This window comes from Siniperca chuatsi, linkage group LG14, assembly GCF_020085105.1.
Source record: "Siniperca chuatsi isolate FFG_IHB_CAS linkage group LG14, ASM2008510v1, whole genome shotgun sequence".
Lineage (NCBI taxonomy): Eukaryota > Metazoa > Chordata > Actinopteri > Centrarchiformes > Sinipercidae > Siniperca > Siniperca chuatsi.
The window spans coordinates 8,772,613-8,894,508 of NC_058055.1; the positions used below are offsets into that span (position 1 = coordinate 8,772,613).

At 39.0% G+C, this 121,896-nt stretch overlaps 1 protein-coding gene across 4 annotated transcripts; it reads left to right on the forward strand.

The window, feature by feature from the left end:
* The first annotated feature begins 41,311 nt into the window (after positions 1-41,311).
* On the forward strand, positions 41,312-118,288 carry LOC122888595 (roundabout homolog 2-like). Of its 4 annotated transcripts, XM_044223226.1 has the most exons (29): positions 41,312-41,874; positions 45,505-45,831; positions 85,364-85,521; positions 85,683-85,803; positions 85,957-86,095; positions 88,408-88,544; positions 90,014-90,025; positions 90,537-90,661; positions 92,281-92,452; positions 95,604-95,809; positions 97,259-97,340; positions 97,470-97,635; positions 98,001-98,024; positions 98,178-98,344; positions 98,434-98,555; positions 100,022-100,253; positions 105,579-105,703; positions 105,808-105,979; positions 107,098-107,274; positions 108,402-108,428; positions 108,606-108,645; positions 110,190-110,317; positions 110,965-111,237; positions 112,021-112,183; positions 112,630-112,887; positions 113,652-113,854; positions 115,836-115,997; positions 116,137-116,391; positions 116,897-118,288. In XM_044223226.1, coding segments are annotated over exons 1-29 (4,230 nt in total). In that variant the 5' UTR covers positions 41,312-41,819; the 3' UTR covers positions 116,899-118,288. The 4 variants fall into 4 exon arrangements, with proteins under 4 accessions (XP_044079161.1, XP_044079162.1, XP_044079163.1 ...); XM_044223227.1 differs by lacking the exon at positions 90,014-90,025; XM_044223228.1 differs by lacking the exon at positions 98,001-98,024 and having other exon boundaries at positions 41,313-41,874.
* The last annotated feature ends 3,608 nt before the right edge of the window (positions 118,289-121,896 follow it).

Consider the following 121,896-nt stretch of genomic DNA (forward strand, 5'->3'; position numbering starts at 1 on the left):
TCTACAACCATACGTGAAACAAAGCTTTGAACTCATATAGAAGATGATTGTGTCCTCTGGGATTTCAGGGTGGTCATTCCAGAAAAGCTACAAAGCAGGTTATTGTCAGATTTGCATGACAGCCACTGGGGTATGGTGAAAATGAAGGCCTTCTCCACAAGTTTTTTTTGGTGGCCTACATTTGATGAGGATATGGTAAGGTGATTGCGATATATGTAAGCAGCAACGTAGCATACCTGCCACAGCACCTGTGCATACTTGGAAATGGGCTACAGGTTTGTGGGAGAGAACACACCTTGATTTTGCTGAGGATAATAAGCAGATGTTTCTGGTTGTTATGGATGCATATGCTCGCTGGCCTGAAATAATTCATATGCCGACCACCACAGCCAGCAAAACCATTGACGTTTTGAGAAACCTATTTGCATCATACAGATTGCCTAAAGAGGTAGTGACGGACAATGGACCTCAATTTACCTCAGGTGAATTTGAGTCATTCCTTAAAATGAACGCAGTTAAACACATTAAAACTCCAGCTTATCACCCAGCCTTAAATTGCTTGGCTGAAAGATTAGTCCAAACTTTCAAAAAGTCTCTAGCAAAGAATAAAGCAGTTAGTGGCATAACATTGCAGCGTTGTATTGCTAATTTCTTAAATTAGTTATAAAAACATGCCACATACAACTACGAAGAAAACACCTGCAGAGCTGTTTTTGAAAAGACAGGTCCGTACTAGATTTTCTCGAGTGACACCAGAGTTATCTGAGGAACTTAGGTCTTTCTCTGTGGATCAGGCTGTGCCTGTAAAGAACTACGGGGGAGAGAAGTGGTTGGATGGTGTAATTACTGATGTGTTGGGTCCTGTAACATACTTAGTGAATGTGAATGGAGCATGTGTAAGAAGACATGTAAATCAGATGCTGGATGCAAAGAGAAAGAATACTGCTCCAGAACAGACTGTTACAACCACTGAAGGAGACTAGGATTACCATATTGATCCAGGAGATGATGTGAGGGACACTGTCACTGTTGTCTGTGAGCAGAAGAGACTTACAGAGCTGTGGAAAACCCTTCAAGTTCAGGATGCATGGAGCCCCAAAGGGAAATGTGCGCCCTACTCAACGGTTGGACTTATAGTGGAGTGACAGAAGGAAACTAGGAATCTAGGTGTCACGTTATGGACATGCAAATGGTAAGGAAGGAAGGAAAAGAATAAACGAAGGTTGGTGTACAGATGTCACAGTTTTAAGCAAACCATGCAGTCCTCATTTAGATACTATTTTCATAAAGTGTAAACCCTTTTATTCACCGGGGAGTTCTAATTTATTCTGGTCAGTGTTTAAATCCCACCTCAGGGCTGTGTTAGTGAGGTGTTACACCTGGCTGACCAGATAACTAAAGTGTAAAAAAAACATCCTGACTCCCTGCACATCGTTCTTGGGGATTTTAACAGAGCAAACCTCAGCTATGAACTTCCAAAATACAGACAGCACATTAAGTGTCCCACTAGGGAAACTAACATTCTGGACCATTGTTATACTGTATTAAAGGATACCTATCACTCTGTCCCCCGTGCAGCTTTGGGACTCTCTGATCACTGTCTGGTTCTTCTTCTCTCGACATACAGACAGAAACTAAAATCTGCAAAGCCTGTGGTCAGGACTGCGAGGAGATGGACCAACGAGGCAAAGCTGAAATTACAGGCCTGTTTGGACTGCACTGATTGGAGTGTTTTTGAGGCTGCAGCCATAGACCTGGATGAACTCTCTGACACTGTGACATCTTACATCACTTTTTGTGAGGACGTGTGTGTCGACTAAAACCTTCTGCACATACAACACAATAAACCCCGGTTTACAGCAAAACTCAGGCAGCTGTAGAAGTGTCTGCTTTGGAAGCCTTCAGGTTTCTGGGATCCACAATCTCCCAGGACCTAAAGTGGGCGTCCAACATCGACACCATCATCAAAAGGCCCAGCAGAGGATGTACTTCCTGCGCCAGCTCAGGAAGTTCAACCTGCCTCAGGAGCTGCTGATCCAGTTCTACTCTGCAATAATCCAGTCTGTTCTCTGCACATCCATCACTGTCTGGTTTGGATCGGCCACCAAACAAGACAGAAACAGACAAAAATGGACAATCAGGACTGCGGATCATCAGTGCCGACCTGCCCTCCACACAGGACTTATTCATGTCCAGAGTCAGGAAACGGGCTGGAAACATCACTGCAGATCCATCACACCCTGGACACAACCTGTTCCAACTTGTTGTTACTGTTGATGTTTATTGTACTTTGCACTTATATATATATATATATGACAAACCCCTAAATGGGATGTACCACCGGAACATAACTGAAGTGGCTGATATCAAGAAATCCTACCAATGGCTAGACCGGGCTGGATTGAAGGACAGCACAGAGGCACTCATCATGGCTGCACAGGAGCAGGCCCTGAGCACCAGAGCGATAGAGGCCCAGATCTACCACACCAGACAAGACCCAAGGTGTAGGCTGTGCAAAGAGGCCCCTGAGACAATCCAGCACATAACTGCAGGGTGCAAGATATTTGCTGGTTTTGTAAAAAATACATGAATTGGATTAGAATTGCCTACCCCACCTTTAATTCAAAGAAAAAGAAAGTTGAAACTTGAAAAAATGTGTTTTTCTGACTGGGGTGAAGAAAAAACTGCTAACTCATTCTGCCAACACATTCATTTTGTTAGAATGGGAAAAGAGTTAGAGAGTTCATTAGAGAGTGAAAATATCTGGCCAGCTGTTTATGAAGGCAGCGGCAAGTGGCTCCTCCATTAAACAACAAGAATTAATGGATTTTGCCTTCACACTGCATGTGTTCGTAAAAGGCTGTGACATATTCCCAAAAAATATTCCTCAAGATTAGTGATGGGCAAAGCAGTTAATTTCAGTGTACTGAATCATTAGAATCAGTTCATTAAAAAGTTTTGTTCAAAATATTTGTTCAGTGCTTGACCTGAACTCCAACTGCGTAGTCCCACTGAACTGTAACACGGCCGAACGTTCAGCTCACTAACTAGTGAATTGAGAACAGTCGTTTGTGAAGAATAAGCCAGTGAGCAGAGAATTTAGTTGGATAAAGATACCGTTTGCAAACTGAAAGCTGCTATAACAAAGTCCTACCCTCTTATGTACAGCACATATAGTTTTGCAACACCTAATTATTAAATAAAATATTTGGTACTACTTCCTACTTCGAAACTTGACTAGACATGAGAGCGAGGGAGAGGGTGAGAGAGCGACTCAGTGACTGTCTATCTCTCAGGGCTCAACAAATCACTGAACATGCACCGTTCCCTTGCAGCGAAAGAATCTCAGACAGTCTCAGGCTTTTCATATTGCAGATTTCACCACGCATTTTAAACTACGAAAGGTGGTGAAAATTCAGGGATTGTTAAACGTCACCTAGCTCATTTTAAATGTATTCGAAATCTAATGAACAGATGCAGCAATTTTGTTTATACACTCTAATACTATCCCATCTCTCATATTGTGTCACAGCTTGGTCTCAGGAAAGCACCACAACAATGCAAACACTCCATAAACTCGATAAACAAACACTGAAGGTATTGGATAAAAAATCAAATTCTATAAATCATCATAGCTGTCCTCCTTTCAAAACAGTAATGTTGTGTGTGTGTGTGTGTGTGTGTGTGTGTGTGTGCGTGCACGTGGCACTGCATGCAGTAATGTTAAATGTTAGCCTATGCATATACTGTAATATCAATCTTGAGAATGTCATATATCTGGATTGCAGTCCAAGACCAATGTTGTTCAGTCATTGCAGCTAAATGTTAACAACCTGAATCAGCCGTGTATTTGCTGTCTGGTCAGCACTGAGCGTTCAACTGAACTGACTGAGAAATGAACGGATCGTTTTAGGAAGTGATTCAGTTCAGTTCATTCACCCAAATGATTTGTTCTTTTGAACGAAACATTCACGAATGACACAACACTACTCAGGACTATGAAAGGGGTCTGTGAGAGCCTGTACACTTTACATAAGGTCACAAAACAACATATTTAGTTGTCTATGGTACAATGGGTGCATACTTCCTTGCTTAATCTATTCCATGTTTTTTTAATGACAATTAGCAGCAACGGTAAATGCATCTGAGTCTAAATTACAAAACTATATACTAAGAGTAGCAGGTGGTAGAGTGCAACTCTTACAGTGCAACAGAATTTAATGATTAACATGTGCTGTTCATATTTTCTTTAACTTATGTATATTCATTCTGGTTATTACTGAATCGAGGATCTAAGGACAGAGGGTGTCGTATGCTGTACAGATTGTAAAGTCCCCATAGGCAAATGTATGATTTGTGATATTGGGCTACATAAATAATATTGACTTGATTTGACTACTGATTTCCAAGTTATTGAAGTTTATGAAGGACAAGAAAAAATATAGATATCCTGTCTAGTAATTTTCATTATTCATGTCATTGAAGTTTGGATAAAAAACAAAATTTTGTTATATTGTCAGTAAATTGTTTGGTTGGTTGCAAACCTGCACTCCATGCCAAGGACAGTTTTCAAAATACACAGCACAGTTGTGTGCAAAAACTACCATTTATTGTAATTTACTGAAGGCTATATTTGTACTTATCAGTGGAGGTGATTTTTGCCATCGGATCATAAAAAGTTCATTTCATGAAGCAGCATTTCTGAATGCTAAATATGAACATAACTGTTACATGCCTGTGGCTGAATTTATTGAGTATGTTCTCATTCATTCTGCATTTCATGAATACACTTGAATGGAAATGTCACATTTAAAAGTAAAGTAGACTCGTTCAGACCAGATAATGAGAAAGTTTATGGACTCTGCTACATTGTTTCACCTATGTTTGTGGTTAGGGTTACCCACCACCCGCCTACCTTTAAAGGTAAGTTATTAATCAGCTAAAGAGCTTACTTTTGCACTATATATAAACAGCTCATTGTGTCCTTGTAGGCACACAACAGGCCATTAGCATACTTTGATAAGTAATATTTATGTTCAATGTTGATGTTGAATTCATAACAAATAAAGACGTGTTTGCTTTTCCTCCTGGCTATTGTTAAAACAGGATCAGATGGAGTTAGAAAGAATGATAGAGCCCGCAGGCAAGGTAGGGATAAAGGAGAGAAGACCAGGTGAATAATACAAATCTGGGCTATAATGAAGTATTATCACATATAGCATGTCATTAATATTTGAGGATTGTTTTACACAAATGTGCCTCCTGGCTGTACAGGCTTTGCAAATATTGTTTGTGTAGTTGCCTTTCCTAACATGGCCTCCTGCAATCATTAACCATTTGCAGAAAACAAAATCCTCATGGTGAAATGTTACTGTTGCACTGTGACTTGTTTACAATATCCAGTAATAAGACACAAATTTATTACCATTTGTTTGACACATAGCAACTGTTGTTCTTTCCAACACGAAGGGGAAAATAAGCATTCTGTGAAAAACCTCCATTCCTCCTAAGCACAAAAACAGAACAAATTTATGGCTTAGTGTTTTTCAATGCAGGCATCAAAGAGAGCAGCAGACACAACGAGAGCCAGGCAACAAGAGGAAAGAACAGCAAAGACTGCACACTGTGAACAGCATTGTTATTTCATACAGCACACTCCTGTGACATTTTCTGCAACATACATGGGTAATTCATAGCAAGAGCGAGATCAAAACAATAAAATAAATTGTCGGAGAATCATATTGAGGTTGTCAATACAGTCATCCCAGGGGAGGGAGAGGAAGATACAGAGAGAGGAAAAAGAGAGAGCATTACAGAGAAGGTAAGTGACCTGGTAACTCATATTATCAAGTAGAGCATGTCATTGGTGTTTAAGCATTATTTTCTGCAACTTCCTCCCCCAGGCAATCTATTCTGAGTGACAGAAAATGTTGTTAGTGATGCAGTCTGATGTATCACTTACAAATAATTCATATTTGGAAGCGGATGTGTGTAGCCACAATGGATTAAAAATATCTATTTAAACAATTATTGTATTAAATGTACTGAAAATCTAACTTTCACCAATGGGCATCTGTTTATTTGATTTTTAGCTCATTTTAATCGATTTGGAACAATTTTGCCTGATATGCAATTACAGTAAACGGTAATAGAAAGTGGTAGCAAAACGAAAAGTGTATTTAATGAGGCATACCTTAAAGTGATTCTCAATGGCCAATAGTCTGCACATTGCAATTCTCCCTGAAATGTTTTAAAATAAATAAAATTTCGTGGTAGTCGTACACTGTGGATACACTGAAAACCTGCTTTCTCATGGGCCACTGATTTAAAGGATTCCAAGTTTAAGAATTTAAACTGTAAAATGAGTTATTGTTGTAACCTTGCCTGCCTGCAACACTGATGATGATATACATAAAAATTATAGATTTAAGAAGATTTACAGTAGAAAATGTATAGATTTAAGAACCTTGTATGTCTTCATGGCATGTGTGGCAAGTGAAGAAATTAGGTGTTCAGTGTACTTTCACTTTAATTTTATAATGTCTATTGAATGTACCCTCTTTACTTTGTGTATTGATTGATCATGATGATGAAAGTTGCTTTTTCTTTGAAACCCCAGTGACTGGAATTAGAGTGGGAAGATGATTCTTTTAATTCTTCCAAGCTGTCTAACTGCAGTGAATACACTCAGGACCGGTTCATTTGATTCATGATAAATTCCTGTGAATATGCCAGCCAGAATTGAAGTAATTCCCAAAGGTTGGCAGAAAATAATTGTGTTAGTCCTGAACACTCGTTTTGTGTTAGCAAACTCGTCGGCACACTTAAATTTGTATAGAGTAGGATATAGGCCAACCAGCGGTCATTGATCTATTTGCAGTTTCAGCTCAGTTGATCTGAGTCATCCAATTTAATATATTGATGATATAGTGTATATCTATATATATATGATTCAGTGACGTTAATGCTTGGGGTTGGAATAAAATGTCAAAACTGACATGGATGCCTCATACCGTTATCACAGCAATGAAGCTGACTATACCCTAAAATAATATATATATATATATATATATATATATATATATATATATATATATATATATATATATATATGAAGATGTAAAGTACATCAAAAATTGTTTGAAAAAATGCTCTACAAGTAATATATATTGTTAATGTTAATATCTAAAAAAAAATACCCTGAGGCACAATTTGTTCAAAACTTATACTTAGACACTACTCAAACACAGTTAAGTAGCATTAACACTACTCCAGTGATTTTGATTAAAACAGACAGGAATGATGATTTTTGGCACTGTGTTCTGGCAATAACGAACACTTATGTGCCTGACGGGGACATAATATTTCAAGGTCAAGATTTCAAACTTTGCAAATGCCATTACTCAAAATCCACTGATTTGTCTTTGATGAAACCAGGAGGGATAGGTGTATTATTTAGATGTTTTCATTTTATTTTATTTTATATCTCCTATGTAGCTATCTACTCCCATTCTGCTAAGTTTTAGTAACACATATTCTTACACATGTTGACAACATATTTTTACCCCAGCTCTACTTGTATATAAGCCATACTCCTGCATTCCTTCTGTTAACATATTCATATTTTGTGCTCTCTCTTTTAATGCCCCCCATATCTTAATCCACTACACTGAATACACACTGCTATATGTTATGTTTGTACTGTATGCAATCTTTTTCTGTAAGTTAGCATTAAATTCCATGTTGTTTTTAATGTAAAATTTTACTTTAATAATCAAGATTGCAGTCTGTATTCTATAAGAAATATCCCCATGCTATATTATAATATCCCAATGAAACCTCTGTACATCATTTGCAGTATGCAATTGGCTGACTGGCCCAAGGGTTCGTACAGGTATAGCCCAATTTGTCATTAAGGGCTAATTTCAGCATTTATGTGTTAAATGTTGATTTAGTCTTAATTTCTTACTGAAGCCTGTTGGAACTTTTGGTTTAGAGGGACAACAATTATAAAATAGTTAAATATAAATTATCCTTTAATTTGTCACCATCCATGTAAAAACTTCAAAAAAGCCACAATCCCAGTCATGTCATTGCTTTGACAAAAAATTAAATGTCTTGAGCTTGCATCAGAAGATAAAATTATTTCTCAACATAATACATCAATACATAAAACAAAATATTAAGATAGAGATTTGAAAAGCCTTTGGTTCACAGTCAACTCAAGCATTAAGAATTCATGCTTTTTATTTCATACTACAAGCAAAATAAGTATTAGTAAACTGTGTGTGCAGATCAGCACTAGCACCATTAAGACACAAACCAGTTTTAAGTAGTAGCAAAGACTGACCAATAATAAGGAAAGAGTGCACAGTATTAACAGGGAAAAATCTACACTTCTATGACCTCACAGTTAAACTTCCCAATCTAATAGTGCTGTAGTAGTTGGACACACTGTATAATATGCCATTCAGACAAATATTCACGATACTAGAGCTTACATTTGCAGTAAAGTAGCTCAGCCATAATGACCACATTTTCTCCCTGCTTTTTAGGACTCTAACTGCATACAACCTTAACCGTTATTATTACTGCAAACTTATATATTTACAGTCATTCACCATTCAGCATACCACTAATTTAATTTAAATCAGTTTAAAAATTATGCTTAGTGTTGAAACTGGTGGTGGAAAAGAGGTTAGGGCACAAACCATGTGGCCACAACGTCCCTGGTTCTCTACCCTAATTTCCTGTCTGTCTCAGGCAGAAAGCAAGACTGACTATTTTAGGTTATAATATGAAATAAATGTTAAGGGCGATAACTGCAGCCCTACATATAATGTCTTGCATATCATAAATGAAAAATGTGCACACTATAACTGTAGTGTATATATATATATATATATATATATATATATATATGCATCTGGGTTGTTGTCTCTGATAGTCTGCTGCACTACGGAGAGACCATCTCATCAAACTTATTAAAAACCTGGTAATTAAATGTGCTTTATATACCATCCAAGCAAGTCATATGTGGTAGATCATAATACACTCCAGCAAGTACAAGTTTAAATGGTGCATATAAGCGTTACCCTAATTTCCATAATTCTTACAGATTGCCTCTTCTTTGTATTCAGTAGCCTATGTTAGTGTTATTTCCTCTCCACAGATACATAAGGGTACATTCCTGTTCTCTTAATCTCTGCCTGAGATTGGAGGCTGCTGTGCACAGTTTTTAGGGTGTATCTTCAGTGTATACAAGCTTTATAAATGAGCCCTCAGAGATCCGTGTCTATGATCTGTGATGTCACATTGATGTACAGCCCGAAGCTGTTCTTCTACTTCAATGGATGGCAAACTGACTGGGTGGATTTTTTAACCATTATTTATCCAGTGAAACCTGGATCAGCACACATGCTACTGTTCAGCGTGGTTGTACTTGATTCCCACAGTCTAGTACATCCATAGTGTGATACTATTGATCAGTCAACCTCTGCACTTTACAGCTTTGGTATATTGAAGGAGCAATTTGTGATTCAAATGATTGACCCACTACTAAATGTCACAAACCTCAAAACCTGATATTGCTGTCAGATTGATTGGCAGGTCTTTTAATACCAACATAAGACAACAACTGCATCTAAATGATTAATGCCTGATGGAAGGTGATAGTATTGATGGATTGTTTGCATCAATAATATTGTAAACACTGTGAAAAAGAGACTTAATATTGATATTTATATGCAGTATAAGTCAAACACATCAATCACTATCAGCATGTGAAAATACCTTTAATAATTTATGTTGTCAAAAATAACTTCTTATGTTGTCTTGTTGTTTATACAACATTGAATACACATTGTAAGCCCTTAGTGTCCTTTCTGCAAACATCTAAATCCACCAAGTACCATTTTACAGTGTGGACAAAGCCAACATAAGTGGGAGAACGCGTGATTCATATATTTCTTTCAGCATGTTCAGCAGGTTTTGGGATTCAAACAAGCAATTTAACAGTCACCTGTCTGCTTTTCCAATTGTAGCCCATTAAGGCAGAATTTTTACTCTATTCGTACAAGCTATAACTTCTTTTCAGTATTATCTTTGTGAAATCTGTTCAAACCAGTAAGCCTACCCTTAAAGATCAAACATTGTTCTGGTTATGTCACAGTTTCCTTTTCTGTCCTTTTCCAAATCAATTATGCATCAGTGTGGCATCACAGAACAAACTCTTTTCTGCCATGTTTTGGCTACACAGGAGGAGACAGTGGTGAGTGTTCACTAATGCAGAATAAATTGTCCAAGGGCAAAGGGACTGCTTCTCAAAATTCACAGGTGTTCCCCTAGAACATCCAAATGTATTCAAATTCACTGGCATGGAGCTAGATTGAGGGTGTTTAATATAGGCTGCTGAAATCCAATAACGCTGTGCTGATTTACCTATAAAAGCTAGAAATTATCTATCCGGAAAGAAAAGAGGAATATGCAAGTTAAATGTCACAGAACGATTTCTACTCTTATGTGGACCAAAAGATTAAAGGCTTTTCATCCATGAGGAAAAATGCTCTCCCCATGCATTTATTTATCCTCTGGCTGTTATGGCTTTTTCAAGTGTCCCTACAGGGCTGTCTGCACTTCCAGCACCTCTCCACTCTGACGCACTTTCCCTGGTGGGGCATGACTGCACTGGTGAGCATGTAAAGCTCGTCTCCGAGCACTTTTCCTTCTGCCTGGGGAACGACACCCTCAAAAAACACCTACATGAAAATGCAATTAAAAGCTTCTTTCTCTGAATAGTACAGCCTGTTTTAGGGGACGGTTGCAGGAAATGTAGTTTGAGAGCAACATGGTGCGAGATGGACAGAGGATGAGGGACTGAGGTGGGGAGGAGTATGCCATCTGCATTCTCCATCTAAACCACTCGTCTTACATCCATCATTTCAGCACTCAGTCTTAATTTAACCGTTTTTATCTGATGAAACATTACATGGCACACACCCTGCCTATTTTTAGCAGAAGTGTACAGCCAATATTCTACTACATCCACCAATATAATATGTAGCAGGCTTTTTTCATTACATGTGGATGAAGATATGTTTAATTGATTTCATATAAAGACTGACCCATACAGTGCATGAAAGCTTAACAATATATTTTATACATTATGTTAGATACATTAGAACTTACTGTTTGTAATCCTTAGATTTGAATAGGTATTTTAAGTCATCTAAAAGGTGTAGAGACTGTTTTCCATGAGTAAGTCCCACCTTTGAGAACATTCAGTGAGTGTAAAGTCAGCAAGGGAAAGTAGTGTATGTGAGCCAAATATTTAATTGCACAAATGTTTCTGTTAAGGATTAGTCTGTCTCTTAAGAATTCTTGGAAGGACGTTTTAACCATGTGCGTTTCAACCTGTGCTGTAGTTATGGATTTAAAGCAGTATCTAACTCTTTCCCCAGAGCTCTTGGCTTTGATATAGCATACATTTACAGTGTGTCTCCATTAATCCTGTTTTTAATAAGCTAACCAATCAAAAGACCTCATGTCACCCCATAGTCTTTGTAAGTAAAGACAATGATTAAGTTGCTTCCCACCATTATTATGTCCACTGTGGCTGTCTCTCATATGATAGCATGTGGTTGTGCGGGCCTCTGCAATAAGAGCATAATCTGGCAAAAAAAAAAAGCTTTATGTAGCGACAAGGGACCCAGCAGTACATTCTTCGCCTAGCATTTATGTGCCCTTGTAATTGTATGTGTTGATGTGGAATACCTTTGTGGCATATGGAACACCCCCAGATACAGTACAGCATTAGGTAAGCGAAATGCTGCAGGTATAGTCATCTCTTCAGGAGAGTCTTGATACAGAATGGTCCTACTGTAGTCCTTTATGCACGCCACCCGCAGATCCAGGAGGAATCCTTTAATTGGCATTAAATAGGACACAGAGAGACAACCCAGTCTAGCCAGCACAAGTGTCTTTGGGCCAGGGATGCCTCAGATATATAGATCAGAGTGGATATCAGTAGATGTCTCGTATCCTTTGTGTGCAGCAGATGTGATGTGATTTTAACATTGAGGCAGTGTTGTAGAGATGAAATGTGTAGCTTAGAAGGTTGTTGATTTTTAGTGGCAAATGACTTTAGGCTCAAGACACACCGAAGGTGCTGTACCAGCATTTTAACAAGGGTTCTCAAGCTGGTTAAGAAAACACAGTGTTGTTGTAGTAACAGCTAGGTAATTTATCAAGTGTTATCTGCTCTGTTAAAGAAAAGAGCTGCATTTTCTGAAATCTGTGTTTCTGGCATGTTTTACTTGTTGAACCAAACAAAACAATACTCATTTAGTTACAACAACATGGCTTTGCTTTGCTATGGACTATTTGTGCGCTGCTGGAAGGCGATCCGAAATGTAATTATCAACATGACATTTAGTTGTTTTTAGATTGCAGTGTGGGAAACCATGAAGAAAGTTATAATTATTTGGAGATCATCATTACTGAAATCTATCCCTCTCATGGATGTAGCATTTCAATGAAGACACCATCAGTTTTGTGGGTGCTTTATTGTATATCTCATCAAGCACTTCATGCATTCAGTATCATAGTGTTGACATTCATTGCAGATATGGCTAACCATTATCTATAACTAAAAATGCCCTCTTTGTTTTTACTTCAATGCTTCTGCATTGTTAACCAGCCCCATGTAGTTGTTTTTCATCACTGTGCTGCTGAAACCTCCAACATAAATGAAATGTGCAACATGGGGAGCTTTTGACTGTTGCTATGAAATGTGTAATTGTGGGTTGCTTTTGTTTTGTCTTTTTTTTCTTTTCTGCTGCATGCACAATGCCTACAGTACACATATTAATATAGTCTTATTTGCAGGGTAGGATTTGAGTGAAGGCTAAGTACACACTTTAAACCCATTATGCTTCCAAAACAATGTCACTGAAAATGACAAAGTTGTTAATACACAATGAGCAATAAAATCAAAAGTATGGGGGAAAACTCGATAGTGGATTGAGGATTTTTGTCACACCACTGTATGCCATTTGCTACAGCTCCCATATCTGGGAGACACACAGAGAGCAATAATGTAAAAGACTTTTGCATGAATTTTATTTTTCAGTGGTTCTCTTCTTCAGCACAAATGAGATTGCTGTGTTTTTGGTTGCACATTTGCTCTCTCGATGTAAGCATTCCACTGCACAGTATGCTTTAACACTAGGTTCAAATTGCCTGCACGGAAAATTGCTATGGGCTTCTTCTCTCCTCTAATTGCTTTAGATGCTAATTGGACTGTAGAAGCGGCCTCCTGAGTTTTAGCGGGGATTTCCATCTGAATCTGAATTCAAAAATAAGAAGCAAAAAGGTTTTCCAATTGCCACAAGACATCTGGATGGCCTTGCCCTGAAAGCATATTCATAATTAATACACAAAGTCTGATGGAAGGTGGCTTTTTTGACTGAATGGTCTTTCTGCATTACCCCAGCTAAATATGAAAAGAAGATGTAAGCTTGGCATGCAAGAATATGACATTTGAATTAGAGCATGCAGCTCTCATTAAATTTAAAGTGTAGAGGCCAGATGTAATTTCTCTGTGCACAGCCTTGTCACTAAATGTAAACTGAAAGTCCTTTGGATGCTCATAAAACCTCATTATAAATATCAGGTTTTCTCTCTCAGGTATCTGTGACCATGCATCTCACACCACAAATTAGTCTAAACCTAAATGCTGTATAAACCTATTACTTAAAAAAATAAGTCTTATTTGGCCAAAGGTTGGCCAACACTTTGTGCAAAATGTTTATATCTTACCTTAACATTAAGCGTACTGAAATAAGAAAATGCTCTTAATTCACAAATGTTAAGGTTTAAATGCTGAAATCATAAACAAATCAACACAAACGTGTTTTTTTCCTGTGTGGTTGACAGTTGTCACTGTCCTTGAAATTGTAAAAAATGAGGAAAGAAGGAAGGAATGGATCAGTGGTGAAGTGTTGCATTTGTATGTGGCAAGTGGTATAGCGTCAGACATAAAGGTCATACAGTGTTGTGCTGCCATCGTTATGTTTTGAAAAGCGTGGCAGACTGAAAGCGATGGCTGCCTTGAATGACTATGTTACAGAAAGGCAGGGCAGCTAATGGAGACAAGCTCTTTTCATTACAACTCCATCTGTTCCACTGAACAGTACTGCTGGCAGCTGCACACATGTTGGAGCAGGACCTAGAAACCAGACAGAAAGGTCTGAGTCCCTGTGCTCTGTGAAGACCTGATGGAGCCAGTTATTTTAAGACAATTATCTAATTAGCTAAACTGATCAGTGGAAGTCCTTTGAATCTTCTGCTTGACACACAAAGAATAGTAACTTTTTAGATGCTCTGGTGTTGAACTGAACTGAAGGTGAGGTAACAAAGAAGGCACACATCAATTATACTGGAGCTTTAATATTAGTTCTATCATAAGGATGTGATTAATCAAACTATATGGATGGTTTATATTTAATACATCACAAATATGGTAAAACTTGGACTAATCTAATCTCGCAGTGTGTTTTAATGTGTGTGTGGCTGTGTTCCATACAGTGCGTTTTTGTCACTGCCACACTATAAAATACATGAAAGCAATAAAATGTGGCTGTTGATTTGGTCAGAGGGATTCACCATGAAGCCATCCTTCTACATGAAACATTTATTTCTCCTAATTCTCCTTGCAGAACCTTTGAGTGGTAATAACATGTTTCTTTCCGCTTGGCCGTGCCAGACGAGCAACAGGAAGACTGTAGGCCATAATTATCCTGTTTGTTCAGAGGCCCAGTGCTTTTTATTATTTAAATCTCCTAGGGCTGTGAAAGTGCTGAGAGGCAATTCTTTCTCCCATTTTTCGCCATGCTGTGTTAGTCAGTGTTAATGCTGCTCTGTAATTTTTTGATGTTCTGTTTGCTCAGTGTTCATCAAGAATGTGAAAGATGCCTTAACCATGGAAAAGAAGTGGCATGACAGTGTAAACAAATAACTTGGAACAAATTGCTTTATGCAGACATAAGTACTGATGACAAAAGGCATCAAATACCGGTATTATTATGAGAAATCAACGTTTGCACTGGATGTACAATGAACTGATTCCCTTCAACACTGCAAACACTAACAGAGGTGGCAGTATTTTTCTGTTGTCCCCCAGACAGTCATCAAATTATGTGATTGCAATATTTATGATTTCTTATGTTGCAAATAGGTAGGTGCTAATATAAAAATTTCATAAGCTGGCAAAATAATAGCCAAATTTCTCATTATACAATTATTTCCTTAATTATTGAAGTGAGGTGAAATCTTCACACAGCATTAAAACTAATGACTAATTTCACTGTGCATGGTGGGGGTTGTCATTACTTAAATTGTACACGGCTTTTGGTTGCCACACTTAACATTTTCAACCCATTGTAATAGCTTTTTCAAAGGATATGTAACATAATGTTCTGTAATATAAACTAAGAATCGCATTGTTTAGACAAAAAATTGTTTCAGTGAGTTGACATCTAGACATTTCTCCACAAACTGCCATGATAACAGGTATTTACTGGCACTAAATTCAAGTCCCAAATCAAAAGCAAATAAGTTGTTGCCCATGCTTCTCTAGAACGGCACATGGAAGTGTTTTCTGATCTGACACCCCTATCAGCAGGACAACAGCAAAAATAAAAAATAAAAATAAATCACTTTTATGACAATGCTATGGTTAAGGTTTGGTAAGGCTTAGGGAAATTATTATTTGACAACTGTAGTTACTAGTTACTTTTCAGATTAAGATTTTACATTAAAATAAAAAATATGAGCATGTAAAATACAACTAATTGTTAAAGATTAAACTAGTGGTTTCCAATCTTTTTGTCTTGTGACCCCTTACAGAAAAGCAGTGCTTAATTGAGGGTCTCTCATCACTGGTTTTAGGTGTATTTGAGTTGTTAGCAGTTCCACCAAAACACTCCCCTTTAAATATTTCAAGGCTCAAACTGGTCAAATCATCCAATACATCACAAAAAAGCAAATATTAGAGAAAATTTTCAAAAATGAATACAGAGTTGTGTAACAGGACTTTGTTTTTTCTTCTTTCATACCCCATGAATCATCTCATGACGCCTCAGATTTATCTTGTGACCCTTTGGAGGGGCCCAACTATATAACATTAAAATTAGCTCCAACTCTACCAGCAACAACAGTAAAACACTGATACATTAATATTAACAATCTAATAATGTAAATGTACTCGCACTGTACTGACACTACTAAGAAATACCATCACTTGTGCTTTTTATGACAATATTTACTATACACTATTAAAATATTTCCTTTCTAGGTGTCAACCCCCCCCCAGGGTTTCTATGAAAATTAATTCAGAGCTGATAGTGGGCAGTTGCTCTCAGCACACAAGCCCATACAAGACAATTGTATGCAAGACAATTAGAAGAGAAAGAAGCCAGTGCCTGGGAGAGCAGAGATATTTCAGCAAGCCTGCAGAAGCCTCTGTGTTGCTTGTGCTACTTGGCATGAGACCCCAGCAGGGCAGTATGGTATCCTCTGTTAACTCAAGTGTGTTAAGAGTAAGGGAGTAGGCCATAAAAGGTGCTTTGGTTAAACCCTCACTGTCATTTGTAGTCATGTGTGTCTTCCTATCACTCATGCAGTTTTAGTCCTCTCCAGACGACACTTTGCTTAAGTTCTGAACAAACTGATATCAGCACTTGCTTGACTGTGAAAGGAATCTGTGCTTTTTTGCCTCTCAGTAAGGGCTACTCTACAGTCTCTAGCTATGTTTGTGTCAGGCTTTCATTAGACATCAGTCATTTAGTGGTGCCGAGGTTCCTTCTTACATGAAAATAATAAAACCTGTAATTAAATTGCTGTTTATCACATCAAAGAATCCCCAGCTATGTCACTTCTTTGTTCCATGTAGCCGAGGAAACACAGTTTCCTGCACTGTTTTTGTTTCTTTCTGCAGCTAATGTAGCAAATCTCATAATTTGAGATTTTTGGATGTTTGATTTATTTTATTTAAATGTGCATTTACAGTTTTTGCTAATTGTTTTGCTTTGGGAAAATACATATTTTAACTACATGAAGGCTAAAAATCCTGCTCACACTGCCATCTAGTGGTTGCGCGGTACAGCACTTGACACTACACCACAGTGGGTTTGGTCACAAGTATAATAGTGGTGTGGTTGGGTGTGGTATCTCACTTTTGTCTTCAGAATGATTAGATATTAATAGAATATTTTTCAGTGTAGCCTTTGGGGCAGAAAATACAAACTCAGTTATAGCAAACAAGAACCAAAAATCTGAACTTAATGAATGGACCAACTTGGAAATCCTCCTCTCAACAAAGGATGCCTTCCTCTTGACCTTTTTTCTTCACCTGCTCCATGAAGCTGTCTCCAAAATGATACCAGCCGATATTTACAACCCTTAAAAGCCATTTGACAGCCCCACCATAAATTAATGAGACATGTTTATCAGCAGTACCAGGCCACACCCGGCGTTTTAAGGAAACAATCCTCAATAGATGCAGTAATCTTTATTATACATGTCAAAGGCTGTGCCTTGATAATTATCATCAAATAGTATATGTTTAAACTGGAAATTAAAAAAAGAAGAATTATTAGAAGAATTAGGTTTTGTAACTATTCTTCCTTATTTGCACTATGACTTCCATGCAAATATAGTAAAATGCAATTAAGCAATATTGGCATACAAATTTTCACATAACAAAGAAATCGTCAAGGCACAAGAGATGAAGGTTAGTATCATTTTGTCATTGAGATAACAGTAGGAGCATTTTTCTTTACTCCTAAGACACTAACTTACAGTATGACATTAAAGTATAAGACCTAAGGGTAGCGCTGTCCTTTGGTAAATGCTGAGAAGGCACAACAGCATCTCTTACCCTCTTATGCTGCTTGTTTACAGTAGGCTGGGTAACAGAGTTTGGGATTTATAGGCAGTTGTGATATGAACGAGCACAAAGACATGAAAATGTCACAGTTTATCAAATGGCTTGTGACCTGGAAAAAAGAGCACTGTTACAAAGCAGTGTAAGCCTGTACAGTGTACACTATAATATGCATGACCACGACTAATGATAACCCCTGTAGTTAAACATGCTTAAACATAATATCTTGTTAGAATTAAGAATGAGGAAACATTTGCTTAGTGGATGAAGATAAAAGAATCACCAACCACCTGCACATGAGCCTGTCTTTCCAACTTCTATAATGATAATAATTATAATGACAATTAAATGTACATAAACTCCTTCACATGTAAACAATTTCGTCCATGCAAATCACTTTAAATGGGTTTATGTAGATAGTCATCCTTTCGTTTACAGTAACAACATAAAGAACAAAACGATGAGATATCTGAGCGACCCTTTGCGATAAATAACCATTTATTATGTTCTTTGTTGCCAAAGGTATATCATGCAGAGTTTAGCCTCTCAAAACGTGAATAACGGGGGATGTGAAGGATTTCCCGGGTGCTAATGTAGCCTATATTGTCAATGGCTGCTTATACGTTTCAACTCGTCCTCACAAACCTAAACGACAGAATAGGTCATATGACCGTTCCCTAAAACGACATGACCATTGGAGAGAACCAGCGACAGGAGTACCGGACCTTCGTCGTCATGGTAACAATAAACACGTGGTTAACGTTGTGAAACGGTCGCAGCTTCGTTGGGTTTAGGCACCAAAACTACTTAGGTTTAGGAAAAGATCATGGTTTGGGTTAAAAATAAGTAAGTTAGTAAGTCACAGCAGGTCACGTGACTTCAGTCACGTAGGCCTACGTAACTTAAAATAAGGCAACGTTGACTTTTGGTTTCACACGGAACATGAACAGCGGTCTCCTGGTTGAAAAGTCCTGTGTTTGACCCATCCGGACATCCATCCACTCCGCCTCCTCCCTACGCGGACTTTGTCGCTCTTTATACTACCTCGCCTGACTTCCTCCATTGCTACGCCTAACAATAAACGTAAACATTGGTCGTAATAAGGTGCTTGCATAAACGACCTGTACGGCCGTATTTTGGGGGCGGACAGTCTGGTTTTGATGTGGTTCAGAGAGTTCAGAGTCCTTACTGCAGATGGAAAGAAACTGTTCTCAAATCAGGATGTTTTGGTGGACAGAGTCATTTCTGCATTAAGACCATGAATGTGCAACCCAACCTTTTTCTTAACATTGCCCACAACACAGAAAACATTTTTACACAGATAACAATTAGGCTACAGAAAATAATACTAATATTACTAACTGCTGTAACATTATAATCAAGGAAACTTTAATTTAACTAATAACTTCACATTGGTATCATCAATGTTCTGGCACAATCCTTAATTTGCTTGGTGTGATCCAGTATGGTTAATGAATCTTGCTGAGTGGGCTGTGGGACTTAATGGGAGCCAGCTGTGCAAATCTTTGGTTTTAATAGCTGATTGTTCAGATGATGGTTTGCTTACTTTGAAGCATGTTGTTATTATTATTATTATTATTATTATTATTATTATTATTATTATTATTATTATTATTATTATCATTGTGTGATGCAAATATTCAATTAAACAATTTCTTTAATTCATTTTAATTAAATAAAAAAATAATTTAGGGAAATGGATAAGGAATAATGAATTGTTTTATGTTAGATCCTGAATGATATACCGGGTGTGCATATCACATTAACCACCCAAAGACAAGGACTTCACTTGTAAAGTAACAATCACTAGTACTAAGCACTGTGGATCTTATTAGGTTGACTGCCAGTTGGCAACATTTGTCAACTATAAAAGAGGAGTGCCAAGCAACACTTTGATGTACATTTTACAACAGCTAGAGCCCCAAAGAGGCCAAATCATCTGTAGCCAACTGCAAGAGTATTGGTCCACCTGTAGCGCTGTCATTTTGTCTAACTCTGTATATTATTCGTCTAACATTTTTAATAGGGCAGTATTTTCAGTTGTCAGTTCCAATTGCTTTCTCCCCTCGTCCTTACATCCAAACCAATTACCTCCTGTGTCCCACATGGGTTTAAAGGTAGTTAAACATTAAGAAATGTACACAAAAAAACAATCAACCTCCTAGTTATGAACGCTGCCCTGAAGCGAACTCCCCCTGTATTTGTTCCTGGAGTCATTTCTGCTTGTCAACAGCCTTTACCAAACTTGTCTCCAGCAGTGACACAGCATGAAACAATACTAGAAGATCTGAGGCAATAGGTCAAGGCTATATGACTGAGTCTAATAAGAATACAAATCCAAAGTCCCGCTTGTGGTCTGTAGATGCCGCAGCTGGTTTGAGTCAATATCAAGAGCTCAGCTCTACACTGATATTAAACATTAATTTATCTCTAGTGTATTGTTACACTTATGCTCAAGATAAACAATATTCACTTATTTTTAAATTTTGATAATATATCTTTGGAAACCATGTTTAAGCTTCTTGGTCAGCTGCAATCTCAATGGACACGCTGTGCAAGGTCACTGCACGGCAAGAAGGGTTAAAGCTCCAATAACTTGAAATCTGTGGGCAGCACAAGTGTAAAATCTGTGTGCAAAGTAGCAATACTGCAAGATTTGGCATCATAGCAAAGTGAATTGTATTAAATGTGGTATAATGTAGATACACCTTATTACCAGGAGATGGCAGCAGAACTTAGTTTCAGTGACAAAATCATTTCCCCTCACTGGTGTGGGTGTGTGCTGGCAGATTGGTCTACCCATTGTTTATCCATTTACTGCATATTCTAAATCAAATGTCACAACTCAGAGTTTTAGACGGTACACACACCATGTTGGTTTAGGATGTCTTTATAGTGGCAGACATGTTTAGATAGAAACATTTAAAATGTTCACAGCCTACTGAGTACAACTCAGAATACCTCAGCTTTAATTCCTTAAAATTTACTCAGGCACGCCTCCACTGTATTCCAACTTACCTCAGTACCTTCATGAATTATCTGTTCCTACCAAATACACATAATAAAGATACAAATGAAGTGGTATTCAAGCAAATCTTCATAATTTATTTTCTTCTCTGTCCTGGTGGATTCACTAAACCTTTCTTGCAGGTTCAAGCTTGTCAGCTGTGTCTACTGGAAGAATAAAATGCTGTGAAGAAGAAGAAATGTATTGAGTCACGTGGAGTGACACCAGATTACTGCTTTTCACCACTTGATGGCAGTGTAACTGTAGACATCTGCATTTGCTTAAACAATACAAGCAAATCTGCTTTGCAGTGGAAAATGTTGGCCATGTTATAAGATGGCAATCAGTGAAAGTTATTTATTTGAAAAATATAATATATAAGCGGGACACACATACACTGTATGCACTGTAGAGATGAGATAATGCCACAAACAAGGCCTGTATACTCTGTTGTTCATTGGATAAAAAAGAAATTAAGGAGAAAAACAAAAATCTGTGAAAGTGCCAAAGGGCTTACTAAAACCAACATTCTTTTAAAAGCAGTGAAATGAAAAGACACTGAACAAAAAGTGGCAGGTTCCTTGTAGGTGTCTGTGTCTGTATGTTTGCCACTGTGTCACTGAATGTGTGTGCCAAGTATTAATAGCTTATTTCGTGGCAAATCAGAGTGTCAAATAAAAGAAACTTGCTTTAAAAATGTCAGAAGCTAAATGGCCTCTCTTTTCAAGCACTCTATATGCTGTAGTATATTCAGTTTGAGTTCAGCAGAGCAGGAGAAGTCCAGCAGACAGCACTGTTTGAAATTGTAAACAGCATGTTGTGAGACAGTCACCATCAGTGTTATGAAGACTAGAAACAGCCTGCTGGCTAAGTTTTAATGTTACACAGTGCACTGTGTACTGTGCTAAGATGAATATTTTATTATGAATGTCATAGCATGCAGTGAGATGACCCCAGCACTGTATAAAATGACCAGCATCCTGCTACTATCTATGCAGTGCTTTGGCAGGGATAATTAGATGAATCTATGCCCTGAAGATGTCAGGCTGTTCTGGGGTCAAAGGGGTGTCCAGTCGGGTGCAAGATGAGTGTAATATAATATAATTATGTACTTAGTATACTACCCAGTGAATGTTTTTCACTGTTGACATGTCTAAGTGGGCAACCCGTGGGCATTTTAAGGCCACCAACTTTTCTCCTCATCACTAAATTTTGCTTCTCTTAGCCGTGTCCCCACAGCGTGCCAGAATACATATAATTTCGGCCAGATTTTTGATCGCTATCAGTGTTTAGAGGAATAGAAATAACAAGAAGAAAACTAAGCATTAACGATCCTCCCCAAATGCTTATTTGATATTTTTGCAAATAAAAATATTTCAGGATTTTATATTCCAGAGATCCCTGACTTCAGTTTCGTCAAAATGATCTGCAGGTAAACTTTTCTCAAGCTCTCTGTGTCAGCCCAAGTTAGGCTCTGTGGCGCTCATTCAGTGGGGAACGTGGTGAAGTTGTACAAGGTGTGTCAGCGAGATACAGCAGAGTCAAAAGCCCGGGGCACAGTGTGTATTAAGGTTAATTTGAAGTGATTAGATTAAGCAGTGGGGCTGTTGCTGTGGGGATCAGGACCGTTGCGGTGTGTCCTGCCGTGAAGGGTGTGTAGTGTGCTTTATCTTGAGCTTGTAAGGGTGCTACTTTTTCCTTAGGGATAGCAGGTCACATGAGTTCAACTCTTTGATAGCATTTATCCAGCAGCTTGTCATGCTTGATGGGAGAGTCAAATTGGCAGTGTCTGGAACAAGGGAAGCACTTTGGAGGAGGTTGGTGAATGCTGGTTTTTATTAATAGTACAATCCTCCTCACTATTTTCCTATTACTGTTGTACTTGATGTTTATTATATTGAGTATTGCTTATTTTTCTCTGTATTGTGTCTTGATATGATGTGGTCTGTCCCAGGAGATTTCATTACAGTCACTTATGTTTGTCTTTTCCTCTGTGTGATTTCTGCTCATCAGAAGAAACATTTTCTTTTTTCAAGCAAGGTCCTTCCAGTGTTCCCTGTCGTTTCTCCCTGATCCTTTAGGAAGCCCCTTTTTCCCACTGTACAACATTTGCACTTTTAAGAACACTGTGAGCTTAAACCCCAACTGAGCTACCACAAAATCAAAGATTTTAAAAGTACTGTTGGCTTTAACAGATCATAAGGAGTACCCAAAAATCCTTCATGTTTTTTCAAGTCACATTTGCCTTTGTCATATCTAAAGTAAAAGAGTCTACAGTCATGCTAGCAGCTCTGCAAGGCTGTACTTCGGCACAGCAGTGCTTTGAGCTCACAGAAAGACAATGTTAACATGCTGATGTTTAGCAGGTAATGTTTACCATGTTCACAGTCTTAGATTAGAGTGTTAGCATGCTAATATTTGCAATTAGCACTAAACACAAGCTGAGGCTGATGGGGATGTCATTAGTTTTACATATATTTTGTCATACATCAAAGTATTGGACAGAAATGTTTAAAGATTTTTTGGGGGGGCATTTTTGCCTTTATTTGATAGTGGCAGCTCATATACAGACAGGAAAGGCAGAAGAGAGAGGGGGATGTCATGCAGCAAAGGGCTGCAGGAATTGAAACCAGGCGGCTGCAGTAAGGACTAAGCCTTAATGGTACAAGCTCTACCAGGTGACCTACTGGGGCACCCCTGGACAAATTGAAATGATGACCTGCTGGTGGCACTAGATGACAAGGCAGAGCTCACCAAAGTATTGCAGTTCATCCTGTGGAAAACATGAATATCTGTACGTAATGTCATGGTAATCCATCCAATACTCAAGACAATTCACTCAAAACCAAAAATGCGAACCTCATGGTGGTGCCAGGGGGGAAACCGTGCAGCAAGTATGGCTAAAATGTTTAGAATCCTAATATGAGCAACCTAGGAGAAAACTCCTACTTGCACTTCCTCAGACAGCTTAAAATTGACAAAAAATTCATTTCTCATATTCCAGCCATGAGTCAGTGAACTGACGAGTAAATTTTGCATCCAGAGTATTACCCCAAAATTGTTTTATTGCATACTGGAACAAATAAAGGAAAGAATGAATGAAACAGTGTAACAACTCTGATGTTGATGAGCTGACTTAACTCATTAAGAGATGGAAAATGAAATCCTTGTGCATATTATAACACATCCAGAGGCAAACTGTAAATACAATAAAATAAATATAAAGACATGAAGAATAAATCAACAACTAGTGCACAGAGTGAAATCAGCAGGAAATTAAAGTGTTGTGGTGATTGCATGTGTGCAACACAGAAAAAAAAGAGGACAGGAGAGAGACAGAAAAATCTACCTGGTTTACTCAGAGATACTTAGAGAAAATGATGAGCAGCTTGGTTAAGCTGACACGTCTTCAATCTGTCTGTGCTCTTGCTTGGATATGCAGATTCATTGGCTGTGAGGATGTGACAAAATTCTGCAAGCCTAACTGATAAGAAGGGTGTAAACAGCTGGTATTAGATAAAGGACTGACAATTAAGACACAACCAGACGTGATGCAACTGTGCAAAACATGAGCCTGAAAATACCTGTAAATATCAAATTTGGTGCACTATGAATTTTGACAACAAAACTACAAATATTACTACTTTTCCTTGCTTGGGGTTGAAATAAGAAGTTGAGGAATGTGTTTGTTTGCCCTTGGTATTGAACAATTTGTTTATGTGGCCTCATTCCATGACAGGATTAAGTTGAATATGCATGGCCCATTTTTTAATTGTGGTAAGAATGTTTTAGGTGCTTAAATTTATGCAACACGATGACTAGTTGCAGCGTAACTACCTAATGAACCAATCACTACAAGGTGAGCAGATGAAAGCAACATCATTTAGATATTTAAAGCCTGCACAAGACAGAATATGCGATCCACTTGAAAAGATAAAGAACTATATTTAAGAACACTACATAACTTCACATCCTCAATTCAACTTCATTTCCTGTCACTATGATTGGATTTTTCTGCAAGTAGATTGCTCATCTGCAGATTTGTAATAGACTGTGTGTTATTCAGTGCTGACTTCAATTTGAATTCAAATATTCAGTATATCACCTAGAGAAAATTAAATCTCATGAAGACATGGCTGGATATGGATGGTACACTTGCATTAAATCTCATGAAGACATGGCTGGATATGGATGGTACACTTGCATTAATGTTAATATTGTTTAAAATTACATCAGCCAGGAATTAAAGTGTCTACATCTCCTTTCCAATTAAGCTCCCTTTACTACATATTAAGTGCTCAACTTAAGCTGCGGGCAGCAGAGGATGCATTTCAACACAGCTGGATTTCCTTTCATTCTGTCTGACATACAGTATATGTGAAGAAATTACTAAGCCCCACAAGATTTTAGTTTTTGGAGGAAAAAAAATACTGCAGCCAAATTGAGACTCTCTTCATCTGTAAGCTGCTTTAAGCCTCACTAACGGCTTAGCTTTCCCTTATTAGTATTGGCTGCTGTAGATTCAACAGACTACCCCCTTTCCCTCTCTTTGCCATCCATCTATTTACCTTTCATGCAACCATGTGCACTGATCACGTCAAGCAGACCCCTTAAGCTCCCTCCCCCCATCATAGACAATTGTCAGACCAGATCGTGGTGGTTTTATGCACGTAGATCTTACTGATTGTTTGTCCAGCATGTATGCTCTTCAAACACAGCTTTCCTTCCCAAAGTCTACCTCAAAGTACATTGAAGCAGAATGTGTTTTATCCAAAAGAAAACTATATGAGCTCTGAGCTCAAGTAAGAATTATTGCAGAATTTGAATATTTCACCAGAGTATATCTTCTTCCTGAGGACAACACTGCATTTTATGTATGTGAAAGGAACATCTTTTCTGAATAATCTAAGAATAGGATGATTTTCCAGCTAGATGTGCAGTGAGTAGCACCTCTCCTGGGAATGAACGCACATGTGTTGGATATATTCCTTTGTATCTTTGCAGTCTTGAGAGTGCCATCTATTGTCTATTATGTATCAGCTTTTCTCCTGTCTGTTTGACACCCAAAACAACAGCACTGAATGAACAAGTGTCTAGAGGCAGCTGAAGATGGCTTCTGTCATTTTTACTTTTGTACATTGTTTGGTATAGAAGGGATGATTTTTATGTGTATGTCTGATGTCTTGAATATTTAGTAATCGCAAACAAAGTCCACAAACTATTTTATACAACTTAGTGAACATTGGGGTGGAAGAGGCAGCAAATGTGTTGCTTTTGAGAAACAGATGTCTTTCTCACCTACTGCTTTCACAAAAAGGCTGTCAAATTTCTCCTACATGGTTTGTTTATCACAGCCCATAAGTAGGGGGCAGCAGTGCAGTACAGACAGTTAGCTGCTGTTGTTAATTGCTGCACTGGAAATCAAAACAGCAGAGGCAGACAAGGAAGATGCTTGTGGCAGAGGTTGGATAAACATACTGGAATGTGTACTATTCTGTGCAACTGAAAACTGTGAATAGTTCATAAATGTGCAGATAGACTGACTGACTCACCAGTCATATTCAAAACTGGCCATCAGAGGAAATGTTGAGCTTTGATTATAAATATGTGCTGCTTTACAAATCTAGACCCAGATTAGTAGGAAATATGATTTGCTCTGAACACAAAGCTGTAAAAAAGACAAAGTAAGCCAATGGTGACCACAAATATTTCAAATAAGTACTTCAACAGCTGCTCAGCACCCACAACTGTGGCATATTCTCTGTGATTACCTCCTAAAATCCTTGTGCATCATACAAACATGCTTCCAGTGCTATAAACATACAGTAGGGCTTTGTAATTTCTTCACATATATTGTATACCAGACAGAATGAAAGGAAATCCAGCTCTGTTGAAATGCTGCCTGCAATTAAGTTGAGCATTTAATATGTGGAGGGAGCTTAATTGGAAAGGAGATGTAAGCACTTTCTTCCTGGCTGGAGGTACCTACAGTATCCCCAGTCGGTGCTACTGGGGATACTGTATGCTATAAACATACAGTAGGTAAACATACAGAAAACCTTTCCAAACACATTCTAACTTTATAGTAAATTCAGCTATATTTATGATGCAGACCAAGATTTAAAGATGAGATACTAAATGCTTTTCTTTCAATTAATACATCATTAATACATCAATACTGCACATTCACTAAGGTTCCACATGCTTTCCATTCTCTGCTATTAGGAAATGATCAGATTTGTCAGGTTATATCTGCCCAGTTGGCAGCGCCAATACTGTCATGCTACAACAGCATGGTTACAACACATTAGAGGGTAACATCTCCTCCACCTTTGTGACAAATAAACAAAGCTACTTCAGATGCAAGATTTTGACAAAGGGTGGAGAATCAGGAGTAGCTTCTCAAGGATGTAAGCATCACATTCACGGGGACTCTGAAGGATCGACTTGATGTTAATCTTTGCAGGGGATACCCTGGTGAACTCCTGGACAGCAGAATTCACAGAAACCCTGAATTGAAAGAACTAATCTGCTGTGAATTTCCTTGAATAGTTCTACCTACCTGCAGAAAAACATCCACACAAACCAATAGGTACACATTTCAGTTGAAGACTTAGAGAAATAGGTCCATCAAATCCATCCCTAGCATCTGCGCACCTGGGATCTTGTTCTCAGGTTTGTATGGCTCACACACCTGGCTCAAAAATCTCTGGTAGGTTTTGTGTCTCCCAAGAAGATCAGAGGTGGACTTGATGAGAGTAATCCAGATGCTGAGTTCTAAAACTAACTGCGAAGTATGTAAAGTTGATATATGGTTTTGTAGGGAAGTGCAACAATACAATAAGGTCCTCCACTATGGTGACTGACATTATTTAATACAGTCTGATACTTAGAATTTCCCTGCTGTGTCTTCAACATGTCCTCACTGAAGATTGGGAGACAATGCTGATGGTGATGATGGAAGCTGAAGGAAAAAGTGATGAAAGCTAGTCTCCTACTAGGGCTCAGGAGATGGCATCTGGTACTGTGTTGTGCTTTCTTATCCTCTATCAAACATTGAAAGTAAATTCATGGGGTACGAATGCCCACCTGTGAAGTGCTGTTTTGGGGAGTTTTAAACACCCACAGGAGGGATGCATGTACTGTTACAACAGTCAAGAACTTCTCCAGCGCTATTCGCTGCTAAGCATTTCAACTCAGTAGTTATCTAGATTCAGGCTGCAGGTAGCAGAAATGAGGACTTCCTTAGTCCCAAGATCAGTTTTCTGGACAAGAACTATGAATAAAGGTATTGTTGAAGTATGCTAGCAAAGGGGGATTTAACAGATGAGGGTGTCAAATGCAGCTTGACATTGGGGAGACCGTATTTACTGTGCCCCTTTTTTCTTCAAGGAAGTCCTCTGACTTTCCAGGGTCCACATGGACTCCTGTGGTGAGATGCTGAATGGACGATATTCACACCATATTACCACACATACATCCATGTCCAGTAAAGAATGTGTGGTCCTTGTACTGATATTTGGTGATCTTGCTGCTCCAGTGCAGGAGTAATGGTCATGTGAAAATTCATCCATAAAATTTGAGGCTCCAAAGTTTCCAAATCTTCATTATTTGATGATGTCCACAGTTTGTTTCCAGTGCAGAGAAGTAAGTGGTGGTGGTGGACTCATATGAAGACAGGGTCACAGGGACTGTGACAAGGCAGGTAGTGGGCAAGTACTGCCATGGCAGTCTAAAACAGTAGCTTGTTGGAGCCAATGTGATTAATGTGTGGTTTGTTTGGGACCCACTCACAGAAAAACAGCTCCATAGCACTACTTGAGGTCAAAACCTTGAAATCTCAGTTTAACATGTGGACGCACCAGCAGGATTTTGTAACATCACAACAAGTTTGGAGCCAATTGTGGTCCAGTATCCAACTTACTGTACACAAGTATAATGTGGAAACTTGAAGCCTCCAGTGCACATACACTTTGTGACTTTTCAGTGAAGAAGGAGACTATTGTATCCAGCAGTTCAACTTCTGAAATGAACAAATTGCATATCAATAGATTCTGTATTTTCAATAAGGGAGAAGGAGTAGGTGTCATTTTAACAATTTCTAACTAGGCAATTAGGCAATTTTTTGTGAAATACAAATTTTTATTCACAGCAGAGTATTTTTGTTGTCATAAAACATACCTGGAGGGGATCTTTAAATCTGGCAAAAAAAAAAGTGCAAGGGTGAAGTAATGTCAGGAGTCAGGAAAAACCATATAAAACATGTACAAACAGTAATTTCTCCACTTCTCTATTGGGTACAGTAGAATATTTTAATAGAGCAGTTAAATTAAATCCAGCTTAGCTCATCCAAACAAACTCCACTGTGGGTTTTCCACAATTCATAAATGTAATTTATAAGTATAAGACGTTCATGGTCACAATAAGGAAGAAAAGTTACTCACAGTTACTTAAATCCGGTCCCAAGTTAAAACAAAAATCCTTTTCCACTCCTCCTCTTTCCACTCTTTGCAACAACTGGGTGTGGAGAAATACTTGTGCGGGAGAGTGTTGGGCAGTCCTGCAATAGGTGCCTCCAGTGTATGAATTGACTAGCTACACCAACAAGCAAACATGTAAGTCCACTGACCAATATGAAGACTGCAGCAAGTCAGAACACCATGAGGTGCAGAAGAGGGTGGTTTTAAACTATGCAGGGAACGTTTTGATTGGATGACTGCTTGCGTGGCTTTTGAAAAATAGGAATTATGGCTTCTGACAACAGGCGACAATGAGGCACTCTCTATACATTCAAGTACAAAAGGCAGGTATAGGACACACAGGCATTATGGGTCCAAAACAATTTTCAAAACAATAGAAGAGCGATATCTACAGTACAGGTGTGTTTGTTTTTTCTAGACTTAAAAAGATGGCTCAGCACCACAAATCTCTGTGTGTAACATTTGAATCTTAAGAGTACCAACTGTCATCATAAATCTGCATAAGGCCTATTTCCAACACATACAAACATGCTTCAAAACATTGTATCATCGCAGGGTGCATATTTTCTCCCCTACTATTCACTCTGCTGATAGGAGTAATCATTGTAGTGGGATTGGATGTGTGGATCGATACTGCGTGATCGATACTTCAATACTCACAAGCCACTCATTTGGTATCGATTCCTGTAAAAGAATATCAATAACGAAATTATATAAATACAAAACTTGGGTGGCTGCTTACAAATGTTTTCAGCACTTTTGTAAAATGTTTGTGCCAATAAACAGCCCTGACATATTGAGCTGGCCTGTGTCACATGACTGTGGAAACCTATGTGTACACTTCCACATCAAACATGTGAGAGAATGACAGAAAGGAAACGTAGCATGGTGTGGTGCTACTTTTCACCTGTAGATAAAAAAAGTGTCACAGATAGTGGATGCTGCTATGAAAAAATCATGGCCTGTTTAAGAAGATTAAGAAATCTATAAAATGCCATTACTTTGAAAAATCATATACCCATTTAAGAAATGATCAGTATCAGTATTGGTATCATTAAAATTGTAACGTAAAGTATCGGTATCATATTGAATTTAAAAAGTTTGGTCTCACCCATCCCTACATTGGAGCATCATAGAGGGTTGTGGGTAAAGAGGACAAAAAGTAAGGGGCACTCTCACTTCTCTGGGTGAAAGGGCCAGTCCAACACTTTTACTAGCTTTTGATACATTGCTCTTTAACTTGATATTCACCTAGATTCCCATTTTCATTACAATATATAATTGTATATGCTGAATACAACAATATATATTGTTGATAAAAAAGATAGATACCCTGTAAAGGATAGGGGAGCAAATCTGCAGCCAGTACCTCAAATCTTGTGTTGTATGTTCAGCAGTGTTCTAAAAAATTATCTACAAGTAAGTTAGAAGTTAATATAATTGGTTATTTTTTAACCACGTTTCAAACTAAAGGTTTGTGTCATGAATAAAAACCCTCTATCATGGTACACGTAATTTTATTACACAATAGGAATATGACTTGTGCTGTGAAGTATGTTATCCATCACTGTTTTAAAATGTAATTACAAATGTAGTTTTAAAAGAGTTAGCCAGTGACATTTATACCAAGCGCTGATGTTGCTTTGTTTTTCAGGTAGCTTTGCGTTATCTGAATTTAACACAGCACAACAAAATTAGGCCTAATGACAACAGCAGAAATAATCCACCTGCCGGCTCAAATTATCATCATCCCTCACAAATATAGCCTACAAAAATGTCACTCATCATACAAATCAACAGTCTTATGTTAAGAAAAAAAAAAGTAATACGCTCTCATTTATTACAGGAATTCACTCAGCCAATATTTAATCTTGTGTACAGTATTAGGGATGGCATGTAACATTAACAATACTTGACAACGTTCTCTATCACCAAGGCTGCCTGCCTTTGCCACTCACTTCATGCTTCTTCTGACATCAGTGGATACTGGAGGAGCTATAGTTTGGCTGAGTTACTGCAGTGACACCTGGGGGCATCACTATAGCTAAGTCTACTATTAGAGATGACAAATGAAGTTGTAACATTAACTAAGTTCAGGAACAAAGATACACGCCACAGATTCAGTTTCCCATACCAACAGAGGCATGCATAGTCTACTTTATTGTTGTCCTTTTAAATGTCTCACGTTCATGTGTATGTTCTCAGTCAAACAGCCTCACACGTACCTTTTTATCTAAACCTAATCACTCATTGCTCAATCTGAGTTTATTACCTGATTTAGCCACAAATAATGAGCTTCTCCTTGGACATCGATCTCTTTAATGAAGATCTACCAAGACCTGTCTAATTCTTTCCAACTGTCCACAACCCTCAAGCTTTATCACAGCCTTCCCGGTTAAGCTCTATTGGTACACATTACCTCATACAGGAATAATTCTATGGAATAATATGAAGCCTTACTGTAAGGTGATACAGTTTAACAATCAAATTAGCCAAAATGTGGACAGAATTAACCATAGTTGAACATTTCATGGTCATTGGCCATTAATAGCCTGTCAGACTTCTGCTTTTTGTTGTTTGCCAGCTGATGTGATTTTGTTTCATGAACTTGTCTGGCAAAATGAATCAGATGTTAATTACAGTCATTCAGCAAGTTTAAATAATAAGGAATGTTTGCATTATCTTGATAATACAGGAAACGTATATCAATGTTTGCATTCTTTCATCCACTCTAGCAGATGGAGATGAATGAGTCTAATGGTGAAACTCACTGAGAAACAAGAGAAGAGTTCAGGGAGAAGAAAGAGCCTCATGCCGTTTCTTCCGTTTTAGTTGAAATAGCTGTCTCTGCTCTTCCAACCACCATGCATTTTGCATAGACTGCAAGGATCATTTTGATGTCATACGCCAAGGACCAGCAGGCAGGTTAACTTTTAAATACAAGATAGTGTTTCAAGCTTTCAGTATGTTTTACATTTTATGCAATGTGGTGGGAGTCAAGGATCAGTATGACGAGCACAGTCACACTGCGGTAAAAGCTGATACATCATATTTGAGAGCTTGTAATTGTAGAATGATTTTAAACCATCCATAAGTGAACTCACATTCAGCACTCTGCCTGTTTTGAATTTTAATCCATCCGAGGCTACACCATAAAATGAACAGAGATTCTACTAAAAATGTACAGTAAATCCAAACTTTAAAAAGATGCATTCTTTATGTTGTGGATCAAATTGACCCCCAACATAATAGGAGGGTTAATTGTGCTGTTTATCCATTTAAAACACATATAGCTTCTTGGAGTAGAAAGTTTTTATATAATGTAAAGAGTGACTTCAGTCAGTCCTGACTTCAGATCACATAGCACAACAGATTGTCTGACAATGTGGAGTAAGGTTGACATTATTAAAATGAGTATTCTTTCTAAGTTTAATTATATTTTACAAGCTGCCTAATCTCCTTCTCTATCACTACTCATTTTGTCTCTGGCATTTAGCAAAATGGCCATTACCTCCAGAGCGTGCACCACCTTGGTTTCATATGAAGGAATATGTACCTCTGGCTAATAGCTTTACTGTATCACTTCTCATTTCTCTTATAACCCAGCCCATCTTCTCCCACTTTAAATGGATATGGAAAACAGCTGGCCGCATTCTCCATTTTAAGTCATTTCTGAACTCCACTTTCTGTATTTGGTGGAGCTGAACCCAGGACTACACACAGGGCATATGCCCTTTCTATGGCGAGATTGGCTACAGAGTTGCATACAGTCTATCAGATGATTTATATAAGAATCATAAAATGAAAACATTTAATGATTTGATGTTTTGGAGATTGGGTTGGGGAGGGGAATGGGTTGGGAAATGGTTAAGGAAACATTCTACAGTGTGGCCAAGCATGATGTAATACAGTCTTTCAACATGTTTATATGGTATATTTAAGTGAACTGTTATGCATCCACCTGTGGATGTACTCAACTCAAAAAAGAAATAATCGCAAAAAAAGTACCGACTTCAGATTGTGTGTTGGTTTATTGTAAGTCTTCAATCCTCTAACATTGCCATTGAAATAAAAAATGAAGGGGAAATCCACCCTGTCATATGCCTCTATCCCACTGTATCTTCTCCCTCCAAATCAACCTTGCACATAAAAGCCATGGCTAAATTTGAAAGTGACATTTGCCATCGCCTTCTAGATCACTTCATTTAGCGACAGCGCCCCAAGTGTGCCTTCTGCAAACACTTTTGCTTTCAATACTTGCTTACAAGTGGACAAAAAAAGTGTTGTACTTTCTGCACATAATGCTCATATCTGCTTCGTCAACCAATTTAAATTTCAATATCCAGCAGCTGAATTTTTACTGTTGGGCCTTTTTTATGGGATATGAATCATTATGTGAAACATTGGCACAGCTCTGTTAGCATGATGAGCTATATCTCATCCCCAGTTCTGTCGGAACCCCATCACTCTGTTTTGTTAAGACTGATGGTGAGATCAGAAATTCAATGTTGTGGCAATGCAAGTGTCTGAGTAATGTTGGGGTAGTGTAGATGTGGTAGGCTTCATGTGAGTATAGGTCTGAGTTCTCCTGCCATTTGTCTCACAGACAGCAACAATGTACAACATAGTGTCCTTGGCTGTGTAGTACACACTTTTTTTTTCCAAGGTTGAGAGTCAGGAGTATTGAATTTTTCACACCAAGTGAGTCACCTGCAAGCTAAGCTCCATCTCATTTCTGTGTTCCTGTCATCACTAGGGATAAGATCGACTCTAATGTATTGCTTCACCTACAGTAATGTCAGGGCTTACTGCATCTGTTGCACCAAGACGCTATCTTAAAAAGGCAAGTATGAGCTCAAGATGTAAAATTAAATATTTGCTGATAGGTCATTGGAGTTAAACAAGCCAAAGCCACCAGTTACATGTAGTACCTTGTGAACCTAGTAAAACATTGTCTGTTGTAAGTATGTATGATGGAAGAATATAACTTTAGCAGGTATCCTCGTATCAACTAATTCATGAGGACTCCCCCTTGATTTGTTTTAATACATCTTATGTTGATACTATAGTGTGCAAATCAGGTGAAGGTGACCAGTTGATAGGATCCCCATCTTACTGCTACTCTAAATGGATCTGTGCTGTACATTTGAATTGCTTTAAAAATGATTATGGTTTATTTTCCCCTTTTATTTTTCCGTTATCCAGTGCTCCCTCAAATCAGTGACAATTAACTTGCATTATACCATTAGTTAAAATCAAGTAGAACTTTGATTATTAAACCCTACAGATGAATTTTAGAACCATCACAGCTGAACAATAGTAGCGCTGTGGTTTGGTAGTATATCACATTTCATAATGTTTTTTTCATTAGTTAAGGAAGTAAATCAGTTTGAACTATGGACTACAATGAAGGAATACCTTTTTATTACTGCAAAAAATGTTTTCACTACATTTCCTACTGAATTTGGAGACGCCCCTGGGTGCAGCCTGAACTTCCATAGCAGTTTCTGCCAATGTGAAGGAGCAGCAACGATACCAAGGTCCTTTTGGATCACTAAATCCCTCACCCTGTCACGTAGAGTGCGGCCATAAACCCTCTGTCTCTTGTATCCATAATCTCATTCTTTCGGTCACTACCCAGAAACCTCATGAACATAGGTCAGGGACACACGGAAGACTGACCAGAAAACAGAGAGTTGGAAGTGATGCACAAAATCGATGGTCAAACTCCCTGTCCCTCTCACTCCCACTCCCTGACACTCCTGAACTCTTCTGCTTGGATCATAGGACCCTGTTCATGGAGCAGCTCACCGTTTATCCAGGAGAGAACAATGTCCTCAGAAATGGAGGTGCTGCCTGAGCCTGACAGTAGTCTAAAATGAATGTATTTTTCCTCACAGAAATGCAAATTTATGCGGCAAAAAAATCTAATCAGATCATCTACTATAGACGAGTGCACGACAGGTTTCTAAGGGAAACCTGTGGTGTATGTATTAGGTTTCTGGCATGTATTGTTCTTGAGTTATTATGTTCTCAAGAGTGTGCCTACACATACAGATGACACAATGACGGCATAAAATCCCACACATACTATTCTAATATGACACACAATATGTATCATAAATGATCAGAACAGCACTGTTAGGATTCGATGAAAAACACTTGAAATGGCTTACTGTACTAATAAGAATCTACAAATTAAAATGGCCATCATTCACTTCATTAATCATTAGATAAATTTGTTTTATCTAAATGTGGAAAATGGATGATGTATAATCTTCATCACTGAAATCCAGTAAAACTATACATGTTGTCTTTTTCTCATTATCAACATAAAACAATTGAATAATATCAAAACTTAATTGAAATGATGATTGAAATATAATACTCCTCTAGCCTCAGTTTGGTTGATGTGCTATGTATCATTAAAACATATTATCTGATTTCAAAATGCTATATTAATTTGAAAGAATGCATTAGATGCATTAAAATTAATTGTCTATTCATATTGTTCATAAAAAAATAGGACAAGCTTCTGCTTAGCACATATCCTGGTTCACATTTTTTATGGTATGTTTCGATAAAATCTGTGCTTCTTCGACTTCATGAATCCTACAAAGAATATTATATTAAAGAGTTGCATACTACTATTTATCAACTGCTTAGAACATACAGGAAGTGCTTTTAAAGAGAATCAGAAGCAAGATTACAGCAAAATTGCAAAATGTGGCAAGCAAGTTGTTAGATGAGATGCTGTGGATACATTTTGAAATTTTAAATTTGGGATTTACAGACTAATTATGCACACTTAAATATATAGTAATAATAATAGTATAAACTTAAAATCAAACTTCTTGTTTCATTTTCATAATATACACGTGACTTCATACTGTAAGTGAATTTATAGGCCTATTCTAGGCCTGTGGCTGTTGTCAGATCTATCAACAGAACAATTATATTAAAATAAATCATATCTGATTGATAGAAAGTACCTTACTGTAGGAAGCAGTATTCAAATTGCCAACACCAGCACATGCTCTCTTTTAGACTCTGTCTTAATTCATTTTTTTCTATTTCCTTTTAAAACCAGAGAACCAGTGCCGTTTTAGAAATAAATTATCTAACAAGATTAAGAGGTGAGTGCCACATAACTCTCTCACCCATGACTACCCGTTTGAGACACAGAAAAAGGCCATTTCTATGGAAATGCAATGTTTACACGCATGGGAGAAGTCTATTATCTGCCATTTTGAAAATGTTAAGGACACAGTGCTTCCTGGAGCTTCTCCCTCATATTGCTTTCAGCATTTTCTTCCTTGTTTTTCTATTTTTTTCCTGTGTTCATCCAGAGGAAAAACAAATGGTGTAAATCTCTTTGCGCCTGATTAAATGCAAACCTTCTTTCTCCTCCACGTCTACATTGCTAGAGTTATATGTCACTAGTGTCCTCTAAAGTACCTCTTCCACTCCAGAAGCTGAATGAGGCCTTTTTCACCTTGAAAGCATTTAAATGGAGTTGGTAGGATTGGGCCTTTCTCTCTCCACTCTAGCAAGGTGTGTCAGGAGTTCAATGGTGTTTTGTGGAGCATGAACGTAAACAGAGGAAGCAATGTGTCCACTGCAAGAAAATAAAGTAATAGTAACACATTGACAACAGCACACATCCCCAAGAAAGAAAACTACATCTCTTGAGAAGAAACATCTTGTCTAGCTTTGCAAATTACTTCAAAAGTGTCCCGAGAGGTATGGTACAGTTTGAGATTTAAAGAACAGTCTTGATCCTCCTGCCTTCTCAAACTCAAAGCGACATAGGGCAACATTTCAGGGTGATGGACAATGCCCTTTGCCTTAAAACTGGCAGTATGGCATGGAGTGATTGCTCTATTATCTACATGTAGTAGATGACATGGCCTTTTTCAAACTGTACGTACTTGTAAACTATACTATACTAATTCTACAACCTATTTCATGGTATGTCTTCCTACACTATATTGACAACTCAAATTCATAGTAGCCATATCCAGCATCTTTGAATTCAGCAGCTTTTGCTAATCAGTGAGAACTCTGCAGGCTAACCAAGATATCTAAATCATGAATGTGTATGAATACAAGGGAAAGTTAGTTGGAAATTCATCTATCAGTTGATTTAGCACCCGGTGACCAGCCATTGGAATACGATGAACCAACTTGTGTTGTTTTTACTCCGTAAGGCTTTACATTATCACAGTGATACTGTTTAATTACAATAGTCTGCCATGTGGCCATCAATTTTTATGACTTAGTTCAAAGTCTAAAAAAATCCATGGATTCATCGGTTTTAATTTTTATGTAAAAAGTATTGCTCAATAATAATAGTAAAAATAAAACTTTTTTTATAGAGCACTTATCAAAAGAAAGTACAAAGTGCTTCACAACAAGAGAAATAAAATACCACAGTGAATGATGAAATATAAAGAAATAAAATACACAAAAGCAATAAAATAAAACAGTAAAATAAACAACCAGTTCAGGTAAAATCAGGATATGCTTTCAGATAAAAATGTGTTTTGAGACGAGACTTAAACGAAGAAACTGACTCAGACAACCTAATTTCTTTGTTCTTCAATAGAGCTTATGGTCACAGTGGAACAACATACAGAGTTTTTCCTCTGCCCCTGTCTTTCTCCGTTGAAACAAGATATTGGAGCACAATAAAAGTAGGGGAGCAGTTATATTTAAAAAAGCAAAAAAATGCACTTTTCCTTGAAAGAAAGGGAAAAGGCCTGGGGTACTTAAAAATATATGGTTTCATTGGATGTCTTATACTGTATGTCATAACATGGAAAATTGGCTAGCAAGGTGAAAAAGTCATGTTTCTATTACACTGTTAATACATTATATATTAACTAAACACAGTGGTATCAGCTTGTCATTTAAACTCAAAAAATGGGTTCAACAAATTGTACAGCAAAAAGCTGTACACATTCCATCATAACGTTTGGAAATAAACCCAACCACAACAACAGTGTTCATATATTTTGATGCTGCAAAATGCTGTGTGATACAGTATGGCTATGACTAAAACACAGTGGATTTTTAAATGTCTCTAGTTGTATATAATATGAAAATACTCAAATCAGTGGTGTAAATTTCAAGGCACTGCGTCAGGCAACCACCGGACTGAACACCCTAAGCTGTTAGACAGACGCTTGTCACTTGTATACAGGTTTGGGCTTTGTGGTCAGGACACATGTCTACTCTGTCTACTCTCACTAGGGCTGAGCATGCCTGGTGTTGAACACACTGTCACACACACCATCTGTTACCTCCAACACTCCTGGCTTGGACAAACATGGTTATGAGTAGGTAATGGTGCGGACAAAACTTGTGACCTTGACACTGTCTCCTATGTGTGATCAACAGAGAGAGAGAGGTAGATTAATAGGAGCCAGTAGCCCTTTTGATTTTGGTTTGCGAGAGAAAGGCAGCAGAATCCCACGTTGCCTGGAAACATGTCTGTCCTGGTGTGTGATGAGAGACGGAGTCTTTCTCTGCCTCTCTTATCTTATTCTTCAAAGATAAACATCAAATCACCTCACTCAATAAACGTACATTCTATTTTTTGACCTTATGCTAGACATCAAATGCCTTTATGCAATTACTTATGCCACTTGCCATTTTCTCCTGGATTTCTCCATTTTAATGCCATTTTCAGTCTCCCAACCATATATATGTATGTACTTTTCTCAGATGTATCATACCTGTTTTCAGATGATGTGTTAATTAGCATCTTCTTTCCATAATTGAGGTGTAAGTCAAACTGGCTTGGTCATCTCTGAGTATAACTCAAATTCTGTAATGTATGTTTTTTTTATTCAGAGTATTATGATTTACAAAGATCCCAGTTAGATTTGATACATCATAGTGGTGTCAGATTTCATACAATGTAAGTACAGCAAGAGAGCAAGGAGTGCTTGAAAATATGTCTCATATTTTGTTTACTTAGGCCATTTAGAGCGTTTTCTCAGCAAGAAAACATAAAAACAAAATCTATGATATACATTTACACATAATATGGTGCCAAACACTGGAGATGTCATCTCATCGCAACACAGCATCACAGCAACACAGCACCGCCCCGTTGTGCAGATTTTAAACAGAATGTGTAGTCAATTGTTCAATGCATACAGTATATTGAATCACAAGCCTCATATTAAACAATAAGCTCCTATAATTGGCTCTATGTTGTCACTACTAGCAATAACTACCAATATCTGAGTAGCATGTGTTTCACCATGTGCAGCTGTGTTCAGAGTGTCTCAAACTTCATGTCTATAACTCTTAGCCGTGACAATGTCACTTGATAATGCTCATTAATCATCACATTTTTCACCGACTGAATAGTTTAATATCGCTCTTGTATTTAGGCTTGTATTTTTGGCTTTACATTGCAGTTTTCCACTATGTCTATTATCTTCTCTCTCAATTCTCTGTGGAGAGAGAAGGAGATATAAGATTGATACTAACATTTGTTTTAACAGTAAGTGCTTATGATGAATAGCAGCATTATTTACTCATTTGGTACAATTAGCAACATGTTTTGAAGTTTCCTTCTCAGATCATTAAAGTTCACCTTGACTGATTTTGTGAGGTTATTCATTTCTTGAAATGCCTATTTCCTATCTCCTTGCACTTCTGACAGACAGGACGTGCAATGGGTTATGGTCAGCCTCTGCATGAAATCTGAAAAACAGTCAGTCGGTGCAGGCTCAGATCTGTGACAAGTTACTTAAATCCTCCACTGGATTCTGTTTTTTCAGGAATGGAAATATGGTACTTTTTATTCGTTTGTTTGTTACATTCCAGCCCTTCAAGAGGTCTTCACAACACTATGAACTGAGCTGAGCTGCCATAAGAACAATCTGACAGGAAAATTCTACTGAAAACATCATTATCTGATGGATGAGATCTATCCAATTTAAATGATTGTGTTCACTTTACACCGCCCTTCATACAGGCTCTATTTGGCCATTGTCCACAATTATTATTCGATCTACTGCTGTGAACACAGTGCCAAAAATGGTTTAATTTCACCCTCTGGATCAATAGCACCTGATGCAGCCCATCTCATTTTAGTCTCATGGCGAGGCACTGCATTTATAATGCCATTGACAATATTGAACAGTATTGATGACAAGGCAGGATAAGCACCTCAGGCAGTGGGCAGGAATGAAGTGCCATTTCTTCACAGTGGTGCACCTTTGTAATAGCTTTTTCAACCGTGAATATGAAAAGAAAATGCCACCTAGTAAAACTGGGGGGGTTGTTTAAATTCTTTGACTTGACACATTATATTTTTTGACAGGATGGTGTAGCTATATCTATAGAATTGAAAGGGTTAAAAGTACAGAAATAATAACACAGAAATAATGCATCAACTGTGTCCTGGTGCTGCATGTTAATACAATGTTAGGAAACTAAACACAGAAACACCTCTGTATGAGAAAAGGACATTTAATGAGTGTTTTGTTATTTGTAAGCTGATAAGGACAGCCATGCAATGAAATACAATTACATAATAATTACAAAAATCTAAATCCACCGAAGGCAATGTAAAGACATCTAATCTGTCCAAGAAATTAATGAAAGAAAGAAAACAAAGCCTGACCAACAAAATGGCTAAAGCAGCATACTTTCATTTAAATACATTGATCATGCTGCAGACTGTGTCTAGTGAATTTATCAGCTGTTTGTGTTAAATTGTCTCCCAGAAAAAAAAAAGGGAAAGAAACACTAATGAGCATCATTATCAGCATCCAATTGTCCAGAATGTAGACCGCTACTGAGTTTTAGTGTTCGGATCTATTGTGCACGTTATATTCGCCGGTTAGTTTCTCCCAGGGCAGCGGAGTGGTGGAGAGGAGGGGCTGTGCTGTGCTGCACCGTGCAGCTACTCACCTCTGACTGAATCCCATCTCCACCTTTCATCTCTCAACTTGTCCCGCGTGAGGATGGATACGTTTGCCTGCGGTCGGACCCGGTAAAGTGTCAGAAGAATGCCGTCGGACGGGGAAACCGTCGGTAACTGGAGTGTCGTTGGGTGTCGGTGATGTTTGCAGTTGGTGACTGCAGAAATTTCCAACGTGTCGGCGAGTCGACAGACCACTGCTTACTGGTGCGCTCTTGGAGAGGAAGAATGGACATGCGAATGAGAATGATTTCTTTCAGCGGCTGAAATAACTGTTTTGGTTGTTTTAGTTTACTAACCTGAAACAGTAAATTGTCACAAAGTCGCTCAAGTGAAAACAGGACTGACTGATTAATTGACAGTTTTTCTCGCTTAAGGAAGAATTCATGCGCCGATAGCTTACGGGGCCAATATGCCAGAATGGGTCCTCTACAGTATTTATTTCTCTGTGGACTTCTGTACACCCAAACCGACGGTAAGTTTATGAATACATCTATTACTAAATGTTATGGCTGAAATTATTGTCGTGCCTCACATTTAGCTTTAGAAAAACACACTGGGCTGTGACCTGAAGCGTATTCGACCCATGGTCTTGTGAGTTCAAGTGCATCAAGAAGATACCGAGTATCCCACATGATGTAGGCCTACTGTGAATTTGTTGTTCCTCTTGAATTCGTGTTTAAAGTAAAATGCACCATGCCAATGCACCATATCATAGTTGGTTCATTTAGTCTTGATGTAAGATATTGTGCCAGGCCAACTATTTAATGGGTTAGCTACGAAAGTTGCTCATTTATTCACAAGGGCTGCCCTAATTCAGCACATTTGTACATTTGTTAATCTTTGGCAGATTTTAAATTGCCTGTATTGTGGTTTGAAATGTGTGCTGACCACACAACTTTTTCTCAAAGAAAGGAGACCTTTATCAATTTTTATTTTCTATTTTTTTTAATCAATTTAACTCCCTAGATTGCATATGCTGGTTGTCTTGTACTTGTATAGACCTTTAAAAGTGTTGCAAATGCATCGACTGACTCATCTTGGGTCATAGTCTGTGGCCTAATGCAAAAGGTTGCTCAAGCAGATGATGGAGCTAACTGTATGTCCTATAGCTGAAACGTCTATGTGCCATAGAGAAGATGCTTACTCATATAGACTGGAAATCCACCCCTGACTGTTTGTGTCTACAGGTTAGTCATACAATACATGGACCTACTAAACATATGTACAAATCCAGCTGCACCTAAGAGACTTATCTAAGATCATATCTTAACAGGACGTGTTGTCCTTATCATGAAGTGTTTTGTAATAAGTTGTCCACTGCAGCCCATAGAACATAAATCTGTGTCAGTGGAGTAAGTGAAGTGCAGGCGGGTTCAAGTGGGTGTGGATTTGGGTGGTTACAGGACATTTGATTGACTGTGTTGGCAGTTTGTTTGGTACAGCACATATGTGCAATCTAAAGCAAAACAATGCAATGATTCAATTCATGCAATTCATTTTACAGTATCTTTGTGAAGCTTATAGTAATCTTTTTTTTTTTTCAAGGAGGTGTTGATAGAACTCTAAGGTGATTTTGAAGGCTGTAGTTTGTATTGGACTGCTGCTGAAAGGTGTTTCCAATGTTTTGTTCATCCCATTTCACATACATGAGGGTTTAATCAACACGTCTCTGACACAATCTCAACAAAAACACAACAAGCTTCACAAAAATAGGATTAATTGCAGGGCCATTGCATTGTCTTGTAATCAATTCTGCAGATATAAATAATAAACTTAGTGTACATTTCAGCTTTTCGATTTAGTATTCAAACATCTGTGAGAATGAGGCACAAGTGATCCCAATTGATGGTGTCTGACTGACTATGCCTGTGGCAATACTGTAGGTAATTGTGATCTATTAGAGAGGATAATGCTTAGAGTATCTTTCTCTTCTAGTTTTTAACAATATTACTAATTTTGAATTTGCAGGGCTCGGGCTGACTTTGTGGTTGTGACACATCAACCTGAAAGACAGGTGCTCTTTGCTTGACAATCAAATTAATCTTTTATGAGCCTAAATTAGGTTCCTCTGAACTCTACTGGTAGACAGATGTCACCTCAAAGTGACTTTTATTATTGTGGTCCCTGCTTACAAGCCCCAACAGGTTCCTTACCAGCTTTTTCCTGCAAGATCTTGAGTTTCAGCTTCAGCACCATGGATAGATCCCCATAAACCGACTCACTGGTGGAGCAAAAAAAGACCTGGGTGTACACAAAGATTGATGAATAAGATAAGCAACGTTTTGGCCAAAGGGGTATTCTGAATGTATCCTTACCAAGAATCATTATTTTAAGACTCCAGCCAAATACAGGACTATTCAGCTGTTAAAATGCCAACATTTAATTCAAGGAGTCACATAAAAAAATCCATCCATCTATTCATTTTCTATCCCCACTTATATTCAGGGTCATGGGGTGCTGGAGCATGTATTTTGCAGAAAACAAGCAAACCCCCTGAATGGGTTGCCAGTCCAGAGTTAACAGACTGACAGGACCCCGCAGGACCTTCTTGCTGTGAGATGACAGTACCAACCACTGAGCCACTGAGCCACCCACAACTTAAATCATCTAATTTCAATTCTGTTGTCTGATAGTACAAGTCTCTAACTCTGCATTAGCCACAGTGGAAACTGGGTAATGGGACAACCAATTAGAAGAAATCAGTATTCCACAAACTGTGTTTATTTGTGCTTCATTGTGGATCCACGTAAATATTACTTACCCAAGATATGTACAGGTTTTTAAAAGCATGTTAAAAACATAATGTATCACCATGGTTTGGTGTGTTGGCGCCTGCTAATGGAATGCTTTTTGTCAACAAACCTCTTAACATTATAGACTGTCACATCAATTTTACTCACATTTCGCTTTATTTCGGTTGCTGTGTTGCAGCCAGTCCTCATGGCTACCTTTGCAATTTGTATGATTTGTCACCGTCAGAGGCAAAAAAACAAGAGACCGTATAACATCATTTCAATTTATTTATATCGTATTTATTTCTTCACCTTATGACAGTCCAAAAAGTCTGGGTTAGCAACTCAAAAATCACACTCTAGGTTTGTTTGCATGCACACAACAAAAAGAGGAAGACCTTTTAACACAGATATTATAATGTGCTCATACACCATGAAACAGATGAGAGTTGTGATGCTGTCATGTCTGTAAACAAACACAGTGGCACTACATTTGGGTCATTCCTCTGTGACATTTAGAGGTGGAATTTAAGAAACAGCACTGATTTGAGCTAAGGTGTTCATATGGCCAAATCGATGGAAAGAATGAACAGAGTAAGGGTTGTTAACTGGGTTGCGGTTACACACACTATGACATTATTCTTATCAGGATAGTCAGGATTAGGCACTCTCGTGACATTTGCTGAGGATTGAATATCAAATACTCACATTAAAATCTAAATATTATGCATGCTAATATGACAATGCAGCCTTTAAAGAGGAAAGAGAAATGTAAACTTTTTATATCCACATTATTACAGAAAGTGAAAAATTCAATGTAGCAGTTGCTGTTCTACACCCACTGAGACAACATGTTTGATGATGTCAGTGTTTGATGGAACGTGTTAATGAAAAAGCTAATGAGATGTAATGACTCCTCGGCTCCTGTCTGTGAAAGTAAATATGGGAGCCTGAGTGTAGTAACACAGCATATAGTGCAGCCAGTAAGAACCTGACACTAATCAACTTTCCTTTCAAGGACTGTAATACATTTTTTCTTTTGTTTTATTCTACAAATCACATTTACAAATGTAAGTACATTTATTGTTAACTGTTTAAAAAGCAGTGAAAATAAAATGTTAGTGAGAGATGTGAACTATATAGACCATTTATTCAAGTTTGCCTTATGTTCAGACACAAGACTGGACATTTCTATTTGTCATCTTTGTTTGGCCATAGTTGCTATTGCTCATGGTAACTAAATAGTTAACTGCATTTAACAAACAACATATTGCTATTTCTGCTGCAGCAAAATTAAAATGCATTATTTAATTGCATGTGCATATTATTACTATTTCTTTAATGGGACTTTTTACTTTCTTCCCCTCCAGGGTCTCGTCTTCGCCAAGAAGACTTCCCTCCCCGCATTGTGGAGCACCCCTCTGACCTCATTGTGTCCAAAGGGGAACCAGCCACTCTCAACTGTAAGGCAGAGGGCCGTCCGACCCCTACGGTGGAATGGTACAAAGATGGGGAGCGTGTTGAGACGGACCGCGACAACCCCCGCTCCCACCGTATGCTGCTGCCCAGTGGGTCCCTCTTCTTCCTACGCATCGTCCACGGGCGACGGAGCAAGCCCGACGATGGCAGCTACGTGTGTGTAGCCCGAAACTATCTAGGAGAGGCCGTAAGCCGGAATGCATCTCTAGAAGTAGCATGTAAGTCTGAGTTTTCATCATGTCCGTCTGGGCACAAAGGTAATGCCCTAGTCAAACGAATCTCAGTGTTGCATGACAGAAAAATGGATAAGTTGTGCAGTATGTATTGAGGTTGGTAACCTTTTGTGTGGTGTATGAAAATGTGAAAATGTGTTAATGTTGAATCTGAAAAAGGTAGAATTTATGTTAAATTAAGCATAAAATGTCCGGGCTGTTGTGCTAAGGGATCCATATATAAGATGTTATCTGTCATAATAGGAGCAACGTCACCTATCCACTGAACCTACAAGTGTGTGTGTGCATGCTTAGCCGTGTGCATAGCATGTGTGCGCATATGTGTGTGAATATGTTTTCAGACAGCTAGTGAGACCTGTTTTGATGACCTGTTTGAGTAATGTATGGGTAGAGCTGTGAATCGCTCCAGGGAGGGAGAGAAAAAGGGGGCAGGATTTTAACCTAGCTAACTCCCTTTCACTGTTTGGATTTGGAAAGATGCAGCCTGCTCCCAGCCAGTTCTCTCCCTGTGTGGGAGAGAGGCGCTCTGGGCTATTCACATTTCCATTATGTGCTAAACTGAGCTGATTTCTTGCCATGAACAAGATGCACACACGCTCGGACGCACACAAAGATATACATGCATGCACACACAAACACCCACACTGCCTCTCCTGCTCTCTGTTTCTCACTCTCAGAGATGTAGTACACAAGCAAGAAATAGGGAATTCCAGGCAAACAGTATATTGCAATTTGATTTAAAATTTACAAAACATTTACCTGCCCAAGTGTTTCTATATACATGCCCAGTGATTCAATTTTAGTCCTGTTTTGAATCCTAAAATTGGTGAGTTTAGGAAATGTTGGACCTGATAACTTGACTATGATGTATACTGTAGTTTGTTGTAATAAGAATTGGAAGGGAGTCTCCCCATCAGAATTATGGTCTTTACGGTGCTGTTGTGACTTGTGCTGATTTGTCACCCACTCTGGATCTGTGTTTGGCTTTTAGGGGAAATCATGGAATAGGAAGAAAAAAAACAAAATATACAAACTGAGACAAGAGCCCTGAACCTAATAGCAACTTAGTCGAGACATTATCTGAGATCTTTGTGTCTTTTTGTGCACCACATCCTCTCTTTGTCTTATCGCCTTTTCCACATTAAGCACTTGTATTTGTATTGTCTTCTTTTACTGCTGCTGTTTCCTCCCCTCTCCTTTTCCTCTCAAATCAATAGTGGTGGACTGTCCTAGAAATACTAATGCTTAAGGAGATGCTGGGTATTTGAGAGGACATAAATCTGGCTTCAAATAGGAATGTGTGTGTGTGTATGTCCTGTTACAGGACACAGCATTGGCTTTTACGTATAAATTGAGACATTGTGGTGTGGTGATATTCTAGTGGATTACTATCTAGTGCTAAAGCTGCTATAAAAGTACCCCTGTCTCTCTGTAATCAGAATTTACACTGTGTTATACATTACATTTACACTGCACATCTTGAACAGTACAGTTGTATTCGAAGATAGTGAATAATTCTCTCTCAAAGAAACCAGAGACCCAAAACTGTCGTTATAGTGTCAAGAGACAAATGTTATAGCTGCTCCACTGATTCCCTTGACTGAATAGAGGCCGACTTTATGAACACAATGACTGTGTCAGAGTGATTTTGTGGGGATTTTGTGGCTCCTTAAATACAATAAAGCTCATTTGTGTTTTGCAGCTCAAACAGGCATTCGTTTTCTGAGTAATTGTTACATTCATTGTAAGTGTAGGAGCTGCAATTATTATTAACAAATTGTTTTTTTCTATTGTTGGAAGAGAGGTACGCTACTTATGTATCAGCCACACATATGGAGGGTAAAATAACAAATATGGTTTACTGTTGCAAAATGTCAAGTACCAAACATACAGGAGAAAAATCTAGCAGAAAGTAAATATGGAAGAGAGCTAGAGCAGCTTTAATGTTTCATGACATGCTGTCATTACAGTATTGAATGATGTATTGTAGAGCATTGGATCATTCTTGAAGCCTTATTTAGATCTCTCTGTGAATTTGTATGTTTTTTTCTCTGTCTATGGGGGCAGTACCATCTTAGGGATCAGTGTTTGCACAGTGGAATGCACCTCATACTTCAATAAATATCTGTATTCCTTTGCCGCTTATATGATCATGCAGAACAACCGTGGGACCTAAATACTCTCATTTCCAATGTACATTAAATGTCAAGTACCTGCTACTAGACGACTGTGAGACTCTGGGGGATTTTCAATTGCCTAATTGTCAGGTCTCCTTTAAAGCTGGATGGTAACATAATGACTGTGTAGGCTTTGGTATTTAGTTGCTTCAAATTTAAATCCCCTTTGCATTTTTTCCCCCAACCCTGTATAGTTTTGATGTTCACCACTTAGAGTAGAAGCTACATCCAGATATCTTGCTCACACTTTAACCACAAATGAAATTATTTCAGTCTTGTTTGCCAGTTGAAATAACACACACTAACCAATTTTTTTTTTCTGTTTTGTCTCCTCTTGTGCAGACAGTGTTAATAGGTTGTATTTTCTGGAGCTTCTCTTACATAAAAGACAGTACGACCAAGGCAGCCTCTAGTCTTCTTTGTGTAATTCAGAATATCATGGCTACAGGGATGCATAATCGCATGACTCCTTCAGGGGCTGCAGGATCCTGCCAGTTTTGCTGCAGCCAAAGTTGTCATGCAATGCTGCGGGTGGGAGCAAGAGGGTAGATGAAAGTGCTGTGGGGATGCTCTAACAGTGAGCCTAGCTCAAAATGGTCTGAGTCCACACACATCCTCAAATTTTAATTGGCTGTAGCATTGTATTTTAACATGTGGCTTAAAAAATGTAGCTAACTAGAGGGGTGCTCCCTTGGGTACATTTGTGCTGTACAAGCTCAATTTTGGTGGTTTGTCGTACATTTTATGAGCTTCAGTCTGACTGAAATTTGAAGGGGCATTATTCATTTCATGTGATGCAAAACTCTTCAGCTGTTTGAGATTGTAGCAAAGCTTAAAATATGTAAATTATGCAGATTTGCCAGACAAATCTACAGCTGGCAGCCTGGCAAAAACAAATAATATACCTCATAACATTTGTTTGTCTTAAAAATTAACCAAGCCTCACTAAAAAACACTTATTTCTACACAATTGCTCTCCTATACACGTTGCACAGTAGAGCTCATGGCGAAGAATCAATAGACAGTAACCTAGCAAACTTATATTGTGTGTCTTGTGTCGGTATTGCTTTTCTAAACTGACTGTGGGTAAGCACAAATGCAAAAATGCAGAATACACATAAGATTTTTCAACCATGTTTCTCTCAGGCTGGAAATTTGATCCAAGGCCAATAGGGGAGCATGTACTGTACCAACTGATAGACCACCACTAGGCACAAATCTGGAGTATTTTCACCCTTGTTGAAATTCGATTTCCTGTATAGTCTTGTTGGGTGCATATTTGACACAAATGATAACATCAGCCATTTCATAGAGAAATGAGGCCATGTCTGTTTATTATTAGAAGGTCTTGTATTTTTGTTTGATAAACAAAACTCACTGTGTGTCTCTTACTGTTGCAGCATGTCACTTGTTTCTCACATCCAAGTATGTAATTTTAATAATCAACAGTCACCTGCTGTCAGTGTGTACAATCACACATGGCCAACCACCGAGCCAGCTTTTCACATCTTCAGTCTGTTTATTCAGCCGCTGCAGCTGAGTACTACTTCAGAGCAACGTCAACAAACAACTGTGCAACCTCCAGGCCACCAGTGGACTGGCACTAATCATCAGAGTGAGTGGCTGTTGATGGAATTAGAACAGCTCCCTCAAACTATTAAGAAGGGACAGATAGATATAAACAGTGATGTGTTGAAGGGAGGTGTGGGTGGAAGGGCGGCGGATGCAAGGGCGTTCATTAGTACAAAACTCAAGAGCAAGATGCGTCCCCCTCTGTTTGACTGTGCTAAGTGAATTAGAAGTATAGTCACTCAGCCAGACAATCATCAATTAAATCCTCCCAGTTACAGGCAGCCAACAAACTAAGCAGCCACAATGCTAGATACATCTAGTGCCTGGATTATATATTTTAGTGCACTATAATTATTTTGTTGAGAGATTTAACACACTGGACATTTATTTGAAATTTCACTAGAGATGACTCACCACTCTGTTGACAACCAGTCTTTTGCCAGCTTGTCAAAAGTTTCATTGTGACCTTTGGCCAAGTTACTAACAATTACAGCTGATATATTCTGCTACCAGCGACATTTGTCACTTCAATTGGCAATGCTGCTAAATATTTTGTGCATTCCTTTTTCCCCCCAAAAAGAGAATTAGTTAACTAATTAGATTAGTTAACATTAGCAGAAGCAAATCAGGTTGCCCCTTAGACCAGGGGCCCGTTTCACCAAATTTGCAACATGCAAGCTGTGATTGGCAACACAAGATTGTTTCCTCTTGCGTACTTTCACACGTTTCACTAATCAAAACAAACAGCATAATTACGACCCATGCATGAGCATGCAAGAGTCCTGTAGCACTCACAAATGTATCTGTAATTTGCGAATTTTAATTCTGGGAACCAACAGCTGATCACGCATGGCCACACATATGAGCATCTTAGAGTTACCAATCCACGTCTTTTGAAAGGTGTGAGAAAATTCTAGCACTTAAGGATAACATGTGTTTACAAACTGTACATCGAAAGGGATGGGAATGCCATTGTTCCATCTGTCCCATGCTTATCTAGTCTTAAATAACTTTAGGAAGAATGTATTAACTCTTGAGCCAAGATATATGTATCTTGTGTACTGCAATAAAAACTGGTTGACATTGCTACTCACCATATGCTTCAAAACATGAAACCTGAATTTAGAGTGTTATTATTAACATTATTCAATTTAGTCCATAAAGGTTGCCAGAAAATGATCTAAATTTGACCTCAGCTTGTGTTGTGAAATCATCCTCATCCTCATTCTTTGCTTCTTTCCTGTGTTCTCCTCAGTGATGGGCATTTCTTTGAGCCATTCAGCGCTGTAGACTGCACAGTAAACAACAGTAGCCTAATTTGCATAATTTGAGAGTCAAATACTTTCTCCAGGCATGCGATAGTGTTCTCTCTCAAAGTGCATCACATGGAAGGAATCATTTATCCCCACCTCCATATGTGTGCTTTGCTACTGGCCCACACCACGTGGGTAGTGGATTAGAAAGTATTTTGTGTCATGCGTCCAGTAGGTCCAGGCCTGGGTTCTGGGTGGGATTTTTGTTGTGATACCAGAAATGAGGTTGTGGTCAGCCATTACTATTATTAAGCCTCTAGTTCGCGTTAGTGGTGAGATTCTGAAAATGTAGTACACCACTTACAGTAAGGCTCAGTAGGGTTTCTACTGGGAGGCACTCTCTGCTGTTTTGGAAAGTGGAAGGTTGCCATTAATCATGCATTTCACTCTTACCCATTGACAACATTCAAAGTTAGTGCCTGCCAGCCCTGTGTGTTCCCAGGCAGATTGTCAATGTTTTCTGTGAGTAGATAGGTTGGCCACATTGCACCATCTGTTGCCAGTCCAATAGCCCTCCTGTGTACTTATCCCCTGTTTGCCTTCCTCTGCCTTGCTCTCGTTAAGCTGGGACAGAGTACAGAGTGAGTTTTGTGAACCCAGATGATCAGAAATGATCTTTCCCAGCTCTTGAGGTGTTGAGGATAAGTTTGTTTTCTCATTGTATTTGTCATTATTACACCTTCACTTTTAGCAGTTATCTTCACATTATGAAATTATACGATATATACATTGACTGACTTAAGTTGAAAAACTTAATTATGACATTATGATGCAACAGAAAAACTATTACATGTTGTCTTCTGCGGTGTTCTGCTCTGGTCAATGTGTTCTGATAAATAAAATAGGCTGGGGAGAAACATTATTCTGCCGTTTCACTAATAGCTAAATAATGGTGATGCTGTGCTTGACACACGGAAGAGCAAAAGCTGTTCACTTAGGCCAAATCAGTGAAATTTTAGAGATGTTGCAATAAAAATACTGTGATATATTTTCTATGTATTTTCATTTTCAATGCTTTGAATGATGGGTATCTAGTTGGATTTGTGGTAAAAGAGCTATCTTTCAAGCACAGACACAACTAAGATGTGTAAAGCTGTCAATATACCTGCACTACAAGAGCATAATTCTTTAAAAGCCTTAGGTGGCGATCACACTGGAAAAAGTGAGGCACATCGCAATCCTTTTCCACTCTATATGTCTGATCCCAATCACACTGAGGCATTTTTTGCAGGAGGAGCATCTTGGCAGCACGTAGGCAGCTATGTTAAGGCAATCAAAAACACAGCAGTAACTGAAACACAAATCTAAAATTATACCCAAAGGTTCAAGTGCCCCACTAATGTTCCTCTAAGCTTGATGTTTGTTGTTTATGTCGTGGCAAGTTTTGTCCATTTAATCAGATAATGTAGCTCCGGGTGGTCAGTAATAAGCACTACTAGCCTTTTTCTCCATTTCTGTTGTTGACAGTGCTGTTGGGAAGGACAAACCCTGAGCTCTTACAATTGGGCAGCAGAGAAAAAAAGCTGCAGTGCCCCAGAGCATTTATCTGTTCAGAGTTGAACTTTTTCCCACTAAGGGCTCTTTGAGCCCTCGATCAGAATTTGAAAAATGTGCCATCCAGTGCTAAAAACATTTCTGATGTAACTGCGGTCTTTGATTGATACAGTTAGAAGACCTGTAGTTTCCATTTTTTACAGGTTAGCATGTTGTCTTCACAATAGTTGCAATCCTGCTATATTGCAGTGTACTGAGATTAATATAATCATGATGGATGACAATTGCAAGCTACTTCACACTTGACTGATTCATTTGCAACTTTGTGATGATGAGGACAATTTAAGGAAGGTTGGAGTTGTCTGGTCTGAGGACAATGGGTTCTTGCTTTCAATGAGGTCACACAGGAAGTCAAATGTATGTATAATAATAATAATAATAATAATAATATATATTTGATTGCCATCTGTGTTTTCACTCCAGAGTAGTAGAATCTCAATGAATCAACTATTTGCATTTAATGCATACTTACTATAATTGCTGTCCAGTGCCGTGGTTGATTATAATAGCATATTTGCCTGTAATATGGCTGATGAAATGGCCACACAATCTTTTGAATAGCTCAACATGTCATGTTATTTGTTGTTTGGTCTTGTGTCAGTGTAAATACAATAATAAAAAATACCATTCGGTTTGATACAGCTTTGGAACCATATAGGAGATTTATTTTCCTCTGTTTAAGGTGGTCTAATGCTTATAACAGTGCAAATAGAGGTGGCAAGAGCAGGCAAGTGGAACTAATTTATGCATATTTTTTGGCTGAAGACAGTGAGATAAGGGGCTAGCATCTGGTGCTAACTGGACCATGCTCACTCCTTGGAGGTCTGTGCATTATGAGGTTCGGTAAGTTAGCTAAGGGCTAGCATCTGGTGTTAATTGGACCATGCAAACACCTTTAAGAGCTCTGGTGCACTTTCTTACAGTTGGTTGGAAGAAACATATGCCTGGTGTGAAGAAGCATACTAACTGGATTTACTGTGTTGAAGCTTGTTGTAGCTTTCTAATTATTTTAAGAAACAGCTGTATGTATGCATAAATTCAAGATACAATTGTTACAACATGTTACATTTTAGAGTCAATTAGTGTCTTTTTAATACATTTACTCTAAGTCTTATATGTTTTCCAAAATGGTTTTATACACTCAGTGGCCACTTTATTAAGTACACCTGTACAGTCTAATGCAATCCAATACAACTGTTCTGTCAAACAGTCTACTCTTATGATGCCTATATTGTTCAATTTCTGTTGACAGTGTCATAAAAGGTGTTTATTATATCACATGTTTTGGCAATGAGGTCATAGTTACTGGTGGTGTTGTACTGGACTGCATTATATTGAGTGGTGTTTCTAATATTCTGACCCCCTCATCTATGTAAATGGGAAGGGCAAACAATTAGACATTAGAATAACACATCTCAATGTAATGCAGTCCAGTACAACACCACCTTAACTATGAGCTCAATAATAAACATATAATTGAATTTACACATTCAATTATACACACACATACTGACATTGTCACCAAAAACTGAATATTATGAGCTTCATAAAGATAGATATTATGGTGGGGCTGTTGTATTGTATTACACTGACAGGTATACCTAATAAATTGGACACTGAGTATTTATTATACCCTGGTAAATTTTTAGGTGGCTATGTCATCCTCTTGAATCTTAGTATCTGACAACAGTTAAATAGGTTATACTTTGGCAATAGTCAACTTGACTTTAATTTGAATTTGACTTTAATTTAAATCTTTCTCTATAATAATTCTGCTTGATCCGCGTCTCCCCTTCAAGTAATGTGTATATAGAATTTTTGTATTTCAATTTCAAGCATTTTATAACAAAAACTAGAGAGCTAACTAAATAGAAAATAGTCTATCGAAGCAAAAACTAGAATTCAGTTGTATAATTTGGCTTAATGTTGTGCTCACTTGATTAGATTTTTTTTTTTTCATTTGTCCTCATTAATGATTTAACCTTCCTGGAAATACTGTTTTATTAAATGCATCATCAAGTTTAGGGCTATTGTTGGATTTTCTTTAAAAGAAAAGACATAACTAAAACTAGAGTACCTTGATGAAAGGGTTCATGAAATAGTACAACTCCAGTGTGATCGGCACCTAAACTAGACTAGGCTGTATTCATTGTAAGGTGTAGTCTAATGACAGCCACATTCAGTGCCATCCATTAGTATAACAGTGGTTGCGTTTAGGAAGTCATTGGAAAAACTCCGGTAAAGGTCATATTGGGTCAAGCTGCTCCCATGTACCTGTGACAGCCTGTGACTGAGGATCCCTGTTATGAATAAACCAAATATTCCTGTCTGCCTGAGGTGTCCAGCCCACAGATTGAAAATCCTCCAGCAAAACAGTGTGGAAGGGTGCAGCTGCCAGCTACTCAGTCCCTATCTGACAGACAGTGCTTCTCGTACAGTGAGAAAAAATGTTTTTACTGTCAAAGTAGCCTTGAGTTTTAATGTTTAAGTTGCACTAGTCCAACAGAAGACTGTGTGGTAAAAATGAATTCAGATTTTTCTTTAAAATATTTTAATACCCACCCACGTTATACATACAGAGACATTTGATCATTTTATTTTGTGTGTATGTGTTTGGGCTGGGACCTGGCGAAGACCATACCACACAATCCATTTTCAATATGACGGATCACAAAATGATTCATTACACGCTGCTGTCTACCTTTCAAGGTAGTATATTGTGATGCCGTACACAGTACATTATTGGCTATAATTTAATGCAGTCGTGTTTCAACATTTGAATTTGAAATATGGCTATACATCTCCTTTTAGATGAGTTGGCGGTGGCTTAAGCTACTCCATTAGCAGACCTTGAATGAGGCCTTCACACTATTACAGATACAGCTGTAACTTATTGCTGCTGTCATATATGGAAGCTGCAGCTGAGTGTAGCCTTCTGTTTTCTGAAAACTACATTCAGCCATGTTTCATAACCACTATATAAAGTCAGGCATCAATATTAGAATGCACAGAAAGGATTATGGTCAGAAAAAAAGTAAAATCACATTAGTAATATTCAAACTGACCCTTAGCATGCCCATGCGATCATACTACATGTACAGTGGTGTGAAAAAGTGTTTGCCCCCTTCCTGATTTCTTATTTTTTTTGCATGTTTGTCACACTTAAATGTTTCAGATCATCAAACAAATTTAAATATTAGTCAAAGATAACACAAGTAAACACAAAATGCAGTTTTTAAATGAAGGTTGTTATTATTAAGGGAAAGCAAAATCCAAACCTACATGGCCCTGTGTGAATAAGTGATTGTCTCCTACACCTAATAACTGGTTGGGCCACCCTTAGCAGCAACAACTGCAATCAAGTGTTTGCGATAACTTGCAATGAGTCTTTTACAGCACTGTGGAGGAATTTTGGCCCACTCATCTTCAGCCACATTGGAGGGTTTTCGGGCATGAACTGCCCTTTTATGGTCATGCCACAGCATCTCAATAGGATTCAGATCAGGACTTTGACTAGGCCACTCCAAAGTCTTCATTTTGTTCTTCTTCAGCCATTCAGAGGTGGACTTGCTGGTGTGTTTTGGATCATTGTCCTGCTGCAGAACCCAAGTTTACTTCAGCTTGAGGTCACGAACAGATGGCCGGACATTCTCCTTTAGGAGTTTTTGGTAGACAGCAGAAATCATGGTTCCATTTATCACAGCAAGTCTTCCAGGTCCTGAAGAAGCAAAACAGCCCCAGACCATCACACTACCACCACCATATTTTACTGTTGGTATGATGTTCTTTTTCTGAAATGCGGTGTTACTTTTACGCCAGATGTAATGGGACACATACCTTCAACTTTTGTCTCGTCAGTCCACAGAGTATTTTCCCAAAAGTCTTGGGGATCATCAAGATGTTTTCTGACAAAAATGAGATGAGCCTTAATGTTCTTTTTGCTCAGCAGTGGGTTTCATCTTGGAACACTGCCATGCAGACCATTTTTGCCCAGTCTCTTTCTTATGGTGGAGTCATGAACACAGACCTTAACTGAGGCACGTGAGGCCTGCAGGTCTTTGGATGTTGTTGTGGGGTCTTTTGTGACCTCTTGGATGAGACGTCGCTGCGCTCTTGGGGTAATTTTGGTCGGCCGGCCACTCCTGGGAAGGTTCACCACTTTATAACCTTTTCCAGACTGATAGAGCTCAATTACTTTCTTTCTCATTTGTTCCTGAATTTCTTTGGATCTCGGCATGATGTCTAGTTTTTGAAGATCTTTTGGTCTACTTCTACTTTTTGGTCTGACTTTGTCAGGCAGGTCCTATTTAAGTGATTTCTTGATTGAGAACAGGTGTGGCAGTGGGCCTGGGTGTGGCTAGAGAAATTGAACTCAGGTGCGATAAACCACAGTTAAGTTATGTTTTAACAGGAGGGCAATCACGTTTTCACACGGCCATGTGCCCTTGGCCATGTAGGTTTGATTTTGTTGTCCCTTAATAATAACAACCTTTATTTTATAAACTTCAATTTGTGTTTACTTGTGTTATCTTTGACTAATATTTAAATTTGTTTAATGATCTGAAACATTTAAGATGTGACAAACATCCAAAAAAAAAAAGAAATCAGGAAGGGGGCAAACAATCTTTCACACCACTGTCTGTGTGTGGAATGAGTGCCTTTACTCGCGTGTGATTGAGTTTGCATCTGAGTTGGACAAAGCTAAGTCATGTGTCTTCAGGCAGATTTGTTACTAATGAAAAAAAGAAACAACCAGGTACATTTGCACATTCACAAGCAGTAGTATTATAATGTAGCATATTCATTATTTTCTGGTAGGCTAAATTAAGCAGGATTGTAAGATAGTCATTGTGTTAAAATATCTTGTCTTTTCATGGTGTAATGCCACAAATTTGAGTAAGCTTATCCACTCCCTTCAGAGGTCTCAAGTCTGGCTGGGGTGATGAGAGTGAAGAACATCACCAGTCAGCCAGAGGGACTCTGCAGTTGGTTTATTATTCATGTGGCCTACCCAACATTCCACCAATCTAGGCCAAAGCACTGTTATAACTGCTAAGTGTCACGTTCCAGACTTCCTTTCTTCCATTCATTCACCTCCATCACATCAGTTTGCCCAGAAATTGTCAACAACTCCACCCGCCATATCCTCTGATTCACAAGAAGTGGAGAGTGCCAGGGCCAGGGCAGCCATAAGATGACATCAGACTTCCCCACTATACACCTCAGTGAGTAAAAAGGAAAGGGAATATCCGGAAGCTTGTTTAATTCATGAAATCCACTGAACGTAGTATCTTTCTTTTATCCAACCCCCAATCCCATACACTCAAGCATCTGTTTCCTCATGCTTTTTACCTGGGTTAGTTTATTTCATAAATAAACACGCTATACAAGACAGAGTGAGCACCGCTTTATGGCCTGTAACTGCCTTTTATACCAACAAATCCTCAAAGTGCTGCACCCCAATGTGTGTCAATTCATTCTCCACTGTTGTACAGGATGTAATTGTGACAAGGCAGCAAATAAGATTCCATCCCATCTGACAGGTGTCTGTTTGTGTAAATAAATAAATAGTTACGGTTGGTGTTGCAAGGGCAAAGGGGTGGACTGGATGGTAGATTCATAGCCAGTTACCAGGGGTCTAAGTGGTGTGTCTGATAATGAAACAGCTGCTAACCATCCTGCACTTCCTAATCAGAACCTCAATATGCTTTACTTTCAGTCCTTATAGTGACCAAACCTTTTCTGACTTCACATTCTTCTCAATAAGCACCTTGCACACTCCCTTACCACTCCCCACCCTAGAATACTGCCTCATCTCCAACATTAAAAACATCATGTCATTTGGTGTCCTTCATTTCCTCAATGCACAGACCTAGTAATCTGTTATCCTTTAGCTTAGATATTTATTAATTATTTGCAGTTTGTGCACTGCTGCTATGCTCCATTTACTGTTATGCTGTGAGGACTCTTAAGTGCTTCACCGCAGCTGTAAAAATCCCTCTTCTGAATTAAAAGTGATAGGAAGCACATGTCGTGAGCTACAGGGCCTATAATGGCTTAACTTCATACTTACTTTACACTTGTTCACAATGAAGGATGGCATGCCGTGTAATTGCATTTGTTGTAGAAGTGAAACATTTTTTGCCAGACTTGAGACTCTTTCGTTGACAACCAGTGTTTTTTAGTCTTTAGAGAGTGACCTGGCTGCTATATACAGTAGGAAAAGGTTAAGTGTAGGCTGAATTGAGTGTAAATGTGAAGCAGACTCAACAAGGCTAAGTGGATGTAGCAGTATTTGGTATCTCATAGGATCCACCACACTTTCCTCTTTTTACCTTTTCCTCACAGCAACCCTGTATACCCCAGGCTGAGTACTGGGGAGGGAAAGATGGCTCAAGACAACACTAATACTTGGACCAAATTCATATGCAGCATGAGGAAAACCATAGCAGCAACATCTAAACACTGCACTGGAGAATGAATCACTGTTATTGAACCAGGCTATCATAAAAAGTATACAGGTAACATCCATTTAATTATGGAGAAGGCAACAATGTGGAAAGCAGTTTTATAAAGCACTTGTGTTCCTGTGTAGAGGATGATGCTCTCATGGTTAGTGGGTTAGCTTGGTCTCATGCTCCAGTAGTTAATGTGCACTAGTCCATTGCTGCAGATGTTGTCCGCATGGGGACTGGAACTGAGGAGTGACCAGGAGAGCTCAGCATGGGGAGGGATGGACAGTGTGTTCCAGAGCAGATGTTTCCAGCCTTTGTGCATTTGTCATTTGGGCTTTAATCTGGTCAGTGAAGGGCATTAGAGTACATAGAAGGCAAAGTGGAAGGATGCTGCATGCAGCTGTCTGCACCCTTCAGAAGGACCCCCAGCCAATCCTAAATTCACTCCCATATTAAGGCTCCTACCAAAAAAAAAAAAATCCATACCCATGTACACCAACCAAATGGCACACACTTTGTAATAGGCTCAGAATTAGGGCACATGGTGTATTGTTGAACCTGTGGAGATTATGCATTATGTTTGAATCTGTGGAGATTATGCAACCCTGGGATATTATGCCTCCATTTTCTCTGATTGCCTCTGTATTATTTCCCTGCCTGCACTATGGTGAATATCCCACTCATTTCATCCTTTTTTTCCTCCCTAATATTGTACCTCATTCTCTTTTCACTTTCCTCTCAATTCCCTTCTGTTGTTCTGCACCCTTTATTCCTCTCCCTCTATTCTCTTTCATTCGCTCCTCTTCACTCTCCCCCCCTCCTCTCCACATCTCCTCCTTAGGGCCTCTGGCTGTCTCCCCACAAGTGATGTTCTCCTGGCCAGATGATGCATGCATATCTCTTGTGTCTTCTTGATGCTAACTCACGTCGACATTTGCACGGCATTGTGGGATTATGCTCTCGGCCATATTTCATGTAATGATGAAAATGATGATGGTGATGAGGATTCAGGGAGGGGCGAGGGGGGCGCTTCTATTTTCTGCCCTTGTCTTTTCTTCAATATCAATCAGTGCAGTGAGATAAGATGGAAGATAATGGGTGCTCACAGATAGGGTAGAAGGAATAACAAGTTTTGGTTTCAGTTTGGATGGGTTCATTTTCACTTTCCATATCTTGTGAGCAACATCCAGTGTGCTACACAAAGAACCAACTTCCATCATTATTGGTGTTGTGCATCAGTTTTGAATTTTAAACTGCAGCACTTTCACAGCTGCTAATCCCTGGGTGGTCTGTTTCTTTCTCATATTGGATGGGTTTTTTTTTTTGTTCACCTCTTGGCCAACCATGTTTACACGAACACCATGTTCCGATGAAGAGACAGGAAGTGAAAATCATCCCTAATAGAATAGCATTTTCCTTGCAAGTGCACTAACAAGGGGAAATGTGTTCTAAGCAAAAACAAAGTGAGAGGGAAACAGGGAGGATAAACACATTCAGGGAGAGAGGGAGGGGTATGATTATTGGACTAACCCTGGAGAGGGAGAGGATAGGTGGGGGCCATGGCAGAGTTTTTGCCCTCCAACAGTGTTTCATCTGTGTGTGTTTGTGTGCAGTATGTTTGTGTGTGTCTATGAGAGAGCGAGATGTGGCAGTATGCACTTGCTGGTATGCAAAGCTGTGTCAGTGGATATAGCATCTATGGAAGAGAGATTTCTTCACAGTCTTCGCTACACCCTAATTAATCTGCTTAAACCTGCTAGGCCTGTCTCCAACACTCTTACACATCAGAAAAGCCAGACAGTTTTGAATCCAACCAGGATTTTCTCTATGGATGCCAGTGGAAAATCACTCCAGCCCCACAGCTGACAGCTTTCTGTCAGAGTGTGCAGAAATGCATATAAAATAGAGACAAACATACCCCTCATCATTTCCCATGATGGATGTTGGGTGGGGAGGCAGTTGTCACAAGGGGTCATGAAGCCCCTGAAACAATTAGGTTGTTGGTTTGTATTGCCTGCCTGCATGCTCTGCCTATTGGATAACAGACACTTCCGTTGCCAACAAATTAAGCAATTTATGGTCAGAAGTGTTCTTTTAGCCTTGCCCTAGGCTGTGGCTGGGTTATCTGGACCTTACACAAATACCAATGACAAAAAGGTGACAGTAATTTTTTTTTCTTTCTTTTCTTTCTTTCTTTCTTTCTTTCTTTCTTTCTTTCTTTCTAACTGTTACTGCTAAAGCTGCTGTAAACAATTCTCCTGGAAATATCTAATGGAGTCAATTCAGACCATGCAGTGTGAAACTGTTTGTGAAAGCTGTTGTGAAGAACTGTCCAAACTGAACTTAAATCCAACCTGCTCACCTTATTTAATTCAAGCTTAAAGAGTTTTTGCAAAGCACCATTTCTACAGCTCTTGATTGTCCTGATAGACTACAGGGTACTTTGAGTATCAAATAATTGGTAATTGCAAAGCTACTCTTTGCAGCAATATTTCATGACAGATGTCACCTAGCCAATCAAGATAATGGATCGTGTGGTGTTGCTTGAATAAATATGTTTGGATCTGTAGAGCTACTTCTTGATGTTCTAATGTTTTTTATATGACGTGTAAAAGTGACTCATATAAATGTAACAATGCGTCTTACTCAATACACAGCCTTAGTATGAGTAAAATATGGTGGTTTGAATTGTGGGAATCAAGACTCGATTAATTGTGAATAAGTAAGGATGAATGAATTAATTACATATATAAAACCTTTTGTGGTGATTCTGAGAATTTGGACTACATTCTTATGAGTTTAAGAGCTTGCTGAAGGACAATTAAATAGGAAAAACTATATAGGCTTAGTGCTGGTATTAACACTAGGTAAGGTATTATATCATAAGGTATTAACACTTGACCTTGCTGTTCTGTTGATTTGAAATTAAACATATATTTTGCCTGTTGCTGGAGTAGCTGAAGCATTTGCAGTCATACCTATTAAACTTTGCTTAGCTAATATTAGAATCAGAAGTGTTTGTGAAGTCTTTTTAGTATTATTTGAAAAGAAGATTGTAATATGTATAATATATATATATATAATATATCTAATGTATCATCCACATGAAGAAGCAGTTTTTACATGTCTATGATATGGAAGGAAAATAGGCATACAGTTTTTTGGGGCTTTTAACACGATTAATTTGTATTTTAAGGTGTGCCACTTGTTGAATGAAAAATTAATGAGAAGATTAACAAAATGACTCCATTCATGTAATTTGCTAAGCCAAAATGCACTGTTTGTGTGGATTTAAGTGATGTGTTTAGTAACCTGCGTGGTGAAATGCCAATAGCTGAAGCGAAGGGATAGGAGTAACAGGCTGAAGATGAAGATGATTTTCAGGATGGGAACATTTTTCTGCTTTTGAATTTCTGTCTGTGACTTGCAAAATATATCAAATCTACAGTATGTTTGTTTTATCTGTATAGAAGTGGATGTGTATCTCTAAGCTTTTATGTTCAATCAGTTGTAAATGTGGCAACATTTCCACATATTTACAGTATAGTGTATTTCTCTGTAATTGTTGACCCTTTTTAAGTAGACTGTATTTGCCATGGTATTAGCTTGATTTGGAAGTAGGCCACCAGTTTGTTCCACATAAAATTGTGGTCGGAAATCCTCTGCTAGCCAAAATGTGGCAAATGACATTATAGACCAAACTTAATCAAGATAAATATGCAGTTCTCTTACCGTACATCAGGGCTAATCAAAGTCCTTCAAATTTCAAAAAAGTTCAACAGTCCTTATTTTCATTATTCTAGGCCACCAGTGCAAAATTGCTCTGTAGAGAGTCAAGCACATGATGTTTTTAGTTGCTAAGTACAGTGGATTCCATCAATGTTTGTTCAGAAATCACTCAGAAACAATACAGCTGTTGAAGTGGAAAAATAAACTTTTGCTCAGATAGAAGAAAATGATTCATGAAGATAACTACATCTCTACATAGGACTTCTTGACATATTGATTTACAAAATGTGTTAAAATATAAAATGGTGATGTAGTGAGACATGAGTTGGTGAAGTCACAGCAGGCGTGATGTTATGTATTGTACCTTTTATTCATGTGAAAAATAGATAGTACGTTTCAGTCGCAATCCATCCAAGCTCCAGATAGTGCTGATGTTAAGTGGGGACTATTTTTCATCCATGCAATGTAATGCTCACCCTCCATATTTAGACTCTCAAGGCACAACTGAAAGTGGCAATTTAAAGTCCTTTGTTACAGCAGCTGCTAAATACAGCCCACAGCCAACATGATTCCTCACTTTGCATTCTCTTCAGTCCAAAACAAAGATGATGCAACAGATGATCATGATGCACAGATACCCATTATCAAAAAAAAACATTACTTTTTAAAACATAAAACATTTGTATCCCACTGACGAATTTGCCATTCATTGTACAAGTTTGTATGAGTGCACTTGTAAAGAGGCCATTTCTTTTCTCTGCCAGCTTGGTTCAGATTGCCTCAGATAACCAGCTTCTGTCATGACAACGCAAGTCTATCCTTGTGCAATCATCCACACAGGATGCTTTTCAACATCAAATATGAAGTTTTTTCTTGTCTGTTTTGCATATTTTATTGAATTTATTCATGCTTTCATTATGTATTAACAACATTAGAGTTTTTTATTAAAGATTGTACTTAGTTGAGTGCCATGTGTCACACTGCCACGAGAAGAGAAAAGTTTGTAAAAACTTATATATTCTTAAAATGGATTCATTTATAATCTTGCCTAGGCTTGGTAGGACAAGGGACAATTATAAATATCCAAAATAATTCTTATCGCTTGACAAATTTAGTTAGGGTTAGAGTTAACTTATGAGTAAGGGTGTTTTAATTCAGTATCTCCTATGCAGAAGAGTGGATTATTAAGATAATTTAAGTCATTTGATGTGACCTGAATTTACTAATAATGTTTAAGGCTTTGTTAGATCAGACTAGTAGCTATTTCTCAGATTTTAACAGCTTATCAAAGCAGTCTCATGTCATCAGGCGAAGCTCTCATGTCCATTCTGAAGTCTGGTTTAAAGACCAGAGGTGAACAGGTCTTTTCCATTAGTATCCTTCAAAGAATACCTCGCCTGAGGCAACATAGATGACAGTGTTAGTTATCTTTACTTTAACCCACTGAAATACATTTTTACACCACAGAACTACATCCCTGCTTGTTGATATTTTTATTTACCGTGTAAGCATCATTTATTTTATCTTATTTTTGATCTATTTTGATTATTATTGTTTCATATATGTTGGGAAGTAGCTAAATATGTTGTCTATTTGTTTCTACTGTTCTTTAAGCTGCTCTTAAGAGCAGATATCGGTCAGTACAGTACATAGACACCTCACATAACAAATTCAATGAACAGAAAAAAAACAGACAAGTATGTAGAACTGCAAACATGACCTTGTTAAAATTATTGACCTTAGAAGAGGCAGTTGACAAAGCAATCTCAACTCAAGGTCTACCTACTTGTTTGTTCTGAAGCTTTCCACGATTTCACACAGTCCTCATCAGTTTGTGTTTTTTTCAGTTTCCATTGAACTGTAGAATGATGATAGAGATTTAAGGCATACTCTGTGTAGTACAACCACACATGCAAACATGCGCACATACACACACATGTGCTGACAAATGCGCACACAGTTATAGTGAGCAGAAAGGCAATCAATGAAATGATGTTTTAATTGGGCTTAGGACAAATGATAGCAGAACAATTCCAAAACCACCCTTCTCCTTCTGTGTTAGCTCAATTAATCCCTGATTGGCGCTAATTGCTTGTGCAAAGTCTATGTGAAACAATAGTGGATATGAAGTAGGCTGAACATGCTTGGCTGTGTCTCCTTCACTCTTTAATGTAGTCTTCCTGCCAAATAAACCAAATATTTGATGACAGAGTGTCTAATTGCCTTCTTTCTGTCTCACTTACTCTCTCCCTGCCTTTGATTAACAAGCATGGACAGATGCATTCTATGTGGATGTGTGTGGGGTTTAGATTTACATTCACACGCCATGGTTTATACATTAACGTGCAATAGATGTTCTCAATCACTTATTCGCCATCCACCAGTCCAGTAGTCGTATTTGCTGTTCTCCAACCATTAGAACACTCTGTTCTGGCTTCTCTCAGGCTATTAGCAGCTGTTAAGCAGGCTGAATAAACTGTGAGCTAATGATTAGAATGCATCTGCGAAATCTGAACTCTATAGCACCACATTTAGCAATACTTAATTAATCTTAATGGATTCTAAAATAAGCCAGCCAAACACATATCTTATCCATAAATTACTTTTCTCTGTAACGCACATTGCCACAAAGCACTCCACAGGGACGCTTTAACTCTCACACATTATTGTATATGCATGTGGTATATGTGTGGAAGCAGAAACACTTACAGTAGGCACCAACTAAAACATAAATCCTCTCCCCCAGAAAAGAAGTGTTTACCACAATATTAGGTCCTTAAATCAACCTCTCTCCCATTTTTCCCTTTCTCATCATCTTCATCCCACTCTTTGATTTCCCTCTTCTTATATAAGATATATATAATTCTCGGTCTGTGTCCTTATTATGCGAGAGAACAGAAAGAGTTAGGGACTGCACTAGTGCAAGCTCAGTTATTTGAAGGGATGCCATTTAAATTTAGTGTTGAAGTTAAATGATTGGTTTCAGCAAGTGGCATTTGCAGGAGTATGTTTGTTTGCATGTATGTGTGCGTGCTTGTTTGTGTGTGTGTAGTGCCTGCCACAGCGTCCTTATCACCTCCTCACACACCTGCTTCTCTCGAAGACTGAGCCTCCCCTCTTCTCATGCCTCCTCATCAAAGCCAGATCCAGCCACAGTTGTCGCTTCCCTTTCCCTGCATGTGTTCCCTCTAGCTGGTCTGGCTCGTGTTCAACAGCCACCACTCCCCTTGTATCACTGTGTTGTATGGGCAGTAAGACCTTGCTGGTGTCATACCATCCCTGGGAGGAAAATTCATGAGGCTTTGCGGATGTAGCAGGTGCTGTAACTCTTGGAAGGACTATTAAGGATTAGAAAGGACTACAAACTGCTAAAAGCACAAAACCTAAAGTTGGTGGCACTGCAGGGAAGGACATTTCACTGCAAACTAAAGGTGCAAATCAGATGTTTTAGCTAACAAAGTCACAGTCAATTAATGTGTAGTACCTCCTTTAAATCAACAAATAAACAAATTGACAGACAGTGACTGCAGTAATCATTTTAGACAGATAGCCTACTGCCCCTATTCATTGGCTTGGGGCAGTAAGTTCTATCTATACACAGCCATCTTACGATTGGGATAACATTGATGACCCTTGTAAAGATTACAGTACATTCACACACATTCACATTATCAGTACTATCCAATTAAAAGGCATCTGTGTAGGTGGCAACAATTTAATTTGGTTTCCAGTCAACCTTTGTCCTCCATTGTAACCAGATATCCCCACAAACAACAATACAATTTAGAGGAACTTTAATTAAAGCCACAAATCTAAAGCAAAACTACAAAGAGAAGAAAATCATCTCAACTGGTAAATGGCAGAAATGTATCAAAATATGTTGTAAGTAAGTGTGTTTCTTAAAACTACTAATCGCCAATGCAGGGGTTTCTGATTTTAGTGTATAAGGTGACTTTGGCATGTGCAGTAGTGTCAAATTGGGCTCCAACTAATGATTATTTTAATTATTGATGAATCTATTGAATGAATATTTAAAAATGTGAAGGTGAAACCAGAAAATCCTCTGCATTTTCACTTGAAAATGACATAAATGACTAATCAATTATCAAAATTGTTGCAGATTTTCTGTAGATTGATTGTACTCACTGCTTAGCATTTACCAGTCTATACAGAAACACTGACTGAATATGTTCACGCAGGTAGGCTACCAATATTTTCCTTTTGCACCTGCCAAGCCTTCTATTTTGCTCTGTTTTGTGGACACATGCTCATTGCTCATATGCCTGAACGCAATGCAAATTCATCTCAACATATAGAAATGTTGCATAAATATAAAAAAATGTATACCTCTCTGTCTTCTTTCACAGAATTTACAGACCGTCAATCAGCCAATCACTTATCTTCTAATTGCGTTCCTGTCTGCCATCACTGTACAACTCTCCATTAATTGCCCTTCCTTTTCCCTCTCATTCACTCTTTCTTTCTCCATACCTCTTTGTAGTAGTGGTAAAGTGTGCACATTTTTAATTAATTTTGCCAAAAGAAGGAATGACTTTGGATTTCTAATTAACAGGGACTGAGGTTTAAGTATATTGGAAAAGTAAAATGAGAATCTCCATTTCTTTGTCTCCCTTGAGGCTAGGATTTTAAGAGCAATTTTGTTATGTCTCATCAAGCATCTAGTGCAGGGTTTATCGTATCTGGGTACTCACCATTTTCCTGATTGGTTTGATAATAATGTGTCTGTTAAAGGATTACTTTTTGCTGGCTGCTTTTTGTATCTCTTTTCATAGTGGATGTGCATTTGTGCAATTCCTCACCTAACAAGAGCAGCAATTTTCTAGTCATTGAAATAATGCAAACCTCATCCATGCATGTCATGTAAACAATCCTACCTCCAGTCATAGAGCTTTTATGCCAGCATCTGTATGTGTGGCATGCGTCCCTCCCTCACTGCCTGCTCTGTCCTCCCAAGAGAGCTGCAGCATTAATAACTGTAAGTGGATAATGCCCTAGCTCGAATTCCGATCAAGGTTTAATAAGAGCATGATTCAGTCAGGCCACTGGCAGCAGGAGGCACTTTGTGTATGTGTGTGGGTGTGTTTTTCAGACATGTGTATGTGTACATGTACCTTAACATAAAGTATAAGTGCATTACTGCTGGTGACCTTTTGCCTCACATTGACACAAATGCAGTCACATGTGTGTATTGGCATCAGGGTCAAACTATGGTCAGTGAAAATTAACAAGAGGATATCATCGTCATTGATAATGTAATCAGGAGGGTAGAGGTAGTTTTCTGCTTATGCACCCGTCCTCTTTGTGGTTACAAACCACCGTAGGGCCTTCACTCTTCATTCTGTGCTTGTGCCAGTGCATTGATAGGTGACTAAGATGATTTTGTTATGGCTTGTTCTTGTGACTACACATTGGCTTCATGCTTGCAGCTGAAGATAGAGCATCTCTGCGACAGTGTTGAACACCTTGTGCAGCTCTGCATGCATAGTTTCCAGTTGTATAAATGCAGCTCAACAGAGTTGATTGGAGTGTTGCATGGATTCTATATGGGCATGCCTTCAACAGCCAGTGTTCTAATACAAACAGACTGATAGGCACTGCAACACTGAATAACATAATACATTACAGCAAGAAGAACAGGGACATTAAAATGTACAGCAACGTCACACTGAAACACTTAAGAATTATTAATGTTTCTATGTTTTATGTAATACTAAGTTCCCTGTGGAAGCCAAAGGACAATACAGAGTGAGCATTATTCATGTTGAGAAGATGTGTGTTTTGCTGACAGTCAGAGCCATTAAACATGCTATCTGTTCATTGCCATTAGCTCCAAATGCTCAGAGAGCAAACCTGACTTTGACATCTAATCCTCTTACTCGGAAGAGGACTAATGCACGCAGAGTATGCAGTGCATCTGAGAAACAGATCCATTTTTTTTATGTGCATATGTTGAATAGCACAGTATCTATGGGGGTCCTATTTTTGTTGTCTCCCCATCTCTTTTCCTCTCTCCCCCTCCCTGCATCTAACCAGATGGCCTCCCTCTAACAGAGCATTGACACCAGATGTGCAGTTCCAGTGTCGACTCAGGGACCAGCTGGGCTGAGTGTGCCAGTGGTTCTGTTAATGACAATGGCTCTGCTATGTGTGTGTGTTGTTTACTGTGGTTCAGTGGCATGTGACAGTTGGGGAACTCTCTGTGGGTGAGGCTTTCGAGAGTGAGCCACAGCAAGTTGCACTGCAGCTCAACTCAGCCATGCAGTGCTGAACAGCACACCCACCAAGGTTGAAACTATACAGCCACCCATCCAGAATAAACACTCGCTCTCTCTCTACATTGTACCCCCTCATCTTCTTGCTATCTGGTATTCTGTTTTTCATCTAGAGCTGTCTTTCACAACCCCCATTTTCCCTCATACATAATCATATATTCTTTCCTCTAACCTATTTAGCAGCAAGGGGATCACTGTTCTTATTACTAATTCATACATACTCCTTAAACAAAGAAGTAAGAGTACAAACAGTCTACGGTAGAATTTGTCCAGCTGTAAATGCTTACAAAGGAATATGTAAATTTTTATGAAATATTCCTCTAATTTTGACATTTCTATCGCAGATAGAAACATGAATGCAAGGTAACACTATAATGAATGTTTCATTCCGATAAAACCTCAAGCCCCAGCTAATGAAGCTGTTACTACATGCTACGCTATGTAATTTAGATATTCGCTCAGCAACAATTCATTATTACAGATCGTTTTGCTGATCAATTAAATGATAAGGAAACAAAGAAATCCTGTTTGCTTGGCAATAACTCTGACAGCCTAGAATGAAGACAAATAAGCAAAGTGAAAATTTTCTAGTTAAAAAAGTGTTCATTTTAAATAAATGTAACTCAGAAATGATAGATATGGAAGCCTACACCTCTGTGATAGCGTAGTTATCTGAGCTGATTATGTTTTGCCCCTATCTCCCAGCACAGAGATTATTGGTGGGGGGTAGTTTAATACCTACACCAAATGGCTGACGAGGTGGATGAGATTCCTAAACTCTTAAGCATGCTCTGAAAGAAGATTCTCGCACTCGCAGGATAAATAATAGCCTTTAGAAATTTTTGAAGGGAATGTGGAGTCCACTCACCTTTATACTGTAATATTTTTTGCACTTTTGAGCCAGAAGTGGTGCAGCAGAGTGACACAGGAGTGAAGGCTCCCATTGGATTCAGACCATAAAACCAATGGAGGCAGAGATGTGATTCCAGATACTGGAGACATTTAAGCTCCACAGTATCTGTCTGGCTGAACCCCAGCATATCCATGAACAGTTCTCACCTGATGTTTACTGATAACATTTCCTCAATTTCCAGATGCCCTATTCTTTTTAAAAGGATATTTCACACAATGTCACCCTATAAATGAAAGCATAATGTTTACGTGCCAACAGCTGAAGTTTCATTCCAGTACCAGTCGCATTATGAGAAGCGTGACACAATTAAAATGAGTACAAATTTTGCTTGATATGTGTATATTAAATACATTATGTATACACTGTACATCATAATGTGACATTCATTTTTCCACATTCAGACTATCTAACTAAACTTGTTTCGGTAGACAGCTGCTGGTAAAGTTATCCGTTAAACCAAGCTTTGAGTAATCAGAATCAGAATCAGAATCAGAAATACTTTATTGATCCCCGTAGGGAAACTCTTTGTTACAGTAGCTCGTCTTTACGTCAGTGCACACAGGAGAAAGTACTAGAAAAAATAAACACTATAAACAGGTCAGAAATAAATTAAGTATCCTGTCGGTATAAGTATAAGATAAACTAAGTGTCAAGTACCAAGTGGGTTTACTGGTTGGTGATGAAAGTACAATCTAAAATACAATGTAACTCCTTATGTAATAAATAATATTAATAAGCGGAGGTGCATGTACTGTCGAAGGGTAATTGAGGTATATAGTTTCAGTAGCAATAAATAAGAAAAAACTAACAGGGGGAAAACTAATATTGCACGGAGGTATTACACAGAATATTGCACAATTTATTAAATATGGCGGAGATGTAATGCTCAATGTCCAGTTTAGTGACCTAGGGTCAAACAGACTAACCCTTAGAGGGAGGAGTTAAATAGTTTGATGGCCACAGGCAGGAATGACTTCCTGTGGCGCTCTGTGGTGCTTTTTGGTGGGATGAGTCTTCCGCTGAAGGTGCTCCTTTGCTTGGCCAGCACATCATGGAGCGGGTGGGAGACACTGTCCAAGATGGCATGTAGTTTGGCCAGCATCCTCCTCTCTGACACCACTGCCAGAGAGTCCAGCTCCACCCCCACAATGTCACTGGCCTTGCGGATCAGTTTATTGAGTCTGTTGGCGTCCGCTACCTTTAGCCTGCTGCCCCAGCATGCAACAGCATACAGGATAGCACTGGCCACCACAGACTCATAGAACATCTTCAGCATCGTCCGGCAGATGTTGAAGGACCTCAGCCTCCTCAGAAAATAGAGGCGGCTCTGGCCCTTCCTATAAACAGCCTGAGTGTTCTTGGTCCAGTCCAGTTTGTTGTCTAAGTGTACTCCCAGGTACTTGTAGTCCTCCACAATGTCCACACTGACCCCCTGGATGGAAACCGGGGTCACTGGTGCCTTGGCCCTCCGTAGATCTACAACCAGCTCCTTTGACTTTGTCGCATTGAGCTGCAGATGGTTCTGCTCACACCATGAAACAAAGTTACCCACCACAGCCCTGTACTCCGTCTCATCACCACCGCTGACACATCCCACCACAGCAGAGTCATCAGAAAACTTCTGAAGGTGGTAGGACTCTGTGTGGTAGCTGAAGTCTGTGGTGTAGATGGTGAAGAGGAAGGGAGAGAGGACGGTCCCCTGAGGGGCCCCAGTATTGCTGACCACGCTGTCTGACACACAGTGCTGCAGGCGCACGTGCTGTGGTCTGCCAGTCAGGTAGTCCACAATCCAGGACACAAGGGGGGCATCCACCTGCATCGCTGCCAGCTTCTCCCCCAGCAGGGCAGGCCGGATGGTGTTGAAAGCACTGGAGAAGTCAAAAAACATGATCCTCACCGTGCTTGCCGGCCTGTCCAGGTGGGTGTGGATGCGGTTAAGCAGGTAGATGATGGCGTCCTCAACTCCCAACCGGGGCTGGTAGGCGAACTGAAGGGGGTCCAGGAGGGGTCTGACCATGGGCCGCAGCTGTTCCAGCACAAGTCTCTCCAGGGTCTTCATTATGTGGGAGGTCAGTGCCACCGGTCTGTAGTCCTTGGAGCCACTGGGGCGTGGCGTCTTCGGCACAGGAACGAGGCAAGATGTCTTCCACAGAATGGGGACCCTTTGAAGACTCAGGCTCAGGTTGAAGGCATGCTGAAGGACTTCACAAAGCTGGGGGGCACAGGCTTTTAGCACCCCGGGGCTAACGCCATCGGGGCCTGCAGCCTTGTTTGAGTGGAGCCTCATCAGCTGTCCTCTCACCTGGTCAGCAGTCAGGCACACAGCAGAAGTTACAGGTGGGGGAGGGGGGGAGTCGTCAGTCTGGAGAGGGCCGTTAGCCTGATGGGGAGGGGGGAGCAGAGTACTCAGAGGAGCTTGAGGGCCGACAGCAGCTGAGCTAGAGGGGGGATGAGCAGGATAACTGTAAGGACTAACTATTGTAGGTTAGATAAACCAACCATTTAACACTGGCAGAAGACTTGACAGTCACTAATCTCACACCTGATTCTCTGAGGGTAAACTATTGATGAGGTTTTTAGTCTGATATGGGGCTCTAAAGATGACAATGTCAGTCATTTGGTCAGTTAAAACCACTTTGTGTCTTAATTGTTATAATTGGTATGTATTGGCCTATAGCTGTTATCTGAGGCATCCAAAAACACAAGCATATTTAACAAAGAGTCTACAGCCATGCTAGAGGCTTTGTGAAGCTGTTTTTGGGCACAGCGGTGCTTTGAACAAAATGCTAACATCAGCATGCTAACATGCTCACAATGACAATATAAACATGCTGATGTTTAGCTGGTATGTTTACTATGTTCACCATCTTAGTTTAACGTGTTTGCACGATAACATTTGCGAATTAGCAACACATCACAATGTACAGCTGATGCTTATGGGAATTTCATTAGTTTTCCAAGTATTTGGTCATAAAGTGTTGGTACTAGATGAAAATTCAGGGAGACTAACATTGCTATCCCTAAAGTCATATGCAGTCCAACAATGTAATACATGGTATAAGCATGGAAAATGCGAAAGTGACCTGCCTAATTTGGTGTCCTACTATTAAACAGTTCTTCTGTCTGTTTTTTATTTGTTAGAATATATCTAAATTGCTTATTCTGTTCATAGTAAGAGGATATCCGGGCACACACTGGGTGACAGGCAGGGTTCACTCTGGACAGGTAGTCAGTCTTTCACAGGGCTAACACACATGTCTACTGGAAACACTTTGAATGCAGCTGTGTTTACACACATTACTGCTGCCAGAAAGATGTAAATGCTGAAATGCACATTTAAATTTACAGTTAATCTTCACTCCGGAAATGTAAATTATTACTATTATGACATTAAGCACAATTTGATATTTTTAGTAAGTAGACAAAGTAGTTTTTTGATGTTGACTGTTCAACATGTCTGATTCGGTATGTTATACTATAGTTGCTAAAGTTGAAGTTGAAAAGTGAGGCAGCAAATATCATGAAAACAGCAACCAGGTAGACTCCACACGTACTATAAGCCAAGTAATAATTTGCCGTGGGACTGGACGCTCCAGTGGGTGTGTTGTTCCACGGTGCCTCATCAATTACATTCCCTGAGAGAAAACACCCGGCTGTTTTCTGTTTCTTCCGATGCTGAGGTTAATGGTGCTTTTCTCCAATGCCTCTGCCAGCCAGTAATTGGAGCAACTTAACAATCATAAGTGCAGTCTTTGTAGTGCAGGGAGCACAGGCTGAATACAGCTTTATTAAGTATAAAAAGCCAACCTTTATTGATTGACCCCTTCTACATTCCTCCATTTCTTCCATCTTAGAAGTAATATGAAGAGTAGAAAATATTCTCACATTCTAGTCCCTTCAGTATGCCTTTGAAAGCATCTGGGTGCTTACCCAGAAGATTAAAATATTTAATAATCAGCAATGAAAGGAAAAGAACCTGTGAATTTGTTTTGGCATTTCGAGAACTTGTGTTTTATTGTCTATGTTTTTTTTAAGTCAATTAAATAAATGATCTAGGCCTAAATCATTGTGCTGCCTGCACATACCAAGTAAGTTTGTCTAAAGCCAGCAATGGGTTAATCAATGTCATCCCATTTCATATTTGCTGTATTACATTTAAATTTCAGTAAAATTCCCTGCTCATTGCCGTGCAACTGATTCAAGGTAAATACATGATTTTATTAAATAGTTTCAATTTAGTGAATAATCTTTGAATTTCAGTAGTGAGTTGAAAGAGAACAAGCTGTGGAAGCCAACTGGGTTTATTTTGTTTGGACTGTCTGTTTGTATGCTGTGGAAGTGTTGGTTGATTTTCCTTATCCAGAAGATTAAGACAGGATTGTCAGTTTCCTTACACCTTGTACCTTGAGAATATGTGTTGGCATCCATGTCCATGCTTGCATCTGTCAGTCATTTATTATATGTCTTACACTTCTGACCTTTCCTCTTACTGATACATGACACAGATGTTGTCTTGTCTCTTTTTCTCTCATCATCTGACCACAGACAATTGGGTTTGGCACATGGCGTCTTATGCATATTAGACAGTAAAGTCAGTGCAGACTGGCTCCAGTGTGTCAGCAACAGAGAAGTGCAGCACTTGCAGAGTCAGCCTCTCACAGCAGTCATTTTTACCATGATTTAAAGGGTTATTACATTGCCTGCAGGAAAAAAGAACCATCCCTGTGTTGGGCACTGTATTTCATCAGGAGGGAGCTCTCTAAGATGAGTGATTGCATGTCAGGTAGAACTCTGATTGACAGGTTATGAAAGCATCAACAAATATGATTTGATTTTGAGAAAATCAGATAAAACATGGGACTAGAAAATTAAATGAGCCAGTCCTTCTTTATATAAAGAACATCTGAGCAAACTGTATTGATTCATGTAATATGAAGTGTGTTTGCTTTCACTGCTGTTTGCTCTTTCTGTCAGTCTTTTTTACGTAATCCCAATATAAAGAGAGGAAGAAAGAGACAAAGAAAATGGACTGTACTTGTATAGCGCCTTTCTAGTCTTCCGACAACTCAAAGCGCTTCACACTACATATCACATTCACCCCATTCACACATATTCATATACTGATGGCAGATGCTAACTGCTCATCAAAGTTTCATCAAAATGTCGCACACATTTTAAGTTAATTTGAGAAAATTGGGCAAAAGAAAAAAAGTGTGTGTTTGCATCAACTTAATAGTATCACTTAATAGTTAATTATCAACATTACACATTTTATACTGCAAATAAAAATGCCAGTATGTCATCTGTAGTTCTGCTATATATATTAACCTTTCCTCTCTGGTTCCAACAAAAAAAATAAATGTATGTTATTTCAGTGAATGAAATTGTCTCCTTTGTTCACAAGAATGCATGGTGTTTTTGTCAGCCACTCCTATTTTCCTTTATTTCTGAGCTTCCTGACAGGACAGTTGATAAAAGAATAAAGTAAAAAAAAATACATTTCAGAGTTTTGGTGTGAGATTGCAGCAGAATCAGTCATATTTAATCAAAAGGCTGCATGATGCAACACAAAGACTGCTGTTTGGAGCGGCCCTCCAGGATCCACAGATTCACAGCTTATCATGTCTAAAAGTGAGCGTCAGGCCAGTCTGCTGCCTTTAGCCCACTTGGCAGCCTGGTGGCTATTGCTCATCTGTCCCCAAGCCAGTGTGAGCACATCACCGATCTGGACCAGGATTAAAGGACCTAATACTAACAGCTGTGCTGAGATTAGCCGTGTTAGTATTTACAGTTATTTTGTCAACCAGTGCACCACACACTCTGCTCAAATAATTAACTGCTATATTTGAATTCCTAGTCTTTTTTTCTTTTATTTGGATCTAGATCCACTCTTCAAAAGAATTGCATACATTTTTGTCTTTAGGGAGGGATGGATGGACAGGTGCAGGGGACATAGTGTGGTGAAGATAGACAGGGTAGATTGTTATGGAGGAGAATGATGGTTGGGACTAATACTGAAGTATGTGGATAAACAGAACTGTTGGAAGAGTTGGAGAAAGCCACCTCTTTTGTTTCACAAAATGTACTATAAATGGGAGGTGTTGGTGAAAAAAACAGAGGAAAACTGACAGAGGATGAAGAGAGAGATGATTAACTTGAAATGTGAATGTCTGCAGCATAAAGATGTTGATGGATTGAGCAGTTTTATCTTCTCTTTGTGTGTGTGTGTGAGAGAGAAAGAGATGTAATATGCGATTGTGTTTGCACACGTACTCTCTCTGTGTGTGTCAGTGTGTATGTGTACCTTCACCAGCAAGTGCATGAATATGCATGTGTGTGTTCACAAAAGGAACGGCGTGCTCTCTCAGTGGAGACTGATCACCCCATGATGGGCGATCACTGGAAGATTGGACTGATTTGTCTGTCTAAGGAAATGGCATATATAAAAAATATATGCCATTTTATGAAGTGGCACCACAGTCTTTCTTCTGATAGTGCATTTTAATCTGCTTAGACGCTTTATGTGATGAAAGAGGTAGAAAGAGATCCTGAGAAAGTGTTTAGAGAGCAGCAGGTCAGCGGCAGCCACCAACAGCGGCTCCCTATATACGTACAGGATCTGTGCTGGGTGGCCTTCGGTTTAGCAGGGGGTGTGCATAGATGTGATTAACAGAGATTTGGGGTGAATAATCTTCTAAGCTGCTCAGTGGAGCATTGGCGATGGGGGCTGTTGTGGAGATGGGAGGAGTTTAGGATTACTGAGACATATACCTGGAACCTCATCCTTCATGGAAGGTGACTTTTGGCTTTCAAATGCTTGACTAGGACCCCACAAGATCGGTTATGCATCATGGATAGCCAATCTTTAGCTCTCAGATATATGTCGACCAATAAATAAACAAAAAATCGCCATTAAATTTTTTTGTCCACTAGACAGCACTGACAAGTTTATTTTTCAAATGTAAAATGTCTGACTCAGCGCGTTACTCTGTCAAAATAAAATTTTAGGGATCCCTATCAAAATGTTTGTTTATGTTTAAAAAGAAAGAATATTAGCCAATATATCATTATCAGATTTTTTTTAGCAACCTTGGTATCCTTAAAAATCCAGTATTAGTCAGATTTTATATTGACCCTCTCTGATATCAATTATGTCAGTTCTGTGTGTAACATGGTGGATGGGGGTGGGTGCCTATGCATAGAGTCACCTCCAGGTCACATGAACCTTGTGTACTACACTCATATTTGATCATTTCAGTTAATTTACTCATTTAAAGATCAAAGGTCAAATCAGTGCAATCAAAGCAACAAAGCAAACAATTTTTTATCAGTTAATGTGGTAGCATGACATTACCATATTAATTAGTTTTCTTTTGTGCCGAATGCCAGCAGTAGTGGGGGTGCAGTGCCCTGCTTCATAGCGCCAAGCATTCATTCAAATGCACATATCTATATACTATCCAAACATGCACATATTGTGGCCCATCTGTATGTACCCATGCAAAGAAGGATATAACCAGGATGCAGAAGTAAACACAGCTTAGCACCGCCATCTCTGGTGGCCGTCATGAGATGTGTTTGATGATGCTGGATGGTGTAGATGCACAGATTATCGCTAACGATTTCTGCTTTCTCTAACATCACTTTTTTTTCCATTAGAGCCCACAAAAGTCAAGTTAATAGGGAAATATGAAATATCCTACTATAGTGTATATACAGTGAAGATTTCCCATACATCATCACTAGAAGACATAGAGAGAAGAGAAGTGGTTGCTAGCATTATAGGAAAGGTCTAGAAAAACAGATTAAGCTTTTTTAACCTTTAAAGGTCTGTGAGAGAACGCATTTAGCTTTTGTTTATTCAGTTCATTCCATTGTGATGAGGATGACTATCATGCACACAGCAGCATGCATAATGTCGGTTAGTGGAGGCGATTCCATGTAAGACGGCTTTCTCTCCCTGCGTGACCGCTGATTTAGTGAAACAAGGCGGATAAAAGGCTATATTCTGATCCCTGACTCATTTTCCAGCTCATGTTGTACATCTCCGCAATATTGCTGTAAGGGTCTGTGATATCAATGGTCTTAAATACGGTGTTGGATTTGGGAACGGTTTCTTTAAATACTCAAGAAGAGAGTGAGACAGAACATTATAATTAATGAGGAAGAATTCAGCATCCTTAAATGCAAAAATCATGAACTGAGTTCATGTACAAATGTTTGCATAATGCCGTGCACACAAATGTGCATCCGGATTTACAGGTGTAAGTAGATGAGATCATCTGGTGAGCAGACAGGAGCAGATTCACATAGGTTAATCTGAGAGATAGAGGAATGTGTTGTAGTGAAGAAATGCATGGAGACAGGAGTAATTAATTATAGATGTGGAAATGTGGTCTGAGGGAATGCTGTTACTGTAACTAGAGGCATTGCAAGTGAGAGATGAGGGAATTTAGATGTGGGGAATGGGGGAGGGGAGAACCCTCTTCCTATACCATCCACAACTTCAATTTAAGGTTAATTAAACATGACAATGGTAGGGCATTTATTGTTAGCCCTTCATGGTGGTTGACTGGCTCCTAACTCAAAGGCCAAAGAATGCATAACAAATATGTTTTAGTCTACCCCCAAAGTGTAAATTCACATTTAAATATCTCATAGAAAGAGAGGTTATAAGTAAAGTTATGGGTAAAATGGGCCCTACGGTTATGTGGTACAGATTTGGATGAACAGGAAAAAAGTAAAAGTCATTCCTAAGACCAAAGCTATGGAGGATAATTCTGAAGGAAACAGCGACAAAACAGCATTCACCATTAAATTATGCCTCTGTTAGCTATAGTCATCCCCAGTTTATAGAAACTAAATTGCATCTAAAACTCTGCTAAATTTTGTGTTGCCACAGGCATGCTCACTTTTCACCGTGCATCTATTTCCAACCTTCATATTGATGCTAATTGGACTCGACACTAATGATGCGAAAAAAGCAAAGCGAAGCGGTGCTAGGTTTTCTAGCTGCCTGCTTATAATTTTGGAGACTGCTGACTTCGGATACCACGGACGTCCTGATCTCACGCTGCCTTTGAAATTAGATTTCATGTTGGGTTTCAAAAATGGAAATGAGCTTGGGTCATATTTGGGCCATATGCTGTACCAATCGCTGATAAATATTGAATAAAATAAAGGAAATTTTTACACACACACTCGTGCAGTGGCCAATAATACAAATTATAGGTAGAAATTATGTCATGCAACCAATGAGTTATTATAATGAGACTTGAATGACTGTAAAGATTCAATTTACCCCTCATTCCTAACAAATGCATATTTTTATGTTTCTCTACATAAGCATATTGTCTGGATATCATACCCTAAATACATGCCAACAGTTGAGATGTTTTCTATATGCTGGGTACCATATTCTTTCTGTGAAAGTGGGCCTTGATTTACTTGATGTCCTGCTGTTGTGAGGGTAGAATTATAATAGGTAATGTACGTCTGCACTGGGCTCGTAGCCTCGGGGGACGTTGTGTAAACGCTCCTCATCTCCCCGCTGATCGTAGTCCTGACTGATTGCTGATGACTTTTTTAGGACACAGACATGTTAAGTTGTTTATTTATTCAAAAAATCCCCAATGCAAATAGCCCTCTACACTCTAGCCCTCCCCGATTGTGTGTTGGCATATCTGTCTTGGTTTGTGTGTCTGCCTCTTGAACGCCAATGATATGTTGTGGTCATCAGCAAAGTTTGTGATATAAGAACAGGGCAGCTGTTTTTTTTTGTTTATGCATGTGTGTGTGTGTGTATGCGTCAGTGTGCGTTTTATGCATGTGACAGATATGGGACATCCTTGCCTGCCGTTGAGAAAGTGACACACACCCTACAGGCTATCGTGTTCAAAAAGAATCTTCAGCAAACTCCAAACCACAATTTCGAACACCACTGTCATAAGAAATCCCTTAGCTGTTGTAATGCATTTTTTGACACTGGATCACTAACTGTATAGCCCTTTACAACAGCATTATGGTTATTTTAGGATCACAATACCTGACATTATTGCATATGTAAAAGTAGAGTTGCTATTTAACATGTTCTTTAAAAGAACACCACCTGACTGCTGTTTAAACCTGCTATGTGGCGAGCTTAGTCCACATGCAGCACATCACTTTCTTAATTGCATCTGTGATTCCCGAATGGAAATATAGCCATCTGTTACACGCAATAATTTGCAAGGTGTTAGTGTCTTCATCTTTCCTCTCTTCTCATATACGATTCTGTTTCTTTTTTCCTCTGCAGCATTGCTGTACAGTACTACCACAACAATTTTCTTTTGGGTGGGGTTGTAAGGTGTGAGGTTATATATTCCCCCACTGGACCACCAGCCTTCTTGCACAGGAACACACATGTAAACACACAAAGGTGCACACAAGCATTCACAAGCAAACAAGCACATCACTACAAAATAAACAAAATGATGCATGAGTTAATTGGGTTGTAATTTTGTCACCCATCACCATCTGTCTATCACACCATGTTTATTTACCTTTGTGTATTATGAAGTGAATGTCTTTTTCAATTAATTAATCATCTGAACTGACTCAATTAGTGCTAAATTAATAGGTCAGAAATGATTAGAAAATGCAACTCCTCAGTTGCATCAGGGGTTGTATCTCACTATCTCTCCTGTTTCTTTCACAGATTCATGAACACACATGGATACACTAGGAAAACATACAAATTTTGTATTTTGGTTACTTTACATTTAATATTATTCTAGTGACACATCTACATTTTATAGGTGAATCTGATTGCCCAGGCCTCCTCGGCATATTGTATTGGCTTTGCATTATGTTGATTACCTTACAATATCAATACATTGATACAATGCCAATGCATTCTAATGTACATTATACATCAGACAACAAAGTGTAGGAGGAAATTATAATAGGGACACAGTTTCCTTTGAATAACATTGTTATTGTAACCTTGTTGTTGTTAAACTTCACCTTCACATTTGAACTGCTTGCGATAGTTAAAACAAGACTAGGAGTCTACAGTCATGCTATAGGCTCTGTAAGGCTGTATTAGGAACAGTGGTGCTTTGAGCCAAATGCATCCTAGTTTAGTGTGTTAGCATGCTAGCATTTGCTATTTAGCTCTAAACACGAACTGCAGCTGAGGATGATGGGAATGTCATTAGTTTTGCAAGTATTTGGTCATAAACCAAGGTATTGGACAAATTAAAATTAGCTGATGACCTCAAAGAAAAAATCTGTGGCTCACCAAAGTTATTGTAATTCATCCTAAGGAGGATATGAATGTGTGTACCAAATATCATAACAATGGTAGTCAAGACATGTCACTAAAAAACAAAAAAAATGTCAACCTCATGGTGACAAATGAGGAAAAGTCAGGGGATCACCAGTGTCAGTAGGATTTCCCCTCAGGGGTCCATGCATAGTTGTAGAGATATTCAGTTTGGACTAAAGTGGTGGACCAACATTGCCATCCCTCAGCCATGCCATGGTGACTACACTACAAACATAACACAAAGCATTCAGCAACACTGACTTGCATTCTTAAAGTGAGACAGTGCAGTAAATGCATGCAAGCTTAATACAGGAAACATTTAGTGCACCATTGAGAATAATAAATGCATTGTCTGATAAAAGCCCTGCAATGTTTTGAAACATAACCTACTGTATAGGAATAAACAGGCTGCTCTAAATCCATGTATTTATTACCAAATGGAGTTGATATTCTAATTTTGAATCATTTGGGGAGCTTTGCGAGCTGAGCAACATGCACCAAGATCTCAAGTGTGATCTTCATGGATTCGATGTGGTGAAATGGTGAAATGAAATTCAGTTATGGAGTGCTGCAGCTGAAGAGGGTCTCAAGAAATCAGGATGGAATATCTGAAAATGTACAACAACCACACAACCCCCCTTCTCCTGTTAATCATTTAATGAGTCCCTGTATAGTTATTTGTATTCAGATACTTCCACCTTGTCACATATTTTTACCACCCATTGTGCCATGAAATGAAGCCCATTTACAAATCATTCTCCTTCTGATTTGATAAATGAAACTGGTGAACGAGTGAGTCCCCTGAATGGCTTGTTTGAATAATTGAGCAGTACTCAATCAGACAACATTAGGCAGTGGTGGCAGCCCCGCCATCTGAAATAATTACCATCTGACAACAGACTACACATGGGTGCTGCCTCCACAGGGGCTCCATATTTGAGAACAATAGGTTAGAACAACACCACCCCCACCCCACATCTCACATGCCTTCATGGACACCACCTACAGAAACCTGCAGAGGTCTCTTAGTGAGAACAGGAAAGAAAGAAGGACAAGTGGGATAGCTGTCATTGGACTGGGGTAATCATACTGCCGGGATTGAATAAATTGCAACCACAGAACCAACAGTGTTTATGAATTTAGACAAAGACCCCACCCCCATACCCTTTCAAATTTCCAGTAGCCTATTACCAAGAGATTGTATTTAATAATTTATTCACTTCCCATTTATTTAGACATGATTTATTATGTACACAATCAATCATAAAACAAATAAAAACTGTATTTTGTATTTTGTAATTTCAGAGTGATGTGCAATTTGGAAGTATCTCTGAAATTGATACAATAAGTAACATGTATAAGAGAAATTAAGAATATGGGGACTTTTATATGATGTAGATGTAATTGCTAAAGAAAATAGTAATAATTTCATAAAATGTAGTAATTTAGTAAAATAAATATAATTTTACTCTAGTGCCTGTAGCAGATAACATATTATTTGCCTCTTTTGTTGGCATAGTGTTTTTAGATTAGTGTCATAATTACTGTAAATAAACTTTATTGTTCAGTTAAACTATCAGCACCATTTAATATGACACAATACCCATTCTTTGCCTTACTTTTGTGTAATTGGGTTTTCACTTCATGCCTTGAATTATGCAGTTTTCCTGTTTTTCTTGTGTGTGTCTCCTGAGACAAGCTTTGCTGTTATAGAAACATCTTTAATGTGACAACGCGGGAACACAAAGGTAGTTGTGTGACTTGATGAGTGGAGTGTTTTGTCTATGGAATGGGTCACTAAGTGCAGTAACAGCCAGCCAGGCATATGTCTGTGCCAAAGTAGTGTGTGCAACTGAGACTTATGTACTCCAGCACAGACTAGATGTGATTGACAGGTAGGCCAAAGGGCCTTTTGGCTCCTTCCTGATTTTCTTTTTCACTAGAGGTGTCCTCTGGGACTTGAAATTCATGCTACAGTATATCAGCAGAACAGCTTATGGCTGTAATGAGGATGAAAAGCATACTAAACACTGAGCCAGTTTTTTTCATTGCATGCTGCTCTGAGTTTTGCAAACTATGATTTAGTTTTAGTTATGCACCATGCATCTGATTTACATTAGACATTTCTTGTAAAAACCAATCACAAAACTGACAACCATTTTATTAGCTGGTGTACATTAATGGGATAAGTGGAAAGGGAAAATGACCTATATATTAAGTTAGTTGATGTTATCCACATACAGCAAGTTTGAATTATAATTAGGTTCACTAGTTTTTTATTAATTACATTCATTATAGCTGAAATCAAAAATGACATTTAGCAGCCAGTTTTTATTCACAAGCTTTGACAAAAAAAAAGTTAATTGTAATTCTTTACTCAACCATTTTCTCTTATTTTCACAGTCATGACTGTCACAAAAGACACTTTATTATTTAAAATTGGCCTACAGAAAGGCTTTTCACAAAAACAACATGTCACAATGTATTTATGCAAAGCAGCCACAACTCATTGCAGGATTCAAATCATGATCTCTATTTTTAACCATAAGTCCAGTGATGGCTTACAGTACAGTCCTGTAGCTACTTAAAGCAGTAGCTTTTGAATTGATATTTGGGATAACAGTTGTGACATGATTGGGAAGTTTTGAAGCTGTAACTTTTTAACTTAGCAGCAGCTAGCTCACACCTCTGTTCAAAATGCATGAGTATGGCTTTTACAGGCATTGCTTGACAGTTCTTGATGTTTTCACTCGTTTGAACACACAAAATGAAGTTGACATCCCTGCCATGGATAAATTAAAATGCTTGTCCAACAGTGGAAGAATGCAGAAAAAACTGCACATAAATGTAATTCTAATGAACTAAAGGTGTGCACGTTCAAGATTTAAAAAAAACAATTTTAGCATATTTCACCAACCGCATTTCAAGTAGCTGTCATAATTCCAGGCTCTTTAAAAAAAAAAGTATTATAGAGTTGTTGCCCCCTCTTCTAGCTACAGTATTGATCATCTCAAGAAAAGTATAGAGGACTTTTTATGGTGGATATTTTTCAAAAGAAACACTATAACCCTCTTACAGGAACATCTCAGTGACGTTTGCCGCTGTTAATGAGATATTTTGAAACCATTTTACCCCTGGTCCTAAATGAGACCTTGCACCTGTTCCCTAGTTATTTCATAAAGTTTCATAAAGGAGTGTTTTATTCAGTCAATGTCCATGGTCACTGGTGCTTCCCCTTCCAATTTGTACATGCAGTGGTGCAGCCTCTATTCAAGAAACCAAGGTCTGACCCTGTCAGCTACAAAGTACAGGCCGATCTTTTAACTGCTGATTTCTTCTAAGGTCTCAGCCAAACTGGTAGATTTTATTAGTCAAAATATTATATTTGAAAATTGGAGTCTAAATATATTGAATTATTTGCAGATGTCCAATAACTGTTTGACTTCTTTTAGAGCCCACAGTAGAGCCCATACCTTTCAGGTCTTACCTTTGCAATAAAATGTTTTCAGTCATCATAAGCAACATGTCTTCAGAGATGTTACATTATGGACCTGTTACATTATGGACTCAATAAAGTTTCCTCTGGCACAAGCTTCAGGTCAAATTGTCCATCCACCCCATCATGTGCATTGCAGCCACCACTGTGTGGGTTTACAAAAAAAAACAATGTGTGTCATGAACTTAAGAACAGTATCAGTAGGTATTTTTGTGCTTGATCCAACACTTTCACTTTCCATGGGGAACACTGTGTTAAGAAGCCACTATAGAGCTGTAGAAATTTAGTGCTGTTTGAATTTTTAATGCATGATCTTCCACTTTTTGTGTTGTTTCTAAAGTTTCACTTTCCTTTTATGTTTCTTGCTCTTCTTCTAGGTTTCTTTCCCATGTATATTGTATTGTTAATCCTACCTGGCTTTACACACTCTTACATTTAGCTACTGAGATCAAAGAAGAACCCATACCCCCGCAGGGGGACAGCTGTATTATTAAAGACTGAGAGATTGCTAAGGGTCCTGTGAGTCAGTCTGTTTGAAAGAATTGTCTCTGGACTCTCACAATAGAAAAAGATGGTAGAGGTCAGTAAACCCAAGACAGCTCAGTCTCAGAGTGACTTTCTGGTTCACATAATGGAATCTGATGAAACTTCAAACTAATCAACTGAATTAGAGTAACAACCCCTGCTCCCTTTACTTTGTCTCACAGTGTTACGCGATGACTTCAGACAGAACCCACAAGATGTGGTGGTGGCAGTCGGGGAGACTGCCATTCTCGAGTGTCAGCCTCCACGTGGGCATCCTGAACCCACCACCTTCTGGAGGAAAGATAAAGCTCGTCTTGACCTCAAAGATGACAGGATTACGGTGGGTTTTTCCTCAGGGAGTATTCTTCTACTTTTTACATGACTCTTATACTCTGAATCACATACTCATGATTCACCTATTCACATATACCTGGAACAGTTACAGTGGAAAGCACTTTGTATTAAACTGGTTCGTTGTAATTGCATGCATTTTTTTGTCAGGTTCGTGGAGGAAAGCTGACCATCTCAAATACCAAGAAGAGTGATATGGGGATATATGTGTGTGTGGCGGCCAACATGGTTGGAGAGAGGGAAAGTGAAAAGGCTCAGCTCTCAGTGTTTGGTAAGAAGACTGAAATACACTCTTTGCCTGGCTCAAAAAGGAATAAAGCATAACTTTTTACTCAAGTATTTACTGCACACTAGCACATACAGTGTTTACCACTCTGTCAAAAGTATATTTAGCATCTATGTTGTGTGTACTGCCCACATCCAGAAAGACCAGTGTTTGTGCAACGGCCTGTGAACCAGGTGGCCTTAGTTGATGAGAGTGTAGAGTTCAGGTGTCAGGTTCATGGTGACCCACCGCCTACACTGCGCTGGAAAAAGGAGGATGTGGATATTCCCCGCAGCAGGTGAGGAATGTGTGTAGTGCATATGCCTGTGTATGCATGTGTGTTTGTGTGTGTATATATTTATACAATAAAAGTCATAATGGATAAATACTGAAGCACAGCTAATGAGTCCCACTAGGAAAAAAATGATTCAACATATTACTCATAGAAGACTTTCATCAGTGTGGCAAAAATCTTTTTCAGCTATAGAGAATCTCATTATTTGCTGTTTGAACTACTATGCTTACAACAGATGAAAGTCTGTCTATTGGTTGCTTTTGACTAATTCTCACTTTCAAGTAACAGCGTACTTATGTTTGTACATAAGACACTAAAAGGTCCAGAGATGAACACATAGCAAGAGCATATGTATAATATAAAGCAATCCAATACAGTAGCACTAGAAGGAATATAGTCCCTATATTACATTTTTTAGTGTTCAGTCAAACAGAAAGGTGTTGATTCATTTCTGCAGTATTCTTTTTTGTGATAGTTTGTGATGCTGTTGTATTGAATTGAATCATAAGGTTGTAGCCTACCTGTGGTTTGGTTCACCCTTGTGTATCCACATCATAAGCGCATATTAACTGCATTGCAGTCCCATTAGAATACTTATTTCTAAAGTCATTATTGGCCTGTCATGTGGGTTTTAATAGTTACTGCTCAGCGCTTTATACTTATAATTACAGTATGTCTCATTATGCAATCAGACCATCCATCTAAACCTTAATTTCTTTGTTAGGTTTAAGTAGTCCTTATATTTGATGTGTCAGAAATCTGAAACACTGCATTTCCATATCATTGTATAATCTGTTTGACTGGTTTATTCATGGCTCTGAACTCCTGCTTTAGATTGATGGGAATTTGGCAGCTGAAACTAATTATAGATCATGTTCTTGGATTTGTGTTTAATTACTACTAGAATTACTATCAAGTAAATCAAACATCAAGTAAATCAAATACAGGAGTTTCAACAAAACAGATTCAACTTATGGAGCCTGTGATGCTCAAAACCTAGTGGGCCAACTATTTTAAATTGATTATTCAGCTTTGAATAGGACTACTAAAAAATGTCATCCCCTAAAGAAAAGAGAAACATTTACTTGTGCTACAAGCTTAACTAACACCTGTTACAAGCCATTACTGCTTTATGAACAGAATGGTACCCTCTCAGGTGTGTCATGGTGTTAGAATATATTGTGAGGCAGACTATAAGCCTACCTGCATTGTGCCCTCTACCTCAGTACCCCTTGACTCTAGAAACATGTCCTACTTTCAGACTTGCCTTGCCTCACTTCCCTCCTTCCACTTCTTTCATTCTTCTCCTAAACCCGTCAGTCTCCTGGGAAGTCTGTATCTGGGTCAGAGATGTGCGGTGAATGGAGTCCTCACCACACTCTGGACAGACCCCACAACCTCCATCGATATTCTGCCCACACCCTTTGGAACATCTATTTCAGATGTGACTTTTTCTCACCCCTTGTGCCATTTCTCTGCCTGACTTGTCTCCCATCTCTGAATCAGTATGGCTGGCTAGACAATTTCACAGGATCTCTCACGCCAAAAGGGACCCCAGAGAGGGAGAGCCTGACTCCTTGCTCCTCTACTCATTCTGTCTGTAGCCTCTCTGAGGCGCTTGTCTAAACTCTGGTAGCTGAGCTGTTTCTCTCACTCCAACTGCACCACTGCTGCCTTACAGTATGCTGCACCGGTGAATACACACTGATGCATGGAACATATCTATGAATTAGTCATTTCTTACTGCTTGGCTCATTCATCAAATTCAGTTTATCAGACTGTGCCACTCCCTTACTCTCAGACCTCAGACTGTCTATCTCTCGCTCTGTCTCGGTCTCCCTCTCTTTTGCTTACTCTCTCCCACACAGACAGACAGACACACACACACACACACACACACACATAGTATAGCATGCCACGCAGCCCACACCACAGTGGGTGGCTCGTCTTTATAAATATTGAAATAGTGGAACAGCTAGGGTTCCAGCTGAAAGCACCTTTCATTTTGCCATGCCTTCATCTCAGCATAATTGCTCCCCTTTTTCTGCCTCTGTAGCAGAGTGTGTGCAGCAGGGAGTCTTAATTGCCTTAGAAAGTCTGTCTTTATTCTATCAAAAATGACACAACCTTTATAAAAGCTTCCATCTAAAACATCACACACATTTACACAACCTTGATTCAATTTCAGTGTTTGTTGATTGTATTTACTTTAATAAAATAATTAATATGCATATAATTGTTATTGATCTTCCAGTTTTATGAAATCAACCTGAGATGTCACTTGACTTGGTGTCACTGTTCCTCTCTGTCGCCAGGTATGACATCAGATTTGAAAAAGAGGACTTCCTGCTGAGGATAAAGAAAGCATCAGTCAGTGATCAGGGAACCTTTGCCTGCCTAGCAGAGAACCGTGTGGGTAGAGTGGAGGCCTCTGCCTACCTGACTATCAGAGGTTGGTAACTGCTTGTGAACTCACTCATGGCAAAGCTCATAACCCATCCCTGATATTTTTTGTATCTCCCAAAGCAGGCCACAGGACAATCAGTCCTTTATTGCCCACTTTACGAGTGTTATTGCCCCCCTGCTGAAAAGCTGGGCTTGGCCTCAGCTTTTCTTTCATATAGCGGGCTGATGTAGTTGATTGTTTCAGATCTCCAGCTAGGCTCCAGATATGAACAATCCAACCAGCTTTAAGTGAACTGTTATGACTTCTCCTGGGGGGCTCATTCTCCATCCAGCCCACTCACTCCATGTTACATCATATCAATGGGAGGAAGCTATTTCTTAGTAAAGGTTCATATAAAAAAATATTGCTATATGGCAAGTCAGATCCCCTCTGCTCTCTGGTCTTTACATTGTCATTATAATTGGAGAGTGTCAAAAACATTGTTTGTACAATTTCAGATAACACTTGACTTATAACCAACCAATAAGACATTCTTAACACCTGAATAAATATATCATACATCATCATACATACTGTACATCACAGATCTCATAACATTAACTCATTCTTTCTTTACTATATACTTTATATATTGGATTCGTATTCTTGTTCGTGTTACTCATGCACAAATTGTCTTATACCTTGAAAAGATGTCCTGACCCAATCTTCAGATTGGTGTTGAAGCCAAACAAGAAATATTTTGAGCAATATATCCCTTATGTTAAGCCATATTTGTGCTTGTGCTTCGGTACAATATTATAAGACATGAATAGAGAGTTAACACAGATCACTAATACAAAACCTGCACTAAGTCAGTAAACACTGGATAATTATTCTAAAAGATATGAGAAAATTTCCAAGGAATAGAAAAAAATAGACCCTAACTGAATCTATCACTTTAGGTGTTTGTGGTGTTATATTTTCACTAGCTGTTTGTAATATGTTTTTAATGTTTGCTGATTAAAGTTCTTATTGCTCTGATGCTGGGAGAAGATAGGTCCAAGAAGTAGTACATAACAGTCAGCCAGATGTCAGTGATTTAAAGTCAGTGATAGAAATTTTGTAATAATTATAATTTGCTATTTAATCTATTTTATTGAATCTATTCTAAACCTACCCTTGTCAAAGATCTGAAACACTTGATATACAAACAGATCTGTTAACTGTGTGAATGTGTTATTCTTGTAACATAAATAAAGTGGTACAAATAAATTGTTCAGCCAGTTGTTTTTTGGCATTTGTTACCCTTACCCCGAATGTTGCCAAGGTGGCATTTCCTTGAGGCCCATGCCATCACCGGCTTTTGGTGACTGAGCTCTACCCTCCTCCCCCCCGAACTTCATGGATGGAAACCCAACTTCACCTCATTCATTTCTGATTTTCATTCTTTTTTTCTGTCCCTCTGTTCTACTCCTCTGATTTCCTTCTCTCTGTGTTGTGTGTTAATCTCACCCACACCATTGTTGTGTTACCAGCTCGCCCCGTTGGTAAGTAAGAGCTGATCCCATTGTGCATGCATTGCTTTCTTTCTGTTTTTGATCACACACGTATGCATGTACTGTTGTGGCATTCCACAAACACATTCATCAAACTAATATTGGACATGTATATCTACATTGTTACTATCAACCCCTGACTTCCCTTGGCAGTGAATTTACCACCTCACTTCTTTCAAAATGGGGGTCCAGATATAGAATGGTTGATATGCCTTAGTTCAAAAACTTTATTAATAACGGCATTATGGCACCCTGCTAATTAGCTGATATCATTCATTCTGATGTTCTGGCAGCTGGATGAATGGCTTGTGTGATTGGCATAGTCAAGAAATATTTCGTTATAAACAAATAACAAAGACCTAATGCATGAACCTTTTAGCTTGCAGCTGGACCTTCAGTCCAAGCATTTCTCTTTTAAAGTAGTCCTAGTGTAGTGCGCACTTTGGAAGTCTGTGCAAATGTGTTGCTATTGTGTTATGGTTTATTCTACCTTTAACCTCAGAGGCGCCCCAGTTTGTGGTGCGACCCCGTGACCAGATTGTGGCGCAAGGACGAACAGCTACCTTTCCCTGCGAGACCAGGGGCAAACCTCAGCCCACTGTCTTCTGGCAACGAGAGGGTAGCCAGGTGAGGATACTGATTTTGACCCAATGTACTTGTATGTGTATCTTTAGGTATGTGTGCATGATAGAGAATTAACGGTTTCTCGTTTAGGCCGACCTTACTATACAGACATACATTTTGCAGCAGCGTCCAGAGTCAAGTATCTAAAATATAAAAAATGGTCAAGGATCTGACTAAAAGGATCAAACCGCAGAGTTTGGTTCTGTTCCACAAACAGATAATGAAGGGGTCATTTATCATCAATCTACACCAGTCTGACTGGCCAATTCACTGAGCAAGAAACAATGTCATGTGCTGCATTAGAGTCATTAGACATAATGAAAGCAGGCTAATGTCCTTTCCTGCCCATCAGTTTATTTGCTTGGGGTGCAGAAACGGACAATGCTGATGCCTTAATTTCATGACCATGACTGCAGGTTATCACAGCAGGATCATCACTCTGGGGGTAAACTGCCATTCAGATCTAGTAGGAAAAAGACATTGACCCACTTTCTAACTGAATTGTTCAGAATTGTAGGAATATGGAAGCATGCTGAAGGCATGTCTTGAACACAGCAGTGCTTTTTTAAAGTCAGGTGTGTTGGCCAAAGACGTAAAGTTAAAATACATAAAATACAATAAACTTCTTTCCCCGTTGAGAAAATATTAAGATAATCAGCACAGTAAATTTGGCAAAGTAATTCTTTAGAATAGTTTAAGCCACTATTAGCAACAGAAAGATATAAATGAGTACTACAGTATTGCATGAAATGTAAAAATGTTTATGTGCCTGTTTATTACATGATCAAGGGTGGACATGTAATTTGAGAAAAACATAGGTCTCAGAATTGACCCTTGTGGTACAACACAAATGAGTTCAGCAGAATCTTGTGAGAAAGATGTGATTTAAACCACTCAATCAATTCCATATTAGTAGAAGAAGAAGAAGATTATTGGGGAAGTTTGTGTGGGACACAATATCTACTAAGTTTTTATGCTCGCTTGAGGTGGTTTTTCTCAAACTGCAAACAAGGTCAAGTATGACTCTTTCTATTATGAATTTTTGATCCATGGAGGTTTTCTATTTGTGAATTAAATTTTCTTTGAGCCGAAAAAAGTGATTTAAAAAGCTAGCGGGAGAAACATTACTGCGCACATTCAGTGGGCTGCATACCCTGGAAGTAAACCCAGAAGCTAGAAAACCTTTTTGGCATATGCGCAATTCTCCTCTGAATGAATAGGCACCATCTTTGGGTCCGGTATCCAGTTCTAATAATACATCCATGATCCCATGTTCCCCTTTTTCCCTCATAGATGGCCAAGGCAACTGGTTTTGTTTCTTCTTCTTCTTCTTCTTCTTCTTCTTCTTCTTCTTCTTCTTCTTTCTTCTTCTTCTTCTTCTTCTTCTTCTTCTTCTTCTTCCTCTTTGAGGTTTATTTATTGTTTCTTTTTTGCAACATTTCTAAAGTTTGCTTCAAATTCGTTTGATAATTGGATGGAAACACAGCTAATAAGAAAGAAATGAAAAAGAAAAAAAACAACTTCTTCTTTGGTTCCAGTTCCTAGATTGTATACCTTTGGTGTACTAAACAAGTATGCCATCCCATTTTATTTACATTACTTCCCACTTTAACTCCCTATAGGATCTTCTGTTTCCCAGCCAGCCGACACAGGGAGATAGCCGTGTTTCTGTGTCCGTGAACGGAGAGTTGACCATTTCATCTGTGCAACGTTCTGATGCAGGGTATTATATCTGCCAGGCGCTCACTGTAGCAGGCAGCATCATGGCCAAGGCCCAGCTTGAAGTGGCAGACGGTAAGGCTGGACAGACACACACACAGACACAAAATGTTTATCTATACAGTATTCTAAACTATGAGAACTACTTTTTCACAACTTTTTAGTTGTGTGATTTAACAGCACCAACATGCTCAGATAACAATTATGTTTAAACATTTTATACCTACATTCTGTTAAGTCCTGTTAGGTTCATTACTGTATGCATTAGTGAAGTACATGCACAGTATTAATGAATACTCAAAAACTCTATTGCATGGCTCAGTACACAGGTAATTACACCAGAATGAAATGACATTGACAGAAAAAACACTGCTTTATATAATGATTTCTAAGAATTATGGACAAAGGAAAAACTTACAATGGCAGCAGTTTGTATTTACAACGTATAGTATAACTTGAAGAGTAGATGGTGCAGAATGCCCAGCAAGATATCATCTGGAGGTCTCAACAGCCAATTTTCTTCCTGTTCCTGCAATGTTCCTATCATGACATTATTACTATTTCAAGCTGTGGAAACATCAAATATATTTTACTTAGCTTCCTGAAGTCACAGGTTTGTTTTAGCAGTGTTGTTGGGGAAGCGTACTAACAACATGCATTATAATTTAATAGCCTTGTCAATAGTATTCTGTATTTGTTATTGATGCATCTTTATTGTGATGAATACTGGGCTTTAAAATCATACAAAAAACACACACATGCATGCAGCATTGTCCAGACCTAATAAAACATTGAAGACTGGTATATCAAAGGCTATTTGGCTTTTAGAACATACAGATGCATCTTTGCCAATATAAGTGTAGGCAGACCATCAACAACAATCATTATTTTCATTATCACCTCACTGTGGTAAATTTGAATGGTCTGAAAAGACCTAGAACTATGTAAAATAAAACTGTCTCCTTGATGGAGAGACACTTTACACTTTTTTTGTGACAAAGCTTTAATGTCAGCATTAAGTGCTGAGCCGCTGCCAGCTGGGAGCTGTTTATGCCCTGCTCTCCATTTGTTTCTTGGCTTTTTCTCCCACACATTATTAAATTAACATCAGTTGAAGTGTTTTTTGGAGAGGAAATGACTCCTGTTCTGTCAGTCAGAGTCGATGGATCAATATCAAAATGTTTGGTGAAGAGCACAAGAGATGGGAGAAATGTGGGTGATTGATGGCTGTAAACAGAGAGTTGCCGTGATACCAAGTGGAGTTTTGTAAGCTTGCACAGTGCAGCTAGCATTAGCATTACTTAAGATTAAAGGCATCCAAGAGAGGGTCCTCCACTGAATGAAAACTTTCTGAAGGTTCATATATGGGCTAGTGCTCCACCCTGGGCATTGCCTTGGATGAGTGACTGAAAGGTTTATTAACTATCCAGTTAGACTTGAGAGAAGAATGGTACGTGCTGCAACTTAAAGATGAAGCTGCAGTGATTCTTGTGTAGAATTAGCAATTGTAGGGCAGTTCTCCTGACCACTGTAAGAACAGGAGTCGTGCACTCTAATGCACACACATCACTGCATACACTAGCTTGCAAGCTGAGGGAGGTTGTGTGTGAGGACTGAAACAGAGGCATTCTACTTAGCCATTTGTTTTGCTGAAAGTTGTTTGGAACCTACTTAGTAGTTGAGATGACAGATAGACAGTTGAGATGCCGCAGAAGTGGTTTGACAATTTTCTATGGATGTGAAACTGGGTCACCATTAGAATCCATTGTAACTGCTGGGAATCCAAGCTGACCGCGCTGCCCTCCACGTAGGAGCAAGATAAAAAATTTTCAAAGCCATATAGGCTTAAGTATGATGCTTGATCAAAGAGTACAAACCAGGACCTCGAAAGTTACATTTCAACTCTAGTCTTGGTGTAGTAGCATTTGTAAAAATTGATGCTTGGATTAGATGCACTCGTCTAATCAATGTTTTAATAATCGGCATTCACTCAGTAGCAGGTATACTAGTAATTAGGTCTCCCAATATCCCTTTATCTGCAAACCTACTGTAAAACAGAGTAGCCTCTGGCAGTCATAAGTGATAAACAATCTCGAAAAGCAACATTTTATTATTACCTTTGCAACTAACCCTGGAGTGTGTGATTGCATTTCTTACAGGACTACAGCTAAATTAGGAACAGCAATATGGTGTTTATTGTTGGCTCGCTAATCACTTGGGGTAATGATAGCTTGCTGTACAGTAGATGTGATGTTTTCCTGAAAATGCAATGCTAGACTGTCTATCTTTAGCTAACTCAGCTGGAGTTCCCCATGAAAGACCTGATTGGAGAAGCATTTATTTCATATTCATAACACTTTCACGTATCAGTGAAATCCCAATAAATGCTTGCCAACAACACATTGTAGGTGATTTTATATTGCCACATAAATACAAACAATTCAGCCTCCATAATAACTGGCATATCACTTGTGGTTTTGCTTACTGTCCCTACACCTACTTGTACCTGATTTCTCGGCTATTCTGCTTGAGTTGCTGTGTTCCTCATTGTGCTGAAGGAGGTGTGATGAAAGATAAGGCAGGGGGAACCTGATGTGAACACTTGTGCGAACTGAGACAGACCTGATAACAGTGGAGAGCAGCAGTGAGGAAATTGGAAGCGGGGGATAGTTACAAAGCCTAGAGAGCTTCACCACTCCAGAAATTACTGTTGCAGAGTGCAGAGGCTGTTTTCTGGATGATATAACATGCTTTAAAAAGCATTAAAAGAGATGAATTGTTGTTCTGCTTGGCATGCTAATTCAGAGTAGAAAGAGAAAGGACAGGCATGAATGTGTTGAGAGGTGTTATAAAGAAGGTATGGTAATTAGCACCACGGGTGAAGCATCGTTAATCCTCACCTAGTAATTAAAGCTCAAAGGTGTGATGCAGTGCCATGAGCACACTGCCCTACTCTGGAAAAAGCTCACAAAACAGTCACTTCCTCTGAAAACAAATCCAGCAGATTGAACCCTAACATCTTGGATCTGCAACCACTAATGCAATTACTACAATCACAAATTAACACCTTGTGATAAGGTCACGTTTTTTTTTTTTTCACAAATCAGGCAAACTCTAACCAGTTAGAACAGAGAGTCGTTGTTTCATGCCAAGACCATGACATCAAAATTACAGTGCTAGAAATGTATTCAAATAATAACACCTGTTCCTTGATTATTATTCTTAGCCCTGAAGGACCGCCCCCCACCTATCATCCGGCAGGGCCCATCCAACCAAACGCAGGCATTGGGAGGTGTGTCCCTACTTAGGTGTCAAGCATCAGGGGACCCAGAACCTACGGTCACCTGGCGAAAGAATGGGGCCAGTCTGCTTGGAAAGGACCCGCGGTTTTCCCTGCTGGAGCATGGCAGCCTTCAGATCCAGAGTACCAGGGTGGGTAATAGTGGATTACAGAGAGATGCATATATGCAGGAGTTAGCATGCGGCATTGTACATGTAGCATTACGTGGCACAATGTCCTACTAGTTCCCAGATCTCAGCAATGAACTTCCAATCATATTATTAGCGATATAAATGATGACCCAAACCACACAAATGATGAAGTTGTAATAAACCAGAATTATCTATTAAGCTAACTGATCCTGGGTTAATCTGCATGATAACAAGCATCCTGCTGCGAAACATAATCTTTGACCAAGATTCCTGGCTTTTTGCTGTACCTGAAGTTTCACTTGCGATGATTCTATCAGGAGTCATTAATAAAAACAAAGGATTATTAATTAATCTTTGAGAGAATGTTTTACCCCTAACTCAAAATAGAGTTGTTTTTGTACTCAGCACCATATCAGTTGAATCTCCTGTAGAAGTGTTCATGCAAATAATCAAACTGTGCACACATTTCACATTCTGCAAGTTATACGTGTATACAGTGCAATGTTATGCATACAACAATTCACATACAAACACAAAAACTCAAACACACGTCTAATGTTGAAGTTATTTGTTGTTTGTACATCACATGCTTCTATTGCATGTGAAAGACAAAAGAGAAATTCTCTCATCTGCCAGCTGATGTCATCTGAATGTAATTCAAATGGACAAGTGCAGTCAGGTTGCTTTTAAAAGATGAATAGCAAGTATTGATTTTTCTAAGTTGTTAAATGCTGCTATTTAGTCTGAATCTCTGAGGCAGCAGTTAGACTCAAGGACTCAAGGACAGGGACCTGTGAGAGGAGCCTAAAGGGGCAAATATAATGGAGGAACTGCAATATACAGTGTCCTGTCAAAGTGCTCTCCCTGTCACTCTCTCTCTCTTCTACTCTCTCTCCTTAGCATAGGTAGAGAGCGATAGAGATAGCATAGTTGCCAGTGGCTCCTAAGGCATTGCCAATATAAAATAGATTGTCATATCACTTATTTCCTGTGTCAGCACTGATGATGATAATGTTGATGGCTCAGGGAATGGGGGTAGACTATTATTGGAGGAAATCAATTAAGAAAATTAATGTAAGCTCTTACTGGGCTCTTTTTTCATTGATGGTGTTAAAGTTTCTTCTCATCCACTATCTGGCTTTTCTCCAGCCAAATACAGGCCAGTGGAGGTTAATGCATTTTTACTGCACTACTAGCTGTGAACCTCCTTCAAAAAGCCCAGGCTGACGTAAGAGCTTGTAGAGACTATCTGGGATCAGAGTTACAAAGACTATTGGATTCAGTCAAACACAGCAACAGAGCACTGCTGTATTATTTGTGATTTGGATGGGCAGAGATCTAACTCTTTGGTTTTTGTTACATCTCAATCAGCCCAATTGTTGAACTTGTCACGCTGCAGATTAAATGGGAGCTTGTTTTAGTGATAATATCATAATTTGTCTTCCTTAGCTGTCTGACTTGGGGTTGTACACCTGTGTTGCTACCAGCTCCAGTGGAGAAACATCATGGAGTGCCTACTTGGATGTCAGAGGTCTGCTTCAGTAGAAATAACTCATATGAAAAATTAACACAATTGTATGCATATCAAGCATAACATGGCTTGATATGCTTTGCTTTTGCAGGTATTCATTTTGTCTCTCTACGTTTCCTCCTTTTTCAGACTCCACTGACCTCTTAGACTTCATGTCTCACAATGCAACGGCCCTCCCAGGGCCGCCCTCCAAGCCAGAGGTCACTGATGTTACCAAGAGCAGTATCTCGTTGTCATGGGAACCGGGGCCAGAGGCGGGCTCCCCAGTGTCTTCCTATGTCATCGAGGCCTTTGGGTATGTGTGTGACCTATGGCCTCGAGCTACATTTAGTGACCCCGAACTTTCATAGTAGTAACAGATGTGAGTGTTTCTGTGGGCATTCAATCAAGACAGGACAGTTTCAAGCAGAATATTCTGGATGGTTTATCTCTTATAGTTTTACAATCCATTTTATAAGAGTGAAACATATTCTGATATAAAAAATTTGAATGCTAATTATTTGGCAAATACAAGCTCACTTCAAGCAGAACATGATTGGCACATGAGAATTTGCTTTTTTCTTTCCTTACCAAATAGTTAACTAAAAGAAAGCACTACAAAGGCGTAGAGTGTCTCATGATTGTTACCCTGAACACTGTACTCTTTTTTTCTGATGACAGGAAGTATTTCAAAAGATTTCACAAGTGAGTATGAGATGTCATTACTGTGTGACATGTGATTTTTGCTCCCAGTCTCTAGGAGCACCAGTGTTGTCCCAAATAAACTGTCTAGATTACTTCTATAGTGATGAAAATATTCTACCTAATTAATTTTATTTAATCATGGTCTTTCTACAGCCAGTCAGTGAGTAACAGTTGGCAGACAGTGGCAGACCATGTGAAGACCATAGAGTTCACAGTCAAAGACCTACGACCCAATACTGTCTACCTGTTCATCATCAGGGCAGTCAATGCTCAAGGGCTCGGGGACCCCAGCCCCATGTCTGAGCCTGTTCGGACTCAAGGTACAGAAATAAGAATGAATTGTAATGGATTCTCAGTGATAAGCATCACTGTTACACTCTACATGCCTATATTACTTTCTCTCTCCCAGACATTAGTCCCACAGCACAGGGAGTGGACCATCGTCGCGTGCAGAAGGAGTTGGGGGATGTGGTGGTCAGCATGCATAACCCTGTGGTCCTTAGCTCCACTTCAGTGCAGGTCACATGGACTGTGAGTACTTATAACATTTGAAAAATTGATAGTGGTTTATAGTAGTTGTGCCACATTTACCTTCAGGGCAGCAAAACAAATCTTGTCTAAGCTTGTTTGAGAACTTTATACTTGGCATGTCACTATGTTTTGGATTAGTTGGCACACACACAGAGTAAACACTGTGGGATTCATAGTCTGAACAGCTGGTGCTCCATCAATTTAGAATGGTTTGAGGTGATGCAGGAATCAAGACTAATGCTTCGATTCAGGACAAATACATCACCATTAGGTGCTACATGTGTCACTTCTGGAGGCAGTTTGCAGTTAGCCCTTTATCTGGGAAATGTTATTTCTGTCTGTTGGCAAGGTGTCCCTACTGCCTGCTGCTGTAGGTTAATGACACACCTAGGATTGGCTTACACTAGTCTGCTATTTCATGCTTGTCAGTATGACACCGAGTACTGTAATGCTGCTTCCAGGCTGACACAGTGACAGGATAAAGCTGACTGTCTGCAGATGTTAATCGACCAGGTTCCATTTGCGGGAAAAAAACACTCATTCATACCCAATGTCAATGTTTCTGCATTAAAATGGTTTGTATGCACTGATTTGGTATGAAGTCTTTGTAGGCCTGCGCATGTCCTATAGTAGCTGCACAAATTTACATTTCCCATTTTGGATTCCATATTTCAGCAAACTTTAATTGGACGATCTGTTACTCTGCTAAATGTCAGGTGACCAAACAGAGATGCTCGACAAAGTGTTACTCTGCAACGTTGCTATCTCAGAGCAATATTGAAAACAGGATTTGTGCAAGAGGCTCATCTATACATTTAAAGTAAAGTGTTTATGTAACTCTGCAATCATATTTGTAAGTTATACAGTATGTTTGCTGTTTCATGTGTTACAGTAATTTAATGCAAGACTTCACCACTTTGAGTCGAAGTACAAGTGTGTACAAGTACAAGACAATAAGAAAGTTAACCTTCATGACCTCAACCAAATAAATTCTCTTTCAAGTAACATAAGAGGAACAATAAAGTGGGTGGCGCTACATCTTGTGTTTATAAGGCTTTTATAGTCACAAGTCATTTTGTTAATGACATGCTGCTTTATATCATTTGTAAAAGCCTTTTTTTGCTTCTGCTGTACTCTTCCCCTGAAATGTTCCAGCAAAAATGGAGGAAAAAAAGAAAAGAAAAATATTCTATCATATTTTAATCCAGTATTTTGAGTCCAAATTGTGCTGCAGGTCTCTGACGCTGGTGTGCTGTTCAGCTTTGACAAATACACTACAACTGTCTTCATGTGGTTTCTTGGTTCTCTGCTGCTAATCAACCTATGTGATTTAACTGAGCGTGCATTGTCGCTGACAGAGGACACAAAATGAATGCTGATCCACAGCTCCAAAACAGTTTACACAAAGATGTATGACACCTCCCACAGCATACAGCATGTCTTCATCCCACTCTCTCTCCTCTCAGGTGGAGAATCCATCCCAGTTTATTCAAGGCTACCGTGTTCTGTACCGGCAGACGTCAGGGCTACCCTCCCCAGGGCCATGGCAGATACAAGACTTGAAGGTTGCCTCAGAGAGGGATATAACTCTCTCTGGTCTGAAGAAAGGCATCGTCTATGAGATTAAAGTGCGGCCATACTTCAATGAGTTCCAGGGCGCAGACAGTGAATCCATGACAGCACGCACCATGGAAGAAGGTAAGCGACATATTCATTCACATTTCTGACAAAAATCAATTTCTCTGCCAACTTTATGTTGCAAGAAATGTAAGATTTAGTTACTTAAGTATGAGCAGATGCTCTTGTGTAAATTATTCTACCTACTTTTATATTTAGTTGCCGCTAGTAATGGCTTCATGGCTAGATAGTAATGGATAATGGCATTTCAAGTACATCCACCCACACGCATACTGCTGTAGTGCCATCTCCCCTGTGTGTGAAAACAGGTCTCCCAGACAGCGCAATGGGGGTCTGTGACAAGCCTAGGCCTCTGTGGGTTGGTGGGCAGAGGGGGAGGGCAGAAACAGTCTCTTTTGACATAAGCGCAACTCTCTCTCTGCTCCTCTGTGGACCCCTGCTGCCATGTCTCTGTCACACACCAACCAGACCTGCGTGATATGACCCCCCCTTTACCAACACACACGCACAGTCTCAATCTCCAATGAGCTTAATTAGTGATAACACTACTTGGTTTCCTCCTTGTCGTCCTATCATGCAGATAAATTGAGCTACCGATTCTTCTTAGGTTAACTGTTTGTGGCACAAATGGGTGTAACATAACATCATTTGTTGTATACTTTTTTTGTAAAATGGACAACTTGCAGTATAATTTGATGAATTAATTATAGCCCCTTGTCACAGAGTGACACAGTTTGCACTTCTTACTTGTCTTCTCTGAGTCATAGCTCAATGAAATGTGAAGACACATACATGATACACATATTTTTGCATTCAATGGGCCTTACACTTTCCAAGAATGTCATTATCTCTGATGTCCATTGCAAATAAACGTCCATAAATCCACTTAAATATCATAGAAAAAAGACGATCCGTATAACTCCAGAGCTTTCACCTACATCACACGGTCTTTATCAGCGGATAGATTTTGCTTAACACTCATTGACATGGATCTGCTGACATGCCAGCTAAGTAGCTGTTATAATTTCATCTATAGCATTCTTGTCTCGACGTCTTGTCTGTATTGGCTGATAAATGAATCATGGTAGTTCAATCTTGATCTTGGAAATAGTAGTTCAACAATCGCAAGTCAAGGTCCACTTACTAGCTTTTACCAGAAGTCCTTACTTGCTTATTCCAAGAAGTCCCAAAAGTGCTATGGCTGACATCATAACAACTTCTGCGCTCTCATGGCAACAGATCCATCTCCATAACAACTGAGCAAACTCCATCCACTGATGAATGTGATAAGGTTGAAAGCTCAGGAAAAAGCTAGTCAGTGGCCCTTGCATTGGGATTATTTTGTTAAACTACTATTTCCAAGGTCAAGAATGAACTTGCATGCTTAAAAAGTTGTGCCTGCTGGCTGGGTAGAGGGACCTCTTATTGTAGTTTGTTGCATTGAGGCGCTGCATCAGCTGGACTGGGTGGAACATGGCTTGTATTGAGAGCAAGTCATGCTGAGGCCATTAGTGCATCTTCCTCCCAGTAAGAGGATAAGGAAGGGCTATGAACAGGGGATACAACTGATGGAGAAAGAGAAAGTCACTTCACTGCAGCCCAATTAAAATGGCCACACAGGATCACCAGAGGTTTTTGCGGACCAGGGCACATGCTCTAGTAACTTGGGATCCTGGAAACAAGGCATCATGGTACAGGAAAAATTGGCTTGATCTACTGCACCAATGCTCTAGAGCCTGGAAATGTGCTGCTCTGCAGAATTATGAGAAAAACACTCGATATCCATCAAAGGCAGATGGGAATGTAGCACTGCCTTTGTGAAACCCTAGCAGAGGGCGTCTTAAGGGTCTCTGAGGTCAAAACAGCTGATGTCTCCTACTGCATACAGGGGGAAATTGTGTATTAAGATTAATGATCCTCACAATCCTTCTATGAGTTGTTGGTGAGAGCAGAAGGCTCTATGAGGTCAGCGTCATCACTGTCATCCATAGGATCTTCAGACTTTCCACTACTGCCTATGGCAAATCAAAGAAAATGCTATGGTGTGCTAAAGTCCCAGCTGTTAAGATGAGGATATACTGATATTATGAGACCAGGGCAGGAGGGTCAGTGAAGAGAAAAGACAAAGCCATCCTGTGTGGATAGTTTATTTTACATTATATGTGTGTTATATGGGGACAGGTATGTTGACATCGAAATGTTTGCTAAATCTTGAATTAATTAGCTTAATTGATGCACTCATTTGCATAAAAGGTTATGTTTACCACTTTTTATCCTGTATAGCAGGACAGTAAGCAGCTTAAGTGCCTTGTGTTTGATTGCACAGCTGTGAGTTAAAACTGAAACGTTCCCTCAGACATTGGGAGTATTAATTGCTTTAAATTACTCTCTAGCTACCGTATTCATCAGTCTTAATATCAGTATTAGTCACATTATTAAAAATATCCTCTTTGACCTTTTCCGCTGTTGTGGCCATTTATTGTAATGTTATCCTGAGTCTTTACTGGTATTGTAGCCATTATTCATCCTCAGTGATTGTTCTCATACATACGAAAATTGCAGAACTACACTTAATGGTTCCTGTCTTCTCCTAATGTAAATCTTTGCCTGACTGAGCAAGCTCCATCAGTTTGCTGAAACAGCCCCACTGAGATGACATTTGGAAAACTGAAGCTTACTTGCTTGATGGTGCACAAAAATACATATTTAGTTTTTGCTTTAAGTTAAATCTCCACTTTGGCATTATTGTAGTGTGAAGAACTGTGTGAAACTGAATGCATATTTTAGTCGTCACTGTACAATATTTCAATATGTCAGTCTACTCTCCCATTATGCTGCCCTCCTATTTTTTTTATTGTTCATTCTACTCATTTCACATACCCTATGTAACAACTGCTGATATTCTGCTTACTGCTGTGTTGTGGGAATTGTAAGAAGCAGCATATGAGGTAATCGGTATGCAACAGTCTTGTACATTTACTGCTTGTTGCTGGAAACTCTTTGCAGCAGCAAGCAATATTCAAGTTGTAACACAGTAGTGTTTTATTAAATGAACTAAAGAACATTTGAAATAATCACTTAAATGCAGTATAACCACATTTAATATGATACTTTAACTGCCAGTATCAACCCTGTTTTATTATCTTTTTTTTAAAGATATTTCAAAAAACTACTAGATAGACAGCTTCTGGCCCAAGCCTAAGGATTTTGGCAACAATCCAGATGTGCAATTTCCACTATTAAACAAATTTTAATTTCAAGCCATAGCTATTATTCTTGTTGCTTGTGCAGCATCTGGATATTTCATCTCTGAACAGCTTTGAATTCATATCCTATTTTTTTGGAAAATCCAATCAAAAAGACAAATCATCAACAAACTGTTCTTGGCTGAAATTTTGTAAACTCAAGAATGCTGCAACACTGGTGTCAGTTTGTGCTCTATTGGATGTTTTTGTTTGTTTGTTTTTCCCTCATTAGATTTATGATTATGATTTGATTTTGTGAAATTTGGCCAACAAAGATGATGGATTGCCTTAGAAATTATGAGCCAGAGAACAAAATTGAAAGTTTTTTTTCAGAATGTTAATAGTCAATCCAAATGATTTATAAAGGTTGACTTCCTTCCATTAAGAGTTAAGATTATTTGTGTCCATGCCAGATAGTATCTCAGCATAAATATATCATAAGTGTAGGATCCTTTCTTGAGTTTTATATTTGGCTGGCCTGTCATTAAATAAGTCATTTTGCTTTCTGAACTGTAGAGTCATCACAATATTGGGGCGGTACATCTGCGTGAGTTGGTTTAACAGTAATTGCTTTAGAAAGTCAATACAGACCAAATGGCTGAATATAGATATCCTCAAACTGGGGTTGAGTCAGTTTGCTAAACGTAATACAAATAAACTGCGTCTTATATGGCAGATTTAATTCCTTTGTACTGCCAGGCTGTCAAATATTTTGCATATCTGTTTAGAGCCTCTCTTTTAAGCACAAGTTAAATCATTCAGGGAGGTTTGTTTCATCTTTCCAACTCAAAAAATGTGTTGTTCTTCCATTATTTTCTATATGTTCTGGAAAGCATCTAGCTCAGTCACTGAGTCTTCTTCCAGATGTCAGAAGACCAGCAGAGGTCAGTCTCAGGACTGGCACAGACACTCTTTCTTATAATCCTGAAATGGTCTGGCTTTATTACTTTGATCTAACAATATACAGTAAGCTTGGTGCTTGCTGTTGCCTCACTGAGACACTGTGCACATGTTCATTGCATTTCTCTCCAGCCAATTACAAAACCAATCCCATCTGGAGAATTTAAGTCACAGTAACCATGTTGCTCTCTGGCCAGGTGGCAAACAAGCCAATCCCTTCATGGCCCACCTGCTTTGGTTTCTCTGCACTGCGGTGGCTTTCAGTGCCTTGCAGATAGCATTATTATTTTGCAGTTCCTTAATTGGATTCAGAGTAGTTATTTCATCCACTTAGTCAGAATATAATGATGTTTTTAATGGCAATCATGACAAACTATGTGGCCAGAGCAGTTGTGTAGTCCGTTCAGTGAGAGATGGTGATTTTCTCAATTGCATAGACATGGTTTTTGCTTCCTGCTGCCTGCAGTCCCTTTAAATCGCCGATCTGTCCATGCAGGTTATCAGGCCGGTTTAGTACATTTAAAATGACCCATTAAAGAGGGAGTTTGAATTTGGCACCGTGAAGCATAGCGTCACATTTCTGTTGACAAACCATCTCAGAATCCTCATTATAGGACATGGAGATTGACTATTTTCATTCAGATAAGATATGCAAAATTGAATACAGCTACTTTGGAAGCATTTACATGTGGTCATAATGGTTCTAATCCATTATGGAAGTGATGTTAGCTACTGGGCTCAGCCATTTTTTCTTGGCAGAGGAAATTCCAGTCATATATAAACTTGCTGGTGTGCTTGGAATGGTTATCATTTGTGCAATTAGTAAAGCACAATTTGGATTTCAAATGCTCGGTGTGTATAATTGATGATGATGCCAGTAAGAAAATATAATCTTAAACTCAGTATAATGGAAGAATGGTGTATTATTTTTAGGTTCCAGTACATACCAGTTCTGCAAAAAAATCCTACCATTTAGATATGAAATTGAGATGAAGTGCTCTGGTAGCCATCTGCCACGTTGGCTCAGGAAATACCTTGTTTTATGGCTTTCTGTATGAATATGAATTGAGGTAGTGGGTGACAAATCCTTTTTTGATGATAAAAAACAGGAGACATTCCCCTTTTCTGTTAAAAAACAATATGCTAAATAATTATTATTCTAATTATTCTTTTTTTCGTATGTATTTTCTTTGTTTCTTTAATCTTTCTTTCTTTTCTTTCCACCCCCCCGACCTATCAGCACCGGGTGCGCCTCCGCAGCAAGTGACAGTGTTGACAGTAGGGAGCCATAACAGCACTTCCATCAGCGTGTCATGGGACCCTCCTCCCTCCGACCAACAGAACGGCATCATCCAGGAGTACAAGGTATATCAAACTTTGCCCCTGATACACTGTACCAAACTGAATATTTTAGTAATGTACTGTACAACCTTACAATGAGTTCTCTCTGGCATGTCTATCTTTGTCAGATCTGGTGTTTGGCCAACGAAACCCGCTTTCATGTCAATAAGTCTGTGGATGCAACCATCCGTTCAGTGGTAGTCGGGGGGCTGCAGGCTGGAGTGCAGTACCGTGTGGAGGTGGCTGCAGGCACCAGCGCAGGGGTGGGGGTCAAGAGCAAACCCCAGCTCATCATTTTGGGTAATCCACTCACACACATCAAACCTGGAGTCAAATGAAATGACCTCATAATGGGTGACCTAGGTCTCCATCATAGTTTGGGGGTCTGGAAAAATGATTTATCAATTTATTGCACTTTTCAACACAGATGTCTACTGAGAAATCAATAGCGTTTCATTAAGTGTAGTGTCTGGTAACACTGTGCCAAGTACTGTTAGCCATATCAATAATCCTCTTCAATATGTGGCCAGCTGGCGCTAACAAAGTAGACAGTGTTTTTGTAGAAGCTTATCAGACTATCACATCTTATCAAATAGCTAAAGGACGCCCAGAGTATATAAGCCCAGAATCAATATCAGAGCCCAAGCCAGATGCTCTTCATCTGTGACTTTTGACTGATATATAATAACACCCTTAACGCGCAGAGAAAGGGAAACACAGGCGTGTGGACCGAAACTTAATGATGGGGGGGTTTCCTGCTGGAGACTGTGAATCTAATTTCACAGCACAGTAGCCGCAACAGAAAATCAAACTCTGTCAGAGCTGCTCTGTCAATCTCGTGTCTTGCAGCTCAAGTTGATAAGTGCACTGCTGAATTGATTTACTCTGCCTACATATTAGATGCACTGATGCTGTTTTTTTGTTGTTGTTGTTTTTTTTTTCTTTTACCACGGTTGCCCCCTCATCTTTTGGCTGTCCCCGTGGTCTACGTGTCCTGATGTTTAGTATATACTGTCTTGATTTTCTTTTTAAAAGTACATAATTTGACCTGAACAAAGGATCTTTAGAATTTATTGAAAATGTCTTTTTGAATGAGTTTCCTGGTGAGTTAACCAAAAAAATTTACCCATACACACAATTAGACAAATAATACTGGTAATTGTTTTTTTTAATTCACACTGTCCTCTTCTGTCAGACATTTATTAATTTGTTGTACTTACATTTGAGACGTGTTGGACCAAAATGGAAATGCAATGGCTTATTTGGCTTTCTTTCAATTTTATCCCAAATGATTTTCATGTACAACAACTATTCAGATATGATCATTTGTTCATTTCCGTGAAGTTAAATTGACATTCAACCATTCATTTTTGTCTTGCCTGTGTGTGTGGGTGCGTATTTGTTTGCGGTGCCCCCAGGTGCAGAACTGAGGGACATAATGACGGGATCGGAGGGCAACAATAGTATCTCAGACGTGGTAAAGCAGCCGGCCTTCATCGCTGGTTTGGGAGGGGCCTGCTGGATTGTCCTCATGGGCTTCAGTGCCTGGCTGTACTGGAGGAGAAAAAAGAGGAAGGGACTCAGCAACTATGCAGGTAAAAAAATCAATTTACATGGTTCTGCATCAACACAGAATCTCAAAGCACACTAGGTCTCTATCTGCAATGAAAGCTCATGTCATCACAGATGCGACTCCATTTGAGCCAGCTAGAATGCAGAACAAAGGAAATATATTCAGCGTAGATGGAAATAGGCCCTATTGACTTTAATTCACTGTGCACTGATGTGCATCAACTGTGCTGAGTTCCATCAGCACCGCACCTCAACACTCTAATACATTCATGTGAGATAAGTAATTTAACATCCCCTTCCATTATCAGACCATGGCTGGTGTTGTTTGCACATTAACATGAGGCGCGTCTAGGTTTACGTATGAAATATTCTTATCTCTCTGTGAGTCAAGCATATAGCTGTGTCCCATCATCATAACGTGTATTGCAGCTTTCATTGTAGTGACTTGGGGAGAGAGTGATCTGATTCCCTAATTCAATAGGGATTTACATGATTGAGTGCTGCTTCTGTGATCCCCTCTCTCAAAACAAATTGAAGAGTTTAATTCCAAAACACCACATTTCCATTTTAGAAAAAATATAGCATATTTTTACAGGCATGGTTGAGATATACAATATTCTATGATTTCTTTTTAAATGGTAAATAATTTTGAACTAACTTCAATGATATTAATATTACATACTTGAATGCAGCATTAATTGCTTTTTGTTGTGTTTCGAGTTGTCACATGTGTCAAATAATAAAATATTATACTTGTTCCCCTCTCTTTTTAATACAGCCTCTGATTTGTATTTTGGAAGAAATAAATAAAATGATAAGGGTGCTAATGCCCCAGGGCAAAAGGGGTAAAATGTGTCACCTCATTTGACCTTCCCTCAGGGCAATCAGTGCAATTCCGAAAATGCTGGAATGCAGTGGTTAGATGCTTTACTGCCCCGAGTTTCATCAAAATATGATCAGTGCTAACATACCATCAGTGATAAATGAACAAACAAAGCAAAGATGAAAGGACTAGATTTATATTCCCACACCTGATTTCATGAATTGTTTGAGCATGAGAATATGGCTGCATCTTTTCGATTTTAATATGTATTCATGACACTTTATCTACCTCTATCTACCAACACTCTCCCTGTCTTTTGAATTTCAGTTCAGTCCTTTACCTTTACTCGTGCAGGTACGTTTTTACATTGTGCATTATACTCTATATGAAAATATCACAGGAATTTATCTGCCCACATTCTTGACGGCAAGAATTTATGAGCCATTCAAATTTGTGGTGGTACTGTACATTTTTAGACAAAATAATTGTAATTTCATTCGTTTTCTCTGTCCTCCCTCTTTTCTCTACAAGTTACATTCCAAAGAGACAGAGGCCTGATCAGAAATGGAAGGTGAGAATTTAAATGAATTTTCAGTGCCACACAGTGCAATGCTCAGTCTGCCTTTTTAATGACAAGAGCCCATTGTAATACCTGTAATGAAGAGTTCTTTCATGATGAATGGAATTAGCATACATGTTCCAATATTACTCCTGCTTACTCATATCAGTGTATGATTTGCACCAATGAACACTTGATGAAATCATTAATCACTCCTTTGAAGTGAGTGCTACCAATTAATGCAGGTGGGCCGCTGTTTTATTCACTGGCTCTCTCTTGGTTCATCTGAGGTTGTTGGCAGAGTGAGAGGTCGTGGGAGGAGGGGAGAGGTGATGAATGTTTCTGTTTAAAAAGCTTGGCTTACAGTACACCGTGATGGGTCCAATGTGGGGATGGAACAACAAAGTGTTGGACCTTGAGACTCCACTCAGTGGCCATGAGAATTTCCTGCCAGCTCAAAATGCCCAAAGTGAAGCCTGCCTTTGTATCTACTGAACATCAAAGTGTACTTAACAAGAGAAGGGGGCAAACTTGCTTTACAGAAAGTAAAAGAATGAAGGTCCTCCTCTTTTTTATTCCTCCCCGTTCCCTCTTTCTTTTTGTCACACCTAAGCAAGCAGATAAGCCCAGAGCTAGCCAAATGTTGCAAATAATGGACTAAAAATAAACTGTTTCTTGCCTAACAATTTTGCGTGCATGTGTGCAAGAGTGTGCTTCTTCACACTGTATAGCCAGATATGTGTTATTGTGTTGGTGTTGGCATGTGTTACTAAGTAAATGTATGTAAATGTATGAGTATGCTTGGAAATTATTGACTTAACTGTTTTAACACCTTTGAGCCATCACCAAGTCAGCTGTGAACAATTCCCTTGACACTTGGTGAATCAGGCTCAGTGGAAAATTCACTATGTAGCTGCACATTAAGTAAACATATGCGAACACGATGCATGAGGCAAGTGAATGCTTTGCCATTTTTACAGCAGCTAATACAAAGTGGTTATAAATTGTCTTTTTTTTCCTCCCTAAATTGCTGCCCACAACTTTCCTACCTTGAAGTCAAAACCTGTATTCATGACCGTTGTATTTCACTAAGACAAAATGACACGGTAGCTTTCCTAAACCATCTAATGGGCTTCTCCTGTCTCTGTTGCTATGGAGACAGTGCACCAGTGTATCTGATCTGCCAGAGGCTGTCCATGATTCTCAATTTAAAATGTAAATTTCTGTTGTGCTAAGGCTCTAAAGTGGATTTAGTGTGTATTTAGGCCTGCCTTGTATCTCCTGGGAGAGTTAGGGTTGGTGGAGTTAAGGGGAGGCAGAAGCCTGATTTATAGACTTGCCATTTTATGTCTCTCTGTTGTTTATTGTTGCCTGTGCGCTGAGCTGCTCCACAGGCGAGAATATGCTGAATGAGTTTTCACATCAGTTTGTTGTTGATGCAGCAGGAAGAAAATGAGCAATATTGTTACGATGCAGGCAGGATATTTAACTATGTCACCGGTTCTCTGTCTTACCCCCTCTCCTCTCTTTGTCTCTGTACAAACATCCTCTCACAGCCGTCCAGGGCTGCTGAAAGCGGGTGACCCAGGCCTCCCGTGGTTGGCTGACTCCTGGCCCTCCACGAGCCTCCCAGCTAATGGGGGCTTAGGGAGTCCGAAGGGCGGTAGCAACTTTGGCCGAGGAGGTAAGAAACATAAACAGGCTGGGGTGATGGAAAACACAGTTTTAGCAATGCCTGGTCGGACAGTTTTGATGATCATCCATTGGGAAGCACAGTGACAGGACATCACACATAAGCATGCACAAACAAACACATGCACACAAATTAAAAGAGCCTTTGAGGGTTATACTTTACTAATGTGATTTGACAAGCCTGATATTTGGCTTAAGTTTGTGTTGTTTGCGTATACTTTTTTTGTCATTCTTTCTCGTGCCCCGCCATTTAGCATTTTTCGAGGTTGTATGAGACTGATAGTTCAAGTATATGCATTTGCATTGTGTATTTGTGTGTTTGCATGTTCTCTCAGCCCTTAAGAACCCTGGTGAGCTGCAGGCTTTATGTGTGCAAGACAGTAGAGCTGAAGGTTAGCGCTGTTTGAATATCCCTCTTGTGAACACTCCACTGGGCTCCCACAGCGTGTTGCATGCTAATTATGGTTGTAGATAATCACTTTCATTTATATCAAGTCCATTTTAGACCTGTATTTAACTAATACAGAGTGCCAGAGCAGCAGGGAGTGTTAATGACCTTAAAGATCGTTGTCACCTTATCTCTCTATGATCCCTTCTCCCTCTCACTCCTCGTTTTGTCACCCTCTTCTTTTGCCTCAGATGTTTTACCGGCCGCAGCGGTGGAGAAGACGGGCACCATGCTGTCTGATGGTGCCATCTACAGCAGTATTGACTTCATGGGGAAGGCAGGCTACAGCAGCCCAGCGCGAGGCAGTCAGCCCACCCCCTATGCCACCACACAGATACTCCAGTCCAACAGCTTTCACGAGCTGGCTGTGGACAGGCCAGATCCTCGCTGGAAAGCTTCTCTTCAAGCCCAGCAGGAAATAGCAAACCTGGGCTACTCGCTCACTGACAGACACCCTGGAAGTGGTATGAGAAACGATGACGATTTGTGGTGTGGTGTGTATCTTGTTCTCTGTGAACTACAGCAGTGCTTGAATGCCCAGTACAAACAACATTTTGCTATAAAACAACAGGTAGTAGTTTTTTTTCTGGGAAAATTACTACAAGGGAGTTGGCAAACTAAACTAGAGAAAGAGCAAAATGAAAAGGAGGGAATTTATTTACATATTCACTGAAAATTAACCCTCAGGACAATGTTCTTAATTTCTCTTCTGTCTTCATCACCATTCTACCCTCGGAGCTTATCTAGCCCAGAAATGTCACACAATCATGACGCATTTCTTTGGGTTAACTTGATTAGTGGTGGCAGAAAATCCCTCAGTGTTCTGAGTTATTTATGCAGTGTATATACATTTAGTAAAGTCATGGAGGCATTTCTGTCTGTACTTTTGCACAATAGGCTGTGTGCTCAGCTAAATGTCAGGCTTACTAGAGATAAAGTAGAGCAACTGTATGGAAGCAACTTAAAGTGGTCCGCTGCAGGTTTTGATGCCTCTTTAAGAAATGTCAACATTTTGAAAAAGTCCTAATGCGCTGTCAGCACCCAAAAAAAGAGAAATAATGAACACTGTGTAGGAGACGGGTTTGAAAAAGTTCAGATAGCAGAGAAAGATAGAGATGGCTTTCAAAGCAGTGCTGTATGTGCGTGTTAGAGTGTGTGAATTCAGTGTAGAATAATATTTGTGTGTAGAGTGCACAGGGATTTCTTAGAATTATGTGGTGAAGACTAAACCTCCTTCTCTCTGTCAGGTGCAAAGGTTGGTAAGAAAAAGAAGGTGAAGGGTGGAACAAAGGCTTCTAAATCAAATGGGACATGTTGGGCTAACATGCCCCTGCCTCCACCACCCATGCACCCTCTCCCTGGTACTGAGGTTGACCTTGACCATTACCCCCAGGAAAACCACGGAGGAGGGTAAGATATATTCATATCTCATCAATCTCTGCCCTGGAACAGATGCACACAAACGCAAAAACACATGTCGACAGAAGAAACGCATGCAAACACAGAGGTCACAATATACTGCACCTATACCCAGTGTGTGTTTGTGTGTGTGTGTGTATTTTCCATCAGAAAGCTTGGACAAGAGCTTCACACAGTGTTTCTATATAAAAAATAAATAGACCAGCTAGAGGTCTATTTAAGCATTGAGTGAACTAACAAAAATAAGTTTGTATTAATCTGTTATACACGTTTAACTTGTCAGTGGAATAAAACAGCTTATTAGCATTTTGATACATTTAGGATCAGTTAGTGCCTTCCTTAGATATTTCCTATTCTCTTCAACATAAATATGCAATCAGCTGTTCAGCAAAGTCAATGTGATGATTAATACAGAAAACATTTTGTTCCCGTGCCAGATATGACAGCAACAGTTGGGCCCCACCCATGTCCGTCCAGACCTACCGCCACCAGCATTTGGACAATGAGGTAGCAGAAGAAAGAGGTCCCACTCCTCCCCTGAGAGGAAGATCATCCTCGCCGGCAGCAGCTCCCTTCAGCCAGCCCTCATCTTCCTCTCTCAGCTCTGCCCACCATGAGGAAATGCAATCCATTTTGCAGGCCCACTTGGATGAGCTGACCAGAGCTTACCAATATGAGGTGGCCAAGCAGGCATGGTAAGGATCTTTTTAAAACTACATTTTGAGACCAGCTTCCTTCTATAATTGAATGTCTTTTCTAAATAAAAGTTAGATCATTTGAAAGTGTTATACTGTGTGTATGCATCAAAATTTTGTTCAAATACGTTTTCTTTGCACAGTAGGACAGATACCTGTAATTTTATCAATTTTATTCTGTTGATAGTTTGGGTTTTGCATATCAATGGCCAATGTCTGAGCGTCTTATAATGCTGGTATTTACATGTGTCACCCCGAACCTGCAGTCTACGTGTCTTGTGAGCGATAAAAACATCTCTCCATTGATTACACCTTTGATGGAGCATTGGAAAACTTGACAAGTCAGTGGCAACACGTGTTGGAGGGTAATGACTGGGTTTAGTCTAACATGCTGTTCTGACATCAGTAAATAGAGTTGGTAATTATGCATGCATCTCCTCTACGGCGGGATGTGAGCCATCATGGAGGACAGCTGTGGGGGAGATAACAGGCATGTTGGTGACAGCCCTGCCCATCCAGATATCCTTTATCCAGTCCAATTACATCTCCATTGTGTTAGCACAACACACACCAGCGCTGAGAAAGTAATCAGTGAAATCGCTGCAAGCATTCAGTCTCTGCATCACTACCTTTCTGAATATGCACTGATTCTGCGTTCTGAAACTTGTTTTGCAGTTTTTCCCCTGCTCATTATCTGACCTCCACTGATTTTTTAAAAATGTATTTTGGTCATTGATATACAGTATTTCCCCACAATTAATTAGGCATATGAAGAGCAGTCCAAATGTGTCCAACACCCCCATCCCTCCAATGGACTTCATGTCCAGTACACTGGGCTCTGATGTGGGAGCAACTGTCCTTTCTGAAGAAGACGAGGATGAGGAGGAAAGATACGCTGTGGTGTCAAAGAATTTGTGTGGCTTTGAATACACACCTGGTCACAGCATGGATAACCTTGAGGGCTCAGGTATGTTTTACATGTGGTAAAACTAATTTGTCTGAAGTCATTGCTTTTAAATGAGTAGACCACCGGGTTATTGACAGTAAAAAGGCAGGCCCACAACTGACTGGCTTCATGACCACATCATTCCTGCTGCAGAAAAAATTATGAAACACTTGAGAAACTTGGCCAATGCAGCTGCAGATAGATATAGATAAATAATAATTCCATAGATAACATGATAGAGCAAGCATACCAGAAAGGGGCATGTAAATATATTATGCATAAATATATGCCAATACATTTCAACAATAGAACATATTTATTACGAATGTATGAAAGTGTGGAAAAGTCCGGGTACATTTTTTATGTAAAATATCTTCTCATTATCACTAAGAAACGGTGCATACATTCAAAACATATGCCTAAAGATACATATGTAAGAATGTAACAAAATGAAAATATGTTCTTATCAGAATTTTTCATGCAGATGTGTAAAATAGCTGTGGACAGATCCAGAAGTGCAGACACATTGCTTTTTTTCCCTCCCACACAAGTGGCTGAAGAGGCTTCAGCCACTCAGCCCAGTATCCCTAGGAATTTCCTCCTTATTGGACGATGTTGCAGTACACGATTTAACTCCCATGTTAAGTGCCAGTGCAGGAAGAAGGGTGTTCTTTATTTAGCAAGGCAAAAAGTGAGTGTGTGGAGGTTACGGTAGTGGATGTACATGTGTCTGACCAACAATGTTGGCTTTTTTTAAACCATGACTACAAGCATTCCCTAACCAAGCCTTTTAGTTGTCCTGCACAGATATTCCAGGAGTAAATAATGTAAAAAAAAAAAAAACAATTTAAACAACATGGCATTGAATGTTCAAAAACGTTGTCTTTTTTAACATAATCCATTTTACAGAATCGTCCAATATCAACGTTCTGTCTGCCAACATGGTTTGAGCCACTGAGGCAGAAAACACCGTGGCTGCCTGAACTATCACCTACAGACACACTGCATAGAACAAAGACCAAGGCATTACGCCCCCCCCCCATGGTTATCTTTTAGGAACATGTTAATATAGCCAGGAGGGACAGTGATTGACACTCAACGGTAATGTAGAAACAAGTTGGTGTAAAGTAAAACCTAATCTAGTCTAAATCATAAGTACCTTTTTTCACTGTAAGTATTCTTTGTCAAATAGATATTCAGACAGTCTGTTAAAAGTTACTTGAAGCAATTCTTGCATAGACATCAAAACCATAACATAGAATATTTTAAAAACTTTAGTAGCGCTGTACTGAAAAGTCACACATCTACCATTTAAGATTTGATGTATTTATAAATAGGGTTCTGTCTGAAAGCGTTTCTTTAGAGAGAAACTTGAAGGCTTCTCCCACAGGGACAGATCTGTACCATTTTTAGACTCCATTGTTTGATAGGTTAAGAGATTGACTTGAGAATATGTGTTTTCAACACTTTTAATAACCCGTTGCAGGTGTGTCAATGTGACTAAAAATATTTACAAGCAATTAGAAATGCAAACATTTTATCGTCTCATGTTTTGCTGTCACATATTGTAAGTGGTTGTATTAGAAGTGCATTCAGGCGGAAAAGATCTTCAGTCCAGTGAAACAAATCATGAACAAAGCCAGTGTGGTGGCAGTATTTCCACGGGGGGTGCCATATTGCAGTTGTGGATTAATACTTTAAATGGCACGTTTGTTAATACATATTTCCATGATGTCTGATTTAAATAAAAATGTCAAACGCCTTTCTAGGTTTTGAACATCATACATCGGGTTGCTTATATTGCTGCAACAAAGAAAATATTTTTTGGAGGCCTTCTGATTAAAGGTGATAAGAGAGTTATAGTTGTTAGTGCTCCTTTTATACGTCCACATCGCACTTCAGTGTCTAGCTGGATCCACCGTTTATGAGCCACATACTTGTTCAGGCATGCTCAGCCAAATCTTTATCTTCATTAACTCTCTTTCTCTGCTCCTCATTGTAGGTAAAAGCTCGCAGCAGTGTCGGTCAGACAACTCTGGCACAGCGGACCATGGTGCACAGGGCACACATAGCCTTGGCCACAAGAGGGCACCACTGACTGGCCTCAAACCACAGACAGACAAGGTCGGGACTCTGCCCAGACGAAGAGACACCAACACAGATGGTAAGTTAAGTCTTTTACACTCTCAGACATTATTTATCAGAGAATCTTCTATTATAGTAAATTCAACGAGGAGTGCCTCTATCATGATGTCTCATTTGTATCCTTTGCCAAATACCCTCGTGTACCATCCACTCAACAGCCCACACACCGGTCATGAAGTCCCTGCACAGCGTGGGTTCCCGCATGCACAGCTCGTGGGCAGCTGCAGCCTCAGACCCCTCTGAGGAGTGCATGGTGACCGTGTCGACGCTGGAGCGGCAGCATATGGCTTCCTGGAGCGGCACAACAACATCCAACAGGGCCACCCTGAGCAGGGGTTCCCACAAGAGACCTGGCACAGATTCCACCCACAACGGGCATCCTCCCACAAACAGCACAGAGAAAAGGGAACACTGTAAGTGTCAATCCTCATGAGGATCTGTGTGCACATTACACATAGTGGATGTAATCCAATGCAATTAAGTACTACCTATATCTGCAGAGAGATATAATATGCAGGTTTTACTGAAACATTCCTTAAATTTTTATTAATCCATTGTACAGTTTTATTTTGATTTACCCTGATTGACAAATAATAACAGAGAAGCCATGTAATTTCAGATTTGCCTCTTCTAGTCAGTTGTGACAACATCATGATACAGTAATATTGTGTATACTTCTCAATAGAGCTAAATGCAATGAAAAGACCAGGACAATCGAAATGAATGCAGATTTGGAAGAATTATGCTCCACCATTTTCAATAAGAAGGAAAGTTGTAGAATCCCACCAGTGTCTACCTTGCATCCAAACTAAGATACATCCTGGGATTGTGAATTGGACAGATATTGAGAGTGAAGTATTCGGTGTGGCCCAGATTTTACATTGTTGTTTTTGGTGTGTCTACGTGCCTCTCTTGCAGAGTTTTTGTGAAGCATCATTCCCTGCAGTTGCTGCCTGTCCCAGGACACCATGTTTCTAAGCGCTATGCGAGTGACACAGAATGATGTTTGGAAGATGGAGAGGAGACAGAATGAAGACAAAGACAACAGAGTGCGAAATAAAATGCAGAGCTGTAAATGTCATGTACAGACACAGACACCAGTCTCACAGTGTTATTTTCATCCCCCTCTTCAAAAGAGTAAACAGTATGTTATATGTCCGCTTCTATTTTCTGTCACATGGTGTACAAAGATTCACACAGTGGAGAAAATCACAACAAAATGACTAATTGAAATGAAAAAGGACTTGCATAATTTGTAAATATATTTTTTAATGTTTTTCTCTTTCTTTTGCTTTGCTATGCAAGCCAAACCCAGTGTTGTCTCTTTTGTGATTTATTACTGTGAATCAGTTTTCATTAATGCTCAAACTGTTAGCTTATTTTGATGAAGCTACTGTATTGTTGTACTTTGCACAGAGCGTTTTGGTAAAAATAAGCACAAACCCATTGTCAGCTGAGCTGAGGAGGAGAATCATAATGGCAAAGAGGGACGTCTATGTTAATCAGAACCTAAACAGAAGATATATACTTGGCTGTGCTGTAATTGTTTTGAGAAATACTCATATATTGAGAGTAACAAGGAAAAAACACAGTTTAATACTTGGAAATGATATGCCAATATAACAAACTGTGTTTTGTACTATTTGCTGGAAATCCTATTATGCATTATACTAACAATGGTTCTCAGCAAATAGTTACCAGAACATTTTTTATGATTTATCCAAAGCAAAGACATAGAAAAAAAGGTATCTGTCACTTCTCTGCCATTCCCAAAAAGAGTATGTTAATAAAAATATCTATTTATTTGTTTTGGTAATTCTTTTCCAATTACATACAGTTACATAATGACAGTGCAATACTGAAAGGACAATATGACAGTAAAGGGAAATTTTGTCAAACTGTCCTGATGTCACCTGAAGACAAACGAGATGCAGAGTTTAATGAGAACTATATATGATGTTAAACATCAAAGAAATTATACTAGGTTTGTTCTTATGTATTACACTGTTGAATGGTTATGGATTTACACTATCTCCTTACGAAGATGTATAGACTGACAAATTTGAAGATCTTTTCAAAACCTTTTCCAATATTAAAATGCAGCTAATTAGCATTTTCTGCCAATGAGATTCACGATACAGTGTCTTTACACTTGTTTGGATGGTTTCGTTCTGATCATTGTTCTGGTAATGTTCCCTTTGAAGAATCTTTACCTGCCAGATTAGTTTGCCCTCAGGAATACACAGCCACATACAGTAGGGCCGTTTTTCAGTGCTTTGATGCAAAATAAAACTTGTATGTGAAAAATTATCCAGATTTCACCTCCCAATGCCTATGAGTCTGACACACTGTTTGCATTTACCCATCAAAGTCCATTTTGGAATTTTGAAATTCCATTTATACACTTGTCAAGCTAGTTTAGATCGTCTCATATAGACATTTTTTTAGATTGGACAATGTTTTAAATTACAGTGTTGGTTTCTTTACATCTCATTCCTCTTTTTGATAATATATGAAATAGTTTCTAGAAACAGACACATAGCTTAAAGGCATGGAAAAATATAATAGTTTTGCATTGCATAGTTAGATAAAATGTACACATTGTCACCTGTGCCTAAATAGTTATCTTCATTTTATTCAAATCCTCCAGGGATTCTATAAACCAGATATATGTGGTTTTCAGCATTTTTATTTTAAATGGCTCACACAGGTGCTGCAGAGTTAAATGATCGATTATTTTGCAGGGTTATATAAAACGAATATCATTGAAACTACTACTGTATATTGAAAAATAAATATAAAAAGTAGATAATAATACATTACTCACCCAAAAGGGTATAAAACTAGTACAAAACTAAAAAAGTAAAAGTACAAACTAGCAAAGGGCCAGATCTTTTGTCTGACATTTGCCTTCAATTTGTTTTTTGATCCAGCACCTGTAGAATTGTTTTGGATTATGAAATCTTTTAAATTCAAATAACAATCTATAAGGTTGTCCAATGTCCCTGCATAGCCCAGCATTCCTGTACATGTGAGGATGGTGGATCATCGCCAACAATTGACTGAGACACTGCATAAAGATATGGTGATGTCTTAAAAACACATTTTCTCTTGACCATAGCTTAAACAAGTTTCAGATTCAACTTTATTCTATCACAGATGAGCCAGAAGAGACTGAAAGTCATTCTTGGTATCTCTGGACCGCCTGATAGCTCCCCTAGCACAGATCTGGACAGCACTGGGGAGGATAGCTTCAGGCAATGGTGCAATAGGTGCTATGTGCAGTGTGGGACACCCTGTCAATATTTGTATCTTGAGACAGATAGACAGGGATTAGGGTTGTCTGCAGATATTGTACAGACAGGGGGCACCATGTGCAATCCACCATGTAAGCTTTAAATCCAAATGGTTGGGTCTCCAGAAGTGCTATGGGGACAGAAGAATTGTTATGGAAGAACGGAAAAACATAGGCAAGCCCACAGAGTCCAATTACAAGGCTCCACCTGCATTCACAGAGTTACAGTTCTGTCTGATAAAGATGTGGCTTTATATACTGGAATGGTGTGGTCACTTGATGGGGTGCTGTTGCTTTGGTTGGATGAAAAGGCAGTTTAGTGTAACTGTTATTTACTGCTTAGATATTTTTTCAGCACTCAAGGGAACAATTTGGCCTCAAACTGCTTCACTTCTTTGGACATTGCTACAAACAACAGGAAAATATTTGTAATGGGGATCCTTTTTCTACGGAAAGCACTAGTAGGAATAATGAGTAGATCAATATTTATTCAATCAGTAATTGTTTGATTACTATTCAAAAGAAAACAATTCACATGGCACATTACTAGCACTCATTTTAGTATTTTAATGATGTTTGGAGAAGTGTGAGAAAGCTTAAACCAGTGTGAACAAATGGTTATATTTCATTGTCTTCATCATTTGTAAGTCATCAAAATTAAAGGTGTTAATATTTAAGAGAGTTCTTGGTGGTTTGGAAGTTTGGAATGCATCGTATGATAGGGTGTAAGATTCTTGTTTTTTGTGTTTTTGTTACCTTTTCAGTCTTAATGTAAAATTCATGCTGCTTCTTTAAACTGAAAGACCTGGGGTGCAGCCGTGTCAGGAGCAGGAGAGCTGCTCTGTAGCCGACTTTTACCTTTTACCTTTGCGTAAGTGAAGAGAAAATACAGTTTCACCTTTGAGGGTGCTTTGCAAATTTGCCAGATTGAGTGCTTTATTATATTTCATATTCATAACAGAGAATAGATTAGAATAAGAATCAAATTATTTCCGGCAAATTTCTAAGACAAAATCAAATTACTCATTTAAATAAATTGTGAAAATCCACTTCAAACTCAATGTTTTTGATCATTGTGCAGGTGCATTTCCACCCCAAATTAGCCAGATGATATTAAAATTAAAGTAATTTTAACAAAATCAGTCAGTGTTTCCTGCAAGAGGGGCATTCTGATTGTGGATGCAAAAATAAACCACCCTCTTGTCTAGGTGAAACATAAATGAAAATAAACAATAATGACAGGCTGCAATTTATATGAACAAAATCAGCCTCACCCAGGTCAGACAGTAGACGTATTTATTCAAGCTATAACAACATGCAAAATGTATTAGCATATTTAAATACAGGATATTCATATCTGTAGTTCCATCATCTCACTGAAGAGCCAAATTTAGACATAAGAAATGTCATAATCATACATCATACATTTTCAAAGGAAATGTACAGTGTGATTACAGAGCTTGTAAAGCTCCACTGTATATTTTGAAACACGACCAACATTATTAATTGCAAAGTAGGTTGTTATATTTCACAGTATGAGGCTCAGGCAAGCAACCTACATTCATTATGTTGTATTTTGATTAGTCTTTTGATACTGTACATAACAGCCAGACTTTACATTCAGTGTACAGTAGCCTATATGAACTGCTGTAATATCTTACTCTGCAAATATTCATTACTGCTGCTTAAAGGGAATCATTCACTCTCCTTTCTATGTTTTTTTTTTTAGATCTCAACGCTGCATGAGCTGCATCATTTCATGAAACGTCCCCAACATGTGGTGGACAACCTTTTCAGTATGATTATGTGTAACATTGCCTTGAACGGTTGATTTGTGACACTCATGACATTTGGCTAATTGCAACATTTGAACGGGGTGGTGGTGTACATGCACCCCACCTGAGACCGCTGGTCCCGCTCTGTGGCTCAGCTACCCTGAGGGTGAGCTAAAGGCCAGTGATCTCCTGGCTCCCTCAGTGACCAATTTATTTTTATCTTGTTCACCCTGATGGTTCATCTACTTCTTTTATGTTGCCACTTCACATTGTGCCACTGACATGAAGCAGTGATGCCTCTCCTGGAGGTCTAATAGAGGGCATTTAGGTAAATACAGAAAGGACATTTGAAGGCTGATGTTGATATGTATATTTGTCCATACCTGCTCTCACTCATAGATCCAGACACAGTCTCCAGGTCTCAACCAAGACTAGCTCTGTTTAATCCTGGAACCATTACCCAGATCTGGATCAACTCGAATTCGAATTAATCTAAAACATCACCTGTCAGCCATATTTGACTTTAAGTCCCCCTCCACTCAAAAATGTTTGTTGCTTATTGTTATTTCACTTAATCTTCACCGTGCTGAGTTTGACACTAGTTTCACATTCATCTGCTGAAGGGTGAAGGTTTGTCTGTGCTCACTTGCAAGACATGCAAGTACATGCATGATTTTATGACATCACAACATGGCCATTCATGGTCCAATGTGCAACTTCCACAAGCCTCCAGCACACATACACTGACAATGGGTTTTTCGCTGAAGTAGGAGACATCTTTGGCCCAGCAGTTAAATCTTTTAGATGAAAAAAAAAATTGTGGATGTTTTAATTAGGGAGAAGGAGGA

Bases quoted from the DNA above. Each gene is read 5' to 3' on its own strand.
- LOC122888595 (XM_044223226.1), top strand. From the start codon at position 41,820: ATGGGTCCTCTACAGTATTTATTTCTCTGTGGACTTCTGTACACCCAA. The intron at 108,646-110,189 runs GTGAGAATTTAA...ATCCTCTCACAG, and splicing joins GGCCTGATCAGAAATGGAAG to CCGTCCAGGGCTGCTGAAAG. The intron at 113,855-115,835 runs GTATGTTTTACA...TCCTCATTGTAG, and splicing joins GGATAACCTTGAGGGCTCAG to GTAAAAGCTCGCAGCAGTGT.